The 132285-nt window shown below is 44.6% G+C and overlaps 4 protein-coding genes and 1 long non-coding RNA gene across 16 annotated transcripts; 3 read left to right on the top strand and 2 right to left on the bottom strand.

Annotated features, from left to right (window-relative positions):
• Positions 1-2735: 2735 nt before the first annotated feature.
• On the bottom strand, positions 2736-45210 carry LOC105024888 (protein tyrosine phosphatase non-receptor type 12). 4 transcript variants are annotated; one of them, XM_029114532.2, is made up of 18 exons: positions 44757-45210; positions 29128-29236; positions 25872-25948; positions 24749-24844; positions 24446-24484; positions 23058-23129; positions 22831-22890; positions 21902-22044; positions 20895-20961; positions 20718-20795; positions 20429-20545; positions 18433-18521; positions 14362-15233; positions 11383-11454; positions 8016-8098; positions 7158-7191; positions 5840-5939; positions 2736-5228 (listed from the first exon to the last, which is right to left on the bottom strand). In XM_029114532.2, exons 1-18 carry the CDS (start codon positions 44853-44855, stop codon positions 5219-5221), a joined length of 2217 nt encoding a protein of 738 aa, XP_028970365.2. In that variant the 5' UTR covers positions 44856-45210; the 3' UTR covers positions 2736-5218. The 4 variants fall into 4 exon arrangements, with proteins under 4 accessions (XP_028970365.2, XP_028970363.2, XP_028970364.2 ...); XM_029114530.2 differs by having other exon boundaries at positions 5844-5939; XM_029114531.2 differs by having other exon boundaries at positions 5844-5939; positions 14362-15230.
• An 11900-nt stretch (positions 45211-57110) lies between these two features.
• Positions 57111-93321, top strand: gsap (gamma-secretase activating protein). Of its 6 annotated transcripts, none has more exons than XR_003777339.2 (33): positions 57118-57644; positions 57807-57877; positions 58287-58343; positions 58897-58966; positions 59561-59608; positions 60236-60324; positions 60454-60523; positions 62060-62109; positions 62192-62296; positions 62573-62629; positions 62734-62780; positions 62917-63002; positions 63138-63140; positions 63641-63718; positions 63835-63918; positions 64410-64502; positions 66378-66519; positions 67126-67210; positions 67510-67579; positions 67664-67821; positions 69233-69367; positions 69727-69785; positions 70110-70141; positions 71110-71171; positions 73348-73443; positions 74423-74493; positions 74572-74666; positions 76612-76731; positions 81485-81546; positions 81857-81961; positions 82147-82243; positions 82761-82940; positions 92583-93321. XR_003777339.2 is itself a non-coding variant. In XM_029114527.2 (32 exons), exons 1-32 carry the CDS (start codon positions 57557-57559, stop codon positions 82859-82861), a joined length of 2586 nt encoding a protein of 861 aa, XP_028970360.1. In that variant the 5' UTR covers positions 57118-57556; the 3' UTR covers positions 82862-83151. The 6 variants fall into 6 exon arrangements, 4 of the variants coding, with proteins under 4 accessions (XP_019911709.1, XP_028970360.1, XP_010893460.1 ...); XR_003777340.2 differs by lacking the exon at positions 92583-93321 and adding an exon at positions 83345-83775; XM_029114527.2 differs by lacking the exon at positions 92583-93321 and having other exon boundaries at positions 82761-83151.
• On the bottom strand, positions 84211-128144 carry ccdc146 (coiled-coil domain containing 146). 4 transcript variants are annotated; one of them, XM_034287948.1, is made up of 22 exons: positions 128005-128144; positions 127644-127687; positions 126370-126559; positions 109871-109953; positions 109288-109482; positions 108063-108120; positions 106964-107140; positions 105937-106010; positions 104461-104688; positions 102819-103005; positions 101391-101483; positions 101108-101278; positions 100893-100981; positions 100554-100718; positions 99850-99925; positions 98793-98941; positions 97609-97837; positions 87063-87191; positions 86666-86803; positions 86277-86378; positions 85895-86041; positions 85083-85283 (listed from the first exon to the last, which is right to left on the bottom strand). In XM_034287948.1, exons 3-22 carry the CDS (start codon positions 126550-126552, stop codon positions 85083-85085), a joined length of 2874 nt encoding a protein of 957 aa, XP_034143839.1. In that variant the 5' UTR covers positions 126553-126559; positions 127644-127687; positions 128005-128144. The 4 variants fall into 4 exon arrangements, with proteins under 4 accessions (XP_034143837.1, XP_034143839.1, XP_034143838.1 ...); XM_034287946.1 differs by lacking the exons at positions 127644-127687; positions 128005-128144 and adding an exon at positions 126939-127063 and having other exon boundaries at positions 84211-85283; XM_034287947.1 differs by lacking the exon at positions 128005-128144 and having other exon boundaries at positions 127644-127837.
• On the top strand, positions 104638-107087 carry LOC109616875. The gene is made up of 3 exons (XR_002198159.3): positions 104638-104719; positions 105962-106094; positions 107000-107087. It is a non-coding gene; the product is annotated as an uncharacterized LOC109616875 (long non-coding RNA).
• On the top strand, positions 119299-124555 carry fgl2a (fibrinogen-like 2a). The gene is made up of 3 exons (XM_010895155.5): positions 119299-120156; positions 123485-123684; positions 123966-124555. Exons 1-3 carry the CDS (start codon positions 119451-119453, stop codon positions 124470-124472), a joined length of 1413 nt encoding a protein of 470 aa, XP_010893457.2. The 5' UTR covers positions 119299-119450; the 3' UTR covers positions 124473-124555.
• Positions 128145-132285: the final 4141 nt, after the last annotated feature.

The raw sequence follows: 132285 nt of genomic DNA, 5'->3' as shown, positions 1-132285 counted from the left end.
TAAATGTGCGCGGACCATTCTAAATGAAAGCCAAAATAAGTCTACATTTCATATTTCTTTAACCAGGAATTACGGAAGGTCCGTTCTCCCATGAGAAAGCATGAACCGGAAAGCCTAACTCTTTTGGCTATTGTGTCCAACAACAACGATACGGCCTCGGTGTGAATGCTGTCATCCGCTCGCAAAGCTCAGGTTATGACTGCGGGCCCCTGTGATTCTTCTGGCCTCGGCAGATAGTAAGGCGCGTGCCAATTATACCCTGGTAGGCAGGAAAACAACTGTCGCAAAAACTCCCCGGACGGGTACATTGTTGAACACTATTCTGTAAGTACTTTTAGGGAATATTATATATATCATATTAGAAATGATGCATTGACATTGGATATAATGCCCAAAAGGCTTGTTCTACATGTACATTGACATTACTAAAAAATTATCACCGTTCACTTTTCCCATTATGCCATTCTGTTCAAACAATTACCTTCTCGTGAGATCTCACTGGAAACCAGAGTTTGCTCATCACTCATTCAGAAAACATCCCAGTCCACCCCATGCCCTTCGGAGCACGAGAAGGAGAGATTGTGAGATAGGCCCGGAACAACAAGTCTTGTGTGAGTAGGCCTGTTATAATCCCCTCTGTGTTTTAATAGTCCGTCCATGCCGTGCTTTAGCAATCAAAAAACGATTGCGATAATATATCTCACACCAGAGTCCCTTTGCAATTACTTCAAGAAAAGCGGGGGAAAAAACTGCCGTGCGGCTGATGCTGAATGGAAATGCCATTCCATTACTTTCCCATTTGTGGTGATATTAACAGCAGTTCAAATACAACGAGTGAACTTTGAAAAAGTTTAGTAGTAGGCCTATACTCAACGGAAACCCGCTATTTGACACCGTGGACACGGGTGTTGTCAGAGGCTATCAATACATTACTTAATCAACTGCCACAGAGGATGCAATGATCTTGGGATATGCAAACTTGAGGGCAGTGATATTTAAAGGTACGAGTGCATTTATGTTTAAGACGTGACAAGAGTTTTTGACCTAATGCGGATCAGACTTCAAAATAGAATCGGTCAAAATAGGCAGGGCGATCCGTGGGCACAGACCTCAATTCAACGCTTAGCAATAGACGACAGTTTCACGTCTCAAAGCTTAATCATAATCGGACCGTAAAATATTTTGTATTTTTTAAATACAATTTCATATTTTAAATCCCAATAATATTCATTTTTATCCTTATTATGAAATCATTTATTTATAAACGTGTCCTCTTTATTTATGTAGACTAGTAGGCCAACATAACTCGGTTTCTGTTTTAAAATCAACTACAGCCTCAGGTTTCTTTCCTGTTCTGCAGGTCAGTTCAGAAGCTCCACATCTTTGATGTGTCTTGGTTGTTTCATGTACAATCTACCATGCTTAATGGGATGATACATGTCTGATTCGTTATCACTGCCCGTCTTTGGGTCTTTCAGTTAAGCTTCCTGGTCTTTATAGTTGAATCTGTGATTGAAGCCCAACGAGGGATCTTACTTAATGAACTTAATGAGCAGAGGAAAGGAGTCGTTTACATCTAATTCCCTATTATTTCGCACAATGAGTCGTTTACATCTAATTCCCTATTATTTCGCACAGTGAGTCGTTTACATCTAATTCCCTATTATTTCACACAATGTGACTTGTGAATTGTTAAATCACATTTTTCTAAATGTAGTAATTTAGCAAACGCTCTTATTCAGTGCATCTTGCAGTGAGGGAGCACTACGTCTTCATGACGTGTTACTTGGTATACCGGTGTAGACTTATTTTAACTTTGACATTATGTATTTTTAGTAAATCAGTCACAAAAATTCTGAAATCCATTTCAACAACACTACGACAAAATATGAGAAATTCAAACAAGGGTGAATACTTAGGCAGTCGCCAAACATGAACGAACGAAAAATATTAACCTTTACCCTCATAACGTTTTTTTGCAGATCAAGTCCTCCAATGTTGGTTAATTGTAGTTCAGTTATTTTGGTGAAATTAAATGACAAAGCCCATTTTTGATTAAAGCGTTTTTTGCCTCCCGGCGTATTGAAGCGGGCTACCAGACTGAATGTTAAGTTTAGTCACGTACGCGACACCGGTCTTCCAGTGTGAAGCACAGACGCTACCCCGGCGTTAAATGTGAGTTAGCCGTAGAGCATGACTTGCGTCTTGTACCCGGTGTATTTGTGTGGGGAGTCTCCTAGCCCACGTACCTACAGCTCCCGTCACTAGGTTACCCCATGTGTCATGTGCGCTGTTCACGTCGACAAATAGTCTAGTACTCCTTCCAAAACGTTCGTGCGTTCTGGTTCCACGAACCCGGGATTGTTTGAGTGTGCGCGCGTTAGTGTGGCGTGCTTTCACCAGCAGTCACTCTGTAGACGTGTCGAATTAACACGCGTGTAAGGACGATTTTTTTTGTTTTTTTGTGGGAAGCCATTTCAAATAAAATCAACTGAAATGCTTCCCGTGTGTGGGTGTGTAAAGCCCCAGGTTGACGTGGAACTATGGCAGAGCTCACTTGCCAAGTCACAGGATGGTGCCATGTAGTCATCCCTCAACAGACAAGCACACACGGACACACTCTCTTACACACGCTCTCCCACACACATTTGGACACGCGACAAACACACCACCCCAAGGATACCATCCATCTATTAAAACCCAGTTAAGGGAAAAACAAGGCAAAGGAAACATGGTTTAGTTGACGTATTTTCTCCGTTTACTGACAGGTCAATTGATTTTTGGAAACATACAAACAGTTGTTTTCTGTGTGGGTGTAGGTGGACAAGGAGGGGTGTTACTGAGCGAGGCTACACCCTAAAACTAACCCTATTTCATACATAATGCATTTCTTCTGAAGGTCAAAAGTAGTGCACTAGGCTATATAGGGAACGTGAGGGTTTCCTAAAGGAGAGACGGATGAGGCTGAGCACAGCGCTGGGGGGGGGTCCAAAACAAACGCTAGTGGTAACACTTATACCAGGGATATTAAATTCTTGGTCCTGGGGGGTCGAAACACTTCAGATTATTTTTTTTCTACGTTGTATCTAATTGCATTCAGCTTGTGGTCCAGGTCTGATTCAGTCAATTGTTTGAAGAGGAAGAAAACAAGAGATGTTTATTTATAGGAGTAGAGGATTTAACCTAGAAGTGTTTTCATCCAACCAGGATCAGAGCTGAATATCCCTGATTAATACTGTAGGGCCTACAGAAATTAAGTAACTCCAGGCCTGAACTTAAACGTAATCCTGGTTTTCTTTTCTACCCTGGCCGTTGGTCGGTTGACTGATTCGTGTCTAACTGGCTGGTGATTCGAATCACCTGGGCCAAATTCAGCTGCAAAAGAGGTCCCAGGTCTGAGTTAGAAGTGAAAATCAGGAGCGTTTTGGGCAGACAGGACTGGTCCATCTATCAGATCGGATTAAATACATGTAAATAGAATGAAACAAAAATCAATTACTTGAATGGGAAATCGTGTTCTATTCATTCCATTTCTGCATATTAAATACTACCCGACAGGTAAAACAGGTGGACAAGCTGGTGTAGTAGGACAGGGACCACGAGGGAGGAAACCGCATATACAAAAATAACTTTCAGAATACAATTTACAAAAAGAGCATTGTTATTATTACAATCTTGAGGCTGTTTGACATCTCAGCCAGTGGGGGGCGATATATACCAAGTCCAGCCGATTAAAAACAATTATAACAAAATTTAACAAACAACAACCCTGCAATATTTGCTAGAACACGAGGGCAAATAATTTACAGTTGGAGGAACGTTGGAGAAGAGGGACGTCGTAACATCCACAAACTTCTTACATCTTCTGTTAATATGAATATTTAGATAGCAAATTTGAAATATTATATACCTAGTTGCCCTGTACATTTATAAAACAATGAATATATATAGCTATTGAGAAGTTAGCAAAGAAAACACAATGAAAGAAAACGAAACAGTAGTCCTCCGTCCCTAATGATACACGTATTCTTACTGTATTGTCATAATACAAGTTTAAAAGTACAGAAGTAGCTAAGAAAGTGATGGATTTTTCCCGGGAAAACCGACAACGGAATCAGGATCCAATTCGAGTGTGGTGGATCATTTCTGAACGAGAGTCAAAATCTCACTTAACTTCCTATTTAATGCATGACTGAGTGGAAAGTCAACCTAAAGGTTGGCTCAGCGACATTACGTCTTCACTAGCAGCATCGCAGTTACCGACATTAGCAAGTGGCAAAACTTCACTCTCACCCAGCTGCACACAGGATCTCTGCGCAGGTTTGCTTCGAGGCAATCAAAACTGAGTCAAAGCTGTATATTACTGTTCACCAGCCTTAACTGTTCTGTTCACGCTGTACATACCACGGAGTCCACCTTTAAGTGGAAGTGAGGACTGACGCCAACTGGAATAAGGCAGATTTGTTGGTCCCAGCAGAGAGAAAGGGGACAAGGTAGCACTGCATCACAAATGGCTCCCTATTCGCTGTGTAGTGCACTACTCTGCTGTAGTGCCCCGGTTGAAACAGAGTGCACAATGTAGAAAACGGGGTGCCATTTAGGACACAGATTAGCACCAGCACACAGAGGCCCCGGCAAGCAGTACGAGTACAGCAGGAAGGTGTACCGTTGCATCCTGGGTAGATTATCTACATTGCTTTGTTTGCAGATTGATTTTTTTTATGGGGCGTCCTAAAAGGCAGCATGCTCCCTACAAAGGGCACTGTTTTTCACCCATGGCTTCATAAAAATGCCACTTGAATCTCTGGCCAAATATTACAGTGCACTTAACTCTGGGAATATAGTTGCCCTTTTAGGACCGCCCCGGTATTCAGGAAAAGGTGGCCATGTCCAAGGATGAGAAAGCACTAGGGTTGCAAAATTCCCTGAACTTTTAATCAGGTCCTTGTTTTTCAAAGAAATCCCTGCATATTCCCTCCTGTTTCTGGGAGTCCTCCAACCAGGGAGTGGGAAAACCAGGGAATTTACTCAACAATCCCTGAATTTTGCTTCCCCCACACACGGCATAGGCCGCATTTTCCTCTACAGACGGTGACCCGGCAGGGAGAAAGAGTTGGAGACTGGAGAGGGGACCGGGAAAGGGTGGAGGATTAAGGAAAAAGAGCATCATGTCCACTGGGCTGGAGGCTCCCTGGGGCCTTTGGGCTGTAAGCAGCGGCTACCAAATGCTGGAACACAAGAAAAGGAAACATTATTTTTGGCAACTAACCAGAACACCCCCCCCCCCCCCCATTCCAGTTGATATCAAGGAATTCAGGAAGTAAATAGGTACTTTTCCATTAGCTGAAAGGTAGAAGGTATTTACTGTAAGTAAAATGTTTTATCTTAAATTTAAATGACTTCCAGAATTGACTGGGTCTTTCAGGTATTCCCTGTTTAAAAATGAACAAACACCTTTTCCAATAATTACTCAACATGAGCTTAGGAGAACCCTCTTAAAGGCTTCCTTTGCCCAGTTGTTCAACCAAATCTCATGATATCCGATCCATGATTAAACCCATGCTTCAGGGCAGCATCTCCCAGCGTATAGCGCATAACAGCCAAGTACATTACTGGCTCGTTTATACTAAAGCCGGGGGCGGAACATCATCATCATCGGGTTGGTTGCCAAAACGAAGGTATATGCTGGTGTTACCAACAAACCTTACAGATACCGTTAAAAAGTCTCCAAATAAATCGGGGCATGTTCAAGTTTGTGGCTTCTCTGGGTTTGGTAGGAATGGGGTACAAACTAGACATCTTGTTAATTGTCCATTTTCCCTTTCCCCTGTCCACTCACCTACCTCTCTCTGAGGCGCTCTTTTTATCTGTGGCTTCTGGTGTGGTTTCCTCTGCCACTGTGGAGTCCAAGGTCTTCTTACTCCTCTCACCCGACATGCCTAGGTCACACACACGTCACTAGGTGTTACTGAATGTACATACAATCATAATATTGCTGTCAACTTTCCCTACATTGAGGATGCTCCCTCATACATAATGAAGCCAGCTGAGGTGAGACAATGCTGTCTTGCACAAACTGTAGCCCGCAAGTGTAGCCCGCCTACAACAGCACATGCCTAATCTAATTAAGGCTCATTTGTGCGAGACAGTAACAATGCCAAATCTCTGCCAGCTAACTAGGAAAACAATTAAAACAATGCAGATACGCTTGGTAATGTGTGGGATACATTTCTTTAGAAAATAATTCTGATCTATTCGCGTATTTTTCCACGTCTTTTGTTACCGACTAAATCTATGATAAAAAAAAAAAAGGTTTCCAATCTAAACAACACCAGATAATGACAAAGAATAAAAAAAACTGTTTTAGAAAATACAAAACTGAAATACTAAAAAATGTCTATAGCATCCTAGGTACTCTGGATAAGGTTTTCTTCAAGGGCCTCTGTGTATTTGCTCAGTTGATTATTCCCTCAATCCTGACCAGTCTCCCAGTCCCTGCTGCTGAGGAGCATCCCCATAGCATGACGATCCCACCACCATGCTTTACTGTAGAGATGACATTGTCCAGGTGATAAGCGGAACCTTGTTTTCAGCAGATGTTGTGCTTGGCATTTAGGCAGAGTTTATTTTTGAAATCTAAACATCAGTCTTTTAAGGGTCATATCATATGCCTTTTATTCAGGAGGGGCTTCCGTCTTCAACCACTTGACCATATAGACCTAATTGATGGAGTGCTGCAATAATGAGTCTTGATGGTTCAAAAGCTGTTCCCTTTCACAATGATGGAGTCCACGGTGTTCCAGGGAATTTTCAATACTACAGCAATTTTATCAACTTCCCCAGATCTACACCTCGACAATTCTTTTTCTTGGGTCTACAGAGAGTTCCTTGGACTTCATGGCTTGAATTCTGCTCTGACATTAACTGTGAAGTGTGGGACTTTCTAAATCATGCCCAATGAACTGGGTTTACCATGGGTGGATTCCAATGAAGTTGTAGAAACATCTCAAGGATGATCAATGATGCACCTGAGCTCAAATGTGCTACAAACGTGCTTTCAGGCAGTACTTTTTGAGAAGTGGCTTCTTAATATATATATGGAGGAGGTTTATGGGGCCCTCATTTAGCCCCAAAACTGTGAGGTGTTAGCTTCTTACCTGTCTCAGCTATCACATGTGTTCTCGGCTGCTCCTGTGGAAGGAGAAAAATGTACCCTGTCAATAACCCGGCTCTCAAACCCCTTTGATAACCCGGCTCTCGAACCCCTTTGATAACCCGGCTCTCGAACCCCTTTGATAACCCGGCTCTCGAACCCCTTTGATAACCCGGCTCTCGAACCCCTTTGATAACCCGGCTCTCGAACCCCTTTGATAACCCGGCTCTCGAACCCCTTTGATAACCCGGCTCTCGAACCCCTTTGATAACCCGGCTCTCGAACCCCTTTGATAACCCGGCTCTCGAACCCCTTTGATAACCCGGCTCTCGAACCCCTTTAATAACCTGGCTCTCGAACAGTTGATGTTAAATAAAGAATATATAAAGAAACAGAACCAAGTTTGGGTCCATTCCATTTAATTGTGTAAGTACATTAAAATGTAGATCCCCCCCTTTTAGGTTGGACTAAAATATAAACTAACCTAGAGTTGCAAACACCAAAGTGCTGCCCTATATCAACTATGCCAACAGAGGACGTGGGAATAATGTTTGAGGAGTGCCACGCTATATCAACTGCCAACAGAGGACGTGGGAATAATTTTTGAGGAGTGCCACGCTATATCAACTATGCCAACAGAGGACGTGGGAATAATGTTTGAGGAGTGCCACGCTATATCAACTATGCCAACAGAGGACGTGGGAATAATGTTTGAGCAGTATTGCTGCAATACTAACAGTTTCCAATTCCACCTGGTAGTTGATTATGACCTGGGGACACACCAGGAGGGCTATAATAAAAACATCATGGAGCTGACAACCACCAACCTAAAACTTGTTTCAATAAAGCTGGAGAACGTCACCTGAGGGGAATCTGATAGTTTTCCTGACGGCTCCACGGAACCACTCCATTCTTTGGATCCCAGCGACTTCACCTCCGAAGGGTCTAGACATTGAGAGAAAGAGTATGAGAAAGAAAATGAAGAACATTGAGAAATACTTTCATTTTTTTCGCCTCAGGTATCAGACCTCTAGGCTGTGGATACAACAATGTATATACGCTAAATAGTAAAAATAAAATCTGGTGACCGATTCATAAAAAATATTAGAAACAATAAATGAGTACTATAATAATATGTAGAGAAATTGGTTACAAGACAAAAATAATTCCACACAGTGAGTAAAAATGAAAAAGAAGAATGTGCTCATCATTTTGTGGGTTATATTAGTGCAGTGGTTCCCAACTCGAGTACCCCCACTGCACACACTTGTGGGGTAGCCCTGGACAAGCACACCAAATTCAACTTAAGGAGAGCCTGATAATTAGTTGACGAGTTGAATCAGCTGTGCTTGGCTGGGGCTTCAAAGAAAATGTGTACTGTTGGGGGTACTTGAGGACCAGAGTTGGGAACCACTGTATTATTGTATACACAATCACATAAAATGGCTAAAATCGAATCAGGGTGCACCAAAACAGGGAAACATTATTAGATGACGGGATACAAAAACATTTCTAAACAATACAAAGTACATAATTCCAAAGGCTGACAGATCTACAAATGGAGAATTCCAGACAACTGGCAATCAATATAGGACAGGTTCGCCTCACCACACTCAACCTGCAGGCCCCTCTTGACAAAATCACTGTTGAGATGCAAGAGTCAACTGTCAGATAGAAACGGCACAAACAGGAAGAAGCCTCTGCTCTCAGAAGAGAAGACATTTGGGACATTTGCCAGACAACAACTGGGTAAAGACCAAAACCACTGGAACAATGTGCTCTGAATAGATGAGTCAAAGTTGGAGTTGTTCGGCCGCGATGCCGGACGCCACGTTTGCCAAAAAAGAAACAATGTCTTTGAACAAAAGAACCTAAACTACGAAGCCAAGATCTAAATCCTATCTAAATGCTGTGGGAGGACTTAAAGCGGAAAGCCCTGGAACACGATACAGTTCAAGCAGATCGCAAAAAAATCCTCCCAGTCAGAGATTGATAGACAGTTACAAGAAACAGCTACATTAAGGTTATTTCTCCCAAAGCAGTCCAAACCACCTATTGAAGCTATGAGTGTGCTTTTCCATTATTATGCAATTGCATTTCTGTTAATTTACTGAATAAATTATTGCAATGTATAATCAGTGTCATTTGTTAAATTAGGTTCTTTATTCATCAAGTGTTCATAATTTCCAAAATGTATTAAAAAACTTTTCAGGGGGTGTTATTACTTTTTAACACAACTTCGTTGTGTAACGTCTGTTCACTCAGGATCCCTTTCATGAAATGTTAGGCTTTGGTTGGTCTGAAGGAATTCAGTGCAAAAAAATAAATCGTAAAATGCAGAGAATTTCTCATTTTTTCAGAGCGCTGTATAACACGCTTACGAGTGACTGTCCGTTTGATTTCCTGTACCTTGACCTTGGAAAGAGGGGGTCCATCCAACTATAGCTCATCCAACTATAACGGAACTGCTCCAAAATGCTGAAGGTCACGTCAACCCATAACCACTACTGAAGTTTGCATCCATCCAAACTGGTCCGTCTCTCCGCTGTAGCTCTGATACACCCGTGTCGGTCTTCAGTGCATTTAATTGACACACGGTGATCAATACGAAGAAAACACGAAAGCAAATGAAAGGCTCCAATTCCTGTCAGCTTAGCTCAAATTAACTCACCTCTCAGTCCTCCTCTCTGTTAATCCACCCATACCAGACTCCATCACTCCCTTCACCCCAGGAGCAGCCCTGCAAGCCAGGAGGTGGGAGTTGGAAAAACTCTGGCCATTGAGCCGACCCAAAACAGCCGTGAGAAGGCACTTACTAGAACCAGAGGTCATTTGCCATGACCCTTCAGTCTCAAACCAAATCCAGTACCAACTTAGACTTCGTGGAGCTGGGGAACATTTCCGACATCTTGGCAAGTATTGGGCACACGCAGTTACCAAAAAAAAGTTACCATATCAGGCTAACGAAAAAACAAACTTCCCTTGAGAGCAAGTAGACTGGATGCCGGGTGGCGCAGCTATTTTGGGGCTATGATGAAAGACATGCGACCAAAAACTAGAATAGTCCAAAACATTTGAGCAGGACCTGATTGGACTTCACTTACAATGTTCACATTGAATGAATTATTGTAACTTCAGGCCTAATGAGGTGTCCACAGCAAAAATACTGAGAAAACACAGAAAAATACTGCTGTTGGGTATATCAGAATTAAATCCTTAACAGAAATACATCTTCAGCCAAAGAAGCCACATAAAATGTACTGTCTCCAGCGGGTTGTCTAGAAAGCTAGTAACACTTACTATGCCACTTCACACTACAGGCATATTATATTTAACATTTTTAATCAGCTGATAATTTATTTTTTTAAAGTTATAAAAAACGCACACATTCATTCTTGATAAGTTCATCCAACATTGCATAGTCATTTGAAAAATCTAAATATTGACTCCAGTTTTCTCCAGGGTGAAATAAAATGCAAAAGTGGGTCAAATTCTCAATCAACCATTTTACAGTGATGTCAGAGTCAGTATATAACAAGGATCCCTGATAGCGAGTGCATTTATAAAAGACCCAGAAATCTTAGTTTTGGCACTGATTAGAAAAACCTTCCAGGTGAGGTACAGCTTTAGAGTGAGTATTGGTTGGAAGGAAACTAAGGAGTTACTGGGAGTTGCCTGGGCCCAACTGTTTTGAAATATTCAAAATGGCAGTGTCAAGTTCACTTATGTAGTCTGAATAGGTAAATAAACATACCTTTTTTATTGACTTATATGTTTATATCCATGCTCTCTCTCATCAGCAATTGATATCATATATCTAAAAACAAAACAAGCTATATCGGGAATTTTCCTAAGAGATGTCCGTAATGTGTTGAATGAAGGCGGAGCAACGCATGTTCAGGCTGTAAAGAGTGGTTTCTGGCGCCCTCTTGTGTTGAGCCAGCACACTGCAGCAGGAAACGGCCGGCGGTCCTGAAGCTGAACAATGGGATTTGACGACAATGCCAGAGGGAACGAGGGGTACGCAGTCAATGACGACACCCCCACCACCCCCCGGTGATCACCTGACCGACGTACAGCAAACAAGGCTCCACCCACCACAGCACTCCAGGACACTCGTCCAGGCCTGTAATCTTTGGAGGCCAGACCCCATCTTACCAAACCACTCTACTCCGGACTTTAGGAGACAATCCCAAATGGAACCCTTGCCTCAGACCTCTAGCACGCACCTGTGGCCAGTATGAAGGACTCTGGGGTTCTCTCGGGAAGAGGGGGAGGCGAGTCTTCGCTCTGGTCACTGTCTGGGTCAAAGGTCAAAGCATAGCAGGGATTACTACCACAAGGGGTCGAAGGTCAAGCTGACGGGTCAATGGAAGGCAACAGATACCATTTTCACACCGCTGTGCCAAACAGAACGGCACACTAAAAAAAAACAAAAAAAAAACAGAAGGTTCAAAACCTTTTAATTAGGTATAGTTCAAATGTAATAACTGGGTTAACTCAAATATCACATTTTTATGTTCCCTCTAAGGAACCTCTGAAGAACCTTTTGAGGTTTACCTCTTAGCGGGGAGTTTAGGTTCAGCCTGTAGAGGTGCCACTTTCATTTTTTGCGTGTACTCTGGTGGCTCTGATATTGGCCCGGTACAGCTCGGCTCAGGTGTGTGAAAAAGGATCATGGAGACAAGCTGAAGACATCACGGGTACAGCCCAGATCAAACCAGAACCACCAAAACCCAAATCCGACACAAAGCCAAGCAGCCAATCAACATCAAATTCCCATCAAATCACAGCGCGGTTAACAACAGGCACGGTGAACAAACAATCAGAGATTGGGTGATTTTGAAATCATGATTGGAGATCACTGGTTGATTTCCTGTTACTTGCATTGACCAAAACCACATCTCTGCTGTGTTAAGTGCTAGCATGGCCACGCGCAGAAAGGATAAACGTGCACACGGCTGGCTGATATCAGTACACATGCAGTATCAACCACTTCCCCACATGCATCAACCTCCCATCAACCCTGTATTAACCCCATCAGCCCCCGTATCAACCCCTATCAACACCCCATATCTGCCCCCTCCGTAGCCACCCCCACCAACCCCCCCCCTAAAAGCCCCCAAAGTATGTGCCCCCCCGTACTATGTCACTACCTCTCCAATAACAGGTGTCCTCTTAGATGTCACTACCTCTCCAATAACAGGTGTCCTCTTATAGATGTCACTACCTCTCCACTAACAGGTGTCCATTAATAGATGTCACTACCTCTCCAATAACAGGTGTCCATTAATAGATGTCACTACCTCTCCAATAACAGGTGTCCATTTATAGATGTCACTACCTCTCCAATAACAGGTGTCCTCTTATAGATGTCACTACCTCTCCAATAACAGGTGTCCTCTTATAGATGTCACTACCTCTCCAATAACAGGTGTCCTCTTATAGATGTCACTACCTCTCCAATAGCAGGTGTCCATTAATAGATGTCACTACCTCTCCAATAGCAGGTGTCCTCTTATAGATGTCACTACCTCTCCAATAACAGGTGTCCATTAATAGATGTCACTACCTCTCCAATAACAGGTGTCCATTTATAGATGTCACTACCTCTCCAATAACAGGTGTCCATTAATAGATGTCACTACCTCCCCAATAACAGGTGTCCATTTATAGATGTCACTACCTCTCCAATAACAGGTGTCCATTTATAGATGTCACTACCTCTCCAATAGCAGGTGTCCATTTATAGATGTCACTACCTCTCCAATAACAGGTGTCCATTTATAGATGTCACCATCTCTCCAATAACAGGTGTCCATTTATAGATGTCACCATCTCTCCAATAACAGGTGTCCATTAATAGATGTCACTACCTCCCCAATAACAGGTGTCCATTTATAGATGTCACTACCTCTCCAATAACAGGTGTCCATTTATAGATGTCACTATCTCTCCAATAACAGGTGTCCATTTATAGATGTCACTACCTCTCCAATAACAGGTGTCCTCTTATAGATGTCACTATCTCTCCAATAACAGGTGTCCATTTATAGATGTCACTACCTCTCCAATAACAGGATGTTGGACCACAGTAGCAGTCATCTCTCTGACATTACTGCCCACCTAGAAACAGCAGACTGCACACGGACCCACCAACTGCTCTTCCAGAAACGTATTTCCTAGACGCTCTGGTCCAAAGCAGTACACTACACAGGGGATAAGGAGCTATTTGGGATGTGGACCTAAATTACATCCCAGCTCAGTCCAGGAGAGCAGCCAGGGGACTGCGAAACCCATTAGCCCCGCTTGCAGTGTGGACAGACGTGGGCTTAATCCACGCTCTGGGCCCGAGAGCCCTGCTAATGGCCGACTACCAATACCTTGACATACAGGCAAACACCCCCCCCCCACCCCCCCCGCCTCTGCCGAGCCCCCCCGGGAAGCACAGACAATCAGGAAAGCTGCGTGAGTGTCAAGAGCTGAAAAACATTCACAGAAGAGTCCGTAGCCACAAACACACAGCCAAGGTATTTGCTCGTCAAACTAACATTCCACATAGTCGACAGATTATCCAATAAAGGGTATTTTATTCTGAGAGCTCTTACCGGGACCATATCATCATGTTCAGTACTCACACACTCACACTCTTCTAGTTGGTCTCCCTGCTGTTATAGATATGCCAGCCTAACCATTTGGCCTGTGTACAGTTAGCTTCTGAGCAGCTAAGCCGAGGCCTGTCAGAGAAGCAGCATCACCTAACTTTACGTGTTGACTGGACGAAGATCCGTCTTGGACTAAAAACTACTGGGAGCAATATTATTCATTACTTCTTTTTTGTTCCCCAGTTCTGCAGCGTTTAACTTGTGATTATGGCCTTGCTCAATCACAGCTATCCCCAGGGTGTGAAGGTCAGGACGTGACCTCCACACCCCCCCCCCCCCCCCCCCCCCCCCCCTCCATTTTTAAAATTAGAACCCCCCTCCGGACTTTGTTGGGTTAAGACTGTTTCAAATCTTAAATGAACATTCTGGAAACCTATTCCATTGTCCTACTGCACCCAGGCAAGCTCAATCAAGCACAGGTAAGTGTTTGGAATGACTGCTGGCACCCAGCTGAGCTCCACTCCCTGGCCCGTTAGTCAGCAGCAGGCTCCCAAAGGCCAGCCCAGGAGGTTGTTAGTGAAGGAGACATCCGTAACAACGTACCTGATGCTGCTTCCGTCGACAGCAGCTGGCCGGCGATGGACATGGATGACACCTTTCGGGTGGCCAGGGGGTCGCCGAGGGACGACGCCTTGACCGGGGCCATTCCCGAGGAGGACCACGATGCCCTGGGACCTCCCCCGGCGCCCCCCCCGTGTCCCTCCACGTCCAGGCAGTCCAAGTGCAGAGGGTTGGTGAAGCACAGAGCGGTCCTGACGGGGAGGGCCTGGGCCTGGGAGGGGGTCGGGTTTGCCACGGGGGCGCCCTCCGGCCCAGCCTCCGGCGCGGGGGCCTTCACCGGGCTGACCCAGTCGGCATGGCCTCCCTTCTCCCCGGCGAGCGGCAGGTGGTTGGGCCGGGCCGGGGGCGCTCCGTCGGCAGCCGCAAGGTGCTCTGTTTTGAGGGGCCCCCGCTCTGCCGCCGAGTCCACGGACTGACCGAAGCTGGGGGCGTTGGCGCGAGCCTTGAAGGCGTGGGACCTTTGCAGCAGACTGTTGCCGTCGAAGCTCCTGGGGCCCTCCTGCAACGGGACCTTCTTTATCTCAATACTCAGCTTGCGCTCCAGCCGTCCCGCCCCGTCCGCCAGGGAGGGCGAGGAGGGGGCCTGCGCCGGGGGGCCACTGTCCGACAAAGCCCTGCTGTAGTTCTCGTTGAGGTCGGGGGACTGTCGTTGCGGTGCATTCTGGGGGTTCTGCGGCGGCTGGGACGAGGCCAGGACGTGGATGGTGGGCTTCGGGTGGTAGCGGTCGTTGTCCTGCCATACGCTGGTGACGGTGGGGAAGGCAGAGGGGGGCGACGGGGTGAGGATGGGGGGAACTGGGCGGGGCTCAGGGGGCTGGAGGATCTCCTCTTTCACGTCCCCGTCCAACTGGCTGCTGAAAGAGACAGAGAGAATTAATCCCTCAGCCATCTGTCTTCGTAAAACCCTGGAGGGCAACATTCATTAAATAAACACTACAATCCACGTGTCCTCACATCTCCGTCTGAATATTGAACAGCTCTACCACCAGGTGGCAGACTTCAACATAGGCCGAAACTTACATATCAAAATGTATCCAAACAATTCTCATCCCAAAGACACAGACCATCATGGACTCACGGGAGCGATCTTAAGAAACATAATTCAGAACACAATGTCTTATAAATTCTGTAAAACATTTGAAATGTGTGGCACATCGCAACTACACCTAACATATATTTGTGGGGTGTTGAGCCAAGGAAGGTCATAGGTCATTTGAACAGCAGAACTATAAATGGAGCCAAAGCTTCAACGTACAGTCAGCTCATGGAGGGTATGGTCAGTTGGCCAATTGAAACCCGACACCACAGAGGTCTTCCATTTGATACCCATAACCAATCGATGCAAAGCAGTTCACAGAAAAAAGGAAGTAGGTCTTGAGAGAAGAAACACACTAGATTATTTTGTCTCAAACACCTGTCTCATCTGCCTGCCTTGGCGTCTCGTTCTATCTGCTCCTCTTCGTAGATAAAGGACTTCATACTCAGAAAGCACAACTTTCCTCATTACTGACCTTTCTGTAACCCAACACATTTAATACAAGCGAAATTCTATAACAATTTCCACTCATGTAACACCCTGTAATCTAGCTGAATTCATCATCTGGACCTCTTGGTCTCTCCAGGATATTGTGGTTGTGAGATACAGGGGGCTGATGACTCAACACAGAGGTGTGGAAACTCTAGTTGGGAGATGTGTGTGCTGTAAACTCCCCTCCCCTAAGCTCACACTCACACACCCTTTTAAAGACTCTACAGCAACACAGTGGGCAAAAAAACCTCAACGAGAAACCTCAAGTTACTAGCGATGATGATTAGGACATGATGGAATCTTCGGGGGCAGCATATCACAGCCACTCTAGTCTAACGGTCTGAAGTTTCAGAATCACAGTACTAAGAACTGGCAACAGCACAGCTCTGATGTTCAGACGACTTGAAGCTTAAGACCTGTCAGGGCTTTGATGTGGGTTGGATTCCGCGCACACAGTACAGTCCCTGGAAAGCCGGTCCTCTGGGGCTAACCACTGCTAAAATGCCCCCCTTTGTCAGAAATTTTGCCCTGAGCGGCCTCGGGTGGTCCGTCTGCCTTTGCACACACACACTCTGTGTATATTGTAGTTCGGATTGGCCATGGAGGACCGGCAGTAGACACAGCGTCCCCGGGGGTCACCGCGGAGGGAAAACACCACGTGAAAACATCCTCAGGACGGCAGCCGGATGTGTGTGGTATGGACAAGGTGCATCTCTATTTTCACTGGCCAAATGTAAAACGGCCCAGTGTACTAGCGTACCAGGGCCAGCTAAGCACAGCGGCGTAAAGGTTGGAACTGCAACTGAAGCGCTCTGCCTACGACTGTCAGCCATGTTGGAAAGAAATGTGAAACGGTCCTGCGTTCTAAACCAGAGCGTGCATTCACAGGGCTCTGTGTAGGGCACACCACGCCAGGTCTGCAGGAGCTCGGTGGCGGTGGCAGGCACTTCCTGTTCCCACTCAGTTTCCATACAGGAGCTCTGCTTTCCTACGGGGGTGAGGACACTGTGAAAACCTTGAGCCAGAATGGCGTGGCAGGGGCAATGAAGACGTGTGTGGGACACTTGACGTGGTGACAGGGTTGACACTGAGCGTGTGTGTCCATGGCATCGATGATGGGGTGGGGGGGCCCTGAGTTTGAGCCTCTGAGACATGACTCACTGTCTGACCTTGATAGGAGTCCATGAGGAATACCTCTGGAATCTTGATACTCGTGAACGAACAAACACACACACAGCCCCACACACACACACACACACACACACACACACACACACACACACACACACAGCCCCATCTTTCTCCCTCTCAGGCCGATTCTGTCAGCTCCCGGTGGTGTGTGTGTGTGGGGGGGGGGGGGGGCATGTGGTCAGCCTGCATGACTTGAGACTTTCCAGTGTGTCTATTCTGAACTGCGTGGGTTATGTCAGTGTGTTGATACCAGGCACAGCCAGGGCTGTTGTCATGGTGTGCTGTGAAGAGTGTGTGTGGTTTTCTCTGGTGGTGATGCGCACGGGTGTGTGTGTGCGCGCGCACCGGGAAGCCTTGACGAAGGTGCTCCTCAGTTACCTAACTGCAGGCCAGATGAGAACACGCAACGAAACGCTGCACTGTGCATTAGAGACGGAGGCTGGTGGCTGCTCTTAACAGTGTCTGGAGGGCATTGAACGGACTGGAATCAAGCACCATTCAGTCGACTCTGTTACAAGTATTCAGATCCATCGACTGCCATGAGCCAATCATCCCCAATGTCCGTGTCACCAGCCTCCTATGCGGTTTATGGGCAGTGGTGGGAGAAGGGGTCCTGCTTGAGGGAGACAAAGATATTTTTGGACTGACTGGTTTGTCAATGCACATGTACTTCTGCGGCATGGGTTTGAATCTAACCTACTGCTCTTTCAGCAGAAACTCTTCTGTCTTCCAGCAAAAAAAAAAAAAAGGTTGGGTGTTTTTACAGTCTGGTGAAAAAGTATGTGCCCTCTCTCTTTACTATATTTTTTCATAATGATTATTAAATGAAGGCAACCGGAGTAAGACAATGATGTAGCACTACCACCACCATGTTGGACCTTCGTTATGGGGTCAAATCTGTCTTTGGTCAGTCAGAAGTGTGTTGTTGATCAAAACAAACTACATTTTCCCAAAATTGCCCCGGAAGCAGCTGAGAAGATTCCATGGAAACGGTTCTGTGGACGGATCAAAGCGGAGCGGGAGAAAAAACAAAAAACACTGCATTCCACAGTACTGAGTCTATATAAACTATATATAGTCCGTTCATCAAATATAATCAAACATTGTTATTGGTTCAATACACATAACACTAGGTTCTGATTAAAGATATGAAAACAGTCTGTGACAAAAATTACGCTTAACTAGAGAGAATCTGGAAAATGGAAACGAAAACATGCACAGAACTGCACATACTACAGTAGCTTGGTTCCTAAAACAAACCAATTTTGGTATTTAAAAGACAACCAGAACCCTCCCAGACTGCGGGACCGGTTCTGGCGGGCCAGGCTCCGTACCTTCGTACTCTGGGCGGTTTGGGAGGCGGCGTGTCCCAACGGTCCTCGTCTGAGTGATGTCCCGGCTTCTCTGGGCTGATTCCCTCTTCCTGGAGAGGAGGGGGGAGGGGGGGGGGGGGGAATCATTTAAGACCTTGAGCTGTTTTATCTCCAGCAGCCATGTTAGGGTTTCTGTGCTGTCAGCACTGCTACTAATGTTTCCTGTCCCCTTCCCAGCAGCCCCGGGGCTTGCTTTACACGGCCCCAGAGGTTGGCACTACACACCGTCCACGTCAAACTGTGTGGGAGGACGGGGCGGAGGAGGAAGAGGAGGAGAACGAGGAGGAGGAAGAGGAAGCATTATAGGGGCATGATGTCACAGCATCCTAAACAGGATGTTAGCCAAAGCTCTTGGCATGGCACAAGGCTCTCTCTCCACTTCCCCACTCCTCTGCTGCTCGCCACTTCCTCACCTCCTGCCCCCAACGATCCTCACCTCCTGCCCCCAACTCCTACTCTCTCCTCCGTGCGAATTGCTTTTGTGTGTTTAGCCTTAGTCTAGTAACATCCTGTCTTTCTTTGGCTCCTGACACAGACTGTGTGCGCATGTGTAAGAGGTTGTGTGACAGTATATCAATTTAAGCAGGTCAGGATGTCAGAATGTGTCAGATGTAAAGACATGGCCACAAAATTAAAGCACCTGTCTCCCCTCTCTCGCCATCTCCCCCCTCTCCCTCTGATCAAAAAGGCAAAAGGTAGTGGGAGAGGACCCCAGTCACACCCTCTGGAGGCCAGTAACGTTCACCACAGTGTGTCTGACCTCTGCTCAGTGAATCTAAAACCAGTTCAACTGGTTTTGTCTTGGGAACCAATTTGAACATGGCAGTCCCAGTCGCATTTTCATTTCTATTTAATTTATACCCCGTATTAGTTCAGTGAATTTTTCAAATGCATGTGAGAATAGAAATGCTATATAAATGTTATAAAAACATTACTCAGACAATGATGACCCACTGAAAACCTTATATGAACCACATATAATCCCTTGAGAACCCCTTGTTCTAGATGCTGTTGTTGTTTGAATTTACCACATTTCCTGAACACAACAGGAAAAGTACATATAGGGTGTGTGTGTCTGTCAGTGTGTGTGTGTGTCTCTGACTGAGCCGGTGTGTGTGCGAGTGTGTGCCTCTGTCAGTGTCTTTTTCTGTTGTGTGTGTGTGTGTGTGTGTGTGTGTGTGTGTGTGTGTGTGAGTGAGAGAGAGATTCTAGAGAGCTGGGAGGGTCAACATGCCCAGTCGTGCTGTTTCTCAGGAGGAATTTGAAAGCCAAGCAACTTCAGGGAGACGTTTCTTGGTTTTGTTGATTAGTGCAACAGAGAGACTTAACTAACAACAGACTAAATTAGACTACAGTGGTTACCTAACCTAGCCTAGCCCAGTGGAGTAGTGGTTACCTAACCTAGCCTAGCCCGGTGGAGTAGTGGTTACCTAACTTAGCCTAGCCCGGTGGAGTAGTGGTTACCTAACCTAGCCTAGCCCGGTGGAGTAGTGGTTACCTAACCTAGCCTAGCCCGGTGGAGTAGTGGTTACCTAACCTAGCCTAGCCCGGTGGAGTAGTGGTTACCTAACTTAGCCTAGCCCGGTGGAGTAGTGGTTACCTAACCTAGCCCGGTGGAGTAGTGGTTACCTAAGAGGCGGTGTGTGATAATGTTGAGTGATAATGTTGGGTGGTGTGTGATAATGTTGAGTGGTGTGTGATAATGTTGAGTGATAATGTTGAGTGGTGTGTGATAATGTTGAGTGATAATGTTGAGTGGTGTGTGATAATGTTGAGTGATAATGTTGAGTGGTGTGTGATAATGTTGAGTGATAATGTTGAGTGGTGTGTGATAATGTTGAGTGATAATGTTGAGTGGTGTGTGATAATGACAAGTGGTTCTGTAACGTTACATATTGGAAATGCTCCCGGTCGTGTCACTGCAGATGTTTAGTTTAAAGTGGTGAATAGGTCATACATGCAGTGTGGTCCTCACTACGCCATCTTGGATCTCTGAGTTGGTAGGACTGTCCAGGAGCTGCAGCTGTTTCTCAAAGAGTTGAGCAATAGCCCTGTGGACCAGCTCATACTGCTCCTATGGGGGTGGGGGGGGAGAGCGAGAGAGAATGTGAGGCAACAGAAACATTTGAAGACAATCCTTCTATTCATATTTAACCCTCAACGAGACCACAAAACAGCCACTCAACCCAAGTTCACACGAGGCAGACAGAGGTTTCAGTGGCCTTTTTGTTTTACAGACAAAGTACCTTGGTTTGAACGGCAGAGTGCCTTTGTGTTCTCATCTCCTGAATCAGCCGGAACACATTGAAGTCTTCCGGAATCTTCTACAATACCAACCATAGCAACGACAAAGCACCAGTAAACATGTGCCAATAATGATCATATTAATATGACTTGATGTGACCATCTTTGACTGTACTTACCCCAGCCTTTAGTAAGTTCCATGTGTAATCTATAGCGCAGATGGCCCCCGTCCTACCACAGCCAGCACTGTCAACAAACAACAACAGGTTGACAAACCACAAAAACAGCAACAGGTTCGACAAAAAACAACAACAGGTACACAAATAGGTTGAAAACCAACGACAACAACAGGCTGACCGTCAAGCAGTAACAACAACAACAACAACAGGTGGACAGACAACATTTAGACAAACAACAGACCAAGTTCGACAACAAAACTTTGACCCCACCAACAGACAAACCCACAGACACATTCTGACACGGTAAATAGCAGAAGCAGGCAGCAGGACACACCAACAGACAAACCCACAGACACATTCTGACACGGTAAATAGCAGAAGCAGGCAGCAGGACACACCAACAGACGGGGACACACCAACAGACGGGGACACACCAACAGACGGGGACACGCACACACGTGTCTCCAATCAGCCGGATGACAACACTCCTGACGACTGGCCCGGAGGGACTTCCTGATGGTAATTAACGGGGAGCACAAAGAGCCGAGCTGGTCGTTCGGAGTACGTCTCAACCCTCACAGACCTTCACAGCCGGGCCGTGGGCTTAGAATCTGTGTGTGTGTGTGTGTGTGTGTGTGTGTGTGTTTGTGCTAATATGAGTGCCAGACTTAACGTCACCTTCAGTTTAGTGGCGTCTGAACAGCCTCAGTCTGAAGATGGCCAAGCCTGTGTGGTTTGCGTGTCTGTGCTGAGGGTGTTCATTTCACAGGCCTCATCTTAGGGTCAATCTTACAATTGGGGTTAGTATCAGAATTGGGGTTGCTTTAAACTCTTTTAAAAAAGGTATTACGGTTAGGGTTAGGCATTAGAGCGGCCGGGTTAAATATTTGTTAGGTTAAGGTTGAAGTCAGGGTAGATAGAGGTTCTCTTTTATGGTCCCCACAAGGATTGAGACACAAGGCAGGGTGTGTGTGTGTGTGTGTGTGTGTGTGTGTGTGTGTGTGTACCTGCAGTGTATACAGATGGGTACATCATCGTGCTCCTGGTATTCCCTCATCAGGCCAATCATGTCCAGGATGGAGTCAAACGAGGACGGAACGTCATGGTCTGGCCAGTTCATGTAATGGAACTGAGTGATCCTCCGAGTCTCCTGTATTCAGAGGGTCTCACGGTTACTGAACAGCAGAAATACCAGAGGACAACCCACAGAGGCAGAAATACCAGAAGACAACCGCCAGAGGCAGAAATACCAGAGGACAACCCACAGAGGCAGAAATACCAGAGGACAACCGCCAGAGGCAGAAATACCAGAGGACAACCGCCAGAGGCAGAAATACCAGAGGACAACCCACAGAGGCAGAAATACCAGAAGACAACCGCCAGAGGCAGAAATACCAGAGGACAACCCACAGAGGCAGAAATACCAGAAGACAACCGCCAGAGGCAGAAATACCAGAGGACAACCGCCAGAGGCAGAAATACCAGAGGACAACCGCCAGAGGCAGAAATACCAGAGGACAACCCCCAGAGGCAGAAATACCAGAGGCAGAAATACCAGAGGACAACTGCCAGAGGCAGAAATACCAGAGGACAACCGCCAGAGGCAGAAATACCAGAGGACAACCGCCAGAGGCAGAAATACCAGAGGACAACCGCCAGAGGCAGAAATACCAGAGGCAGAAATACCAGAGGACAACCGCCAGAGGCAGAAATACCAGAGGACAACCGCCAGAGGCAGAAATAACAGAGGACAACCCCCACAGAGAAACACTTTACTGAGGAAAGTGCAACTGAGAAGAGCAGAGTAGAGACAAAGACGGAGGGAAAGAGGAAATCACTTTGCTGACCAAGTAGATTGATGCCATTTGAATGATGAAACTGAAAACCCGTTGTCCGCCGTGTGAGAGAGACAGACAGAGACAGAGTGAGAACTTACATTGTCATACTCCACAGTCAGAGACCTTATGAAGTAGTCTGGTCTAGTCTGCTCAGACTCCTACAAGTAAAAACAGAGGATCAAGTTGAACTGTTAAAAACAATCCCTTGTGACAAAAGCAACTGGTCATGACACTCGGTGGCACTTCCACATCAGTTTGTAATCAGACAAAAGTGTGTTGTGTTGCAATAATCAAAAGATGTCCATGTTAAGACGTGGTATCTTACACAGGAGATTCTGAAGGGTCCGAAAGACATGGGCTCATCACCCAACAGTGGAAAGTACCGCTCACACTTTTTCTAACAGAAGAGAAAATGTAAAATGTTGTGATGTGGGAATGTTTACGTTTATAAGAAGCATTGCAGCAACTTTCAGGTTATTGGTTTATAAATCCAACTAACTGAAACAACAGTAAACGCATTTTCCGCACAAGCATGTGAAACTATGAAATGTCATTTGTACTGTGGCATTAGCATAATTACAGTCTACTCAAGGTTTCCAAATGATGTAGTTTTACAGGCTTAGTTGATAAATTCGTTTTTTTTATTGGTCATTTGCACACCGTACTAAAATGCCAGTCTAATGTTGCTTTTACAAATATTTAGAAATGATAAGGTAAAATGTCAGTATTCAATCAGCATTCAAGCCCTTTGTTAGGACACACCAAACTGAGCTCAGGTGAATACAATTTCCTTTGATCATCTTGGAGATGTCTACACAACACATACGGAATCCACCTGGGGCTAAATTCAATTGACCGGACATGATTTGGAATGAAACCAATCTATTGGCCGAGACTGGAGTACCTGACAGAAGGACAACAGACTTGACCAATCCCAGCTTTATGGGCGGGTGGTCAGCCCGGTGACAGGGCTGGACTTGGCAATAATTATTGTGAAAGACTGTATAAGGCAAAATATTACGTCTGACGGAACACTGAATGGGGCCAAATACTAGCGACTGGTTGAATAGGACCTGGTTTAGAGCGCAAATGACCGAAGACGATGATGTACATTTCAACAGGAAAACGAACCAAAGGATTTGGATGGAGCAATGGTGGAACGGCTTCAGTACAGGAATGTCCACGTCCTTCAGTGGTCGACCCAAAGGACAGACTTGAATACCATTGAGAATCTATAGAATGACTGGTTGGTTGCTGTCTAGCAACACTCCCATTAAGCTAAGCTAAACCAAACGTATCCAAGACTCCAAACTAATCTACAATGTGTTGACTTTTGGGTCTGGATTCTTCTGTAAATTAAATGTCCTTCTTATTCTTTTCTAAAATATTATTTAGAGCAGTGTTTCCAAATCTTGGTCCTGGGGTACATGCTTTTTGTCCTGGGGTGCATGCTTTTTGTCCTGGCACTCAAAGACCTGCTTCAAACATTGCCCAACCACCTACACACCTGATTGACCCATTATCAAGACTTTCATTTGGATCAGGTGTGTGAGTGCTTGGGCAAAAACAAAAACTGGGCACACCTTGGGGTCCCCCAGGACCAGGAAACACTGATTTAGTCTGTCATTTTGGGGTATTGTGTAAATCAGTAATAAAAACTCACTAAAGGAAAACTTTACACTTCAATAATTAGGAGTTGAAGTTCATGCTCACCCTTCCCATCTCGAATTCTCGACACGCCATTACAATGACCTGAAACATCGGAAACGCAGAGGATTGTCAGGCTGAAGAGCACTAGCAAAACAATGGGTGGGGTGTGTGTGTGTGTGAGAGAGAGAGTTCCTACTTGACCAACCATCTCCACAAGTCTTTTTAGCAGTTACCAACTAGGAAATGTCCAGATTAGGGGATAGCCTAGCTTAAGCCTAGCTTAGGGTCAGAGTTGGGTTGGTTACGTTTTGGGGATATTTCTGGTCCCTAAAAGGATACAAATGTGTGTGTGAGAGATTTACTTACCGCTACATTGTACTCCCAGTTCATTCTCCAGAAGTCCAGGACAGTGTTTTGCAGCGGGCCCTGGGTAGCGATGTAAGCCTCAGGACCATCTATTCCCTGTCGCAGCGAAATGGCAACGACACGCAAACCCACGTTAGAGGGATGAAACGTGAACGGAACAGAGCTTGGCAAGGGAGAATATAGCAGGGGAGGGGGGAGAATATAGCAGGGGAGGGGGGAGAATATAGCAGGGGAGGGGTGAGGAGGCGCGTCAGAGTGGGAGAGGCGGCGTGAACTTGTGTTCTCCTATCGTATGTTCGCCCTCAGCGGCTACGACAGACGCTAATCACGCCAAGCACGCCAAGCATGCACTGACACAAACCCTCGTCAGGTTCACTAAAGACAGTCATTATCACAGGTGACCCGACATGGCTATCAGCAGTCATCCTCTCGCCTTTACATCATCATTAAATGGTGGGCGAGTACGTTCTCAGCACTTATTTCCACGACCGATTAAAAACACGTTTTCTCGCAGGTTCTCTGTTAGGGCCTTGGCAGTGTGGAACATCCAATCGCAACAAGAATCACAGTATCGTGACTCATGTGAGATCAAGATACCTATACAGTCTCAATACACACCTCAGCCAGGCGACATTACTGTAGCCAGGCGACATTACTGTAGCCAGGCGACATTACTGTAGCCAGGCGACATTACTGTAGCCAGGCGACATTACTGTAGCCAGGCGACATTACTGTAGCCAGGCATCCTGGAGACGCGCCCTAGTTTCTGCAGGTACCTCTCAGCATTCCCAACACTGGTTTGGGTCTATTTAAAATAGTCACTCTAGCACCAGTCCGGTTGCCTTGCTATTTAGGTAGGAATCTGGATGGAGTTTTAGATTAGAAAAAGCGGTTAAGTTTTATACCCTCAATTAGCCTAGTGGAAGTTGGCATATGCTACCCCTCAAAAAACACTTGGTTTGCAAAACCTTTTTTATTTTGAGTCATTAATTGAAATATTGAGCAGATAATTCCACTTATCCCACTAGCTCAGCGGAACTGGTAAGCCTCAACAATTATTTATGTTTTACACACACACACACACACACACACACGTAAGAGACATGTAGAAAGACAACAGTACCTTGATGAAGTTGGCATTGATGTAATCTGAATCCTGATTTGTTATTTTCATCGTCAGCTTTACCCTTGTGTGGTCAACTGTAGAAAAGAGATATAAAAACAGTCTCTAAAATGTATCTACAAATTATTTTTGTTACTTTCTAATAAAGAAAAAAAAAAAAACAACACTGGAGAGTTCGAAGAAATCGTATAGGTGTGCTTTTTGTGAAGATAATTAAGATACAAACTGGAGAAAGGAACATACGTTAAAGAAAATAAAAACAAAACTTTAAAAAAGAGATACGCCCACTTTGCCCCCCCCCACCCCCCCACAAAGAGGCACGGCGACCATTGTCCTAATCTAGTAAGGGAAATTGTCTTTCCGGTTAAATCAATTCAACATATTTCTGGATGCCTGGAATGCCACAACGCAGCCCCTCAGATAAACTTTAAAGGTCTCCATGCAATAGAGGAGAGATAGGACAGGAAGTACAGGGATAATTAGGCTACACCTGTGTATTGACGATGGCTTTCCATATGAAAACACACTGAACACTGACTGGTGCTACACGAGTCACGTCATAAATGCATCTCGGCCCTGGAGTTAATAACGTGAGTAGGATTCACATGGCAGCTTTGACAGAAGTGAACAACAGATGTTAACTAGGGAGTGCTCGGATCAGGGAAAACAACTCCCTTCTGTTCATCAATAAGCACCCTGGATTCATACCACTAGTTTACAGCCAGTTTACAGCCAGTTTACAGCCAGTTTACAGCCAGTTTACAGCCCAAAAATATTCCAGATCTAAAAACAGTGTGTTGAGACAGACTGCTCTTATAGCGTGATCATTCATAAACCATAGGTCATTATTTAATTTACAGATGATTTCACATTTTGATAATGCTTTACAATATTATTTAACTCCATCCAGACCACGTTTTTCATAATCGTTTCACTATTTTCCACCAGAGCGTCAACCAAAAATAAAACTGAAAGGCAGAACACAGTAAAATAAAACAATTTCCCAGAGATGGAGCATCTGCTGCTCACAGGAGAAAACCAAACTGTTGTTCTTCACTCAGGCCTCTAGGGCTTTCAGTTTCCAAAACATGCTGACAGTATATGTTTTCCTCCGTCCCCTCGAGTGGATGTACAACCTCGAAACCCTAAAACGATAGTTGACACACATCATGTCCAGACGTGTAAAAGTGTCTGGCTACCAGAGACTTCATCTGAACATTCTGGTGTTCCTCTTGTACTCATTAACGCCGCCGTTCAATTCTCTCTCAGAGAAATAATAACAGCCAGATGGCCACTAATAAGTAGACTACAAACATTGTTTTACAGGAAATTCTGCCCCTGAAATGCATTTCCTTTCCTGCATGAGGGAGAAGAAAATTTCCCTTGATCACAGAATTACGACGTACACAACTGTGACATGGAAAATTACCTGAGGGGAGGGTAGACAAAAAGTACAGTGGGTTTCTATATTCTGAACTTACCAAGCTGTCCAGTGGCATCCTCTCCCAATTAAAAACAAATTGACGGGTTTTCAGAGAAGCCCGGGCACCAAAGGGACAAATGGATTTATAACACTGAAGTGTTGTCAAAACGTGAAATCATCTATAAATGAGCTCACAAAGGCTTTCAAACGCTCACGAAGGCTGTCGCCATGTGTTACGATCACTGCTGCCGAATTAATATTCATAATATTTACTTCCTACATATGCATATGAATTAATATTCATAATATTTACTTCCTACATATGCATCCTTTCCAATTCCCATCTGTAGGTGCTACAGTCATCATTGGGGTCATACCACTGTAATATGAGCTCAGTACATGGTTTTCAATTGCATTTGCTTTTAATGTCAGAGTTTTCTGTAAAGCCACTCAGAGAGAGACAGAGAGGGGTATGAATTGTATTTAATACCAATAAAGCAATCTGAATCAGAGAGAGATGGACAGATAGCAAGCGAGCAAGAGACGGACGGAAGAGAGAAATACAGCAACATACCGCAACAAAAAAATATTACTGAAACAGATTAGAGAAGGAAACGAGATGGAATGGAAGTGATTGGTATATGGCACAAAAAAATCATAAAATGTTCTCATCATTATATAACCCAAATATTGTAATACGTTATAAAACCTTCTATCCTCAGTCCACAGACACACAGACTTCTGAATTAAGAGGCTGTTGGACAGAGTTCCTGTAAGCTGTCCTCCTCTGCTAGAACAACATGTCAAGAAGAGCCAGGCAGAGGCTTTAGAGCAAGTGAAACCAGTCCCTACGCGTAACGTGTGCCGGGACGCGTAACGTGTGCCGGGACGCGTAACGTGTGCCGGGACGCGTAACGTGTGCCGGGACGCGTAACGTGTGCCGGGACGCGTAACGTGTGCCGGGACGCGTAACGTGTGCCGGGACGCGTAACGTGTGCCGGGACGCGTAACGTGTGCCGGGACGCGTAACGTGTGCCGGGACGCGTAACGTGTGCCGGGACGCGTAACGTGTGCCGGGACGCGTAACGTGTGCCGGGACGCGTAACGTGTGCCGGGACGCGTAACGTGTGCCGGGACGCGTAACGTGTGCCGGGACGCGTAACGTGTGCCGGGACGCGTAACGTGTGCCGGGACGCGTAACGTGTGCCGGGACGCGTTTCAACTGGATTCTTTGTTGTCCTAGAGGATCCTGAGAGGATGCATGACTTTGCCGGTGTCTGTGCGTGACTTGGCATGTGTGTGTCCGTGTTTATGTTTCCAGTCTACTCAGAGCCCTTGTGCAGTAGCACTAAAGATTCTCTCCAGTTATTTCCATCTAACCCCCTGGATATAAAAGCCATTAGAGGCCAGAAAAACACACAAACACACACACAAACACACGTTTGTATGGCTATCCTCATGGGACCAGAAAATAGAAATTGCATGCTCCCTTGCCCTAATCTTAACCCTAACCCTAACCCTAACCCTAACCTCAATAAAGTAACATTTATGCCTACATTTTACCTAGATGTAATGCCTAACCTTAACCCTAAACTTAACCAACAACGCCTGGACCTTAAAGAAACCCAAATTCTAACTCTGAAATGAATTGTAAGTTTGACCCTAAACCCTGAGCCCGAAATTGACTTTTGCCTCATGGGGACCGGCAAAAGGTCCCCATGAGTAAAAAAATTTCTGGTTTTACTATAATCATGGGGACATTTGGTCCCCATGAGTATAGTTAGACCTAAAACACACCCACACACACACCTACACACACACACGATTCCTTACAAGGCAGTATATCTTTGTAGCGGTTCTTCTTGACGTTCTCCTCCTTCTCCCCAACGTTGGTGGGGTAGATCTTCTCCGTCCTGTACTTGGTCGATAATCTCCGTAATCTCTGCAGGAAGAGGAAAAGAAACGGGGGGGGGGTGACGTGTTGTTATGGCAACGTCAGCTTCAACATGGCCTCCGCCAGCGTGTCCTCCATGTAGGGCACGGAGGTGATGACACGGCTGGGGCGACAGAAGGTTAAGGTGCGGTGGAAAACGGCTGCCTTGGTATGACTGGTCAATATGAGCACACTAGATGGGGGGATTGATTTATTGGCGGGGTATGTTTCAGTGACATGGCGACCGCCCCCAGGAACTAGTGGCTTTATCTGTGGCGCCTCGTAGCTAGCCTAGCCATCTGCCTAAACTACGCTCCAAAAATGTGTTGGGCAACACACACACACACACACACAAACTCTACTGGTCCATTTCCTGAGCAGCCCAATAGTGTCCTTCAGTTGTGTGAAATGGTCTATAACAGCCCCAAAGAGAGCAACCCACACAGACACCGTCTCAAATCCACAGGGCCCTGATTCACCTCCACAGACAAGCTGCTGATACCTGAGGCCCGGTCCTGATCTACAAGGGTAGCTCCACATCCAGGCCCAGCTAGCACCGCTGTGGGGCCCAGCTAGCACCGCTGTGGGGCCCAGCTAGCACCGCTGTGGGGCCCAGCTAGCACCGCTGTGGGGCCCAGCTAGCACCGCTGTGGGGCCCTCTCCCCAAACCTTTAATCACAACGACAGTGATTCGTTCAGCTGCACTGTAGCGGAACACAGATTCCTCAGGGAGCCCAACAGAAATGAGACACTGACTGCCTCAGCACATCAGCTGAACGGTCCAGAGGACTGCAGATCAGACACGCACAAACACCAGGAGCCAACGGCTGAGGTGAAGTATGGTTCAGCCAACTGGTTCTGAGACACTTCGATCAGAGCAGAACATGTTTTTCTGCCCTTCGTCGTGCTGCTGCTGTCATTGAAGACAAGTGAGACAGCTCCAATAGCAACCATACTGTCCAAAACACAACACCCCACAATCTGAATGTGCAACAACACTGATAGGGCCCAAAATGGTAACATATTGTTCACCCGGCACAAACAGGGCTGACTAACCCTCAGAGCCTGGCTCCCGTCTAGGTTTCTTCCTAGGTTCCAACCTTACTAGGGAGTTTTTCCTGGCCACCATGCATCAATTTCCTGTTGTTGCAGGCTTTTTGGGGTTTTAAGGCAGGCTATCTGTAGAAGCAATTTGTGACAACAGTTGATGTAAAAAGGGCAATATGAAAAATGTGTTTGAGTACCCGATTCCAGAACTCTGCAGGCTCTTTCTGGTGTGTTTTTTAAGGCCGTCCATTTATTTAGGCCAACTAGTGTTTTTGCAACCTCGCAGGCTAGTCTCTGTAGTTTGGCTGGTGAATAAAGGTATGCTTACAGAAACAAAAACAAATATAGAACTAGTCGGTTTTAAACCAAGTCTGGATGGGCGAACTAAACACTGAGCCTTTAAAAACCTAAACAAAAAGGTATCTGCCTCTAGGCTTTGTGGGCAAGAGATCCTTTCATGCTTTATAATATGGACACAAACAGCACACTGTTTCCTTAACTGGCATCATGCTGCACATCCTTCAGAAAAGAGAGAAAGAGAGAGAGAGAAAGGGAGGGAGAGAGGGGTAGGGAGAGAGGGGGAGGGAGAGAGAGGGAAAAAAAATAAAGAAAAAGAACTAGGCAGAAACAGAAAAAACTAAGATCCACCCTCTGGTAACGTGATGTGAAGCAGAGGGCCCAGAGGCCTGTCTCCAGAGCCAGCCAACAGGGCTCTTCACTGGGCTGGTGTGTTGGGGGGCGGGGGGGTCCCTACAGTCTGCCGCTCTTGCCACATTTAGTCAGCGGCCTGGATGGCATCCCGCACCCCTTACATTGTGCACTGCTTCAGACCAGTGTCATTTGGCACGAGGCCACAACTAAAACCCCATCCGACGTAGAATTCACAGCCAGATCAATTGGACCGGCTTAATTCAGTTCCGACTTAAACGCCCTTTGCGTGGCAGTTCTCAGAGCTGCACTCATGCAACGCGGAGCGGTTAGAAAAACACTTCAGACACTAGACCAGTGTTGTTATTATAGGTGAGGGTGTGTGTGTGTGTCTGTGTGTGGGTGTGTGTGTGTGTGCGCACGCTGTCACCTGACCTGACTCATGACACCCAGCTTCAGGTCAAACAGGTCATTGGCTGGGGCTGGGCTTGTGAAAGCGGATTACGTTCGGTCGCAGACGATATGTCATTGTGTTTATGAAGTGAGGAGGCGCATCGCCCACCATCACGGGAGAGTTTGGGATTTGACCACTGTCTTCAGCTTACGTCCCCAGGGTACAGTCAACTTAAAATGATTACCATCTCTGCATTCAAAGGAAGTAGCTCACAAGCATTGGGTCAATTACAAACTAGTGTTAGCCAATGACTGGACGTTTATGCAAATAGCCAGGAATGAACAAACCTCAAACGTCCTACATAATGAAAGCTGTATGTCAAAATGCCACCCAGTTCACATGACCATGAGGAAGTGGATGAAAAGCTTCCATTTTTTGTTGTTGTAGTTGGTCATAAAATCACCAGAACACCCCTGTTATTCATTTGCCTTTCTCCCCCACCAGGTCACGTCGGGGCCCATGTAAATCCCCTACCCAACACTAGCATGTTTTCTTCTGAACCACTACGGTGACGCACGGCCACTGACAGCAGAAACCAAGTTAGACCGGACTCATTTGGGACCACGGTCGCGGTCACAGTGAGGGAGTGTACTGGGCTCCACATCACATCGGCCTGTTGATACTGGAGCTCTCTGGTCTGTGTGAAGACCTGGGGGTGTTCAGCACAGGGACACGTCGTCTCCACTGCCCTCCAACGTACTACTGAAAATGCATTGGAAGTGATTTCTCTTCCCTGCCTCTCAACCGGCCTGTAACCCCATCCAGCTTAGCTCTGCGTAACAGGAAGTTAAATATTTGGTGTGTGAGTGAGTGAGTGAGCGAGAGAGAGAGAGAGAGAGAGTGTGCGTGTGTGTGTGTGTGTGTACGCGTGCGTGCTTCCTGTGAGCTGTGCTATAATACTTCCACCGTCTGTCACTGGAGCAGAAAGCTCAGTTGTGTACCCGTGACCCCCCCCCCCAACCAACGCCCTTCTAGACCCTCTTAGCAGCAGCCATGCAAGACACCCCCGGATTTACCCTCAAACCCCTCCCCTCTCCTCTCCTCTCCTCTCATCCCTCCTCCATTCAATCTCTTTTCTCTGGCCCATTTCTACTCTCCTCAAACCATCTAATCCACCCACCCACCCGCCGCCACCGCCTCCTACACAGGGAAAAGGGGAGGGGGGGGGGGGGGGAATTCCCCTCCCCGTCTCCTTCCGCCAATGCAGTGAGACGAATCAGCGCCGGGTTGGGAGGGGGCGACGCCCTGTAGCTGTGTGCCAACATCAAAGACCCCCCTGGGGGGGGCAGATGGAGGGAGACTCTGGCGGCAGCTGAGCTGGCGTTGGAGACTGGGCTGGGTTCTGACCCCCATCCACTCTCAGCGGCTCGGCCTCCCCGTCACAGACAATGCAGACGCTGACCGGCCCACAGACGCTGACCGGCCCACCAGAGCAACACCAAGGACACAGGGTCGCCAAGAGGGCGGCTAACTGGCCGCCTGAACCGGCGGCCAGTTAGCCGCCGGTTCATTATTTTTTAACTACTTATGTTGTACTAGTACACTAAACAGGTATTCAAATTGTATTTAAGCAGTACTTCAATAGTAATACTTCCTCTTCTCCTGGCTCCTTCCCTTCTCTCCTGGCTCCGTCCCATCCTCCCTTCCTCTCATGTCTCCTTCCTCCCTCCCTCTCCAGGCTCCTTCCCTACCTCCCTCTCCTGGCTCCTTCCCTACCTCCCTCTCCTGGCTCCTTCCCTACCTCCCTCTCCTGGCTCCTTCCCTACCTCCCTCTCCTGGCTCCTTCCCTACCTCCCTCTCCTGGCTCCTTCCCTACCTCCCTCTCCTGGCTCCTTCCCTACCTCCCTCTCCTGGCTCCTTCCCTACCTCCCTCTCCTGGCTCCTTCCCTACCTCCCTCTCCTGGCTCCTTCCCTTCCTCCCTCTCCTGGCTCCTTCCCTTCCTCCTCTCCTGGCTCCTTCCCTTCCTCCCTCTCCTGGCTCCTTCCCTTCCAGCATAGCTACCTTCCTTCCAATCTGCCTTTTCCCCAAAACTCTCCCACTCTTTCCTTTTTTCTCAAACTCTCTCTTCTTCCTGTCGCTCTCCCGAGCTGAAAGAAAGGAGGGTGTTTGTTGTTATTCAGCCTTCCCTAAAACAGAGGATGGTAACCTACTTTCCTCCTGACTAAATAAGTTACCATGCAGAGCTGTGAGAGCGTGTGCACGCGCCATGTGCCTAAATAAGTAACCACTTGTGTTTTCCATTTTCCTAAATTATTCACAGCTAACGTGGTTTTTGTAGGTAGCACAAGTGCAGGGCTGTGGTTTGATTGGCTAGTTCACTAGTAGGCATGCTTCCTGGCTCTGGACTGTGATTGGTCACAGGACAGATCAGTCCTGGTGGGCAGGCAGAGGCTGTTGGTGACAGGGGCTACATGTTTCCATGGAAACTACATTAGGAGGGGGTGCCAGGATGTGTGTGTATCTGTGTGTGTATGGGGGGCAGGGGGTTGACAAGGTCAACTTGGCGCAGGAATAAACTCACAGGTGACAGAAAGAGACAGACAGAGACAGACAGACAAAAAGAGACAGGTCAGAGACAGGTCAGAGACCACCATTCTGTCTCTCAACCCTCAACAGAACAATCTGACGAAACTGAAGACTCACCAGACCACAGCTCTGACTGCAGGCTTCAGACAGATTACTACTAGCTACTATTTTCCAAGACTCACCAGACCACAGCTCTGACCGGCACCCTCAGAGAGACACACAGCAGTGATGTCAACAGATGTGATGTCAACAGACAACCAGTAAGACGTCACATATCGCCACGGAAAACATGGCAGGGGTCACATAGGTCAGAAGGAACCAATGACAGTCAGGACAGCCAGATGAGGGCAGTCTACTATTCCCCTACTTGACCCAGAATGCACTGGAAGTGGGTGGAGGGGGGGCGGTAGCAGTGGGCACTTCGCCAACAGGTCACATGTTCTGCTACCCCCCCCCAAAGAAATACACACAAGCCATCATAATCACACAACAGCACGCATTCACGTGCACGATCACCCATACACTGCTCTGTGGCAGGAAGTGGTACAGAGGAGGAGGAGTCAGACAGGCTCAGTCAGGCAGTTTAAAAAATGCCACTCAACACCCCCTCTTAAAGAGCAATAGCAAGAGCCTTGTCTAGATCACAACATCCCTCCAAACTGTATTACAGAACAAGTAGGAGACCGACCAGAGAGGATAGCAAGAGGCCAATGGCAGCTTTGAATGATCTACAGGCTATTATGACGAAGACTGGCAAGTGTTCATGTGACAACAATACTCCAAGTCTACAAATATGTCATGTACTTCAGGGTGGCAAAAAGGAAGACATTAATCTTGAAAGCCCTGATGTTTAAAGTGTGCCCATTTCTGTAGCCAGGGTGCAAAAGATTTTGCGGTCCGACAAAACTGAAATGGAACATGTTGGCTTAAATGCGCAAAATCATTGAATTTGGTGCAAACCCAACAGCACACATCAGCCAAAGAACTCCATCCCCACTGTGATGCATGGTGGTGGCAGCATCATGTCATGGGGAGGTTTCTAATGTTGAGGGAATGGGGCATTTATCGGGATGGAATAAAAAAAACAAATGGATCTATGTACATAACAGTCCCGCTTCTGCTGCATATTCTGAACTGTTTTGAAAAGAAGAATGGTCGAATATTGCAAAATCTTGGTGTCCAATTCACAGTTACGGAGGTTCATCCTATTTAATCTACAGACTTTGAATTTAATTCATTACATTAATTTAAATAAAATTTTCGATTCACACTAGAAACTCGCTGCACTGTAAGAGAAAACAGGTAATGCAATTAAATCAAAGCTAAATGTGGGAACATTTCAAGAGCGTGCAAACTTTCCATAGGCACTGTACATGTTGGCTGTTGGCATTTATGGGTGAACACATTCACCTTAGTGCAGAATAAACTTGCGATAGCCTATGCAGAGCTGTGGTGGGGTTCGTCGGGGTTGATCAGCTGTGGTCACGCAGACAAAAAGGACCCGATCCGACCCAACCTTGGGTTCCTCGGTTCCACCCATCAGTCCCTGTTCTGAAGACAGTTCCAGCCTTTACGAGACCATCAACGACGGTCCTGAAAAGTTCCTGGGAACGGGGTTTGAAAGCAATGCTACGCTGCGGCATCCACGTGGTTTCCGCGAGACGCACAGCGGGTTTAGGGGCAACGACATCTGCTGCCGTAGTCAACTTCCTGCTACACTCCCAGGGGCATAACAGTAATCAACCCTTTCTCTCTCTCATCATTACAAGAGGGGTTTGAACATGCGGTCAGAGTTGCCCTACGATATTCGGCGGCAGAAAAACAGCGGAGCTGCATTTAGGCTAACAGAGGCCTTCTGGAAAAGTCACTGCTACACAGGAAGGGGATCAAACAAGGACCCTTCCAGCCTCCCGCCTGGGCTCTCTCTCTGGGGGGAGACAGGGTGCAGAAAGGAGAAGGGAGTGAGGATTTCTAACTAGTCTACTAAAACACCACTTGGTCTTTGAACGACACCCAAAGGACATGTGCTGTTTAGGGGTTGCCTACACAGATAGCGGTGCAAGATGTTTGTCGCGGCGTGAAAGACATCTACGTGCCGGTTTTGACGGGCCCGGCTTCAGCACTAACCTGAACGGTTGAAAGACCAATTAGCGGCGGGAAAATTAACCCCATCCTTCAGCAGTTCCGGAACAAGAGTCAAATGGGGACAACCTTCATCAGCCGCACCATCTAGCAGAAATGCTCCAGCGACATAATCAGCTAATTAGCATTATCAGGCTAGGCTAGCCGACGGGAGGAAACAAGCACAAACTAACAGGGCATAAAGCATGAAGTCTAAGTGGGCCATGTAGGTCAGTAGTAGAGAATGTGGGCCACTCAAGGGTGTGGTTATGCAGGGGTTAAGGGCGTGCGTTGGGAGAGAGCAAGAATGTCGCAGGAGAGATTCCACGTCTCCCAGGCTACGTGCGGCTGTACCAGGCAGGGACAGAAAACTCCTGCCAGCCTATCAGGGGTGGACTCTTCATCGGTTGTGCCATCATTACTCGTTCGTTGCCGTGGTCATTAAGATTCTATAGACGCCGCGGTCACATTGAGGACCAGACGCTGAACAAGGGCTAACAACTTGAAACCAGAGGCAATTACCGTACCTGAACCGGGGTCAATTACTTACCTGAAAATTACAATATAGGGGCATGGAAATGGAACAACACAACTAAAGCTGGGGAATATTTCATCTAAAAACAGCATTACCATCATCATCATCATCATCATTATTATTATAATATCAAATTGTGATGCAACGTGCAAGCCATGAATAGTAAAAGGCTGTAATGGAATTCATTAATGAAATGGCATCAAACAGATCATGTCTGAAGAAGGTTGGATGTCCAAAAGCTCTCCATTAAATTGAGATCTGCGTTGCTCCGGAGTGTGTGAAAATTATTTCCCTCACCAGTCATCTATGGTATGGGGGAAAGGATTATCAACATTAGCAGAAGTTCAAAACTGACAACGACACACTCAAGTAGAACCAAAGCAGGTATTTACGAAACACCAAGACAGATTTGCTTTAATGGAAAATCATCAAGCGGCAGTCGAGTTAGTTTCCGTGACGACACAATTGGGAAAAGTGTATGTGGACATTTCATGGACATCCTAGCCATGAAAAAACAAGGCCGCTAAAAATCTGATCACACCATCAACCTTGAAAGAGGAAACAGGTTGAGCAGTCCCAATACTGACATCCCCAGCGGTCTTATGAACACAGACAGATGCACGCGCAAACACACGAGGCAGTGGAGGAAGTCAGGCTAATTACCCATCATCCCCCTGCCTCACAGAAGCCCTGGGACCAGGAAGAACAGGAACAGAATGTTCTCAACAGGAAAAGAACAAACCCCTGACTCTACACAAAAAGGGTTACTCAGGATTACATCAAACTGAAACTGTAGGGGAGCCCCATAAGTTCTTTGAATAAACCCTGTTACATGGCTGTTACGGGCGGGGCCTGTCCATGGGCGGGGCCCGTCAACGCATGGCTGAGATTTTCCAGACAGATTTCAGAAGTATGACAGTTACAAAGACATTCGTGCGGAAGCTCAGGCGCTGGCCGTTGGGGCTCCAGGAAGGAAGTGTGTTTCCGAGGGGGGTCCGCCACCGGCCAGAACATAGGAAACACCTGAGGGAGTAATGTAAAGGGGGGGGGGGGGGGGGTTGGGGGTGTCTTACCCCAGTGAGAGGCAACCCACCTCATTTGGGCAGCCCGCCAGCCCAGGTCACGGCACCTTGGAAAGGCACCAAGTGCGCGCGCACACATACAGGCATTCAGGACACATTCCACATACGCCCTGCCAACATACCCAATGTCAGTCAAGCATGCACAAACACACTCCCCACCCCCCACACAGCTGACACACACGTGCTCCTGCATGTTAGGAGGAGAGCATTTCTGCCGAGGTACGCAGGTTTTGACAGGAGGGGGAGAAAAGGAGAATCAATCACCTGATAGATAGCAACTGACAACAAAAAAATAAAACCCAGAAGACTCTCAGAGAACTGGCTCTAGGAGAAAATTAAATACTGCTAGAGAATTAGATTTTTGAAGAGGAGTGCGTTTCCAATTGCTACATTCAAACGTCACTTGTTGCTCCTCTGAGCAGGCTACACTCACTCGGGGCAGAAGGTGGCAATTACTGCCTCATTAGAAGGTGTTAATTGCTAGCTAGTTAACTGAAGGGCTACGGCATTCAGCGGCTACTAGCCAGTTAGATCCTCCTTTGTACTCGGGAGCGGCTTTAAGCCGACGTTGAGGAAGTGTGTTCCTTTGGCATAACAAAAACGTCAGATCACAAGTGCTTCTAGCAGGACACACGGTATGGAGACACGGTACGGAGACACGGTACGGAGACACGGTATGCGGCTAACGTGTTAGCGTTCATTAAGAGAGACGCGCGGGGCAGAGTGATCCATTACTGAGCAGAGAGCAGAAATCATTTGGTGGAAGAGTAAACAGAAAAGGCTGAGAACCACGGACCTGGGGCTTCCATCCTGTCCCTCGCAGTAGCTAGGATATCATTCACAGGGTGTTTGGGGTTAAAGGTCACAGTGAGCGGAAAAGGGACGTTCAGCTGATGCTAGCGCGCGCGCACACACAGTAGTGTGAGATGAGGGGGGGAAGAGTAGCACTGGAGAATGATTGTGGGCCATTTTCTATTTTCTCAGCTGGGGGATTGTTCAGACCAAACACAGGAAGTGTACAGTCACACGGACCAGAGCAGGACGAATTGGTGGCTTTAATTCTCCCTTCTTCCCTGCATCTCCACCCAGTCAGCCTGAAACACACCGCTCTGTATGCTACATAAAGCGGTCCTGTAACAGACCACTGGGTGGTTTGAATCCCAAAAGCTGATTCTCTGATAGCTGTGGTCGTGGAGATTGTATACCACAGGTATGAGATCACATCACTTTTCGGTAGTCTGAGTCAATAACAGGTTTATAAGACCAAGTGGCATTTGGGGGGGGGGGTTGTGGTTTATTGTCAACATACCACAGCTACGTGATGTGTTGGCCTTATACCACATCCCCCTCGTGTTCACTGCTTAAGTACACTATGGTCATAAGTATGATTGGGTTTTTTTTTTTATGTACTGTTGCTCTTCTATTGAGGATGGAAGATTAGATGCTGCTAGAAGTTATGTTGAAGGAACTCCTCCCTCTGGTTTAAAAGACCAATGCCCCAGGGCCACCCAAAAACACCAACGAGGCCACCCAATCATCCGCAGCTTCGTATTGGCTCACTCCTTATATTTAAACGAACGTGCTCAGAAAAACAGGTGTTTGAGAAGTTAGACAGACCGACACGCGGGACAGACCGACACGCGGGACAGACCGACACGCGGGACAGACCGTAGTAATAAAACCAAAATGTCTGTATGTTATTGTGTTTCACAGGGTTTTCAGGAAACCGTGACAACATGGCAAGACACCGACATAAAAAGCAGGAGGCGGCAGTAGGAGAGAAAAAGAAGAAAGGAAGAGAGTTAAGAAAGAAGTACAGAGGAATAGTGTCATTTCTGGATCTGCAGCTGCTGTGGCTCAGTACCATCCAGCAGTGTCATGTCTGGATCTGCAGCCACTGTGGCTCGGTAGTGTTAGATAAACCAGATGTGGGGATGTGTAATTTGTATTGTCTTGTTAAACGAACTCATGTTTTCACAGCCCACGACTAGGCCATCAAACGTCTGAAATAGACTGACTCACACAGACTATGAATGCGCTTCTGTAAATCAGTTCACTGTGCTCCTGTAAATCTCACACACACACACACACACACACACACACACACACACACACAAACACACAATCCCAGAGAGAGAGAAAGAGAGCAAACGGGGGACAAGTGGACACACACACACACACACACACAGAGAGAGAGAGACAGACAGACACAAACACACACAGTATTATAGCATCATTTCCTGTGTGTAATGATCTGGGTCTGAACACTCTGGGAATGCTCCAACTTTATGGGTCAGCTTTGATCCAGCTAAACCTTCCCACAACAGACGCTATCAAGTCCACACACACACACACACACACACACACACACACACACACACAGTCTAATCCCTCACAAAGCAGAAACACTTCCCACCAGGTGCGAACACTGGCTACACAACCAGCTTGGCCAAAAAAAAGAGCGGTGTATATTGGTAGTCACAAAAGTGTGACCGGAAAGTGGAGGTTCACAGGGCGTTGCAAGAAATTCACACAAAACGGAAGAAGCCCACCTATTTCTGTGTGCATATTGATACGAGTGTGTGCACACCCAAGTGTGGGCGAAAGCTTGAAAGATTACACCACAACGAACCACAGACCAACTTCCACAGCCATGTAGTACCGGACACCTAGAACAGAAACACTGAAAGGTGTCAAAGATGATTCAACAGAGGCCAGACATAAACACACCAACCTTATGTCACTTGGGATAAGAGAGACTGCTAAGTGACAAATGTTGTATTTTATTTTTCACACAGATGATAACTTCAAACGGGGCCAAACCAAAGCTCCCTCTGTTAGTCTGGGTTCTCGTTTTATTGACAATGATTCAGGTTGAGGAGACAAAGAACTGTAATGGTCACTCACACGGTGTTGTCTATCATAGCAGACCGCCACATCGCGGCGGTTCCTCATGCGTTCACACTGCAGGCACACATCTAACATGGAGGCCTAGTCCTCAGTAGGCACACGCTGGGGGCCTCGCTTTGTTTTGCCCGGTAAGTCTGACTAAGAACACATTCTCAGCAACGACCTGGAAGCACTTTGGGTAAACTGCCTTGTTCGTGGACAGAACGGACGATTTTCACCTTGCCGACTATGTTCAAGCGACCTATCAGTTGCGCCCGCCACAAAAAATGAAGCCCCTCTACTCAAGTACAGGGATCTAAAGAGCCCCAATTTCACTCACAAGTAAATATTTTGATGTGCAACATGGATTTTACTGTGAAAAAATTAAGGGGTTCTGGCTTTGATATCTAAATATTTTAAATCATGATTCTACAATTCTGAACTTATCCAAACAAACTCCGCTGCTTCATCTTAAAAAAAAAACAGTCTGCTAAATACCACAGAATCCTCAATCAGGATTTCAGAGAGAGCTCCATGAAAATGAAAGGGGAAAGCTGTGGCACTTTCATACAGGCCTCTGATCATAGTTTAACCACGTCGAAGGTGTGCGAGTCGGTGATCAAACATTAAATAATCACCCACCACAGCTAGCCAACTAACCAGAGAGGGCTGGTCACAGCACGACCTGCGCCCACTCCGTGGACCAATCAGAACGGCTGTTACAGAGTCTCTGGTGACTTAACACTCTGATGATACACAGTAGAGTGATGCCTGTTTAAAGAGACTGGACACACGGCTAACGAAGAGGCCTACTGCCGGTGTGTTAGCTTTATCTTCTGATGCGCAGGGGCCGGGGGAGATGTGCAGGGGCCGGGGGAGATGTGCAGGGGCCGGGGGAGATGTGCAGGGGCCGGGGGAGATGCGCAGGGAAACACACAAACATCCTCGCAATTAAATTAGAGACGCAAATCTCATATTTGTTGATCCTTTGTTTTTCTGTTGTGTTTAAAATCTTCATGTTAGTTGATTCGTAAACTGTTTTATTATTTCTGTCTAAACCTCACCAACAACACACAGTCTCTCTCTCTCACACACACACACACACACACACACACACACACACACACACACACACACACACACACACACACACACACACACACACACACACACACACACACACACACACACACACACACACACACACACACACACACACACACACACACACACACACACACACACACACACACACACACACACACACACACACACACACACACACACACACACACGTCTAGACAAGATTCAGACACAGTTGATAAGCCCAGTCTGTGACTGCGTGTGTGTTGGAATTGGGATGGCAGCTCTCCTCCCATGTCGGCTCCGCCTCCACAAACTGATTACTCAGAATCACATCAAAGGCAGTTAGCATGCTAGCAACCCTCTGACTGAAAGACCTCAGGCAGTGCTTACTTAGCATGCAGCCCCGAGACAGCACCAGCGCAAGCGGTGAACTGAACAAATTAAACGACTTACGTGCACATTGTGAAAAGTTATGTAAAAATCACAAAAAAAAATGCCTGATTAAAATTAGTAACAGAAAATGCGTTATGACACCGTGTGACGCAGACATGCACACACACACCGTGAGGGAGTTCCTCCGGGTCAGAGTTCAAACCATTCGCAGGTCAGTTAGCGCACGCACATGCGGACAAAGAGAGGGGGTCAAACGCATGTTCTAAAACCGTTTTGACATCCGTGCTTCTCACACAGCATCTATACCAAAATCCGATCACGGAGCGTGTAACTACTTTGGTAGAGACGTGAACACGACAGAACCTACAGCAACAGGGCCACAGGCTCCGGTGACAACCCATGTGTCGGAGAAGACGACACAACGACCACATTCACACAAGCGCACACACTCCGACATCGTTTCCACTAACTGATCTTTTGACTGATCACGTCCAATCTTTGGTTTGCCCGAGAGATGAGCTGACTGATCAAAAAAAAAACGGAAAGCCAGCGTAAACCCGGCCAATCACACACGGGGCCTCAGAACATCCTGCTCCTGTGACGTGGACAGCAACAGCCCCTGACCTGGACGTTTGCGGCGTGGGAACAGCTTCCAGGGCCGACATCCCCGCCCACCTAGCGGCTAAGACAGACAGCTCTGGGTGCAGGACGAATCCCCAGAAGACATCACCACGCCAATATGCTCCGGGTCTCGCACTTCAACAACCTCAAAGAGGTTGCCTCTCAGAACCTACATGCAGCGTCACACCAGATCACATTCTTCTTTCCATTTGCTCTGACTAAACCCCCCCCCCCCCCCTTGTCAGACAGCCACGGTCTCCAGTGTGTGCCGGTGGTTGGTTAAAATCCCCCCTACTCCCCAAGAAGTTATGGGGAGGCAGCTGAACTCAGTAGGTAAGTCTTCTGTGTAACTGCGCCCTGTTGCCACCCCTGAAACATAACCCGGTGTGGGTCCCCAATGACAGCACACGGCCTAAACACCAGCCCTTCACACCGTAAGCACGCCAGGGAAAAAGTAGTGAACAGCACCAACCGACTGGCGCAGTCTGACCCGTTTCCGGGACCCCCTGCGGCTGATAAAAAGTCAAAACAACGGTTAGCATGGATTTGCATCCAATTTGTCTGCAGCGGACTCCCGCTGCATTCCACTCTTCGGGCACATTAGCATGTCAATACTGCACAGGACTCACACAGTCTAGGATTTCAGGTTAGGGCCAATACCATTAGTCACTGAGTGATAACTGAACAACCCAGGGGCTTGGGTCAGGGGACGATTACAGGCGGCTAAGCGAGCCGTACAAAAAAAAAATGCTCTAGTCAAAAGGTTTAGCATGTCAATAAGATTATATATTTTGAAACTACTAGCCTACGTCATCATTAACCTTTCCAAATAATAACGTTATGGCGGACTGCTATCCAACTCAGTGGAACAATTCTAATAAGGTTATAAAAAATAATCAGCATGTAATAACAACATGTGGACAGGAGTGGAGCGAACAACAGTCCCATACCACTTCCTCTAGCAATCCTTATTTCGTAGTAGAGGCTGCGCTCCAACGCCCCTGATCTTTGCGCAACATCCGTTAAGTTCCCTCTTGCCTGTTCAAAGCCCACCGACATAGTTGGCTGGCTGGGACAGGCCAGGCCAGATAGAGCATCGCCACATACCAACCCGTTTTGTGTGGAACACAAAATCCACGCAGATAAATGATTTACCAATACAGTTTGAACGTGTAGTGATGCAATAGTAGGAATATCATCCGGTAAATAAAATACCAGTGCGTTAAGGGGGGAAAAATACACGAAATCGGAATGAGATGGACAAAGAAGTATGGAGTGGGACTGGGTGAAAGTTAGCTATAGTAGCTAGCCACCCGGTTAGCAATGCCTGGTATGCTATTATTTCTAGTGTGTATTTTTTTTTTATACAAATAAGGCATTGTATTTATTATTAATGTGTTGATTGAACACAGTAACACCATTGACTGGTATAATATAAAATGCTCAATTAAATTGCCAGCAACACGACTCATCCCATCAGACGCTGTCCTGTTAGCTTGCCCACTCTGGCTGTTGACAAAGATTTCAAGTCTTCAATTGATCGATCTGACCATTTAAACTATCAATATTCAAACATGCAGCTAGTAGGATGTAATATGATCTTGACAGGGAAGTTTGGCCAGCTAGCTCTAGCTAATGAGTGGATCGATCGCCACACTCCCGTAGCTAGTCGGTACGAGCCAAGTGGTACGCATAGCACGCCTAAACTAGAAGTAGATATATTAATGTTTAACTGTCGACCATAATAAAATACTGCAGTGAAAAGCCCCTGGGCTGAAGGAAAAGGCTCACTTCTGAGAGGGGGAACAATCCTGCCCTAGGCCGCGTTACAAGCCTTGAGATTGGAATGAGGGGATTGCACGAGATGTGTAGGGCTGGATAGTTAGCCTAGCAGGGAGCGTTCACACGGGAAAGGGAAGCATCATCGAGGAACAAAAAATTAGCGCAGACCAAGCCGCTCTATCTACTGTTAACCCATCACTTACTAACGCCACGATTACATTGTGTGAAAACCAACAAGTCGACACATCGCCCATTTGCGGGTAAGAACTGAGTAAACATGGGTTAGACCAGTTTTACTGTGCTGGCGTGGAGTGGGGTGACGATGTATGGCTGGCGGCTCTCACCATAAAGTCACTGCCGAAGTTATCCTCTCCTTTCTGGTCGCCCTCTCGCATAACACATACCCCCTGGATGAACTTTCTCAATATATTCGCCTGGTCCATCCTCTCAGCCCCTCTGTCCGGTTGTTTTCCGGCGTTCCCACGGTATATAAAAGGAATCCAAAGTGGGGGAAACGGTGAAAAATAAATAAATAGTTTAGGTTACGAATCCTCGCAGAGAATCATTTCAACACCGCCTACCGCCCCATGTTCTTTTTGTATTATCTTCAAGACAATATTAATCCACACGAAAGGCGCGATTCCTCAATTGCTGCTTATAAGTATATGACACGAATTATGACTATACACTGACTGTCGTTACTTAAATATATAAACGTGTACACCGGTTCGCTAACACACTCAATGCTGCCACATTAACTACTAAAGTCAGAAACCACTAAACCTGCATCACCGCCGCTCAAAAGCAGCTTGGAAATGTTACCGCCCATTTCACAATATGGACTACTGCGATTGAACTGTAGCTTCCAGGAATTAGTTCGTGATTGGTTAAAATGTTGCGTCAATCCAACAATCGAATGATTTAAGTTGCCCCAGAGCACATCAATCACTGAGTCTCTTCTCGCTCTCATTGGTCACAGGCCCTTACGGTGTTATGGATTGTTACAATTGATTGGCACATCGAGTGCTGCCCTATATTGTGTAATGATTACAAAGAGAAAGACAATGTTTCATGCGGTTGAAAGTAGGCTATACTGCCTTATAATATCCGTGAACTGTGCGGAACACGGACCTTTTTGTTCCTCAACCATCTCTGATCTCTTGCTGTTATCTCAGTACACACGCTCGAATTATTGCCCTGTAGAGGTGATCAGACTCAGTGTATACCTTCCCAGAAACTCTAATTCTGTCACCTTCGCGTCTATTAAAAATAATAAGAATTGTGATTGAGATTTCTTGCTGTATCAAGGGGACAACGACAAATAAAAATAAAACAATTAGGCCTTCCCATAGAATAGCCTACCAGCTTCCAGTTCTTCTACTCTACCCCTACTGGGCTCTGTGCAGAAATATTGCCCCACTCTCTTTTGGGGATAGGCAGGGGGTCATTTAAAACAAAGAGAGGGAGTTCAAAGGAGGATGTCATCACACGCTCTTGAATGACGAATCCACCCTGGCCTCAGCCACGCTTGGTTCTCTAGTTCCTGTTTGTTTACAGATCTCCTCAACAAGCCACTTCAAAGCCACCCTCCTCCTCGCCAAGTCACTTTCATGTAACGGGCGGACAGATCTCACTGGGAGACCATTGTAAAGGATAGATCCCACTGGGATAGATCCCAATGGGAGACCGTTGTAACGGATAGATCCCACTGGAAGACCGTTGTAACGGACATATCCCATTGTAACGGTGAGAGTATAAATAACTTCTCCAACTTTCTTTACTTTATTTGACCGCATGTCTGGCAGAAGGTTTTGGGTCCTGTGTGGCTCAAGTTTGGCCAATTCATTCGTTGACTGTGGTTTCATTATTTTTCCAGTCTGCCTATTTTCCGGTATGTCCCGTATCTGCTTTACCGACTCGAAATTAGCGCTTGCTCTGATCTGTGTTATTGTCTGTGTTTGTTGGTGCTTTTACTGTACATGTCACTTCTAAATATTGTTTTTCATATTGCTGTAATGTCTTTGTGCTCATCAGAACTATCATCATCTAAATCAGCGGTGTCCGAGCTGTGGGCTGTCGTCAAGGCCGCGGTTCTACAGTGCAGCCATGTTTACACACATATGTACCTCGTTGCTATTTTGGGAATTCCAGCTGTAGAGGTTCCAATGCTTTTATTTGTGACCATCTTAACCGATCCACTTTCACTCTGTCTCGTAAGATACTAACGCCCTTCACCGATGATGGACAAGTCGAGTGAAAACATTCGGGAACCACCATTCTTAATTAAAAACAGCACGCCATTGGATTTTTTTGTGAGTGTCCACTCACAGTTACAGTTCTTATATTACTTGTCTGGTGTCTATTTTGGAGCCGTTTGATAAGATGACAAAAACCCCCACCTATGAAGGACAGTGGTGCAATTCATCGCTGGACTCGACTGCTGCTAAAACTCAGAGGACTGATCTTCCCACATTTGTTCACTTCCCTGTGAACTGGGATGCATTGTGTTTGCATAAATACCCTTTTGTTTGTATTTGTATATTTGATATACTAACCGGACATTCAGCAGCATATAATCTCCCAGGAAGAGAAGCCCAACCAGTGTTTGCCACACACAGGAATCACGGTGGATTTGTAGTCTGAATTGAATCATCACCAGACTAGAGAGATAAATAGAGGCTTATTCATTATTAATTCCCCTCAGTAGCAGCTCTCCTTGACATCCAAGAAACACTCAAGTAGCACCATGGTCAAAGCTGCCTCTAAAAGGAGCCAGCCCTCTTATTTCTCCTCAGGCTCCAATAATGACAACAAAACCCCTATTCAGGATAGTCTGCAGGGCAACAGAAGAGACCAAGCTGTATAGAAGCCAGCTATCCTGCCGTAGAGACACGTAGGGGCTGGGTTGTGAAATGCTCTGGTCTCCTCCTGTGCAGCAAGGGGCTATTCAAATTCAGAGAACAGGCTAGAAATGTCTAGTTTTTTTTGTTTTTATGAAATAGGCCTGAGCTGATTCCACTTTTCCTTCTTCTACTCGTCCATCTCATTCTCTATGGGAAAGGTAAAGGGGATGTTTCTCAGTCTGCATCTAAGGTCCTACGGAAATGTGTCTCTGCATTTTACCCAACCCCTCTGAAAAAGAAAAGCAGCTGCGTCAATCAGGAGCGCCCGGGGAGCAATTAGGGTAAACTGCCTCGTTCAGAGACAGAACGGTGGATTTTATAGGCCAGGGGATAAACCATTGTCGACCGTTGTGCTTCTGCAGCAATTAGGTTAAGCCCCTTGTTCAAGGGCGGCACGACAGATATCTCACCTCGTTGGGGGATTCAAACTAGCAACTGTTCGATCAGTAGCCCAAAGCTTGACATGCTATGGTGCCCCTGTGTATTATCCACTGTGTGGGCCATGTTAAGTTGACAGGCTCCACAAGCCAGATGAAGGACATTATCTGGCTGCAGCAATGCTATTACTGAAACTCTGAGCATGTACTGAGATCCCTGACATGTGGCTGTTTACCCCAGTGGTCCCCTACAGGTGTCCCAGCTGTGGGACTATTTTCAGCTGGCGTGAACCTGATTCAAATTAAGATATGACACCTGTGCACATAGAGACCTATGGCCTTTCTCCCGATGCCGTCCGAGTGATTTCCCAGTCTGGCCGTCTGTTCTATTCCACAGTGTTACTTGGGAATGAGATTCTGGAATCTGTAATTCCAGTGAGAGTCGCTGAAACAGCAGATCCCGTGGCTGAATTATAACAGGACAGGTGTCAGCTGACAGTACATTTGCACATTCTCTGACACCACGGCTGTGCAGTCGGTTTAAAATGCCCGCGCTGTCTCCCAGAAAATTATGGCTGATTGGCTGTACAAAGGCAGAGCTTAGAGAGGATGACAGTGATGCAAATCCATCTCTCAACAGGAATGCCGGCAGCCTAAATCTCAGAGGCCACAGAACATCGCCTCAGGTTTGATTCTGAGTTGGAGGAAGACAGTGGATGCAAAATGCCTGGATGTCAGAGAGCTGTGTGTAGATCACAGGGGGTTAAGAGTGTGATCGAGCATCCGAGCCCAGGACTGTGGACATGACACCAGGTCTGTCCATCCGCATGTCATTGTGTCTGTATGTGGGTCTGCCTGCATTTTTGACAGCTGGTATCTGATGTGTCGCTGACTGGAGGCAGAAGACGGAAATAAGGCGCTTCTCTGAATTGAGTCGTGAAATAGTGAAACAAAACATAATTCAATAATGAGCAACAAATGCCCAGTTGTGTGAGAATGGTACAGTGTCTCTATTTCAAGGAGAAGAGATGTGTGAGAGAGAGAACGCAGGAAAGAGGATACAAATGAATAGGTATATAAAGAGCAAACCCAATTGAAAACAGGAAGAGATATGAGAAAGAGAGAAGAGAGAAAGAGAATATCAGTCCACAAAATAACAAGCATACCAAGCAGCTATCGGATTGATGCAGGGCACCTGCTAAACCAGGATCTACCGTCCTGGATGTCTTCCCTCCAGCCCCAGTTGTGACTAACTTCATTTGGCTTTTTATTCAGCAAATGATTAGAATCCATGCTAAATTAGGTTAAGAGGGAAAACCTGCAGGATGGTAGCTCTCCAGGACGAGGATTAATATATTTGTATACTGCAGTGCCTCACAGTAATGTAATTGAATGATTGTTTCTTTCTGTTGTGTCTGGTGATTTTCTTTTGTATTTCAACACTCTGAATTTGAAACAATGCAGTGACTTCAGGGATCATTTAGAAGTTCCAGAATGTTCTGCCATTCCATTTTAGGGTGCCCAATTTATTTTTGGTAAAGTAATATAATATACAATAAAGATGTCATGTTTATCATCACCACATGCTGGGTATCTTTACCGTGGATGATCTGCCAGGCCTGTACTCCAGCCATGTTCAGTTCCATTTTTTTGGGGGGCCTTTTTGCCTAAAGTACAAATATATTTGGTTGCCTGGTGTTATGGTGTCTGGGTATCCTGGTGTTATGGTGCCCTGGTTTCTTGGTGCTCTGGTATCCTGGTGCCCTTGTATCCTGGTGTCCTGGTGCCTTGGTATCCTGTTGTTATGGTCCCCTGGTGTCTTGATGCCCTGGCGTCCTGGTGCCCTGGTTTCTTGGTATCCTGGTGTTATACTTTCCTAGTACCCTGGTGTTATGGTGCCCTGGTGTCTTGGTATCTTGGTGTTATGGTTTCCTGGTACCCTGGTGTTATGGTGTCTTGGTACCCTGGTGTTATGGTGTCTTGGTACCCTGGTGTTATGGTGTCTTGGTACCCTGGTGTTATGATGTCTTGGTACCCTGGTGTTATGGTGTCTTGGTGCCCTGGTGTTATGGTGTCCTGTTTCCTGGGTTTTATTTATGTCTTGGTACCCTGGTGTTATGGTATTATGGTGTCTTGGTACCCTGGTGTTATGATGTCTTGGTACCCTGGTGTTATGGTGTCCTGTTGCCTGGGTGTTATGATGTCTTGGTACCCTGGTTTTATGGTGTCTTGGTACCCTGGTGTTATGGTGTCCTGGTGTCTTGGTACCCTGGTGTTATGGTGTCCTGGTGTCTTGGTACCCTGGTGTTATGGTGTCTTGGTACCCGGGTGTTATGATGTCTTGGTACCCTGGTGTTATGATATCTTGGTACCCTGGTGTTATGGTGTCTTGGTACCCTGGTGTTATGGTGTCTTGGTACCCGGGTGTTATGATGTCTTGGTACCCTGGTGTTATGATGTCTTGGTACCCTGGTGTTATGATGTCTTGGTACCCTGGTGTTATGGTGTCTTGGTACCCTGGTGTTATGGTGTCTTGGTACCCTGGTGTTATGGTACCCTGGTGTTATGATGTCTTGGTACCCTGGTGTTATGGTGTCCTGGTGTCTTGGTACCCTGGTGTTATGGTGTCCTGTTGCCCTGGTGTTATGGTGTCTTGTTGCCCGGGTGTTATGGTGTCCTGTTGACCTGGTGTTATGGTGTCTTGTTGCCCGGGTGTTATGGTGTCCTGGTGTTATGGTGTCCTGTTGCCCGGGTGTTATGGTGTCCTGGTGTCTTGGTATCATGGTGTCCCAGTGTCTTGGTGGGTAATCATCAGAGAGATAATGTCAGTATGACTGATGTTAATGCAATGCGTCAATGTGAGATCAGGTGTCTTCACCGCCATAGTCTGAAGGGCAGCATGATTCTAATGTAATTATCAACAATCAGGGGTTTGTGGGTGTGTGTGTGGGTGTGTGTGTGGGTGTGTGTGTGTGCACATGGGCTCAAGGTCTTTCTCATTCGCTCTCTTTGCCCTCTCCTCTCTCCCTCTCCTCATCCCTCTCTCCTCTCTCTGCTCTCTCTCTGGTGTAAAAGCAGGAATGTGGCCGTCAGGGAACACAGATTGAAGCAGCGGAGTGCTGGTGGAATGTGCTCTGACAAGCCTTAACAAGGACAAGTGGAGGGAGGCTTTTCAACAGACACACACATCTAATTCATCTAAATGGGGAAATCAAAATTCATTGCCTTTAAAAAATCTTAATTTTACTAATCCAAGCCCTAACCCTGACCTAACCTTAACTCAAAACCTACCCTCTGATCCTAACCCTAACCTTTATCTCATCTTAACCCTAAACCTACTCGCTAACCTGTTCACACACGGACATAAACACTCAAAAAGATGTATACACACACACACACACACATAGGCATTGGCCAAAATCTCATGTTGGCCTTCAGACGTGTTTGTTAAAAGCTCAGGCTTTTACATGGGCGCGCAACGCAGTTGTTTTTTTTTCACACAAGCTTTCCCAACACACCACCTCGTCAGAGCAGCTCCAAGCTGTGGAGGGAGGTGCAGCGCCACAGAAGGAGAATACATGTGCCCGCAGGCTGTATGAAACAATACAAAGGTGTGTTTCACAACACAGGTCTTTTCAAGGCCAAGGGCCTGCCTATCTTTACAGCTCTCCGGCTGCGTCGGGTACAGTACTCCACAAATGAACACGTCTGCATTGTTCAAATTATTTTAACTTTATTGATACCCTTCACGTTAACAAGCCGTGGAGTAGATTGAGATTTAAGGGCATAAATGTGATTCGTCACTCAGTCAACATTTTGACAGAACCAGTGTTTTTTGTGTTGTCTCACCTGTAAAAGAGGTTGAGCAATGCAGGGTTTCCTTTAGGATTGTCCTGCATTTGGCTCTTTCCATTTTGCCCTCAATCCTGACAAGCTTCTCGGTACCTTTCGATGAAAAGCATCCCCACAACACGATGCTGCCTGTGACAGATGACTAACAGGTTGTTGAACCAATGAGAACTCACAGGGGGCTACACCTTTATGTTGCAAATAAAAAAAGGCATTCAATGCGTCAGTGTTTACAAAGGTTTATGTGTAGCCTCAAAAATAATCGTAGTCTCGTAAGCTCACATTCTCTGTGCAGAGAAATGTGACGAGAGTTTACAGGCTTTGGTTTGTAGAAAGCGGTCCAGTAAAATGCTATATACAGTATCTCACAAAAAGTGAGTACACCCCTCACAGTTTTTGCAAATATTGGATTATATCTTTTCACGTGACAACACTGATGAAATGACACTTTGCTACAATGTAAAGTAGTGAGTGTACAGCTTGTATAACAATGTACATTTGCTGTCCCCTCAAAATAATTCAACACAAAGCCATTAATGTCTAAACCGCTGGCAACAAAAGTGAGTACACCCCTAAATGAAAATGTCCAAATTGGGCCCAATTAGCCATTTTCCCTCTCCGGTGTCGTGTGACTTAGTGTTACAAGGTCTTAGGTGTGAATGGGGAGCAGGTGTGTTAAATTTGGTGTTATCGCTCTCACACCGGTCACTGGAAGTTCAACATGGCAACATGCACGTGCTCCGCGTCATATCCAGAGGTTGTCTTTGGGAAATAGACATATGAGGGCTGCCAGCATTGCTGCAGAGGTTGAAGGGGTGTGGGGTCAGCCTGTCAGTGCTCAGACCATACGCCACACACTGCTTCAAATTGGTCTGCATGGCTGTCGTCCCAGAAGGACGTTTCTTCTAAAGATGATGCACAAGAAAGCCCCCAAACAATTTGCTGAAGACAAACAGACCAAGGACATGGATTACTGGAACCATGTTCTGATGAGACCAAGATAAACGTATTTGGTTCTGATGGAGTCAAGCGTGTGTGGCGTCAACTAGGTGAGGAGTTCAAAGACAAGTGTCTTGCCTACAGTCAAGCATGGTGGTGGGAATGTCATGGTCTGGGGCTGCATGAGTGCTGCCGGCACTGGGGAGCTACAGTTCATTGAGGGAACCATGAATGCCAACATGTACTGTGACCTACTGAGGCAGAGCATGATCCCCTCCCTTTGGAGACTGGGACGCAGGGCAGTATTCCAACATGATAACGACCCCAAACACACCTCCAAGATGACCACTGCTGAGAGTGAAGGTGATGGACTGGCCAAGCATGTCTCCAGATCTAAACCTTATTGAGCATCTGTGGGGCATCCTCAAATGGAAGGTGGAGGAGCGCAAGGTCTGTAACATCCACCAGCTCTGTGATGTCGTCATGGAGGAGTGGAAGAGGACTCCAGTGGGAACCTGTGAAACTCTGGTGAACTCCATGCCCAAGAGGGTTAAGGCAGTGCTGGAAAATGATTGTAGCCACACAAAATATTGACAATTTGGTCCCAATTTTGACATTTTCTCTTAGGGGTGTACTCACTTTTGTTGCCAGCGGTTTAGACATGAATGGCTGTGTGTTGAGTTATTTTGAGGGGACAGCAAATGTACACTATTATACACTCTGTACACTCACTACTTTACATTGAAGCAAAGTGTCATTTCTTCAGTTTTGTCACATGAAAAGATATAATCAAATATTTGCCAAAATGTGAGGGGTGTACACACTTCTGTGAGATACTGTACATACCACGGCTTGATATAGAGGATATCACCAATAAGAATAAAAGGAATATGGACCTCATTGTTGCTGTACATCCAATGTGTCCGCCCAGAGCAAGGGTTTCAGTTTAGCCTGGGGTGGTCTAGCTGTTAAGGGCCGCCGCTTCCAGCACACACATGTAAGCGAGTCGCTGTGGTTTCTTCTCCAGCCCACACCGTTCTTGTAGGAATCTCTGAAACACAGGTAAAATCGAGTTGAGTCTAGAGATTATTAATAACAAATATTTTACAGAATATGAAAAGCGGGCCTCACTCCTTTATGACCCAAAAGGGACAGTTAGACAAAATACTGGAACACTCCAGAAATCCTCCTCGTTCTCTTGGCACCCAAATGCCTTGATGAGGGGCCCCCGCAACGGAATAACTTCATGTTCATATGAAACACACTGACTGGCATTCACCCACACATAGACCAGAACCAGCGGGGTGAAGGCAGGGTGTGCGTGTGGGCAGCGCTAAGGGAGGGGTGCTGTGGCTGATGTTCGTGTGTGCAAGGGTGTGTGTGCTGTGACACCCTTTGCGTCACTCTCCGTTTGCCAGCCTCAGACTCCAGACTGCCTGTCTCTGTCCCAAATCATATGTCTGTTTCACCACATAGGCCCAGTGCGCGCACACACACCCCCAGGCCTTCTTTGCCCTGACAGTCTGCCCCACTCCACTAAAAGGCACATGGAGGCGGTTGGACCCTCTGTCAGATTTAGAACTTCCACATAATTGCTGTCCCGGCCTTTGTGTCAGAACTGTGAGACTGTGTGTGTGTGTGTGTGTGTGCGTGTGTGTGTGTACAGTTTTTACTATCCTATTGTGGACTAAAAATCCCAGTGAGGATTATCCTGACTGGGAAAATAGGACCTTGTGTAGACATTTTGCCAGGCGCCATGACTAAAAAAAGGCTATGTTCCTGTCAGGGGTTAGAGGTTATGTTTTGGGTCAAAGTTTTAAGGGGGTTAGTCATTGGTAAGGGGTTAAGTTTAGCAGTTGGGAAAATAGAACTTATTATGGGAATAATGTCTGGGGCCCCCACAGGGACAATAGTAAAATGTAAAATGTGTGCGACTGTGCGTTAAAGGAGAGTGTATATTGCGATTTCTTTAGCCTCTTTACAAGATCCTGACAAGCTACGGGGGGTGGAGCCTGACACGACCTGAACTCCTGCTCTCACTGCACGAAACTCAAAAGCCATCTAACAGTAGTAGAACTGCAAACCCAAATAATAATATATAAGATGAACCCTCCACACCTCACCATGACCATCTGCATAAACCGCAACAGCGGTTCCTCACGTAAAAATACTGAATTAGTGTGTGTGTGGCAAGCTTTGCAGAGTTATTCATTAGTTCCACACTTTTACCAGTTATTCGGCAGCCATCCTACAAAAACGCCCGGGGTTTTATGTGCGTGTGAGTCGAGGTGACGATGGAATGCACAGCATGTGTCTGAAACGCCGTACTAATCCCTAAAAAGTGCTCCAAGTTGACCAGAGAACACATGGGGCTCGGTTAAAAGAGGACCCAGTAAATGGGAAAGGAGTGCAGATTCAGACACAGCACTATCTGTTTAACATTTAAGGCGTTTAGCTCTTGTCCATGGGACTGCTGTGGAGTACTCACACCACAGGCTCTCCAGTCTTCAGGAAGCACTGTCTGGTTGGCTGCTGCAGGGTTTTGTGTGTGTGTGTGTCTGGTCAGTGGGAGCAGGATTCTCACTGTATAAATGGTGTTAGGCTGTGAATCACAGACCACATCTGTGGCGCGTTGGTCTCACTGGCGCAGAGACAACGTCGTTCTCCTTCAGCTAACTGGGTTTGGATCCTAATGCACTTCTATGAACTTTGGTCTGGATCAAATATCATCGCTATGAAAACGAGGCCAGACCAAATACCATCTCTATGAACAATAGCCTAGTTGAAATACCGTTTCTATGAACACCGATGACTGTACCTCCAACAAAGCATCTATCAAACTACTAAAGTATGCAGTTGAAAATCATTTGGTTCAATCTCATCAAAACATTCATGACCCCATATGCCATAGACAGGTCATCTAGAGGTCGGCCGTATGGTGGCCTTGTGAAGTCATAATAACCTGGAACTTAGCACAGACAAATTATCGGAGGGGACAGTTGCCTTCAGAAAATGCCTGCTGTCCAATCAGGATCTGCCGTCCAATCAGGTCCTGCATAACTCCCTGCAAGGAAGTGTGCAGAGAAGATAATTGCTAACCCCTCCCACCTGGGTGACCCACTGTTCCAAAGGAAGGAAATGGTGCAAGGGTCAGTACAGGTCAGTCATGACCAAAAAATCTCTACAGTTTCTCTCACCTGTGATACTGAGTGAACAGTCAACTGTCCCATACTAAGAGTATTCCAAGTATGTTCACTAAATTAAGCAACCACTAAACTGTACTCCAAATGGCTGCATTGTACGTCACTTAAAACATATTCATCTTACTGCATCTAGATGTGTGTACTGTGGTGATATATATTGATGACAAGCAACTAGCAATGTCTTCCGTATATTGTTCCTCTGAAACATTCCCAACCCACGGAGTAGCGATTCACAGCCAAATCAAAATTAATTCACCCCGACCTCGACTCACAAAACTTGGCCTAGCGATACTGAACATTCTGGAAACTCAGTGAAAACAGTCATATTTACACCAGCTTAACAGCAGAATGAGCCAAATCGAAGTACTGATCACAGGCAAGAATGGGTGAACTATCACAAACAAATGTTTCCAGGATGGCAACCGTGCGCATGGGATATTGCACTGAATCAAATTGGATAATGCGTCATCATGCGATTCATTTCGATGGTAGTTCACTGTTTTACTGATTAGTACCGAAATTAATGTGTTTAATAGTGATCGTTACCAGCACGGAAATACGATAAGATCCCACAGTACTGTTCAGAAAGGTGTCTATTAACCCCGTGTGACACGATTGCCACAATGTATTTCTCCGGCCGAATTTGCACGACGTATATGTCCTAAACTGACAATGTCAAAACCCACATCATTCTTCGACTGAGCCCCATGATGTAAGTCATCTGTCAGCAATGTGTTGTGTATCAATGATTACTAGTCACACTAGTTCAAACAATGTTGGAATATATCCATAGCCTATGAGACTCAAACTTTTCTGTGCCATGTGGATTAAAGAGTTGTAGAAAACGATTATTGTTTATAAAAAAAAACTGCATGATATTCATAATCTGTGCTACTAGTAGTACTTGATTTTCTTCATTTTGATGTTGGCGTATTCTTGACTCTCAGATGGTTATACTGAAGAGGGAATTGTGGATATTGCAAGACGCTGAGGCAAGTCCTAATAATCTGAGTAATTTCACACGTCTAAATTAAGAAACGGAAAAAGAACACTGAATGCGGTGCCGCAATAACTGCTTTGATATTTCACAACTAGGCTTCTGTTGTAGACCTGTGGTGAACTGAGTGGAGGATTCTATGAGATTTATTTGTACAACAGCGACATCTTGTGGCATCAACTAATTTAACTTTTCATGGCAGCTCGCACTTGAGACTTTGCTGTGACGAGACTTCTTGTTTTCAGTTAGTGTTATTGGTAATAAACCAAATAATATACAAGGTCAATGACGCCAAAGAAATCATAGTATTCGGCGTTGCAGAATATTCCTATATTACGTAACATAGGTAAACGACACCATTCTTTCAGTTTGCTAAAAAGCCTTCAGTGTTTTTGTATGTATTCCCATATGTTTCATTATGTCTGGCCATAATCAGGTGACTCTGGGGAAGACAGCGAGGGCGGTGAGAGATTCCTATCCGCCGGAGTGATCACATCTCAGGCCTATCGGAACGGGAGTTTCCACTCTCTGACCCGAGAGGGAGGGCTCTATACAGGACGCAATAGTCTAACTCAGCAGTGCATATTGTTCGAATAAGGAATATCTTTCTGGAGCTGCCGGCAAGGGATTTATTTTCCGCATTCTGCTTAGACTGCTTTCCATGCGTAGTACCACCGCGTCAAAGGCTACCTGACAGTCATCGTTTTTTTTTTACAGCTATCACATGATGTTAGACAAGTTCAAGTCGTGACTTCAAGCTTAAGGAATGGCGTTTTCCGCATATTGTGAATCGAGTTAGGACTTCTTCATAACTTTTCTATGCCCAAACAATAGTCACGGGTGTAGGGAAGCGGTGCCACAAGTCAAGCTTCACACATGCTTCATCTAAGAGCAACTTTCGATTTGCAGCAGGATGTGGTCTCGAGGGTTTTCAAGAAAGAGGCGACGGTGGGAACAATCAAAGGTAAGAGCTGTGTGCTCGACACACCACACATTCCGACCCCCGAGAGCGCTAAACCTTCACGCTCTAGGTGAAAATGTGTGATAAATACCACCGTGTCATTGACAACGCTAGATGACATGTCTCCACTGGTTGCATAATATCGATACGTTTTCCCTTCCGCAGAATTCTCAGGGACAGTTGACACTCGGATCATCAACATTGAAAGGGATGGAGCAGTCCTCTACTCGTGGAAAGTAAGTAGACATTGGGCAAGCGACATCACTGACACTACAGAAAGAAATTATGGGCACTGGGAAACAAAAAATCCTAGCGGTTTTAACTCACGTGTCAACCGTAACGCTCCAGAAGTTGCAGCAGAGCCTATTGGGTACGTGACGAGAACATAATTTTCTAGAATCTTTCAGTGTTCTTAAGAATCGGGCCAGAAGTAGGCCTGGTCAGCGCTTGACTTGGGATTAAATCGAACATTGGGAACTGACAAATCGCACATTTGACTATGTTCAACAAAATGTATGAATTAATCAGGCTTATTCCATTAAATTATCCAATCCCAGACGCCCCAGACGGCTCGTTTGCCTAAAAGGAACCGTAACGTCACAGTCATAATGGAAGAAATCACTGTTTCCCTTTCTCATCTCTCAGGGAACCACTGGGACCACCAGGATCGGGAAATACGAACCCAATACTAAACAGAATAAGGTACAGCTTATTCTATATGAGAGCGCGGCATAAGAGAGAGAAATGAGTTGCCCTGATGTGCTTTTGTTGCCTGCTTATTCCAATGATGTATGGGGTTACCAACACGTTAAATATTAAGTATAATTTATAATAACGCTATTAAGACCTCAAACTGTTTCTAGCGAAAACGATAGACAAGCCCAACAAACTAGAATTTGCCCAACCACCAATGTGAAGCACCCGTTTGGCTTGAGACGGAGCAGGTGCCCAGTTGCCAGGAAAGCACACCTTAGTTAACCACGGGAGAAAACCTGTCAAAACCTTAGCGTCAAACCCGCTAGCTGAGCCTCGTCATTCACGACACGCCGACAGCAGCGACAACAACAATGAAACGGCAAACTGAAATACAAACTTGTATGCCACACTTGCAAGCAAAATTGCTTAGAAATGCACAGGAGCTTCTAGCCGAGGCCACTTTTTCTGTACAACGGAGTTCGGCTGACTGATGGCCAGCTGCTTCGCTAAACGTAATCAGCCGGTGTGTGCCTTAAACACGTCGCCCCTGTCTTCACAGCTCCTCTATACATTTGACAGCGAGGTGTTTGTCAGCAGCTGTTCCCTGAATAAGGAGGAGTCCCTTCTGGGTAAGGATCTGTTCGAAGGCATATGACATGAAATGCACAAAGGCACATTCCACGTCCTCTTGATTTCCTTGTGGTAGAATAGCTCTAGAATCCATGGTATTCTAATTCCGCGCCGCATGACTTCTACAAAGACACACACACACACACAAAGACAAGGACCTTCACTAAAGAGACGGAATGTCTACCGCTTATGTATCAATGGTAGAGAGGTACTCATGTAGGATCTTGATTTCAGCCAGTTTCACACCCTAGGAAAATTGTAGTTCTGATTGGTATTACACTGTAATTGATGGTCATTACACTGTAATTGATGGTCATTTAAGGGCTAGTCAAGTATGAAGTGATTCTAACCCCTTGAATAAACTACAAGTTTGCATTCGTTGCATGAACATAATGATCAAATTCAGATGTGGCGTCTTGTGTGACATTTTTTCCTGGATAGATCCTTACTTGAATCTCCAGCCCAGGAGCAAAGCGTGGTCTCTCCACGTGGTATTTGGGCAGTACCAGCGTGGAAAACATGTCATATGACTTGGCCAAGAGCCACGGGTGCTTGTGTTTAACAGACGTGTCTTTTTATTTGCTCCTCTTCAGCTGTAAGTCTCAAACAGAGGACGAGGGTGGAGGAGGGCCTCAAACCAGGTAACCCCGCCCACCCTCACTACACCTGGATACTTTGGCATTGCTGTAGTCTGTAAATTGAAATGTGTGTGGTTGTAAAGAGGGATGCAGTTACCCCACCAGTATTTTGTTTCACTCCGGCTTTCACATTCGGACAGAAAGACAGGCTGGAAGATCAACCAACGTCCTGCGTAATTTAATAACTTACCGAGTTTAATATAAATATTCTGAGCTTTCAGGGGGTTATTGGGAATGTACACACATGTTCTACATGTTTTTAGTGCACACTTCTGTTTCAGCTGTACCCTGCAGGTAGAGTGTACATCAGTTTCAAGTGTGCACTATGGGATTTAAGTGTACATTATTGTTAACCACTAGCTATGTAGGTCTCCTGAATGTATAGGAATAACTGGAGTCATGACAGGGGGAAGGCAGTACGGAGACTGAAGAAATAGTTAACCCCAAAAAAGAAACATATAAAATGCACAAACTTTTTTTTGACACTTTTGAAAGATGCTAATTTCTGTACCAAACATAAATGAAAACAATGCCAGGAAAATTAAACCAAAGATTGGCAATATGTAAAAGTGAACCCTGACCGGTTATTTTATAAAGGTAAACGCCAACACCATTTTATTCTTCTCCTAGTTTCAAAATGTCTGACCCTCCTCATTGAGATCCACCCTATAAACAACACCAAGGTCCTGAAAGCCGTTGACTGCAGGGTCAGAGTTCAGGTAGAGAAAACTGGAATGGGTTCCTTCTATTAAAATATGGGTTCTTCTTGGCTGATAGTTCTGCAGATGGATATAACAATGTCGAAGCGTATTACATTTCAAATAACGAGCTGTTGTTTTTCCACATAGTTCATATATCCAGAGGAAGAGAGGAACTCCATGATGGAGAGCCACCTGCTGCTTGTAACAGAAGATGGTTGTGAGTAGTCCTACATGAGAAGTCAAGTCAGTTCTCTGAGGACGAAGAAAAAAACGTCTTTTTGCCGGACCGCATCAGCGGAGCCGGCTAAGAAGAGCCAGTGTCTCTAGTTAACAATCTTGTCTGTACTTTTTATGTTTAATGTCCGTTCCAGTGTTATTCTCGTCTGTTCTTTTTCACAGACCAGATTGTTAACTATAGTGCCTTATACATTTCAATTATGGCTTTTATTGTGATAAAGAATATCTGAGTGCTGCCTGCATAATCTTGCTGCTAAAATAATGCTAATGAAGCCTTGAATGGCCATCACTAGTTATCGTCACCTATATTGATAGATACTGTATCTATGTCATTCACAAATGGCTAATTAGCTGTTAAAACGGCTAGTGGCAAAAGAGGATTTGTTCAGGATAGACAAAAACCTCGCTGGCAACAACCTTCAGTAATTACGTTATGGGAACCCTAAAATGAAATCATTTACTATATTGCGACTATTTCTGGTGGATTATGTCTCAGGATTGGCTACACAATTCTCTCATCTTTTTACTTGACGAAAAAGTCAGTTATCGTCACCTATATTGATACAGTAGTTATTGTATCAATGTCATTCACGAATGGCTAATAAACTTTTAAACAGCTAGTGGCAAAAGCCATAGATGCCATTTGTGTAAACTTAATAAGGTAAACTTAATAAGAAACATTACTCAGTTTAACACAATATAATGGCCTCTAGCGACATATTACTTGCTGATAAGCTTTTAAAACGGCCAGGGTCAAAGGTCATACAGTTCATAGACGCCTTTTTGCAGTGGAGGTAAACTTCATAAGCAACGTTAGTCAGTTTAACACAATCCTCAATGGAGTCTAGCGACTGCTGAAATGTGTAATGCCATGGCGTAGTGGTTAAAGATAGTGGCTCTCATGTGGAAGACCTATTTGAATCTATTGAGAGCAATGACATTTATTAATTATTTCTGGTAGATTCCACGATTCTCTCGTCTTTTCACTTGATGAAAAGGTTAGTTATCGTCGCCTTTATTGATAGTTATTGTATAAATGTCATTCACGAATGAAAGAAAAAAGTACTTTGTTTTGCCATGAAAGAAAAAATATGTGCTTATGCTATGAAATGAAATAGCTTTGGCAGACTCGCTAGCAATTGCTCAATTCTTATGACTATTCCAGTAAGTTAGTAGATACCGGTAAAGCTTATTACTGGCTAATACATTGTTAAAACGGCCAGTGGCAAACCCAATACATAGTAAAAAAACATTTGTCAGTTTAACTGGCCAATTAACTATTAAAACGGCCAGTGGCAAAAGAGGATTTGTTTGGGATAGACAAGAGGCTACACTGACACCAAGCAAGTGCACAGCTCCGTGGTGTGGTGGTTAATGATAGTCTTTTCACGTGGGTGAACTCGAGGTAGGAACATATTCTATTGCGGGCCGGCTGAACTAGGCTTGCCTGGTTTCTTGTTTTTTTTTACTGCTGACTTCTAAGATTACCCAATTTGCTGATGTTTATTTTTTTCAGATGCGGAACAGTTCCATGTGACCTTGGTGAAACAGGATGGGTACAGAGTGGTAAGCTACTGTAGGGAAATACAATGGAACACACCTGTCCTCTAGTATTGACATCATTTCCTGTTCACTTCCTGTCTACTAGGTGATGCAGAACCCGGAGCGCCTCCCCAAAGACAGGGTGGCGGAGGACTTCAGCTGGGTCCAGTGGGACGGCCAGGCCCAGAGACTCTTTTACCTGACATACAGGGTAACCATATTAAAATAATGTCCTCTGCCAATGTAGGAACTTTCAGTGAATCCCTGGGTTTCCCCAGAATACTGTTTGGAGAATCCTGTTATCTGAAGGGAATAAGCTGGAAAACGGACAAACCTTCATCCAGGGGATTACTGAAATGTCATGGGCTTTTGTCTTCCCTTGGTCTACACACCATACACCAATGCATGGGTTTCTTGTTGACATATCAAGGCAACATTCCAAGTGGACTTTTAACAACAATGACAATGTCTTCTCTTCATCCATCAGGAAAAAGCAGTGTTGAAATGTGTGCAATTCTACCACAATCGCATTTGTGAGACCTTGGTAAGTCTCTACGTTTCGACCTTGTTCAGTTGTCTTGTGAACATTGCAAGGGGATAGTGGGCATTTTAAACGGGATGTTCTGGTTAACCATCTCTTCCCAACAGTTTGAACTGCCAATGGAGTGGCCTTCCAACCCTTTCACCTGTATGAGGTAACGGAGGAAAGCATTACAAAAAGATCAGTAAACCTCTGAAAAGTGATTCAGACTTGATACTCCTATAGGGTATAAATATTGGCCTAATTGGATCAGTGTGGATCAATAAAGGGCTGCTCTGATTGGCTGATAGGTTTGTCAACCTTGGCTTTGACCACCACCAGGATCCCCAGCACCGACGTGAAGAGATGAGGATGGCTGTTTACACCAATAGAACAGGCACGTTGCCTTGCATTTCATGCCAATACTGTCTATTCTACTGTATTTCTATACAACTATTCATCAGCAGAAGATTTGTCTTTAATCTGTGCCGTTGCTTTGTATTTGTCTGACATGGAACGTGTATGAACACAGAGCGTAAGTAAATCGGCTAATCTGATATTGTTATAAAACACTGTTACTGTCTGATCAAGTTCTGCTGCAATCACAGAGCTTAATCGCAATCCCACTTCTCTGATCAAATTTATGAAGTAAAAATTGTCAGACAGTTTTGTCCAGATCCTGTCTGTCAAGAACACAATCATAAATGTCTTCCCAATCATAAATGTGTGTTTGCTCAAAAAGCCCTGATCAAATCAAAGATTGGTTGATTAAAACTCAAGTCTGATTGATGATGCTGGTACAAAGCCAGGAGCTTTTTACAGCAACTTTATTGAGCTGCACATTCCATATTAAATCCATCTTCCTGGTCCATCCAATATTCTCTGTTGTACCATTCCACAAACGATTCTACAATGTTGATATTGCTCGCATTGACGCTGATTTCACTGCTATTTTGTTATGACCAGTAAAGTGCCAGTAATGTTATTACAGTATAACTAATACTTCAAACACCTTTTCCTAAACTTCCATTGCAGGTAGTATGTGTGTGTGCTACAGCCGACCTGCGGCTGTCACTCAGGAAATCACATACACCATCGTCTTAGTACACAGAGGTAACACACACAGTGTGGCGTGACAGTCGACATTCCCACATCACGACTTTTAAGTTCTTTCAGAGAAATTCTGAAGATCTAACTTCTAATCCACCACTGAATTCTTTCCCCTCCAGGTTGCAGCAAAACGTTTACTGTTGCTTTGGAGGGCGTGCCCAATCCGTGTTCCGCAGAACTCCTCCCGCTCTTTATCCCTATTGGTCAGTCACCATACTGGCCCCTGCCCACCAGCATGCACATTGATCAGTCTGTAAAATTCAAGCCTAAGCCCCAAAGAGCAGGAAATGCGAATGTGGAAGTACAGTGGCTGTGAGAAACTCCCTAGAAGAGCAGAAGCAACCTTTGAGAGGAACTTCGCTCTGAGGCTGGCTAAGAGAAACTAAGTTATTAGACCGTAGATCCAGGAACTGCAGTGAAGTTGTTGAATTGGACATCACGAAATTGGGAGGGAAAAAAAATCCAGATAGAAAGAAAATAAAAAGGAGCATTTGCATTTACACAGGAGGCCCAATTCTTACATTTCCTTCCAATAATTGTTCTTTTGACCAATCGCGTTAGATCTTTTCATATCCAAACTTTTTCTGAGCTTACCTGATTAGTAAAAAGAACAACTGTCGTTCAAAATTGGTCTGCATTTTTTAACAGTGCTGATATGACTGATGATATAACTTGGCTGCTGATCTCTCTTCAGGTTACTACATTGTGGTCTTCCTGGCTGGTCACTTCCTGCACTGTATTAACACCAGACAACAAGAACTACTCTGCTACAGCCTCTTCCTCACAGGTAAGAACTACAGTACACAAACCCAAAGACTACAGTCCCCACAGTCTCTTGTTCCCATGTAATTGTATACTTTGTGGACATATGATGGATTTCCTCTTTGCAGATCTTCTCCAAGTCATTAAGGTTTCAAGGCTGACGTTTGGCAACTCGAACCTTCAGCTCCCTCCACAGATTTTCTATGGAATTAAGGTCTGGAGACTGACTAGGCCACTCCAGGACCTTAATGTGCTTCTTCTTGAGCCACTTCTTTGTTGCCTTGGCCGTGTGTTTTGGGTTATTGTCATGCTGAAATAACCATCCACGACCCATTTTCAATTCCCTGGATGAGGGAAGGAGGTTCTCACCCAAGATTTGATGGTACGTGGCCCCGTCCATCATCCCTTTGATGCAGTGAAGTTGTCCTGTCCCCTTAACAGAAACCCCCCCACCAGAGCATAATGTTTCCACCTCCATGTTTGACGGTGGGGATGGTGTTCTTGGGGTCATAGACAGCATTCCTCCTCCTCCAAACACGGCGAGTTGAGTTGATGCCAAAGAGCTCGATTTTGGTCTCATCTGACCACAAAAACGAAATACACACAGACGGAACTTAAAAACCAAAATCAAACTATGTAGGAAAAGAATGAAAAGCAACACTGCCATCTACAAACAACGGGAATTAAATGAAGTGCATTACACGGTGCTGACCCACATGACTCCAATAGGACTTGGGCAGCTCGCCTGTCCAATGGACACATACAGACCTGGCAGTGTTCTACTGAACCCAGTGGTCAAGCACAGCTTGGTACAGGTCAAGTACGACCCTTCAGGAGCAGGACATCACTGGAAACTGAATTGTTCCAGTGAAGCAGTGTTGAGCTCTCCACAACTCCAGTTGCCCTCTGATTCTGAACAGGCTGGGACAGTCTGTTTGTGTTTCTTCCATTTGCGAATAATCGCACCATCTGTTGTCACCTTCTCACCAAGCTGCTTGGCGATGGTCTTGTAGCCCATTCCAGCCTTATGTAGGTCTACAATCTTGTCCCTGACATCCTTGGACAGCTCTTTGTGGAGAGTTTGGAATCTGATTGATTGCTTCTGTGGGCAGGTGTCTTTTATACAGGTAACAAGCTGAGATTAGGAGCACTCCCTCAGCTCGTTACCTGTATAAAAGACACCTGGGAGCCAGAAATCTTTCTGATTGAGAGGGGATCAAATACTTATTTCACTCATTAAAATGCAAATCAATTTATAACATTTTTGACATGCATTTATCTGGATTTTTGTTATTCAGTCTCTCACTGTTCAAATACATCTACCATTAAAATTATAGACTTTCTTTCATCATTTCTTTGTCAGTGGGCAAACATACAAAATCAGCAGGGGATCAAATACTTTTTCCCCTCACTATCTTACTATTATATTTCATTTGTTTGTCTTTTTTTGGATATGTTTTGCACCCCTCATTTTTCCTCCCCTACCCAATTTCATGATATCTAGTTGTTCCTATGGCCCTGTCTTGTTGCAGAAACTCCCTATGGGCGCCAGAGAGTTGAAGATCGGTGTCTGTCTTCCTCTTAGGTGTCAAGCCACATTTCTTTCTTCTGTGTCCATCCAGTCAGATCAGCTTGTCACTCAACTCAGTTTTTTATAGGCATCTGACCCTGTCAAATGGGATCTGCTGAAATTACTGCCAATTTGGAAGGACAGAGAAGGGGGAGTAGGGTCAAAGGGCAGTGGGTGCTGAAATTACTGCCAATTTGGAAGGACAGAGAAGGGGGAGTAGGGTCTAACCCATACCGACTCCTCACATATGTGCGTTGTGGTCAGGGACTTTGACCACGAGACTAGAACAGCCTAGGCGACTGTGTACATGTTTGTGTGTTTTGATGGCAGGTGCCGATGCAGAGCTGGGTGTGTTGGGACCCGAGAGTGTGGTTCTGTCCCTACCAGTGTCCTCCCTTCTTGACCTGAACACTGGCAGGATTTACACCGCCGAACTCAGCTCCGCCTTTCTCCTGGACCTACTGAACTGCAGGTACAATAGAAGGGAATATAATCGTAGAACATAAAAAAAAAGGCTAAAGCCTCAGTGTTTCTGTGCAAAACATACTGCATAGCGTGATTATTCAAATGGTAAGGGTTTAAAGGGAACAATAGTAAATCCAGGGCAGGAAATAATACAAGGAATAGCAGTGGCAAAGTCATTTTATAATATGGACTGGACCATAGCAGCTGAATGGTTTGGTTTTCCTGCTGAGAGTAGAATAATACTAGAGAGGAATATAATAATATCGATTAGAACAATATAGACTAGAATGCGAAATAGTAATAATAATGTAGAATGGACAAATGTATAGTAATATTATTAAAAATATAATATAATGAAACAGATTAATGTATAATATGATGGGAAATAATAATAATATAGAATGGAATAAAGTGACATAGAATGATACAGTATAGGACAGAACTTTATGGAATAGAATTATGTAAAATATGATTTTAGATGTGGTAGTGTATTTGATGTTTTGCACTTGGTGCTGGAAGAGTAAAAGTAAATACATTTTTGTTCATGGTGGTTCAGTGGCCTTCATTGACTGTTGAATGTGTAGCAGCTCATCCTGTGTGTCCTGGTCTGTAGCCACAGTAGACCAGACCCCCAGTGCCTGGCCGCCCTGCACTGTCTACTGGTGCACATGGGACCCAACCCCAAGCTGGAACTAAAGGTGGGACAGAACACGGGAACATTGAGCCCAGAGTGGACTGACAGGTGGACCGACAGGTGGACAGACAGGTGGACAGACAGGTGGACCGACAGGTGGACAGACAGGTGGACCGACAGGTGGACAGACAGGTGGACCGACAGGTGGACCGACAGGTGGACAGTGAGAGAGCAAAAGAAAGCGAGACAGAGATAATTAGTCAGGATGTTTTAAAAAAGAAAAATGTGGCACAACGTAGTGACAATGCTGTATCAACGTCTTGTAATACATGCCTTCAGTTGCCTAATTTTTTCTCCTTGAAGGTAATAGATTGGATCTGTGACAATGTGATGCCGTTCGACACCTTTGATCAAATTCAGGAGTTCATTCTGGGTAAGTGGCGCACTGCCTTTATCAGACCTACGTTTTGGCATTTTACCTGCCAGATATAAACATCTGTTCTCTTTCCACTGACAGCGTCGCTGTACAGGATAGCGTACAGGAATTCTCTCAGTGTGGACAAAGTCCTAGCCTACTCCTCAGTGTTCGAGAAGAAGATTCCTGAAGGTCTCGACAAGGTCTCTGGGGTAACCTGCACCAAAGAGCTACACGCTGAGCCGCTTTTTAGAGGAAAGGTAGGTTGTCTTTCACCGTCATTTAATGAAGCCATCTCACCACCCTGGCCACATGTAAACTACCATCTTCTGTGATGTCTTTTAATACCGTTCAGACACCAGAGGGCAGTCCAGAGAAGCAGATCCTGCGCTCAGTAACAGAAAAATAATGCCTTTGTAATGAGCGTATTGTGCAAGAAACTAGGGAATTCACCCTAGGATTTAGACTGGGCTGTGCACAGAACAATAACTGAACCATTGATTATTCTGTAACCTTGTGCTCATGGTCAAATTACTGGTGCACAGACCAAAAAAGGGCCAGCCAGGGGACAATATTAGTTATTCTGTGGATGTACACCTTTTGCAATTATAGGCAATACATGATAGAGTGGTTATAGTCCGCATGACCTTGGTGAGGGGAAATGGTGTGTCTGCAGTACTTGCAGGGTGTGGGGATGTTTTCCGCTTCCCATACTAATAAATCCAAACACAATACTCTGGAAAAGCGGAAAGTTGCCGCCGAGTTCAGTTGTTGCGACGGGAGAAATATGGCCAAGTGTTGCAGCGGCTGAACAGTAATGACCGAAACAACAGAGTAAAAACAAGAACACAAATGGGCAGAATAAAAATATCCCAAAATGTGCCTCACACGCTGATGCAATACAGCCCAAAGGGCTCGTCAACGGGACAAACATTTAGACCCAAACGAAAACAGTGCGTTGGAGAAACACCCAAAACCCCACATTTCCCTGTGTGACCGTCCCTCTTCAAGTGTGGGGGCTGGATTATGAACTGGTCAACATCGACAGACACTGGGGAGTTTCTCAAATCACAAGAAATGGGATGCAGATAAGCTACTTTGGCCTGTCTTACATCAGCTACTGGGAGAGGAACAGGCTCAGTCATCCCCTGCCCAGTAACTATACCCTCGTCGTCGCTGTAAATGAAATGTATTTTCAGTAAACGTACCGCCAGATTGCATTTGCAGGCATCCAAACCACCTTGCAGAGATCTAGAGTGTGGCGGGACAAGGACATAGCTCGGGGGTAATTCCCCCAGGGAGCCTCCAACCCACTTGTCTGCTAGTGCCAGAGTCAAAGCTTAGCCCTGGACTAGTGAGATGTGTGTCAGAGGACACGGGTCTTGATGTTAGACTCTCTCGAATCCGGCAAACTCAACATCATGAAATTGGGAGGAGTGAAATGTGGTACAATTTAGCAAATGCAAAGATACTTAATCAGTCGCTTTTTATTGATTATCTTGCTTTTGTGATCTTCCAAATAGCCACTGGCATTTTATTCACCGTTCCGCAGTATAAACCTTATGCCATAAATCTTATTTTTTTGTATCCGAGTTGGTCTGAAGGTTACATGTTTTATACCAAAAGTAAAAGTATTCAAAGTTTAGTGTTTACTGAATGTGTATTCTCCAGGCCAGGAGTCTGGAGGGTTACTGGGAGGAGCTTCAGTGGGGCACAGAGATGACAAAGTACTTTGAGGCAGTTCCAAACCCACGATTCAGAACCTCTCAGAGCCTGCCAGACTGGACCAAGCTGTTAGCCACTCTGGTGAGTTCTGTTAACACAGACATACTGTAGATAGCAGTAGCTACCCAGGTCTGTTAATGTGTTCAGGAGAAGAAAAGAATAAATGATCAAACCACCGATGCCGAGCATCTCGCTGCCTGTCAGACTGGAGCAGGCGGTTAGCTACCCTGGTGAGTTATATAGAGGATCTCTGAGAGCCCAGTGATCCTCGGGGCCCAAGGCCCCTCCCTCTCCCTTTCTCTGATCATAACCAGTAGAAAGGCCAGTTGGTTTCTTTTGGCATGAAACATTTAAAATCTCCAATTCCTGCTGAAAACCAGGCAGAATTGACTTTTTTACCGCAGTGTGAAGGACAGTTGTTTTATGTCGTCCCGTTACAGAAGTCCCCCAATATGAAGTCCTCCTGCTGTCCGCGTCACATAGAAGAGAACACTAAAAAGTAGGTGGAGAACAGAACAAGGCCGAGGAGGAACCTGGAACAGGCTCCAGTGTGGTGCTGTGTTTTAGGGCCACCAATGTTATTGGCCCTCAGGGACAATGTGACTGCCGAAAGCCCAGAGAGACACACTCAGTAACCCAGAGGACGCTCTTAACGCGGTAGCACTGACTCAGACAGCACTGAAACCAACCTCAGAGACACTCACGCAAACAACCAATTAGACACTGACGGAGGTGGGAGGAGGCGGTGCTTAAGGGAGACTGTAAGATATAAGACATTCAGCAGTGATGATGTGACACCAACTAAATCCCCTGTTGTTTTCAGAGTTCTGTCGGTGGTGGACAGCTGGAATCTTGGTAAGGACTCTACAAAATTAAATAAAATCCTCCATGGGGGGGGGGGGGGGGGAGTTAGACCCAACCTCTGCTTTATGGCGAGGAGCTCAAAACCTGTTATTAGCAGTGTTCTAGAACAACAAGGCCTATTAATACACTGGGAGGGAATTAGGTCTGCCTTCCAAAGTGCACCTTGTTCCCCACATAGCGCTCTACCTTTGACTATGTACGCTGGGTTCTCCCACAAAGCAGTGCCCTGGGGAGATGAGTGCATTTTGGGGGCGCCTGGTGGCATGAGCTCATTTACTCGTGATTGCTGAGGGGAAATGTTTTCTGTTTCAGTTAGAGAAAAACCTCCAGTTTGAGTTCAAAGATCACATACTTGTCTCCTCTGGGGAGTATCGCTGTCAAACTCCACGGTCGAACACGGTTAATCCCAATCATTCAGGAGGAGGACGGACAACAAGGGGAAGGAATGCCACATAGTTACATAACCGAAGGAGGAGCAGGGCGTCTTTTTGTTCTTTCTCCGTTTCTTTCTTTCTCTTCTCATTCTCTGTAGTTTTTTTCTCTCTTTCTGGCTCTTCCACTGTTCTCACTGCAGCTGTGGTAAGTTGACCCTGAGCTGCAAGACTGGCTCTCTGCTCTGCTTCTCCATAGTACTGGTCACATTTATTATCCTCCACACCCAGATCCTCAGACTACTAAGCAGTGTTTACCGTCTTATTCCCCCGCCAACCATGCCCTGACTCGGGTCTTCGAGTCAAGGCAGCCTTTATTTCTTTGGCACAATACTTGCAACAGAATTTCCTTCTGTAAAGGTGCTTTACAGGAAGAAATAAAGAAATAAGGTTAAAAAAAAAAAGAAGAGGTTTCTGTGTAAACAGAGAAGCTAGTGCTTCAATATAAAATGTATTGAGCATGGAGATCTGCGTGAGGTAAACCATGTGTTGTGGATTAAATCGCGTGATTATTTTCTGTCTCTGCAGGTCAGAAGATGGTGCCTCTGTTCCAAGAGGAGGACCAGCACCAGAGGGCGCTCATAGGCCTGGTGAGTCTGAGGATATACAACGGTTATGCCCTTGGTGGAAAATACAATGCTTGACTTGGGTAAAAGAAGGAAGCCTTGGGCATAAGCAGTGCTTGACTTGGGTAGAAGAAGGTAGCCTTGGGCATAAGCAGTGCTTGACTTGGGTAGAAGATGGTAGCCTTGGGCATAAGCATTGCTTAATTTGGGTAGAAGGTAGCCATGGGCATAAGCAGTGCTTGACTGAGTTAGAAAAAGGTAGCCTTGGGTATAAGCAGTGCTTGATTGCAGTAGAAACCCATTTGAGCTGAGTAACTGTAACTCATTTGTTCTACTGCCTAAAAGCTCCTGTTTGTCTTCTGGAATATTAGCTCCAAAGTATTGTGGAGCACCTGCACCTACATCTTAAAAGCGATGGCACTGAACAAAACTAGAAACACCAATTTCAGTCAGTGTGAACGACCAGACACTGGCACAGGTGTAGGATCAACTTAATCCACCTGAACCCTCATCTCAACCAGTGGGAGAATAGCTCAGATCAGTATCAGCATTGTTTCAGTGTTTGTTCCATCTCGCAGCACTCCAGGCCCAAGGTTGATGATTGGAGCACTGAGCTGACGATGCACAAAAAAACCACACACAATGAAAAATGGTTTTCCTCTCTTCTGTCCAAACAGTAAAGTCTATTATTTATGGGGTTTGTAGTGATGTCAGTAACACCTAACTAGCTAGAAAACACCACAGTAGTAGTAGTAGTAGTAGAAATAAGCAGCAGTAGTCATCTATAACACAAAACACTGCAGTAGTAGTCAGTAACACAAAACACTACAGTAGTAGTCAGTAACACAAAACACTGCAGTAGTTGTCAATAACACAAAACACTGCAGTAGTTGTCAATAACACAAAACACTGCAGTAGTTGTCATCTATAACACAAAACACTACAGTAGTAGTCAGTAACACAAAACACTGCAGTAGTAGTCAGTAACACAAAACACTGCAGTAGTAGTCAGTAACACAAAACACTGCAGTAAGTAGTCAATAACACAAAACACTGCAGTAGTTGTCAATAACACAAAACACTGCAGTAGTTGTCATCTATAACACAAAACACTACAGTAGTAGTCAGTAACACAAAACACTGCAGTAGTAGTCAGTAACACAAAACACTACAGTAGTAGTCAGTAACACAAAACACTGCAGTAGTTGTCAATAACACAAAACACTGCAGTAGTTGTCAATAACACAAAACACTGCAGTAGTTGTCATCTATAACACAAAACACTACAGTAGTAGTCAGTAACACAAAACACTGCAGTAGTAGTCAGTAACACAAAACACTGCAGTAGTAGTCAGTAACACAAAACACTGCAGTAAGTAGTCAATAACACAAAACACTACAAGTAGCAGTCAATAACACAAAACACTGCAGTAGTAGTCAATAACACAAAACACTGCAGTAGTAGTCAATAACACAAAACACTGCAGTAGTTGTCGTCTATAACACAAAACACTGCAGTAGTTGTCGTCTATAACACAAAACACTGCAGTAGTTGTCGTCTATAACACAAAACACTGCAGTAGTTGTCGTCTATAACACAAAACACTGCAGTAGTTGTCGTCTATAACACAAAACACTACAGTAGTAGTCTATAACACAAAACACTACAGTAGTAGTCTATAACACAAAACACTACAGTAGTACTAGTAGCAGTAGATGTTGTAGTCTATAACACAAAACACTGTAGTAGTACTAGTAGCAGTAGATGTTGTACTCTATAACACAAAACACTAACAGTAGTAGTACCGGCAGTAGTACTCTAAACCACAAATAACTAACAGCAGTAGTACTAGCAGTAGTATTGGCAGTAGCAGTAGTACTACCAGTAGCAGTATTAGTAGCAGTAGTAGTTTATAACACAAAACACAAACAGTAGTAGTAGTAGTAGTATCTAAACCCTATCGGTTTAAAGTCTACCTGTGTTTCTCTTGCCATCAAGCAGCAGGGTAACTATTCTTAGAACTGTCAGCTCTGCTCCCAGCAGGCCATTCTCTCTGCAGGTCACAGTGCTCTCTCTACGGTGCGTTTGGACTGAAGTGTATGTGTATCTGCATTGTGTGTCTCAGTAGGCTGTTGTTTCATTCAAGACACACACACAGACACACACAGTTTAAATCCCTACCCTATGTGTTTCCTATAGATGGTGGACAAGCTGAGAGAGCACCTGAATAGACATCTGCCACGACTGGGGAAGAAGAAGATTGATGTGCTGGCGGTGAACTATGTGGCTAAGCTGGTGTGTGTGTGTGTGTGTTTCATCATGCGTTTGCGTAGTTACTGAGATAAATTGCTACGTCGTCACCAGGAAAAGCCTGCGTTAGATAGATTGTAGTTACGAAATGAGGATTACCATTATCCTGGAATTAATGTATTTCCTTCTGTAGAGACAATCCACTCCCTCAATGTTTGAGTTATGACATCTTACATAGATATGACTAACCCAAGAATACCCTCCTCCATCTTAACCCTGTGTAAAAATAAACTCCATTATCTAAGAAGTGATTCCCATTTACCATCCATGACTCTGAGACTATCCCCATCATCCAGCAACGCCTCAAGACTCATCTGTTTAAAATCGCCTACCCATAGCCACGCCAAATCCCACACTCTCAATCTTCGTTGTTTTTTCATAGTATTTATTTTGTTTCTGTTTGTTTTCTGTTCCATGTCACTGTTGTACAGTGTCTTTGGGTCCCTAAAAAACCCTATATAAATATAATGTTATTATTATTATTATTAATGTGTGTGTGTGGGGGGGGTGGGTATGATGTGTACCGAGTACGTGTGTGAGTGTGTGTAGGTTTGGTAATGTGTTTAGACGTTTTCATGTGTGTCTATTGTGTGTGTATAAGGATGTGCATGTATTGGTGTTTCTTCCTGTTATTGCAGTAAGAGATGAAAGCGGATGTAAGAAGTCATGCTTGGTCAGTTACCCTGGGTGTGGGTGCGTGTGTGTGTGTGTGTGAAGGGATGTAGGGGTGTGAACGTGTCAGTGCACATTTAGAAATCATAAAAGTTGTTTCTGCCGGCCTTTGTCGGCCTGGGTTACCTGCTGTAGCCTAACAGTGTTGCTCAACAGAGAAAAGAGGAGCAATTATCACACTGACTGGTCCTGTCATGTAGAAAAGTAAATCAGATGTTAGAATTGTTTAAGCTTTCATCTCTGATCTCCCCCTTGTGTGTGTGTGTGTGTGTTTGTGTGCGTGCATTTGTAGCTGGAGCTGACCAGACAAGTGTTGGAGTGTGTGTGGACAAAGTACAACCTTGGTCCTCGGGTGATGTGCCTGTAAGTGTACTTTGACGATCCTGTAATGTGTGTGTGTGTGTGTGTGTGTGTGTGTAACCGTTTGTGTGTCCACTCCAGCACACAGCCGGGCAGCTCAGTGGACTGGGCTGTGTTTCACGTGATGAGCCGGATTTTGGAGGCTACAAAGACTCTCTGTCTGCCCCTCCCTCCTGGTGAGAGAGCCCTCTCCAGAATAACATCTAGAATGTATTTACCTCAGTAAACCCCAGAAAAACATCTAGAATGTATTTACCTCAGTAAACCCCAGAAAAACATCTAGAATGTATTTACCTCAGTAAACCCCAGAAAAACATCTAGAATGTATTTACCTCAGTAAACCCCAGAAAAACATCTAGAATGTATTTACCTCAGTAAACCCCAGAAAAACATCTAGAATGTATTTACCTCAGTAAACCCCAGAAAAACATCTAGAATGTATTTACCTCAGTAAACCCCAGAAAAACATCTAGAATGTATTTACCTCAGTAAACCCCAGAAAAACATCTAGAATGTATTTACCTCAGTAAACCCCAGAAAAACATCTAGAATGTATTTACCTCAGTAAACCCCAGAAAAACATCTAGAATGTATTTACCTCAGTAAACCCCAGAAAAACATCTAGAATGTATTTACCTCAGTAAACCCCAGAAAAACAGCTAGAATGTATTTACCTCAGTAAACCCCAGAAAAACATCTAGAATGTATTTACCTCAGTAAACCCCAGAAAAACATCTAGAATGTATTTACCTCAGTAAACCCCAGAAAAACATCTAGAATGTATTTACCTCAGTAAACCCCAGAAAAACATCTAGAATGTATTTACCTCAGTAAACCCCAGAAAAACATCTAGAATGTATTTACCTCAGTAAACCCCAGAAAAACATCTAGAATGTATTTACCTCAGTAAACCCCAGAAAAACATCTAGAATGTATTTACCTCAGTAAACCCCAGAAAAACATCTAGAATGTATTTACCTCAGTAAACCTCAGAATAACAGCTAGAACATATTTACCTCAATTAAATGCATACTGTATACCTATTAACCTGACATATGCCATTTAACGTTAGCTTTGTCCCGGTCTATATGGTGACAGGTTATCATATTGACCTGGTCTACATGGTGACAGGTTATCATATTGACCTGGTCTACATGGTGACAGGTTATCATATTGACCTGGTCTACATGGTGACAGGTTATCATATTGACCTGGTCTACATGGTGACAGGTTATCATATTGACCTGGTCTACATGGTGACAGGTTATCATATTGACCTGGTCTACATGGTGACAGGTTATCATATTGACCTGGTCCACATGGTGACAAGATATCATATTGACCTGGTCCACATGGTGACATGTTATCATATTGACCTGGTCTACATGGTGACAGGTTATCATATTGACCTGGTCTACATGGTGACAGATTATCATATTGACCTGGTCTACATGGTGACAGGTTATCATATTGACCTGGTCTACATGGTGACAGATTATCATATTGACCTGGTCTACATGGTGACAGGTTATCATATTGACCTGGTCTACATGGTGACAGATTATCATATTGACCTGGTCTACATGGTGACAGGTTATCATATTGACCTGGTCTACATGGTGACAGGTTATCATATTGACCTGGTCTACATGGTGACAGATTATCATATTGACCTGGTCTACATGGTGACAGGTTATCATATTGACCTGGTCTACATGGTGACAGGTTATCATATTGACCTGGTCTACATGGTGACAGATTATCATATTGACCTGGTCTACATGGTGACAGGTTATCATATTGTCCTGGTCTACATGGTGACAGGTTATCATATTGACCTGGTCTACATGGTGACAGATTATCATATTGACCTGGTCTACATGGTGACAGGTTATCATATTGACCTGGTCTACATGGTGACAGATTATCATATTGACCTGGTCTACATGGTGACAGATTATCATATTGACCTGGTCTACATGGTGACAGGTTATCATATTGACCTGGTCTACATGGTGATAGGTTATCATATTGACCTGGTCTACATGGTGACAGGTTATCATATTGACCTGGTCTACATGGTGACAGATTATCATATTGACCTGGTCTACATGGTGACAGGTTATCATACTCTGCTGGCGGTGCTGGGGGTACGCTGCCTCCCCAGACACACCTTTCTGCAGTACCTGGACCATGGTGTGTTGCAGCTTACAGAGACCTTTGTCTCACGCCTCATGACGGGTACGTACACACACACACACACACACACACACACACACAGACAGACAGATGAAGGAGAGGTTTATTTCCAGCCCATACTGCAGTAGTACATGTGCACTGGAGGCCTCCTAACAGCATTTTTCAAATAACTTTTGAACTCAGTCAGTGGGCTGGAGAGTTAGATGGGGCCTCTCAGTTTTCACCAGTCTGTCATGGAGATTTATATTGTAAGTGTGTCTGGCTTCTTCACTTTGAACTCCACGTTAATCCCAAAAAGCATCTAGTTTCCTATGTAGTGTGTCAATAGTTTCTGGGCAAATGTAGTGCGCTATAAAGGGAATAGGGTGCTTTTTAGGATGTACTGCACCCTAGAGATGAACCAGTTTCTTAGAGGACACTATGAGCAATCGCTCAGCTACAAAATGTTATATATATATATATATATACACTCACCTAAAGGATTATTAGGAACACCTGTTCAATTTCTCATTAATGCAATATCTAATCAACCAATCACATGGCAGTTGCTTCAATGCATTTAGGGGTGTGGCCCTTGGCAAGACAATCTCCTGAACTCCAAACTGAATGTCAGAATGGGAAAGAAAGGTGATTTAAGCAATTTTGAGCATGGCATGGTTGTTGGTGCCAGACGGGCCGGTCTGAGTATTTCACAATCTGCTCAGTTACTGGGATTTTCACGCACAACCATTTCTAGGGTTTACAAAGAATGGTGTGAAAAGGGAAAAACATCCAGTATGCGGCAGTCCTGTGGGCGAAAATGCCTTGTTTTTGCTAGAGGTCAGAGGAGAATGGGCCGACTGATTCAAGCTGATAGAAGAGCAACTTTGACTGAAATAACCGCTCGTTACAACCAAGGTATGCGGCAAAGCATTTGTGAAGCCACAACACACACAACCTTGTGGCGGATGGGCTACAACAGCAGAAGACCCCACCGGGTACCACTCATCTCCACTACAAATAGGAAAAGAGGCTACAATTTGCACGAGCTCACCAAAATTGGACAGTTGAAGACTGGAAGAATGTTGCCTGGTCTGATGAGTCTCGATTTCTGTTCAGACATTCAGATGGTAGAGTCAGAATTTGGTGTAAACAGAATGAGAACATGGATCCATCATGCCTTGTTACCACTGTGCAGGCTGGTGGTGGTGGTGTAATGGTGTGGGGGATGTTTTTTTGGCACACTTTAGGCCCCTTAGTGCCAATTGGGCATCGTTTAAATGCCACGGTCTACCTGAGCATTGTTTCTGACCATGTCCATCCCTTTATGACCACCATGTACCCATCCTCTGATGGCTACTTCCAGCAGGATAATGCACCATGTCACAAAGCTCAAATCATTTCAAATTGGTTTCTTGAACATGACAATGAGTTCACTGTACTGAAATGGCCCCCACAGTCACCAGATCTCAACCCAATAGAGCATCTTTGGGATGTGGTGAAACGGGAGCTTTGTGCCCTGTATGTGCATCCCACAAATCTCCATCAACTGCAAGATGCTATCCTATCAATATGGGCCAGCATTTCTAAAGAATGCTTTCAGCACCTTGTTGAATCAATGCCACGTAGAATTAAGGCAGTTCTGAAGGCGAAAGGGGGTCAAACACAGTATTAGTATGGTGTTCCTAATAATCCTTTAGGTGAGTGTATATATATGTATATATTTCTATTCTGTTGTTGTTGTTAGATGGTTCTTCAACCTAAAAGGAGTGTATGGACCAAGATAAACAGAAACACATTATTTAGTTTTTTTAAAGAGCATTACAAACTTAAAACTCATGTAGCATGTAGTAAAAAAGCTAAAACCTAAAAACAACTCTGTAATATTTCATTTTTTGGTTACCTAAAGGTGATACTGCAATTTGAAAATAAACATTCTCTCACACCTTCATTTCGTCCATACAAAAAAATAAACACTGGATTAGTTTCTCTAGGCCCAGATTAGTATCTTCGTGGTGGGTGACCATCTATCATTAAACAATGCATATTGACTCATTTCAGAGGGGAGTGGACTTTCTTGGGCAATGGTTGTGATGCAAACAGCGCTGTCAAAAAATAGAAGATGCTCCACTTACATTCTGTTATAAGAGGATTAGGCTTTCATCACAGACACAACCCTGAGGAACAAAGTAGTCAGATTAGTTTTTTAGACGCAGACAAAATTTGTGAGATTGCAGTAATCCCAGGAGGTTGCCGCAGTCCCTAAAACAGTTGGTTCAGTTAGTTAAAATCCACTGGAAAAGCCTGGGGTCTTGAGTTGGGTGGAGATAGTGTGTTTGCAAAGGAAGTGGTAGGAGACGCCAGATTGAATTGGGTTGTATGCCGTGTCAGGTCCTTGCCGATTATTTTAAGATGGGTCTACAAGCTGATAACATTTACAGCATTGTGTCTGGTTGACATTCCCCCCGTGCCGCCCATTTAATAAACACATCTATTGAGAAAGGCTGGAATTACAAAGATATAATATCCCTATCCACTGAGAAGGGCAGCAATACAGACATGGGCAACTGCAAGCGTGCATCTAGTGAGTGTGCCGGAAAAAGTGATTTATGAACAGATGGAGCAATATACTGGCCAGAATAATAGTTCGTTCCAAATACAGTCTCATTTTAGAAAGTCCCACTCCACCAACACATCTGCTGTTCTTAACCGTCTTTTGTATTTTTCAGGAAAGACACTGACTGGGAACATTTCTGTGCGATGATTATGATGGATATTGCACAAGTTTTGACACGGTTGATCATAGTTTAATGTGCTACACGTTTAAAGACGTTAGTTTTAACAGCCACTGACTGGGGGGGGGGGGGGTTTAACAGTGGAGAACAAACGGGAGATGTTAATGGGAAATGTCCTGGTGCTTAGGGGATAAGCCATGGAGTCCCACATGGGAGCGTCCTTGGCCTACTTCTCTTCCTACTGCATATTAATAATGTGAAATTAGCCCACTGTTGGCGAGTTGTTTTCGTATGCAGATGAGTCTGCTCTACTAGTGTCCCAGAAGAGCAGCGTCTCCATAGAAGTGGTCCCCAGTGCGGAGATATCCAAAGTCAGGAAAATGGCTTACGGATAACAAACTTAATCTGCATCATGGATGAAAAGAATCCATCTTATTTGGATCCAGAGTAAAACCTGCAAGGTCCCTTAGTTGAAGTGCCACAGTGGTCAATGTTGAAATCAGCAGGATACCTAAGGTGTGATTGGATGTCTCCGTGTGTCATCTGATGGTCCAGCATTTTAATCAGCTAGGCTGGGTATCTTTGGAGGAAAGAGTGGTCTCATTAAGTTTGTCTGGTCCATACCATTATTACAGACTCGGTGGCTGTCACATTATTCTTCGGATTTAAGAGATTTGTCCTCCAATCAAAGACCTTTCAGAAATGTAATGTCTATTTTGGTACAAACAACTTCTTATACTGGTGCAGTTGATTAGAATAAATTACCACAGCGACCTAAAGCCATGTCTACGATTATTAAGAAAAAATAGGGCAATGGCCAATGATTGAACAATATAGGTGTGGAAGGTCTTTGTTTCTACGTAATGTACATATATAACATTATATTTACATAATGTTGTAATGTTTTTGCACAGTGGAATTTTGGGACCACAATGGAAATGCCTCTGTATTTTTTGGTGAAATACCCTCCAACATTTCTAATACATGAAATTGCAGTAATATTCCTCTGTTGACCAGAATTCATTGCCTTTGACTATCATACACTGTTTGGATGGTACCACCAATTTGCATTCAGGACCAAATCTTGTCAACGGCACAGCACTACATTTTAATTGTCCCTTTATTAACACATTTGAGAATAACTTATTGCCTTTCTAAAACGGGGGAGCTTCGGTGAATATAAATGCATTCAATTACGAGTAAAGACAATTACAGACTGGGCCAAACAAAGAAAGACTGTACCTGGTAAGAATAACAATGAAAAGCCTCAGATAGCCTTTCAAGCCTGGACAGATTCCCAAATACCTTCTGTAACTCGTCAACCTTACGACACAACAGTACAGTCTGTTTCTTAGGGGGTTGAAAAATGACCAGCAACTGGGCAGTTATAATGTCCTCAGTAATAGAAATTTCAGACCCTTTATGTACCTGGTGTGAGTAGGAATCCCATAATATTAAGCAGTGCGATAATACTCTTTCATGCCTGGCCAGTTTCATTACGGTTTGTTATGGCTCTTCCTCTGGGATAAACAAAACAACCTCTGAGGATGAAAGCGAAGTACAAAGCCACGGCCGTTTTCAATATTTAGTCTAGTCGACGATAGGAAGAGATTTCCGGGGACTGATTTGGGGCGTCAGGAGGGAGACAAGACGACTCGGATTCCTCAGGAATCAGCTGTGTGGAGAACCGGTGTCATGGGTTCCCGAGCGCTGCGGTGGTATGCAGCCGTTTTCACCGGATCCTCCTTTCACTGTTGGGTTGGTGATGACATGTCGAGAGACCTTGCTGATCCGAAACATTTTAAAAGTGCTGAAGGTGCACGTGGAGCAACAGTGCGATTTCTGTTACTAAGATTGTTTCTAAGAGTTACAGTCAGGATTGAGCTCTCCTGTTTCAATCCCAATACATTTTAAAATGAACCATTATTTCTAAATGTTCCAAACCGATGAGATCTGAAGATAATTGTGGTTTGTCTACTTCCTGGTATGAAATCGCCCCCAACTCTTGACCCATTTGGACACTAGAAAAACAAATGACTGCAGTTTTTATTATTCCCAATAATTATTCTTTCTATTTGTAGATCTGGACAACAGTGATGCCAATGAAGAGCTCAAATTCAGTATTCTGAAGAGACTTCCTGAGGTAAAATATTTATTTCCTGAAAAAGGTGCTGATTGCTTTGGGTACGTGTAATGTTCGTTAGTAATTGCATTGCAGATGTTTAGGTGTTGATGTGTGATATTTCCACTAGTCTGAGCAGTGGATGCAATGTGAATTTCTACCTTTTGCCCGTCAGAGCATATGGGGCATTTTCTGCAACCACAAGATCAGAGGTGTAAGAGAGCAACAATGACCAGTTTCCCCTGTTGTCAAAGTGAATAGCAATTAATTTACCGATCTGACGGCCTCTGACAGAGGTCTGTAAAAGTGACCGTCTGTTGTTGTCCTGTAGCCAATGGAGCAGAAGATCTGCCACCTGTGGGATCACCCCATCAGCTCTGCCTGTATCTCCAGAAACTACGTCAGAGGCCTGCTGGAGAAACGTGCCAAGACCAAGGTAACACAGGACCACTTCCATCATCTTCACCTAACGAAATACATCTAATAAAGCTCTGTCTAATCAGTTCATTTTAATGAATTGTATAATCTTCAATTTAATTCTGTAAACTTGGCCCTGAGGTAATTAATACTGTACTTGTTTAGTTGAACCTCATATCCGAATTGGGTGGCTTGCTTTTCTAGGGCTCGACACTCATTGAAATAGACCATGCTGGCTTCAGGCCAGAGTTTCTGCCTCTCACCTATCTGGCCAAAATCCTGTCGGATATGGAGGATAAAGGTATTAGTCTGGAGAATGTTTCTGACCTGCTCTAGTGTTCTTAATTAAACTGCCAAGACAAAATGAATGTGACCAACATTGTGTGGACAGATGTATGTGTCTGTACAGTCTGTGGTGGTGTCTGTGTTGGATGCGTCTGTGTTGTGATTATGGGTCTGTACGGTCTGGCGAGGTCTGTGGTGTAATGAAGTGTCTGTACAGTCTGTGGTGGTGTCTGTGTTGGATGCGTCTGTGTTGTGATTATGGGTCTGTACGGTCTGGCGAGGTCTGTGGTGTAATGAAGTGTCTGTACTGTCTGTGGTGGTGTCTGTGTTGTGATTATGGGTCTGTACTGTCTGGCGAGGTCTGTGGTGTAATGAAGTGTCTGTACTGTCTGTGGTGGTGTCTGTGGTGGTGTCTGTGTTGTGATTATGGGTCTGTACTGTCTGGCGAGGTCTGTGGTGTAATGAAGTGTCTGTACTGTCTGTGGTGGTGTCTGTTTTCTAACGGCGCTGTATGTCGGTTGTCCATGCTGCAGCACAGAACCCGTTTGAGGAGCAGGAGAATGTGGACGCCAGGTTTGTAGAGGAGACGGCTCTGAAACAGACTCTGATCGTGCTGGGTTTTGATGAGAAGTGAGGATGGAGGAACAGAACGTGGAGAGGAAGTGGAGCAGGAGAAAAGAATCCAAGCTCGTTTACTGAACACTTCATATTCTGTAAGCACGCTGACAGAGCTGTTGCACTTGACTGTTTACATTTCTCAAAACTCCAATACACAAGAATGTGAAGTTGATGAACAATAGCTCTCAGCATTGTTGCTCAACCCTTCACCACACACACACACACACACACACACACACACACACACTTCAGAGAAATTTGGAAAGAGAAGTTCTCTGGAATATTTCATTATTACAACATCACATTATATATATATATATATATATATATATATATATATATATATATATATATATATATATATATATGTGTATATGTGTGTGTGTATATATATATATATATATATATGTGTATATGTATGTGTAGAGTGAGAGAGAGAGAGAGAGAGAGAGCAGGATGTATGTACATTTCCATTGTGAAGAAACACATTCGTGGTTAGATTTCAGGAATAAGCCTGAAAACCTAGCGCCAGGTGTGTGAGGGTGCTCTCACGAATGCTGACCCACAGGACTTCCTGGTTTGAGGAGCAGTGTGGAAAAAATATAAACAGCTTGGCACATTTGCCTATGAGGAAACCTTGCTGTGCTCTTTAACTTTCCTGAATCTGTCATATGCGATGGGACTGGGTCGTAAATACACTTTAATATGTGAAAATTGGAGAATGGAGAAAAAGTGAGTAAAAAAGTAGTAGTAAAGGTAAAATAAATATATATAATCCAGGAATAATGTGATTGGAGTTCCGGCTTGGGAAATCCATCGATCAGATACTAAACTGGAAAAGGGACTTTTTTTCTCCACACAGTGTCTTTATGTGTAAAGCTGTTTCGCATTAATGTAACTAAATAAATTAAAAGATTTGTTACATGTTCATAACGCTGTTCACTTGTCAGTTAATGTACCTCTAATTTTGTTAAAGACAAGAGAGGTAGAATCTGTAAAGTAAGTGATGACATGTTATCTAAAAGAAAGGAATGAAACGATAATAATGTGAGGTAGAAATGGCCGACCTGATTAAATATATCAGATTACAGATTATTTTGCTAAAAAATATGGTTTCAATATGGTTATCTTGGTTTACTTTGAAACGCATTGGGTGCTCAATCCGAAATGAACCCCTTCCCCTCACTCATCAATTAATGAGATGAGAAGTGCCTCCACAACTGGCCCAAAGCTCAGGGAAGGAAACTGATCGAGGGGGCAAATAAGACATTCTGGTGGATGCCATCCAGACACCAAGTGCGATATGTTTTCTGAAGATCATTTAAGTTGTCTTTTACTGTTTAAAAGTGTAACATTAATTCGTATCACGACTGTGTTGGAAAGTTGATGATTTATTGACCCTGTTGCCAGTCTCTGGAAGTCACACAGTTTTGTCAGCAACACGTGTGCTGAGTTCAGACTATAAGCCGTCTCTGTTTCTTTGCATATATGTCAACTTCCACTCCCTCTGCGAGATCAGATTTCGCCTGTAAATTGGGATGCCAAGTAAACTGAAATACATTCTTAAATAATCGCGTGAGTATCAAGTCCTTTTGGACTGTTCTGGTTCAGAGTTCTGAAAACGCCCTGCTGGCTGAGAGGACCGAGTTCTACAGAATATCTGATCTCACTGGACTGTACAAGCATCCAGTATGCCGACCTCCCAGAGCCAAACTTTTATATTTTCCATCACTGCTTAAGGAACGCACACACACCAACATTGAATGTATTTGCCTGCCTCATTTTCACTCTCTCTTCTCCCCACTACAAATTTGTTTTAATGAATTCTAGTGAAAACCCCTCGGAAAAGATCATGAGGGAAGTTACTGGGGAAGAACTTAAAAAACCTCCAGTACTACCAGATAGACCCGCATATCTGACCTCAGCGGTAATGAAACCCAGACGCATCCAAGCTCAGAGTCTGTTGGAAATAAAAGCAAACGCCAAGACTCTGCAGACAATGTTAAGAATACTCCTACTTTAATGAGATGCTCTTTTGCTGTTAAAGTCCATACAGGGATTGGCTGTCCTTACCAACCAGGTCGTCATAGGAAGTGGTGAGAGTTCCAAAATAAAAGTCAAACGAATTGAGTTCAGAGGACATTTCTGACACATTAGTCCCAGGTCTCAGTTAGACTTGTTTCAGAAGTGGCTCTGGGTGGAAACGGGTTCCGGACCTGGATGTGTTTGGTCCAGGACTAAATCTCGATGGGTTTGGGTTCCGGTTTGCGGATGTGTCTGATGTTGGCGCCGGGCTCGGAGGGCTTGAAGGGGGCCAGGGCTCCGTAGGGCTTGGGTAGGGGCAGGACGTCCCCTGGGGGGATGTAGGCCGTGGGCCGGGCCTCGGCCGTGGTGTGCACACCGTTGGGCAACTGTCTCCGCTCGTCCTCCTCCACCAGCTGAACACCCAGGAGGGAACAGGACAACCAATCACAACATGCAAGTCTCTCACCCCGTAACACACGAGAGTGAAGATCCACAGAGCCATGACACGGACCAGTCTATCTAATGACTCCATTTGTATTTTAATATAGAATTTATGTGAGCGTATTAGGCAATGTATATTTTCGAATTTATGTCTCTGTTTGGACTAGAGGTAGAGTAGCTGATGCTTTGTAATAGACTCATGGGAATCCTATTCAATTCTAAATAAACAACAGGTTCCCACTGGTAACTTGTTCACGCTGTCCCCCCGCATTTATTAATTATTACAACTTGTACTCCTAAATGTTCACCCGGCACAGCCAGCAGAGGACTGGTCACCCCTCTGAGCCAGGTTCCCCTCTAGGTTTCTTTCTAAATAACATAACTAGATCTGATTCCTTATTTCCTGCAATAAGTACTTTTTCCCTAATACTGGTTACCAGAGTGTCAAAATGTTAAATGCATGGTATTAGCTTATCAGTGGGAAGTGCAAAAGTTCAGCATCAAGTTGAACATTCATTACGCTATGAATTAAACATTCAATATAGGTGGAGGGAAGGAGGGCCATGGATGGAGGGGGACTGACCCTGTCCTTCTCCTGCTGGTCAGCCAGCCTGCGCTGCTCATCCTTCAGAATGCGTTGGCACTCCAGCTCCAGGTCTTCAGACGGCGGCAGGCCCTGCTCCAAGCGCTGGTAGCAGGTGTCCAGAAACAGCTCCCTGTCCTTAAGCTCCTGACCGGGCAACATGGGAAATCAGGAAAAGTGGGATGTATGGAAATGGAATATGCAGCTAGCTGGATACAGAGATACACTATATGGTATTTATAGATGAGGAGACCCAGGCTAAGAGATCCAGATGCAAAACCACAGGCTAGGAGATTCAGATGATGAAACCCAGGCTAGGAGATCCAGGTGATGAAACTCAGGCTAGGAAATCCTTGTTAATGTCTAAGAAAATCATGGTTACCTGCTGTAGTGTCATGGCACTAGCCTGGCGCATCGCCAGTTCAGCCACCACGGCCATCATCCGCCTGGTCGTCTCCTTGATACGTCCCTGGATCTCATTTACCTGGGAGAGAGTTAACAGAAAGTCAGAACTTTATTCATTCATTCCAAAACAGCCCACACATTAGTCAGATGCCATGTAAATACACCCTGACTGAGTCACAATGAAAACTTGAGGTAATATTCAAACTTTAAACCGTGTGTTACTGTGTGTGGGTGGGTTGGTATGGGAGTGTGTATGACTCATTATTGTTGAGATAACTAGCAACCTTGCCCTGGTCGTCAGGTGCTCCTTAAACCAGGGGACACCACTCAACATGCTCATCTACGTATGTGTTTGTGTGTGTGTACCATCTTGGCCAGATCCAGTGTGTCCTGTTTGCCGTTCTCGGCCTTTGCTCTGATTCGCTGAGAGAGTCGGGACACCTGCTCAAACACCAAGTCCTTCTCCAGGAGCTGCTCTTCTCTTTCTGCCAAGCGACCCTCCAACTGAACACACACACACACACACACATTATCACGCCTAGCTTCAAGACTAGCAAGCTTCAGGCTAACAGGCTAAACCGATCACACTGATGACACTGTCAACTGGGTGAGGGGGGCCTTCACAGGTGACCACACCTCAGGACTAGATCTTGAGAAGGAAAGGTGGCGTCGGCTGGCCTCTTACTCCTAACGTTTCAAACTTCACCCACAGATTCCCTCTGGTTTCATCTGTGATCTAGGGCTCCAGTCCTGGAAGCTTTACCTGTTCTATCTTCTGGATGAGCTCAACAGGAGAGGGGTTTTTGCCCTCCAGCTCCCGGGCCCTTTTCTCATACACTGGATCCTCCAGCGCTTCCTCAAGCTCCAGCGTGCGGTCCTTACACTCTGACAGCTGACACGAGAAGAGAGGACAGGAGAGGGAAAGAGGGTGAACGGAGGAGATTAGAGAGAGGAAAAAAGTAAAAGAGAGCATTATCCATAGATCCATGGAGGCTGTCAGACACCATCTTGACCTCATAATCGTATAACTGGTGTTGTGATGCATTGTAACCCAACACCCTGATTATACAGCCGATGACTGGGCATCAGCTGGGATCACCACAGGAACAAAGCTGGGGTTACAGCTGTGACACAAGCTCCTTTTCTTGGTGTCCAGTACATCATTTTTTCTTAGAATTAATTTCAGAGGGTTGATTTCTGCAAGGTTACCTAGTTATTGAGCTGCGAGTTGATCATTTGTAGATGTCCTTTCTTTTGAGTCTTTACCGTGACTGTCATGTCTACAGCCCCCTGAAAGTTTTGGTTTTGTAAAAATATACACAACCTGGTTTCCAAAAGATTTAGGACGATGCATAAAATGCTAATTAAAACAGAATGCAATGATGTGCAAGTCATGTATCCCTGTATTTAATTGAAAATAATACAAAGACTAAATATAAAATGTTGAAACTGAGAAATGTTAGTCTTACATGCCCATTTTGACTTTGATGTTAGCAACATGTTTCAAAAAGCCTTCAAAGATGTGCAAGTCCCCTGTGCCATGTGCACTAATGCACCCCCATACCATCATGGATGCTGGCTTTCGAACTGTGTGCTGATAACAAGCCGATTGGTCCCTCTCCTCTGTAGTACTGAGGACACGGCATCCAAGATTCGTCCAATAATTTCAAAATTTTTATTTATCAGACCACAGGACAGTTTTTCACTTCACCTCAGTCCATCTTAAATGAGCTTGGGCCCAGAGAAGGCAACAGCGATTCTGGATGTTGTTTATATATGGTTTCTTCTTTGCATGGTCGAGTTTTAACATGCATCGGTGGGTGCAGTGACATACTGTGTTCACAGATAATGGCTTTCAGAAGTGTTCCTGGCCCATGCAGTGATGTCCACCACAGAATCGTGTCTGTTTTTAATGCAGTGCTGTCTGAGGGCCCGAAGATCACGGCCATCCAATATTGGTTTTCGGCCTTGTCCCGTGCGTACAGAGATTTCTGTACTGCAGATGATGAGATCCCCAAAGTCTTTACAATTTTACGTTGAGAAACGTTATTCTTAAATTGTTGCACCATTTGCCTGCGCAGTCTTTCACAGAGTGGTGAACCCCTCCCCGTCTATACTTCTGAAAGACTCTCTGGGATGTTCTTTTTATACCCAATCATGTTGCCAAATAACCTAGTTGTGAGATAAACCTAGTTGTGAGATTAACCTAGTTGTGAGATTTTCTACCAGATTTGTTTTTGCATTGTACAACTTTTCCAGTCTTTTGTTGCCTCTGTCCCAGCTTTTTTGAAATGTGTTGCTGGCATCAAATTGAATGGGGCATATCTTTTTCATGAAACAATAACAGTTCTCAATTTCAACATTTTATATGTTGTCTTTGTACTATTTTCTATTGAATATTGGGTGTAAATGATTTGCACATCATTGCATTCTGTTTTTCTTTACACAGCGTCCCAACCTTTTTGTAAACAGGGTTTTTTATGTATACACCTTACTGTACACTTGAGGGAAATTGTTTTGTGATTGTGAAATGAAACTATATATTACAAATACTACACTGATATTTCATAAATGGATAAGTCTCCACCCCTGTAAGTTAATACTTGGTAGAAGAAATGTTGTGAAGTTTCAGCTATGAGTCTTGGATTAGGTTTTTACCTTTAGTTGTTAAAGGCAATATTGGACTGTTCAAGCTCTGTGAGGTTACATGGGTTATGACTTTAATTTGTGTCTGGGCCACTAAAGGAAAATTACATTTCTGTACACTGCTCAGATCATTTCCCTCCCATAATTGTTGCTGATGAGAAACATCCCCATAACATGATGCTGTCACCACCAATCCACTAAGTAGAGATGTTGTTATTTGTTAGATGTGTTGTCTGTTCATCAGATGTTACCCAAAAAGTTAAATTTTCATCAGTCATACAAACTTCTTACCACATAGATACACAGTCTACTGAGTGATTTTCATCATACTTCATTACAATTCATGGAGCGCCTGCCATCCGCCTCTTGGTCACCTCTCTGATCAGTCTCCTACTTGCCTGGTCATCCAGTTTGAATGGACAGCCTGATCTAGGCATTGTCTTGGTGGTGCCATACGCCTACCAGTTGCTAATAATAGTTTTTACCATGCTCCAAGGGATATCCAAGGCCTTTGAAATCTTTTTATACCCACCCCGATCTGCCTTTCCACACTTACGTTCCTTAGTTCTTTTGAAAGCTCCCTGGTGCTCATGGTTGAACATTTGCTTTCAGTTCACTACCCAACAGCAGGAACCTTCAGAAACTGCAGAATTTATCCTGAAACCACGTGCATCACTATAATTCAACACAGAAGGAGGCCAAAAATAACTTTGTTAGGGATTGTCGAAGGTATTTGGGTGCACCTAAATCCTAATTTAAATGCATGAAACTCTGAGGCACTGACATGACGAAATGTGAAAAAAGGTTGGTGGACCGAATTCCAAAGCCAGCAGGGTGAACAAAAATGTGTCCTTAACCCCAAAATTCCCTGTTCCCCCAATATGGCAGAAGTTCATTTCCGGTTGGGTAACTAAAAGAATGTATACTTTATACCAGTTCCCATTCTCCAATCTTCAGACAGGCTGTAGATCCCAGGGTTGAGATTTGGGATCTGCATTTCTATCACACACCCATGGCTTCCACACGTGGCCTTTGCATGGGGAACTCCAACCATGGTATTAATTGACCCGTGTTGTGAGAGGGCCGTGTGGATCTCAACACAGCTTCTTTTTTTTTACGTCGAATGGCACATGGTTACGTGAAGACGAAGCCGTCCAGTGAAGCAGAGCTAACTGGGAAGAGGTCAACGGTTACTAAGGAAGCGTGGAACAAAGTGAATTTCTTTTTCCTTTTCCCTGATGCATTAGGCACGGTCTCCTGCAGGAGCTAATCTCCTGTGGCATGAATAGTGTGGCTGTATTACAGTGTCTCCTGTTGAATGACCGAAGAGAAGGTTTTAATTTCCAGGCTCCAGACATTTTCCACCAGTTCCACAGCGTCCTTTGGTGGCACCGGCACGTGATTGGGTGGTGGTTGAGTGGTGAGTGGTGGCACTGGCACATGATTGGGTCGCACCCCACATTTTTTTTTATCATACATGTATTAATGTAAAACATTTGGCATATTAGATGTAGTAATTATACATTCAGTGAGTTCATCCGATTTCATGTTTTCAATGCTGTCCCTTACATCTCTGTGGGCAGACAACAACTCCATGAATAAGCACATGCTGTAAGCAACTGGAATCCACTAATGTTGCAGTCACTCTTATCCAGAGCAACGCACAGTAGTGAATGAGTGGTGAATGCATACTTTTTCATACTTTTCTCTCTGGTCCACGTGGGAATCAAACACACAACGTTGTGTTGCAAGCACCATGCTCTTACAATGTCCTGAACTCTGACATTGGGATTTTTAGAAGCCTCCCTGGTATTCATAACCAGCTCAGGCAACTGCATTGCAGGCTGAGACCACCCTCATTGGGAGAGGATGTATCAGAAATTCTGTATGTTTTCTATTCCCGACCAAGAATGAAGTTTGCAGGGCTGTTGTTGGCATAGAGGCTGGGTTTTGAGAAATAAGTTGTGGCCAATCAGAACATCCGCCGTAACTAAATAATGTGGTTGAAGTTGTGTTTATAGTCTTACGCACTGCCTTAGAAATGCCATTGTAAGTCTTTTATTGTTTTCTTTGGAATAGCCTAAATCATAGATACTTTCGCTAAATATGTTAACTAGATCCACACTGGTCTTAAGTGCTTGCATGACTTGCATGACTTCAGCCTGGAATTAGAAGAGGGCAAATCATCTGATTTGAGAGTACATTATCAATCCAAACCATCTGACATGACAGTACATTACCAATCCAAGCCAGCTGATGACAATACATTACCAATCCAAGCCAGGTGATATGACAGTACATTACCAATCCAAGCCAGCTGATGACAATACATAACCAATCCAAGCCAGGTGATATGACAGTACATTACCAATCCAAGCCAGGTGATATGACAGTTGTTGTGGAAATTTCTTTAACCAATGTATTCTCACTGATTAAAGGACTGAGAGCCCCTTATTCCATCACACAGTACATGACCAATCCAAGCCAGGTGATATGACAGTACATTACCAATCCAAGCCAGCTGATGACAATACATAACCAATCCAAGCCAGGTGATATGACAGTACATGACCAATCCAAGCCAGGTGATATGACAGTACATGACCAATCCAAGCCAGGTGATATGACAGTACAATATCAATCCAAGCCAGGTGATATGACAGTACATTACCAATACTGGCCCAAATACCAATTACCAAGTAGGACACCAGCAAATGTGCATTTCAAACTAGCACCAGCTAAAAAGAAAGAATGAGAGAGAATAGGGGAGAGTGAAATCATGCGGAATGAGAGAGCAAATCTAGGGCCTCCGTCACACAAAGTTGATGATTAACAATGTCATTTAGTCCCTCTGCACACCATTCTCACATGAGCCAAGGTGAAAGAAAGCAGACAGACAATCCCAGAGACAGACAATCACAGACCGTCACAGACAGACAATACAGTCACAGATAATCGCAGATAGACAATCACAGACTGTCACAGACAGACAATACAGTCACAGACAATCACAGAGACAAACAATCAGAGAGACAGACAATACAGTTACAGACAGTCACAGACAGACAATACAGTCACCAACAGACAATCAAAGATAGACAGTCACAGACAAACAGAGGCAGACAATACAGTCACAGACAGACAATCACAGAGACAGACAATACAGTCACAGAGACAGACAATCACAGAAACAGACAGATTATCACAGATAGACTGTCACAGACAAACAGAGACAGACAATACAGTCACCAACAGATAATCACAGATAGACAGTCACAGACAGACAATCACAGACATACAATACAGTCACAGACTGACAATCACAGAGACAGACAGTACAGTATTGTCTCTGAAATGACAATAAACCCCCTAACCCTCTGGGTAAACCAGGGCCTTGGTGTACTGAGTATCCAAAGACTTTCCCTGAACGCCAGTACTTCATTATCCATCTTATTGTTTTGTTTGTGGTTTGCTTTTTCTATTTTTCCGGACATTAGAAAATGGTCTCTATCCAACTGCAGATAGACACTGGCAGTGTTTTACACCATTTGATCTAGAGAGCATTCACATAACAGATTGCCTGTCAGATGAATGTCCCCCTGAAGCGTCAACAGCCTCAGAGACATCTGTTTTTCAGCACCACGCTGCAGTTTAAAGTGACGACGTCATGGAGGACGATGGACGCGGTTATGTAGCTGCCTATACCGCGAATGCAACAAATGCACCGTCTGAATCACACAGGCGACAGACTGCGGAAAAGATGAACAGCAAGCGGGGTGGATGGATGGGAATGGGTGACTGGATGGACTTGATGGATTGATGAGTGTCAAGAGACAGAAACATGATGGATGGTTCACCGACGGAATGCAGCCAAGTGAGATCAGACGAAGAGTTAGGAACCTGCCCCAATCTGAGACTTACTAAAGGTTCTGCCCTCCCTATGAAACTTGGCGCTGTCAGAACAGAGGACATTGTCCCTTGGTTAATAGGTTCTGGTTCCAAACAAAGACATTAGAATGTCTATTTCCCGTCAGCCGCTGTGGATGAACAGCAGTGGGCCAACATTCCAACCTCTGCCCCAGCCTCTACCCCCACACTGGTCTACATATCTGCCCTACCCCTGGGCCCAGCCTCTGCCCCAGCCTCTGCCCCAGCCTCTACCCCCACGCTGGTCTACATCTCTGCCCTAACCCTGGGCCCAGCCTCTGCCCCAGCCTTTACCCCCACGCTGGCCCACACCTCTGCTCCACCCCTGGGACCAAGCTTTGCCCCCAGCCTCTACCCCAATGCTGGACCACACTTCTGCTCCACCCCTGGCTCCAGCCTCTGCCCCACCCCTGGCCCCAGTCTCTGTCCCACGTCTGGCCCCTGTCTCTGCCCCAACCCTGGGCCCAGTCTCTGCCCCACCCCTGGGCCCAGTCTTTCCCCCACCCCTGGGCCCAGTCTTTCCCCCACCCCTGGGCCCAGGCTCTGCCCCACCCCTGGCTCCAGTCTCTGTCCCAAACCTTGACCTTTCCCTGGCCTGGTTGGCTTGTAGACGGTGTCTATAAAGTTCCAGGGTTGGACAGACAAAGGTCACCTATTCAGGCGAGGGACAATCGAGTCATGGATTCCTGGAACAGTTATGAATTCAATCAGCCTTTTATGAGAGCTCAAAAGGAGGGTAAAAAGTGAATCAACTGTGCCTAATGTTGGCGGATGACCAGTGGTTGACGTCAGAATATCTAAGCTCAAATAGCAGCTATCTGATGAGGCAAACCGCCTTTGTGACTGAGTTTGGGTTACATGATCAGATATAATTGATCCAACAACAACACATTGGTTACCTTACTTCATGCATTCAATGGACAAGTTTTGGAATATGTCCATGCTTTGGTTAAGTATTTGCTGCACAAATCTTACAGGATGTAAGATTATGTATACTATATATGTATATATTAATAATATGTATTATAATGTATTATTATTATTATGTATTATATTGTATATGTATATATCAATAATATGTATTACAATTTTAGCTTACTGTATTATCATTATAGTTTAATGTATATATTCTCTATATATATTTTATTACATTTTTATTTGATAGTTTGTTTATTAAATATTATTATTTTCCTATTTCTTATTTTATTTTTCATGAACTTTGAGATTATTCCTCTATAATGAGAAGCGTTTTACAAACGCAATAAATTATTATTATTATTATTGCATTGATACTTTTTCGTACTATTCTGAAGCTCAGGAAAGGCCTTTGATGATTCAAAGGACCTACAAAATAAGTGGGCATCGTTGTACTAATTGGAAATAATAAAGAATTTATGAACAGCATACTGATCATCAATCATTAGTCCCATATTTGTAAATGTTCGTAACCTACCCATCGAGCCATAAACATTCAATGTGGATTCATGAGACCATTCATGAGACGTTTAATATTGGCCAGTGTGTCTGGTGTTCAACCTTCTCATATTCTTCCACGGTAAGCCCTCTCTGCCCTCGTAACAGGAACCTTTTAGCCGAACCCCACCGCTTGGTGGACTTCTAGGCGCTGGATCCTTCTGAGCACCGTGTCGACCACCACAGTTTGGGTCTGGGCGCTGACTAGAAGGGATTGGGGCGTCAGGTTCATGAGTGCGTCCTCACGCATTGACCCATGTGACTTCCTGGTTGCAAGAGCAGGGCGAAAAAAAGGCCTTGTGGCTTGACGTGGATGCCTGTGAGGAAAACACCACCATCTTTAACTGTCCCGAATCGGTTGGAAATGAACAATTCCTTGTGACGGAATTTGGGGAAGAGAGAAAGCGGTTACATAAGGGGAATGTCATCCAAATAAACAGTTACAAAGAACCTAATAAGGGAATTACCGCTGTTCCCCATTAGCTACTGCCAAAATTAACAGCTTCTCTTCCTGGGGTCCAGAGAAATTATTTTTCAGTAGTAATGAAGGAATAAAAGAAATACAAAAATTTCTGTCCAGCCAGCTGTTGTAAGCTATATCTCCTGTTTCATGATTAGTTTGAATTATGAGTTTTAAGAGGCTGATGGCAAAACATTCCTGTTTCAACTCATCCTACAAGTATTTATTTTATCCTCCAGTCTTAAGTGGGCTTTAGCAGTTGCTGGAATATCTACCTACAACATATCCATCTTTATAAGAAAGTAACTGGTCAAACACAACATGATGCGTAAACAATTCATGCATCATGTTAGAGTTCTGGATCAATATTGATATCAGGACTCTACAATGTACAGTATTGTGAAAAAGGAAATCCCCCGCAAACTTTTTTTAGCAGAGGATCTTGTAAAGTTGTGGTGTTGTGTGGCAAGACTCAGTTCTTCTGATATGTTTTTCAGGGCAGAGGGTTCATCCTTCCTGACCTCCCATGTAGGCCAAGTTTGTGCCTTATCTTACTGACAGCTAACTCATGCACTTTGATTATGGCGGGAGGCCTGCACATCCCTTGATGTTACCCTGGGGCTCATAAAGACTTCTATGGGCATCTTTCATTCAGCTCTAGGCCTGAATATGTTGAGACAACCTGTCCAATGCAGATTGCCAGTGGTCTGGAACTTTCTACATTTGTAGATGCTCTGTTGGACAATGGAATGAGCTATTTCATATTGCTTGGAAATGGCTTTGTAACTCCTCCCAGACTCATGGGCATCAGTAATCTTTCTTCTGAGGGCCCAGGATAGGTCATTTGTTCTGGGCATTACGTGTTACAACACATACACATGGCATCGACCAGACCACACCAAGTTTCTAAACTTTATGGAAGGCTGGGCCCTCCCAAATTTAGCTTGGCATTTGTTTTGTTGCACCGCATTCCAATTTTACCCATTTTATGTGACGTGAAATTTTTCTTCATAAAGAAACTGCATTTCTGTTTATTTTCATGTAAAAAAGATTAATGTTTATTTTCTTGCGTGACTTGTTCAATTGGGATAGCTTTATTAACAAATTTGGTTGGAATTTAGCTCAAATTTAATTTTTTTTTACAAATATAATGAGAACTATCTGGGGGTTGTAATTACACTGAACAAATTTATAAACACAACACTTTCGTTTTTGCCCCCATTTATCATGAGCTGAACTCAAAGTTCTCTATGTACACAAAAGGCCTATTTCTCTCAAATATTGTTCACAAATCTGCCTAAATCTGTGTTAGTGAACGCTTCACCTTTGCAGAGATAATCCATCCACCTCACAGGTGTGGCATATCAAGATGCTGATTAGACAGCATGATTATTGCACAGGTGTGCCTTAGGCTGGCCCCAATAAAAGGCCACTCTAAAATGTGCATTTCCATCACACAGCACAATGCCACAGATGTCGCAGAGACTGGATTTTCTCTAGCATGTCCCAGATGAACAATGACGTAGAGGGGATTTAGTATCCGAGGAGACATACCCATTAGGCTAAGTACTTGTCAACGAGTCTGGAGAGTGCAGGTGGTGGTAAAAGGTTTTTTGAATGTTTACTTCCAACACTCCAAATGTAGACATCATCAATGTCTAAAAAAAAACTATGTTTGGATACAGAGCTGCACAAATGGAAGAGGGATACAGTGGAAGGCTTTACAGAGTTTATACTCATGTCTTAGCGTGTTTTTTGAAACCCCCGGGACAAGTATAATGATTAAGAGACTTGAGACAGCAACATTTACAACATCACTGACACAGGTTGGAGAGACCTCGACTCTTTGTGAGTGAAGAAATACTACAGACATTCAGACTGCAGGGATCACAGGTCACAGTCGGCCTATGTGAAATATCATCATGCTCTTGGGAATTGTTTTTAGTTTTGGGGGCGGTACCAGCAGATATGATCAAGATAGGTTGTTTCAATGTATAAAAAAAAACGAAATCAATAACATGATAAAATACAGGGGGAAACAGTTTAATCTGAGGACAGAAACAAATAATAAAAGGAAATAAAGAAATGAAAATATAATAGGGGGATTAGGAATTATGCAAGAAACGTTATATGTTAATCTCCACTTAACGATGGTTAAGCTGATCCACTCCCTAAACAAACAAAAAAAAAGACTAGGGAGGCAAAACTATTGAGAAGGAATGTGTCCTTAGTAGGGAATTTTCTTAGAGGCCTGCCAGCCTAGCAGTGTTCTCTTACAAAGGTCTGTACAGTCCAAAATTAGATTCTAATGTTTATCTACCAGCAATCAGAGAATGGAAAAATCCCCAATAAACATGATGTTGTCCATGTAGGGCTGCGGCTAAAAGAAGTGCACCACAAGAAGACACTGTGAAAACAACCTGCTGTGTATCAACACATGGCACAGTTTCGGCCTGGTTGTTTTCAGATGGTCCTATCCATCACCTCCAGACGGACGGGATGTTTTCACCGCTACTCTTCTCAATCACGGCTGTGTGATCAGACGACGGGGTCAAAATCATCAGACATGAAACGTACTGGAACTGACGGGGACTAGCTGAATTTTCAAATAGGAAATGTAGCCATTTTACAATCCAAAGCATTTTGGTTCGTTACGCTCCAACATGTAGGTATTAGGGCAGTAAAACCCTGGGTACTTCCCCCCAAAAAATCCTGACTTTCCAGCAACGGCCAAACTGGGATTTCGGCAAATCCCAGGAATTTTTTGACGGTTGTAAATTTTTACCCCCCGATCCCATGGTACCTGTATCTTCAGCATGGTGCTTTGGTCCTCCAAGGCCCGCAGGCAGGGCAGCTGTTTCCGGTTGACAGCTATCTGTCGTCCTTCCTCCTGGACGACCATCCGCAGGCTGTGAATCTCCTCCTCCAGCGCCTGCATCTCCATGTTGCCGGCTCTGATCAGGCCCTCTTGAACGTTCACCTTCTCGTAGAAGACGCATATCTCCTCCTCGCGCTCCAGCAGCTGAACACCTCTGAGCGAGAGAAGGAGAGATTGTAAAACCTCTTACGGCTAAGTTAGTTTTTCGCAAATTAATGACCGAATGGCGGTCCTTGTCGTCTACGCCTCGGCGGTACGAAGTGTACTACACTTGAACCAGGATTGGAGAAGGGACTGAAATGTACCGCTGCGTAGTTTTGCAATGTAATTGGTACCAGTGACTGAGAATAGTTTCATTTTCTAGCAATTTTTTGTATTTCTTTGTTTTGATTTTTATGTTTTAATGTTTTCTTTCTTTTTTCCCCCCACTTGTAATATTATTTTGGGATTTTCTTGCTGTAATATGTCTGCTGTTATACAAAGCCCTGGGTGGTGGGAAAAAAGGCAGAAAGCAATTTGTTTAAGGGATGGGGTTGAAAAGGGGGTCGTGAATTCACTGTGTGAATTGATTTACTGCTCTAAACCACATTGATCCATGTTGTAAACAACAAATTTGATTCCCTCAAGTAACTGTCCGCATCTGTGTTGCATGAACTTCTTAGTGAACACTCTTTTTATGCACATTGTAGTTCATCCAAAAACGATCCCCTTGGAGATCTCCTTGGAGTGTACTTTTTGTAAATGTAGCATAGCTGTGCTTCCTTAAAAAGTAACGATTGAGGCTGTACTGACATAGCTAAAGATATATGTTGGTTGTTTTCCTCAACAATGCCCACAAGCTTCACTGAAGTATTCAGCTATAATGTATTGTAAGCACAAATGCTAATTCACCCCATGAAAAATGTTGTTCTCATGTATTTGCATTATTTAACAATGTATACTTTTGTGAGTCCCTGTAAATATTGGACTGACTGACTGAATGACTCTTGTTAAGGCTGATTAGTGGAATGACTGTCAGGGCTCACGTCTCGTTACGGCTGATTGGTGTACTGACTGTCATGGCTCACCTCTCGTTATGGCTGATTGGTGGACTGACTGTCAGGGCTCACCTCTCGTTACGACTTTGCACTGCCATGTCTTGGCTCTTCCTCATCTGTAGCAGGTTCTGTTCCTGGTAGTTGATCATGTGGGTCAGGTTGACCAGGTTCAGCTTCTGCTCCTCCCTCTTCTGCCTCAACCCCTGCAGCACCCAGGACACCTTGGAGACAGGATTGGGACAACACAGAACCCTTACTGATCGGGACAACACAGAACCCTTACTGATAGGGACAACACAGAACCCTTACTGATCGGAACAACACAGAACCCTTACTGATAGGGACAACACAGAACCCTTACTGATCGGAACAACACAGAACCCTTACTGATCGGGACAACACAGAACCCTTACTGATCGGAACAACACAGAACCCTTACTGATCGGGACAACACAGAACCCTTACTGATCGGGACAACACAGAACCCTTACTGATCGGGACAACACAGAACCCGTACTGATTGGAACAACACAGAACCCTTACTGATAGGGACAACACAGAACCCTTACTGATAGGGACAACACAGAACCCTTACTGATCGGAACAACACAGAACCCTTACTGATAGGGACAACACAGAACCCTTACTGATAGGGACAACACAGAACCCTTACTGATCGGAACAACACAGAACCCTTACTGATAGGGACAACACAGAACCCTTACTGATCCGGACAACACAGAACCCTTACTGATCGGAACAACACAGAACCCTTACTGATCCGGACAACACAGAACCCTTACTGATAGGGACAACACAGAACCCTTACTGATCCGGACAACACAGAACCCTTACTGATCGGAACAACACAGAACATTTATTGATCCGGACAACACAGAACCCTTACTGATCGGAACAACACAGAACATTTATTGATCAGGAAAACACAGAAAACGTACTGATCGGGAAAACACAGAACATTTATTGACTGGGACAACACAGAATATTTATTGATTGGGAGAACACAACATAATACTCTCAGAACTGTGGGACATACTGTTTTTTGGGGGTTAAGCGAGGTCAACTTTATTGATAAGGATTATAGAGCATGGAAAGAAAGACAAATCACCTTAGAGACGTCCTTCCTTAGACTGTCCCTGATAATGTGGCAGTGGATACGCTTCAGACGGGACTTCTGGAGCAGTCTGGGAATGAACAAAGACACATGTAAGGAAGCAGGTGGACCAGTACTGCAGCAGTGGACAGCAGCTGGACGCCAACCAGCAGGACGCCAACCAGCAGGATGCCAAGGAGCAGGATGCCAACCAGCCGGACGCCAACCAGCAGGATGCCAACCAGCCGGACGCCAACCAGCAGGATGCCAACCAGCAGCCATATGAACAACCCAACTCAGAAAACCCACTGCGAAACGACTGCTTCAAGGTCTCCAAAGTGAGTGACATCACATCACCCATTAAAATGCTACTAGTTTGTGTCGCTAGCTGGCTAACCATTTCACAGGAGCTACACAGGCACACGGAAAAGTCTAAGGTTGGGAGGGTGAGCTCAGTCCAGGTAGAACACCGCAGAGTACATTTCAGTGTAGACTTCCTGGTTGAGCAAGCAGCGTGATTAGAGCCAGAACAGCATGTGTTTCTGAAGACACATATCTCAACACTGATTGTCCCGAGTACCAAATGGGATTGGCTACGATGAAGCAGAGGGGCCTTAGTCGTGATTTGGTATCACAACAACGGGGAGAAGAATCTGGTAAAAGTAAAAACAAAAGGCAGCTGGGGAAATTCTGAAGCATTTTTTAGCTATGTGTCTCACTTTTCCTTGTTGAAGGCCTGCGTACGGAGGATCTCGTACTCGTTTGTCAGCATCTTTAAATGTTCCCTCATCTCATTGGCTCTCTTGGATCCCCTCTGTATGAGCGTTAAGTACTTGTTTCTCTCCACCTTGATGTTGTCATACAGCTTAGCAAACATGCGCAGCCTGGAAACAGAGAAGGTGGGGAGAGAGAGAGAGAGAGAGAGGGGAGAGATGAGAGGAAGAGGAGACAGAGAGAGAAGAAAGAGGAGAGGGGAGAGAGAGTGCACAGGGTAACTTTTACTTTGCGGATCCCGGTCTCTCTCTCTCCTTTTCCAGCCCAGAGTGAAGGAAGGATACCTGGCCTGGATCTCCTGGTGCTGCTTCTTGTGTTCCTGGATCACCAGACCTTTGCCTGTCAGCTCTTGCTTGAAGCGATTGCATCTTTGCTGTTGACACATTTAAATAATACAGAATGTGAATTTCTTCTGTCGTTTACCAGAGTGTGTGTGTTGTGTGTGTGTGTTGTGTGTGTGTTGTGTGTGTGTGTTGTGTGTGTGTTGTGTGTGTGCTACCTGAGCCTTGACTAGTTCCCTGGACTTCTGCTCTCTCTCGTCAGCTTTAATCTGAGTCAGACAGTTGAGGGAGTGCAGCTCCTCTCTGCGTCGGTGTGACTCCCTCACCAGCTCCTGTTCCTGTTTGACACACTGCTCCACTAGCTGGGCCTCCACCTGGGTTGCCGACCGCTGTGTGAAACACACATTCACGCAAATAAAACACAAGGCCGCGCACACGTGCACATTTACACCATACACAAACAAACAAACACCCAATTTGAATGCACAGTGTGACGTTTACCTGATCAATCCAATTTCTCTTGAGCTTTTCCACTTCTAGCTGTAACTCCTGTCTCCTGTTCAGAATCCCATCCCCTTTGGGTAGAGCATCCCACTGAAAGAGCAGACCAACAGGACCAGGTCACACAGACCAACAGGACCAGGTCACACAAACCAACAGGATCAGGTCACACAGACCAACAGGACCAGGTCACACAAACCAACAGGATCAGGTCACACAAACCAACAGGACCAGGTCACACAAACCAACAGGATCAGGTCACACAAACCAACAGGACCAGGTCACACAAACCAACAGGATCAGGTCACACAAACCAACAGGACCAGGTCACACAAACCAACAGGATCAGGTCACACAAGCCAACAGGACCAGGTCACACAAACCAACAGGATCAGGTCACACAAACCAACAGGACCAGGTCACACAAACCAACAGGACCAGGTCACACAGACCAACAGGATCAGGTCACACAAAGCGTCATTACAATGCCATCACCAAAAACACATGGTCCGTGTCCATATGACCAGGAGCCGTGTGCTACAGTGAGGTCCGGGGTGGAGGGACCGACACGAGCTGTTAGACAACACGGTCTTATAATAAATAATCACTGTTAATCAATACACCCCATGGGTATCGTTCCGCCGGGTTTGTGGTCTTCCACAACACAAAGCTTTATGTTAAAGCAGTCAGTCATCCTGTCACTCTGCATCGGCGTTTTACGGTTCTATTATCGTATGGAACCCATTAACGTAAAACCAGCAAGATCCCTCGGCTACGGCACGTTGTTCCGTACAACCGTGGCAGATGGCAAAAGGTAATTAGATCATAACTCATGGAATGTATTCTCAAACTTAATGACGGATACATGAGCGAAAATGGACTCCATGAAACAGTGCTGTGTAAAAAAAAAAAGAAAGTGAAATAGCGTGAGGGGAAGACAGGAATGCGTCACCACACCAGTGCCTTGCAGATTTTATGGTGCAACATTTGCTGACAGTTTTCCAGTTCCTCTTTTTTGTTTGTTCGGCGGTGTCCCACATCAACGTGTGCAAACCTGAGAGCAACATGAGTCAGTGACACTCTGATCTCTGGATCCATCATCACAGAAACAAAGACTATTGGGGGGAAACGTCAACCAAATAATATCACTCAAATGACACGTTGAGGAGACAGAGAGAGAGAGAGATGGAGGAAGAGAGGGAGAGAGGATGGAGAGAGAGCAGAGGAGAGAGAGATAGTATTTCCAGGAATCCCCAATCATTAAAGACCAATGACCATGGATGTGGTGGAGCAGGAAATGTCCTCAGGAGCTGTTAGCTGACCTTTGACTTGCTGCATGCAGCAGAGCAATTGGCCAGCACCTTGGTGGTTGACCTATGAACTCACCGTAGACCTGGTCTGGGTATCTGTGGTGACCTATGAACTCACCGTAGACCTGGTCTGGTCGTGCAGCTGCTGAGTGGGCACTAGGGCTTCTTGGGCCACCCTGAGCTGAAGCTCAACCTTCTTCAGCTCTCTGAGCTGCCTGTCATGTTCCCGCTGATTCCATGCCAGTCTCTTGTGCACACTCTTTTTTTCCACAATGCACTGGCCGATGTTGATGTCCAGCATACCTCTGAGCGACAAAGAGAGAGTTACAGAGAGAGGAAGACAAAGAGAAACAGGCAGATATATTTGGAAATACACAGAGGGAGAGACTTCATAGGAAAAAACTGTTTTCGTCTTTCAGGACGGCCTTCTCCCGTTACTTCTGCCAAAAAATTACATTCAGCCTAAAACAATAGTCACATGCACACAGTTCCCATCTCAGTGTCTTCATAGTAAAAACCTTTGTTTAGTGCCTTCCTTATGCTGTAACCTGAAAAGAAAGAGGGTCAACAAGAAGACATTTGACCCTCTATGGAAAAAAGTGATTTTGACAAGGGTACATTTTCTTTTGTCAAGAAAATTTACCCATCTGGATCACTGTTTCCCAATCCTGGTCCTGGGGACCCAAAGGGTGCACGTTTTTGTGCTGACACTCATACAGCTGTTTCAAATACTGCCCTACTGCTTACACACTTGATTGATGTAATCAACCTATTATCAAGTCTTTAATTTGAATCAGGTGTGTGAGTGCTAGTGCAAAAACAACAATGTGCACGCCTTTGGGTCCCCAGGACCAGGATTGGGAACAGTGCTCTAGATAAAGACAGTTGCCCCTCTAGGTGAAGACAGCTGACCAGCTAGATAAAGACAGTTGCCCCTCTGGATAAAGACAGTTGCCCCTCTGGATAAAGAAAGACAGTTGACCCTCTAGGTAAAGGCAGTTGCCACTCGAAGTGAAGATAGTTGCCCCGATAGGTAAAGACAGTTGCCCCGATAGGTAAAGACAGTTGCCCCTCTAGGTGAAGACAGTTGACCCTCTAGTTGAAGACAGTTGACCCTCTAGGTGAAGACAGTTGACCCTCTAGGTGAAGACAGTTGACCCTCTAGATAAAGACATTTGCCTCTCTAAGTGAAGACAGTTGCCCCTCTAAATGAAGACAGTTGCCCCTCTAGATAAAGACTGTTGTTCGTCTAGGTGAAGACAGTTGACCCTCTAGACTAAGACAGTTGCCCCTCGAGATAAAGAAAGACAGTTGACCCTCTAGGTAAAGGCAGTTGCCCCTCTAGGTGAAGACAGTTGACCCTCTAGGTGAAGACAGTTTCCCCTCTAAGTGAAGACAGTTGCCCCTCTAAATGAAGACAGTTGCCCCTCTATATGAAGACAGTTGCCCCTCTAGGTAAAGACATTTGCCTCTCTAAGTGAAGACAGTTGCCCCTCTAGGTAAAGACAGTTGCCCCTCTAGATAAAGACTGTTGACCCTCTAGGTAAAGACAGTTGCCCCTCTAGATAAAGACAGTTGCCCCTCTAGATAAAGACTGTTGACCCTCTAGATAAAGACTGTTGACCCTCTAGTTAGACAGTTGACCCTCTAGTTAGACAGAAGACCCTCTGGGTCAAGACAGCTGACCCTCTAGGTAAAAACAATTGAAAATAAGATTGGTAAAAACATTTACAAAAGGATAATATTCTGTGCATCCTCACCTCTGTCCCAACAGAAGGACCTCCTTCTCCTTGGCCATGTTCTGTTCTGTCTGCAGCATGGAGTGCTCCCTCTCAGCAGCCTCCACGTGTGCCCTGCGCCCCTCCACCTCCCTCATCACCTCCCTCTTCTCCTCCTCCAGAGAGCGGCAGTGGGCCTCAGTCTTCTTCTGCTGAGCTGCCATCTCAGACAGCTGCTGGTCTAGGGCCGCCATACGTTTCTCCACCTCCCTGGCCAGCAGAGGAACCCAGAAGGAGACAGGTACTGGAGACGTTAGACCGCGGCATTCCTCTCCTCCCAAAGAGACTGACATACATACAGATGCTGTGTCTTAATTTAAATCAGTTTCTCACTCGAGGAAAATAATTCTGGACAGGATTACAATGTTTTCGCGTGTCCGTTCGTAATGCAAGCTCCGCCCTCTTTCTGACTAAAATGCTAATTGAGCCAACCAATCACATGCCTTTCTTCACCAGAAGGATAATAGTGTCCTGTACCCAAAAGGGCTTTTAACAAGCACTTCATGTCTATTTCACAAAAACCAAAAACACAAAACCAGAGACAATGGCATCATTACAGCAGGTTTTGAACATAAATGTCTGCTGGACAGTAGAGGACAGTTACCTCCAGGCCTGTTCCTCAAACGCTACCGTCCTGTATGTTTTCAATCCAACCCTGATTTAGTTCAACTGGTTCTAATTAGCTGGTGAGATATTTAGGTCTTGGTTAACTGGGATTGGATCAAGGACTTACTGCAAGGCAGCTCTCCTGGAACAGGCTTGGAGATCAGTGTGTAAGGTGAGAACTGAACTCAGAAGAGCATAAAACAAGTGTAGATTTGACCAGTGTTTATTTGAACACGTGGTTGTTGGTATTGATATTGGTATTAATCACTTCCATAACTCATGACATGGGCAGAGTTCCCTTATTAGTCGTAGCTACATAGTGACTCATAACAGGACATAGTTCCTTCATTAGTAGTAGCTACACAGTGACTCATACCAGGGACATCGTTTCTTTATTAATAGTAGCAGAGTTTATGGATGAATCTATGTAGCAAAAGGTACTTATCCCTAACTACTAAAGGTAGAAGTTAGGGTTAATATAAATTGTAGTTGCTACATATATTGCAGGACTACGGGTACCTTTGTAAAGAATTCAGACCCCTTCGCATTTTGTGTTGTTAAAGACCTCATTTACATTTGAATAAATATATAGTTTATTGCTATCAGTCTACACCCAATACCCCATAATGATGAAGGGAAAACAGATTTCAAACATTTGTGCCAGATATATGTATATTTTATGTACAGAAGAATTCATAAATCATCCAAACTGCTATGACTCTCAGAGTAGCCACATTTCTTAAACCCCACTGTTCATCAGAAACCAGATGCTTTGTTATTGTCCTAAAACGACTGAAATGTAAACGTACATTACCAGGCCTGCACATTCATTCACAACCAAATCTGACGTACATCTTTCTCCTGTTGATCCTGTCAGTCTCCTTCCCCAGCTGGCCGGGTACAGAGAGAAGCTGGGCCAGCTCAGCCTGGTGACACAGAGACACACGCATTCCTCTGAGAAATTCACTGCTGAGAACATGATCTTGCAAAATTGCATCAACACACAACATGTGAGCAGCTTTCGACAAGTCCTTTGACTTGGAATGTGTCATTTAAATGTGTCAAATAAAAGCATCCCCCTGTGAGTGATGTGTGCACAAGCTCAGGGCCGTCACCGAGAATGATGGGCCGCCGTTCAATACATGCCTGGGCCCCCTCACTTATGGATACATGCCAGGGCCCCCCTCACTTATGGATACATGCCAGGGCCCCCCTCACTTATGGATACATGCCAGGGCCCCCCTCACTTATGGATACATGCCAGGGCCCCCCTCACTTATGGATACATGCCAGGGCCCCCTAACTTATGGACGACACTGATTATCATATCCACCTTTTCCCATGTTAGCAACGGCCTGGCACAAGCGTGAGTAAATTGAGTTATATTTTCTGTGTGCATTTCTCTCTCTTTCTGGAGCATCCTTGGCATTTGGTATCACTGAAGGAAATCAGTCATTTTTTATGGCAACGCTGGTGTAATTAGGTTACCAAAGTGGCAAAAAAATTAATCTAAATCATCCTGTATATAAATAAAATAGGTATATTTTCAGATCTGCCTATGGACCCCTGTAGTACCCCACTGAACTAGCTAGAGTAGGCTACCTCACTAACTACCATGCAGCGACTAATCCACAGTTCCCACTTGACATCATCGTGATTCTTGGAAGAACCGGTCCACATTTAACATTTACATCATTTAGCAGGCACTCTCATTCTGGAGGAAACACAGCAGTGAGTGCAGATATTTTCATGCATTCTTATACTGGCCCCCTACGGGAATCGAACCCACCATCCAAGCGCCATACTCCACCAACCAAGCTAGACAATGCTCCTAGCCCCAAAATAACCCTTTGGAAATTAGTTTTAGTTCAGATTGTACCTTTTTATTTTTGATGATGTCCCTCTTGTCGTCCAGGTCCCTCTGCTCCCTGGCCATCAGTTTCTGCCTGGCCTCCTTGTCCTCCAGCAGGCTGCGTACCTCCTGCCTCCGCTGTGCCACCTCCTTCCTCAGCTCCTCGCAGCTCTCCTTCAGGGACTTGGCACGCATGTCCAGCTCCTGGTGAACACACAGAGTGATGTTAATGACGACAAAACATACACACACACACACACACACACAAACACACACAGTGATGTCAATGGATCTGGAGCATGATGACAAAACACACACACACACGTACATGCCTGTACACACACACACACACACACACACACACAAACAAACACACACACGCAAGTACACACACACACGTACAAACATTTAGATACACACACACACATACATGCCTGTACACACACACACACACACAGAGTGATGTCAATGGGTCTGGAGCATGACGACAAAACACACACACACGCATGTAAACACACTTGAAAGCTATTCTGAGCTGCTGTTCTAAGCTGAGTGTTAGATAAAGGCTGGCTTGTGATTTATGTGATGGTCTATCATTCTGCTGAACTGTTGATGGTTGGGTCCAGTTAATGTTCAGCTTGTAGTCAGGCCAAATGGAGCAAAACGTTTTCAAAGGCCCAATCTGAAACATCACAGGGGTCAATTATCTGAGCACAACCCCCCCCCCACACACACACACACACAGACATACACACCCAGCTACACACCAACCACTGCCACACACACACACACACGACCCTGACACACACTCACTCCCACATACACACCAACCACCTCCCGCACACACCCACAAACACACACACCAATTACCCCAACACACACAGACTCCCACAACTACCCCGGCCCCCCACACACAGGCGCACGTACACCCAGGTTTTTGTCTCAAAAACACTCCATGTGACTCTTTGCTTGGGGCGTGTCATGTACTTCCTTCTGATTTACTACTGTACCTCAAAACCTTGGAATGTCACATTGTGACGCCAACTGTGAGACAATGTGACAAATGATGCTAATGACCTGCTAGGAATTGGAAGTCAATAATTGAGTGTTGTTTCGGGATACATACAACAGGCTCCGGCGTGGCCTCACACTCTTTCTCCAGGCAACGCTTCTCTTCCTTAAGACTGTGAAAAGATGAGCAGTCATTAAGAGGCCGGTCATTTCTACTCTAATTTCCGATAACAATTTTGAGGAACTGAGACACATGATTAAGAGGAAGGAGGTTTGACAGAAGCAGCCGATTGCTTTCCGGAATTACAATACAGCAGCAAACATTTAACACAACTCAGGTCTTTGACATAAGAAAGGGAGAATGGCCGAGCAGATTGATAGCATATTCATTGCAATATCTGACTTTCAGATAAGTGGCAGTGCAAAAACTAAAAATGTTCTTTGAAAAACAATTTGTCATCGTGGCTGGCTGTGTATTTGACCTCCATCAACTCTATCAGCGATTTACTCTGAGTTCAGAGTTTTACAAGCTCCAGTGTTGGATATTAAAGTCCTGACACACCTTAAAAATCCCTGGGTGGAAAATATTGCTGGGTGGATAAACACCATCCAACTACAGGCTCTTTTCAAAGCACTTTCTTGATATTCCACTGGAAGAACTGCAGCCAAGGCTAAAATGAATGACGGCTGAATGTTTGTCTTTCTGGCTTTGGATCAAAGTCTTTTGCTCCATACATTTACAGACTACGGTGTCTGACAGCCATCTGCCAACCGCGTGGGGAGGACAGATCAGAAACTCTTACTGTGAAAGGGTTCTCAGTTAACAGACTGTTTCAAGTACTCCAGTTCTTCATCGTGAAATCGTCATGACAATGACACATCCTCAGGAACAGCACTGTGGCCTTCCTGAAAGGCAGGGAAGTGTTTGGAACACAGTCCAGGTTGATTAAAAGGCTGACGAAGACACCTTCCTCTTCATGTCCTCTTTCTTCCTTTTTTTCACCAGTTTGTTGCATCAGTTGCTAAGCAATGTTTCAGTGTCCTCTCGGTGGCCTTTTAGTGTGTGTGTGTGTGTGTGTGTGTGGACAGCGTTCTTTTCCATGCTCTGTTTTGGAGGCGTGCTTGGCCTTTTGGACACAAGGACAGGAGTGTTGTTTGGAGATCAGAGGGGGAGACTGCCACAGCTGGCTGGAGCTCCAACACACAGTTCAGTAAACAAGTGACTCAGGCGCAAGGCACCCAAACCCACACACAGACACCCAAACCCACACACACACATACACCCCAACCCACACACCCACAGACAGACAGACAGTGTGTGTGTTAGCTCGTCCTCTGACCACTCCAGCTGATAGGTCACATGGAACTCCCTCGTCTCAGCCTCAAGCAGGTCGTTGTGGAACTGGAGCAGCTGCTGTCTCATGCGGCTGACTTCTGTGTCCGGCTCAGTTTGCTCCAGCTCTCCCTGCTGTCGCACCAGCTCCGCCCGAAACCACTTGGCCTCCTGCAACAGCTTGACCTCTGACTCCTGAGAGCTGAAGTGGTCAAAGGTCAAACACAGTGTTTATATTTGTTTCGTGGACGTACACATGTTCAGCCTTTTACAGCTACACGGCTAGAGAGTGAAATAAAAAACACCTTCCAACAGTGGGATCACGGTCAGCGTTTGGCCATTGTAGATGTTTACACAATGTTGGCTGAAGGCATTGAACTGGCATTCTGTCAGTTACTTACAGACAGACAGACAGGCAAGGAAGATAGACAGAGAGAAAGACAGACAGGCCGACAGACAGACATAGTCAATTTAAACAGGTACTGACGGGCCAATTTAACAATGTACTGATGGGTCAATTTAAACAGGTAGTGATGGGTCAATGGTGTTCATTATCCATGTAAATCTTTGAGTAGGGAGAGATTGCTTACCTTCTCAAGGTGTTCTGGAGCAGGCTGAAACTGGCTTTGAGCCTTGCATTTTTGTTCCCACTGATCTTTCCCAAGGAGAAGAGCTACAAGAGATCAAGACATGACATCACAATGTATTCTGAATCCGCCACCTCCAGTGCAGACTGAGGCAGCAGACTGTGAAGGGCCATTTCAGAATCTCTGTATCCGACCACACAGCTATTTCACCTGTCCTTGCACCTTGAACCCAGACAAAAAAACAGACAGGCAGGCAGGCAGATAGACAGGCAGGCAGATAAACAGACAGACAGGCAGGCAGATAAACAAACAAGACAGACAGGCAGGCAGGCAGATAGCCAGGCAGACAGACAAGCAGGCAGATAAACAGACAGACAGGCAGGCAGATAGACAGGCAGGCAGACAGACAGACAGGCAGGCAGATAGAGAGACAGACTGGCAGGCAGATAGATAGACAGGCAGCCAGATAGGCAGGCAGATAGACAGGCAGACAGACAGGCAGGCAGATAGACAGGCGGACAGACATGCAGGCATGCAGATAGACAGGCAGACAGATAAACAGACAGACAGGCAGGCAGATAGACAGGCAGGCAGGCAGATAGACAGACAGGCAGGCAGGCAGGCAGGCAGACAGACAGGCAGATAGACTGGCAGGCAGATAGATAGACAGGCAGCCAGATAGGCAGCCAGATAGGCAGGCAGATAGGCAGGCAGATAGACAGGCAGACAGACAGGCAGGCAGACAGGCAGGCAGATAGACAGGCAGGCAGGCAGATAGACAGACAGACAGGCAGGCAGGCAGGCAGACAGACAGGCAGATAGACTGGCAGGCAGATAGATAGACAGGCAGCCAGATAGGCAGCCAGATAGGCAGGCAGATAGGCAGGCAGATAGACAGGCAGACAGACAGTCAGGCAGATAGACAGGCGGACAGACATGCTGCAGACCTGAGGGCAGCCAATGCCAGTAAACAAAGCTTGTTGATGGAAATGTGTTTATCTTTTCCCTGGTTCCCCGATCCACCAAAACTCTGTTTGGGGTTTTATAACCATGCCATGCCACAAAACATCTGTTACAGAACAACAACAATGGGAACGAAAACAAACACTGCATGTCCGCGAATGCAATCAAGTTGCTATTGTGTGAGAAAACTCTTCCAGGTTGCAAGCATGAGGTATCAGCCTTATCTTCAGGTCCAGGCAAGTGGGCTCTTTTAGATTCAGTGATGAAAGATCAGAGAACTAACTTCCCCTGTGTGTAAGCCCCATTTACAGTATGCGTTAGGGGAATCATACTAAATCTGTCAGATTAGAAAATTATATAATCTAGCTTCAGATCCAGGGGACCAACAGCTGGCATAAATAACTGACGCACTCTGGATTCATGGCCTAGAATAACTGACACTGGATTGATAGCCTAGAACAATTAACACACTCTGGATTAATGGCCAAGAATAATTGATACACTCTGGATTAATGTACAAAAATAATTGACACACTCTAGATTAATGTCCCATAGATTGACCTACACCAGGAATTTATCAGAGGGCTGCCAATGTACTGGAAACCCCATGAATAACAGACCACCAGAAAAATGGGGAACCAAGGTATGGTTCATCTGTCTGTACAGAGGGTACTGAGGAACAGGAGGTCCTGAAAAGAAACACCTCATTCACAAAGCTTCATAAAGTCCAAAACCTAAATAAAAATAAACGGGTAACACTTTATTTGAAGGGGTGTGCTTAAGAGTGACATGACATTGTCATGATACTGTCATGACAATTGTAAGAATCATTATGAACATTTATGAATGTTGTCATTGTCATTTTTTATGCAAGGTGTACATTGTTTGGGATGTCTTTGTTATGACAACTTGATATTAACTGAGTCAACACAACCTGTCAATGTCTTTGTTATGACAACTTTACATTAACCACGACAACATTAGATTAGATTCAACTTTATTGTAATTGAAAAAGTACAGTACAATGAAATTGAAGGAGTAGGGTAGCATGTGCAACTGAAATGCAGGGATAGCAGCAATGAGGTTCCCGAGGTAGACATGTACATGTAACAACTGAAAACTTCAGACTTTGCAAGGCAGTGTCAGAGTCCAGTAGTACAAAGGGTGGGTATGGTTAGGTATGGGTCACGGAATTATGCAGGGTTACAGCAGATGGAGAGAACGTGTTCCTGAGCCTGCTGGTGCGGGAATGAAGAGACCTGTACCACCAGCCTGATCGAAGGAGGGCAAACAGTTTGTGGCATGGATGTGACATGACATTGGCTGTCATGAGACCATTATAATTGTGTCATTAATATTTTTCTTGACCTCAAGTAAAGTGGCACAATTTGGACATGTCATAAAGATGTCATGACATGTTATAACACTGTCAAATGCATTCATAACAGTGTCATTAATATTTTTCTTGACCTCAAGTACAGTGGTACAATTTGGACTTGTCATAAAGATGTCATGATGTGTTATAACACTGTCAAAGACTTTCATAACAGTGTCATGAATATATTTCTTGACCTCAAGTAAGCTTGTCAAATACTCTCAAAAAGATGTAATTAAGTCTGTCAAATACCTTAACAAAAGCAATACATTTCCTTTATTGTTTTTGCACTACAAATGTTTCCTAAAAAAATAACTACTTTCAACAATCCTACTTTGGTAACATTTTCCAATAAAGGTACATGAACAACCATTAACAAATGCAGTAGTTACCTTGAACGAACATTGATGAACAATGATGAACAAACGGTTAACAATGATAACCCTTACTTTATTAATGGTTTACAAATGCATTAACAAACAGAGTGTAGTGTCATTTGTTCATGTTGACACAGGACATAAACTCATGTCGTTTTTTGCAAGAACACAGATAGTACTTTAATTTGTTAAGATTGATACAGGACATCATTCATGTACAGTACCTAGTTCTTTGCAAGAACAATAGCCTACGTAATATAAACTATTCATAATATAATCACATTGAAAACATTATTTATAAAGTAGGCTAGATAGTTTAACAAATTACCTTCATGTTAACACAAATAGAATATGGCTGAGCAAAGTGCTACCCGGAACTGACAAACACTTGACTGGAGATAGCATGCAGCTAACTGGAGACAGCTAACAACCAACCGAAGCCAGCTAACAACAAGGAACTAGCTAATTGCTAACCCTTACAGTGCAACAACTGCAAAATTCCTAAACAATACAGTTACAAAATTCTATTATATTAATCCTAGAGATATTGTCAGGAGTGTTGTTTTCGAAAAAAAACTATTCAGTACAGTACAGTAACAAATACATTTTTTCCAAAGGAATTCACCACCGTCATGGCATTTTACATAGACATGGGTCTCTGTTGTAGTTATAACATTAACAAAAGTTATACAATTACGCTTTTCCAACCCTCTGCATACACTTTAACAGGCAAGTTATCAAACAGTATCGAAAGGTCCAGTGTACCTTTGTACTTTACTGACCAGGAAAACAGGATAAATGATGAGAACTACATGGCTTTTCCTTGAAGCGTTACAAGAACGCGCAGGTGTTTTGATCGTTAACAGTCCCAACGCAACACAACATCATCAAAACTGCCCCCTATAGGCCATCCGTAGTAAGTGTCCTTCAATATAAAAGTGTCCTTCAAAATTCTTTATCAACCCCAAATGCGACCATACATTTTGTATGTGTCACACCTATTTGAAGACGCAAGTAGTCGGTCAACCTTTTAATAATGGTTACCCCACTGTAATCATATTAATAAATTGAATTATGTATATTATCTCTTGAATAATGTATATTACTTAGCTTATTGTTAATGCAAACCACTGGTTACATGAATGGATGTCCTGCATCAACATTAACAAAATTACAGTACAAACTATTTTCCTGCAAAAAACTTTGATATTAACTTGACTTGTTTTTTCACATCATGGAAAAGTCTGCCCAAGACACCATTATAGTGGTGTATGGCTAACCAGTGGTGCCACTATCATTTTGAGGTGAATCTTTAGTGACTCAAGATGCGATTACCTTTATGACTCCATATTTACAATTTGGATCAGCAAAGTTCCTTTTATGGTAGACAGAATACTGGCTAAATAGTTTCTTCAAGTTTGATAATTAGGCCCATGTTTATGACAGGTTATCTTGTCTTGGTTACTGTCATGTTGTCTCAAAAAAGACACTGACAGGTTATGTTGTCTCAGTTAATGTCAAGTTGTCATAACAAAGACACTGACAGAATATTTTATCTCAGTTAATGTCAAGTTGTCATAACAAAGACATCCCAAAAATGTCGACCTTGCATAAAAAATGACATAATCAACCAAATGACACCTAATGACAACATTCATAAATGTTCGAAATGATTACTTCCTGTGTCATGTCATGATTATGACAGCATCATGACAGTGTCATGTCACTCTTATGCACACCCCTTCAAATAGATTGTTACCATGAAATGCCATGCTGTAGAATCATCATGTGTTATCAATGGTGCTGCTTACAGTGTCCTAGAATTCAAATGAAGAAATAAAAAGGCGCTGCATCAAGATAAAAGGCTGTACTTCAGAGGAATTTTGAATCAGAAGTATGAAAGACATCTGGACATTTCTTTCACACAGCAGTCTTGTGAGTTTTGTTACCCGTTTTCTATTTCTGTATTTCCTCCCATAAGGCAGCAGAAGCTTAGAAAGCGTTATCAGGCCTTTTAGAGGATACCAGCCGTTCATACAGGACAACATGAGGCTGACATGGGGAAAGGATGGAGAGGCTATAGTGGATGGTCTTTGAAGAGAGCGAGAGACACACTCACACAAACACACTCTTAATTTGCAACTATGGATACAGACTTACAGACACACACCAATTTGCATGCGTGCACACACTCAAACACACTTAAACACACAAACACACAGTGGCGCGCAAACACACACACACATATACACACTAGGGATGTCACAATATCAGATTTTCACTACACGATTATCGTGGCCAAAAGAATTCACGGTAACAATATTATCATGGTATCTACATACAGAAAATGTGAAGAAAAAAAATGTAATCAGTCAAACTCATCTTAGACTTTGTTCGATGTGGGGGTTCTCTCTTTTTTGGCAAATGAATTACACTCAAAATATGAGTGTGTGGAGGTGGAGAGAGTCTGTAACCATAACTGTACAAATAAAAAATATTAAAAAGTGTACAAAAATAACAATTACACTTAATGGATAGTGAAAAGGCAACCAGGTAACTGAGAACTGATAAACAAAAGATCCACATATCCTAACATCGAGAGGAGTTTTTGGAAAAATACCAAAAAAATTGCCTAGTGAATAGGCTACAAAAAGGAGTTAATTCAGGAGTTAATAGTGTATAGGTCCAGACTCGTCGTTATTCACCTTTTTTCCATGTGAATAGGCTACTAAAACTATGTGTCTTTGCGGATCTCTCCCAGGGGTTCTAGTGGGGCTAACGAGTTTTTTCAACACCAGTGCATATGTCCAGTCTCCTTGTTTAAGCACATGCATTGTTTGTCTATAAGTGACATGAATAAAGCATCGAAAAACTAATAAGGGTTTTTTCGAAAAATACAACTTAAGTTTAGCCGAGTGAATACGATATTATCATATGGGTATTATTAACATAATATCAAAATATAAACATTTTTAAATATCAGTTATCATTAATACCGGTATATCGCGACACCCCTAATACACACACTGATACACACACTGATACACACACTGATACACACACTGATACACGCAGATAAAGAAGACAGCATATCTTGACATAGTTGTGAACTAATGATACGTTGAGCTGCCATACAGAACTGGGCAGTTTTACGGTCAATACATTTTTCTAGGCCTGTGTGCTGCAGTACCTGTGATATCTGTGGGGGATGTCCATGAGGTCTGTAGGTGTTAAGGTCTCAAATGGTGCCGGTCATACCAAAAGACGCTGGTCAAAAGACGCTGGTCAAAAGAAGTTCACTATGTTGGGAGTAGGGTGCTGTTTAAGACATATACATACTGGTGTATACTAAGTACAACTGTATACTGGTGTATGCTGAGTACGACCGTATACTGGTGTATGCTGAGTACGACCGTACACCGTTGTATACTGACTGAGTACGACCGTATACCGGTGTATGCTGAGTACAACCGTATACTGGTGTATGCTGAGTACGACCGTATACCGGTGTATGCTGAGTACAACCGTATACTGGTGTATGCTGAGTACGACCGTATACTGGTGTATGCTGAGTACGACTGTATACTGGTGTATACTAAGTACAACTGTATACTGGTGTATGCTGAGTACAACCGTATACTGGTATATACTAAGTACAACTGTATACTGGTGTATGCTGAGTACAACCGTATACTGGTGTATGCTGAGTACGACCGTATACTGGTGTATGCTGAGTACGACCGTATACTGGTGTATGCTGAGTACGACTGTATACTGGTGTATACTAAGTACAACTGTATACTGGTGTATGCTGAGTACAACCGTATACTGGTATATACTAAGTACAACTGTATACTGGTGTATGCTGAGTACAACCGTATACTGGTGTATGCTGAGTACGACCGTATACTGGTGTATGCTGAGTACGACCGTATACTGGTGTATGCTGAGTACGACCGTATACTGGTGTATGCTGAGTTCGACCGTACACCGTTGTATACTGACTGAGTACGACCGTATACCGGTGTATGCTGAGTACAACCGTATACTGGTGTATGCTGAGTACGACCGTATACTGGTGTATGCTGAGTACGACTGTATACTGGTGTATACTAAGTACAACTGTATACTGGTGTATGCTGAGTAAAACCGTATACTGGTATATACTAAGTGCAACTGTATACTGGTGTATGCTGAGTACAACCGTATACTGGTGTATGCTGAGTACAACCGTACACCATTGTATACTGACTGAGTACGACCGTATACCGCTGTATGCTGAGTACAACCGTATACTGGTGTATGCTGAGTATGACCGTATACCGGTGTATGCTGAGTATGACCGTATACCTGTGTATGCTGAGTACGACTGTATACTGGTGTATGCTGAGTATGACTGTATACTGGTGTATGCTGAGTACAACCGTATACTGGTGTATGCTGAGTACGACCGTACATCGGTGTATACTGACTGAGTAGGACCATATACCGGTGTATACCGAGTATGATCGTATACCGGTGTATACCGAGTATGAACGTATACCTGTGTATGCTGAGTACGACCATATACCAGTGTATGCTGAGTATGACCGTATACCTGTGTATGCTGAGTACGACCGTTTATCGGTGTATGCTGAGTACAACTGTATACCTGTGTATGCTGAGTACAACCGTATACCGGTGTATGCTGAGTACAACCGTATACTGGTGTATACTGAGTACGACCGTATACCGGTGTATACCGAGTATGACTGTATACCGGTGTATACCGAGTATGACTGTATACCGGTGTATACCGAGTATGACCGTATACCGGTGTATACCGAGTATGACCGTATACCGGTGTATACCGAGTATGACCGTATACCAGTGTATGCTGAGTATGACTGTATACCTGTGTATGCTGAGTACGACCGTTTATCGGTGTATGCTGAGTACAACTGTATACCTGTGTATGCTGAGTACGACCGTATACCGGTGTATGCTGAGTACAGTCGTACACTGGTGTATACTGAGTACGACCGTACCTCGGTGTATGCTGAGTACAACCGTATACTGGTGTATGCCGAGTACGACCGTATACTGGTGTATGCTGAATACGACCGTACATCGGTGTATGCTGAGTGCGACCGTATACTGGTGTATGCTGAGTACAACCGTATGCTGACCATTTGGCCATGCAGCTCCCTGGCTGTTGGAAGCCCAGGCCTGATAATGTAACTGCCGTTTCTGCTTGGCTGCCTGTGGAATGGGAACATTATAAGGGCCATGGTTTTCTACTTCCTTGTTACAAACTGAATACAGTTTGGTGTTCAGTGGCAGGGAGCACCTCATAAAACTGTGGAGTTGAAAAGATCCTCAGGAAACCAATATCGGTTATGCAGAGTCTGACATTCATAACAATGAGTCACAAGCAGCAAGATAATTCTTGTTTATAGTGGTGGAGCGCCTAACTCTCAAACCTTTTATTTTACCCCAAACTATTACAACTTGTCAGATGCGTTGCCCAGGAACAATAACGAAAACAGTTACAGTAACAATGATGAAGAGCTGAACTGGTTTATTTCCATTTCCTTTCAGAGGGATATTCCGAGATAATCAAATTGTCTGACCTTGATCTACCATTACCACACAGTGCCCGATGGCAGCTGTAGTTTCGGCTCACTCCAGGATGTCAGCCAATCTGTTTATCTTCCATGGCAATCTCACCTTTGGACCAAAACCAGAGCAAGTAAACAATGTAAAAGTGAGTCTAGATAGTAAATGATGTTCTCACTTTTACTATGACTATTCCCGAATGGAACAATCTACAAGATGGATCCTAACACAGGAGTGTGTGTGAACTTCAGCTTGTGAAAAGCTATTGTCAGTTTGGAGGAGCCCCATCAAAGCCCAAGGCAAACTAAGGCCAGAACGAAAATCAAACAACTGGCGGTAGCAAGAAGATGCTCTGTAGAAGACGCTCTGTAGAAGACGCTCTGTATACAAATGAGCAACACCACGGTAACCTCTGAAACATCGGTGAATACCCTTGTGTCAGGGCGCCATACGTTCTAACGCAGCCTCTGCCCGGTGCCCACAGTAGATCGGAATTTGAGGTAGGTCATATTGCGAGAGATAATTATTACATGTGGTGTGGCGGTGGTTACACCAACGAGCCCAGAGCCGACGGTGGAACCCACACACAGACGGGTCTTCTGCCCAAGCGCACGTGTCAGGTGGCAGCGGGGATATAAAACAGGTGCACTGCAGGACAGGACAGCAGCCATAAACTCTCCCTTCAGATGGTCTAGTGTCCCACTCTACTGATAAATCGCTGATCTAACACTCTGACAACTTGTCATTCTGGTCTTGAGCAAGACACTGAAACCTTACTGCTCCCCAGTTTCTCAATATGGCAGCTCCTTGTCCTTCTTCAAGCTGGAGGGGTTGGATTAAAAGCTAAAATAAAAATTCCTTTGGACCTTGTGTGCAATTCATTAAAATAAAAGAATGTAATAATTTGCAATGACACAGTTTTCTGTTTCGGTGAAATCGGCTGACTTCTAAATAACTTCCTCCCAAACTCAGAAAATGTTCTCTGCGCTGAGTGAGTGGAATTACGCAATACAGTCCAGCAGCCCCTCCCATCCTCCCTCTTCACCCCCTCTCTCTGCCTCTCTCTCTCTGCCTCTCTCTTTCTGCCTCTCTCTCTCTCTCTGCCCTGATATTAATGACACAGCTATCTGAAGCAGAGGCAGTCTCCTGCGCTCAACACTCTCCTGCAGGCTGCTTTCAGCTCACACTCTCAATCTGCATAGCTGAGGAAGACACTCACTCAAACATATACACTCTCACTAATTCACACACACACTGACCCACAGGCACCATGAGACTGGCCCCGCTGTGCGGTTTCACCGCCACCACTTTCCTGCTGGCGTTCCCGTGGAGCTCGGCGGCGGAACCCGCGGACAGAACCCAGAGATGGGACAAGGTCCAGGACAAGCCTGCCTCAGGTGGCTGCCCCGTGAGGATGAAGCCCTCCGGCCAGTGCGACGACGAGGACGACTGCCCCTACCAGGTCACCCTGCCGCCGCTCACCATACAGCTGCCCAAGCAGTTCAGGATGCTGGAGAAGACCATGAAGGAGCTGCAGAGCCTGAAGGAGACGGTCAACCGGCTGAAGAGGTACTGTCTGGAATGTCGTCATCAGGCTGACCAGAGCCCCCAGACGGAGAGTGGGGAGGCGGCAGGCAGCACGGTGACGACCGTGCTGGTACCGGAGGGGCCGCAGTCCACAACCAGCAAGGAGGAACAAGGAGGCGGCGGAACCCCCCGAGACACCGGGGCCGGCGGCGGTGACCCCAACTCCGCACTGGATATGCAGGTGAAGATGGAGCGGATGTCCACCAGCCTGCGTAACGCGCGGAGACAGATCACAAGCCTGCACGGACGCCTGGAGAACCTGAGCCTGGTCAACATGAAGAACGTGGAGGCCATCGTGGACAGCAAGGTGGAGAACATCACCGGGGTGGTCAACAAGCTTAGGAGCAACTGTTCCCACCAGTGCCTTGCCCAGAACACGTCTCCTCAGTGTAAGTCCAACAGCTTTTAAATCACTTACAGACGTCAGATTCCCTGGGACAATAATGATCCGTACAATCTGTTAGCGTTACTCTAGACCTGGGGTCGGCACCCAAGCACCCCCCCAAACCCCCCCACGGCGCTTTAAGGCAGCAGCTGTGAACGGTGCCACTCAGAGGTGAAGAATGGGGCGAGCCTGAGGCAACTTCATGTTAAACCAGAGTTTTTAAGTTAGTTGTATACCAAATAAACACTGCGTGTCTGTAGAAGGCAAGGTCTCCATTCCCTGAGGTGAGTAAAGCGATATTACAACAGCCTAGTCACTGATAGCATTCCCACAAGGGCCAGTAGGAGAAAGTATGAAAATGCCTGAACTCACTTTCTGCAGAAAGCTCGGGATGAAGCTGCTTAATGACCAGAACTGTACATGTAAAATGGGCCATCTATTCTCTTACACAAGCCTCTCTAGCTCTTGTTATTACTAACTTGTTATTCTGCACCAAGACATAGATTACTAAACTATTGTTTCCCTTTAAGCTTCGGCCAACCAGACCGATTATAAAGCCAGGCTTTAGCGCCGTTGCGTGCTGTTGTGTGTGTTCGTAAGCCCTGCTGAGCAGGAGTACATTGCGGTCTCAGTCTCAAAAGGAAAAGAAGGACATGTTTAAATTAAGACCATTCTGATACTTAAAATGCAGGATTTTAAAATGTTTTGAGGGTTTTTCTTACAGCAGAATGAGAAAACAACAGCACCTTCGTATTTCTCATAATGGGATAGTTTAAAGAAACTTGAAACTCATTTGTTACGAGTTAAAGACAAACAGCAGACACGTGATGAAACGCGGTCCGAATGGCCAGGGTCCTCCAAAAACAATTAGAATCTAAACGAGGTTCAGGCGTGAGGCAGGGAGTTTGGGGAAGTTGGATGCACTGCTCTCTCTCTCTCCCTCCCTCCCTCTCTGTAACAGGCTGGAATTTGAAGCCACGCTCACGTTGTAATCTAAACTCATTATTTGTTTGGGAGGTGTGTCTTCTCAGATGTTAAGAGAATTCAGAAGGATGATCAGTATGGAAATGAGATGGTCATCACATTTCCATACTGTAAGCCACTAGTTAGACTTCTTAATTTTGGAGATCCTAATATACAATTCATGACCATAGAAATGGAATGCAAACTAAGCCTAGTAAAGTTTAATTTCCATCTAGAGGTAATTCCAGAGGCCACAGGACATACTGTATTTCAGCAGGAATCCGTCAAAATTGATATGGAACAATTCTTCCAGCACAAGACAATGATTTCACAAGCTCTTCCACAGGATTTATCTGAAAAACAGATGTGAGAGGCTTTTGAAATGGATGATTAGTGACAGCAGTGTGATTTCTCTAGCCAGTGCATGCAGGACAGTGTTCATGTGTGACCATGTCAGTGTGAACAACTAACTCCCTGATTACGACTAGCAATAGCAATTTATACCTTCTGATAGTCCAGTGAGAAGAGAACACCGTTGTGTCAAAATGTCTGCTGTAAATGCATTGGTCACGTTTGTCTGCCGACCCCTATGGATGACTTCTAAGGTGGGGATGGATTATCCAGTCACGTTTCCTGTTTGGCTCTACAAACTACTCTGAATATATTGAATATTTCAGTAAGATTATATCTAATGACCGGACCGTTTCTACGACCAGTAGGCTTTCAGCATCAAAGGACAATGTTGAGTCATGTCAATCTGATAAGGGAAACTTCCCTCAACTCAACTTAGCACAACGTCCACAACATCCAGAAATGTGCACCGCTCCACAACCGATCACTTAGCCCCGGCTCACAGATCAAATAAACAGTGTGTATACAGCCTCTGATTGGATTTCAAGGTATTTGAAGACATCCAATGAGTCCACTCAGTGTGCCTGAACGAGTAGGAGTACCCCACCTTCTCTCAATTACTTTATAAACACGCTGAAATGTCAAGGAAACCAGAGGAACTACTTATCTGTTGGGAATACAGGCTCTTCATTTAGTGAAGTAAAATCAGGACACAGACACACATGGTCTTTTGTTGATAATACTGCAGCTTTTCCCTTGCCGTCAATCAACTCTATTATTCTACAAGTCTGTCTATCCTTCTCACCGACTGTCTGTCTGACTCTGTGTCTCTTTCTGTGTGTCTCTGTGTCTGAGCCTGTGTGTTATTTTGTGTCAGTCTCAGATAGGTGCCTGCAATCTAAAAAACAGCACAAAGAGCTGCGCAGCCAGACACTAGAACAACCACTCCCACACAAGCAAAAACACAAACATTTCAGGTTTAGCTGTCCTTGTGGGGACCTAGGAAATCACACCAATATTATATATTCAATATCCTACTTTTACAGATAAAATGCTGGTGGCCTCAAAATTGGCGTTACAAACTGGCTCAGTACCATGCATTGTTATTCAGGTTGGTGCTGGAGGTGGACTCTGTTTGGTATATCGGCCACCTGCAAACTCAGTCGTGGTTATTGGTGCTGAATGTGTTCTCCTCTGAATGTTTAGGTTCTGGCGAATACTTCCATGTTAAACAGACCGTGTATTAAGATGCATAATGGCTGGGAGAGATGTGTTTCAGAGGATACCACCGATCTTCACCACTCCCCTGCCTACCAGGAGTTGCTGCTGTGCAAGGCCTAAAACTAAAACCAGAAACCCTAAACCTTATCATAACCCCTAAATATAATTCTAATCCTAACCCCAATATTTCCTCTAAACTTGAGCCCTAATCATAAAATACTTTTACTGTCCCTGTGGGGATTTTGGTATTACTTTGTGGCGATAATGGCACAAGGTCAAATTTTCCTTGTTTTACTATCCTTGCAGGATTTTTGGTTCCCACAAGTACTTCTATATCTGTATGCACGCACACGCACGCACGTGCACACAAGCGCAAACACACACAGGCTAATTTACTGATTCCTATGCTCTGTCCTCTCCCTTTTGGCTTCCATCCGGAGCAAGAACCTGCAGTTTCTTTCAAAAGCCCAGGGGGCTCAATGCTCCAAAGGTGGGTGTCAGGATGGGTTAGCGTCCCAAACACAGAGTGGGGGCAGGCAGGCTCTCCAGTTCGCTTGGCTAATCCCATTTTACACTTTCCCACGTTTTGACAAGTCTGTCCCTTTATTTCCAAAACACTTTGACGGCCGCATTTCGACTCGCACGGTCAGCTCTGGGGCTGAAAGTCAGTAACATTCCATGCAGTCGCCCGCTGGGCGGTGAAGAAACTTGCTTTGAGGGAACCCATTTTTCCCACTCATTTAACACTTTCTATTTCTATTCTATTTCCCCCATTCCCCGACTTCTGTCCTTCCCAGTCATCATCGCACCCAAGGACTGTTCCGACTACAACATGCTGCAGCAGAAGAAGAGCGGCATTTACCAGGTCACGCCGGATCCCAGGAACGGCACGTTTGAGGTGTACTGCGACATGGAATCCTATGGAGGCGGCTGGACCATGGTTCAGCAGCGCCTCAACGGAACCGTCAGCTTTAACCGTTCCTGGGCTGAGTATAAGGTTAATAATCCCATCTCAGTCCCGCACCTCTGAAACATTTTGACGGACCATGACTCCACTGGGTTAAACCTCTCTGGCCCGCTTGGGTGGAGACAGGGGTTGTGTTCCAAATGGCAGCCTATTCCCTATGTAGTTCACTGCTGTAGATCAGGGCCCATAAGGAGTAGGGTCCCACTTCTGATGCAAACATTCACACTGACTTGTCTGACCTTTAATTTTCTCTCTCTGTCTCCGGGTCACTGTTGGTTTCTCCGGGTCTCTCTTCCTGTCTGTCTCTCTAGAGAGGCTTTGGCAACCTGAGGGGTGAGTTCTGGCTGGGCAACGACCGAATCCACCTACTGACAAAAGCCAAAGACATGGTCCTGCGCATCGAACTGGAGGACTTTGAGGGCGTCCGAGAGTATGCCAAGTTCGACCAGTTTTACGTGGCCAACGAGTACTTGAGATACCGCTTGTCCATTAGTGGGTACAGCGGAACAGCGGGCAATGCCCTGCACTTCAGCAAAAACTTCAACCACGACCAGAAGTTCTTCACCACGCCCGACAGGGACAACGACCTGTACCCGTCCGGGAACTGCGGGGCGTACTACAGCTCCGGATGGTGGTTCGACGCCTGCATGTCGGCCAATCTCAACGGGAAGTACTACCACAAGAGATACAAAGGAGTGCGGAACGGGATCTTCTGGGGCACATGGCACAACATGACCACTGAGGCCTACCCCACCAACTACAGGCAGGCCTTCAAGACAGTCAAAATGATGATACGGCCAAAAAACTACGCCCCGTAAAAGAAGGAAACCAGGGTGGAAAAAAAGGACTTGAGAAAAGACAAGACGGATAGATATAAAAAAAAAAAAAAACTGTTTTAACTTGTGAACTTTCTGCTCCTTTGTCCTCTCCTCTTCCCCAATGTAAACTTAACCCACGTTGGTCAGACGCAGTGCAAAGTTGAATTTCCAGTGATAAAACCGCAACGCAGCCGTCAACATTAGTTTGTTTCACCGCTTCATCAAGGGATGAGAAAACCTCAGCTAAAGATATACGTGTGAAATCATAGTCACAGTCAAACCTGTCTGCCTATCAACCAACATAACACTGCTACAGAACTAAAAACAGTGACAAGGTAGATGCAGCCACTATGTGCTTTGTGCAGAGTAACTGTGTTGATGAGGTCGACCGCACTGCAGCTGTTTTCAGACTACAACTGTATGTCCAGAACCACTTCTGTATAATACTGCCAGCTAGCGGCCTGTGATAACATTGCTTTATGTCCTAGGCTCAGCATGGATGGAAAGAAAATGTCATGAATTATAGGAGTATATGTACAGTATTTATTTTTGGAAGCCTGATAAGCTTTTATATGACTAATATATGAACGGAATGATCATGTTATACACAGATATAGAGAATGTATCTTGTATTTAGAATAAAGAAGCATTGCTATAGTATGAGACCATAGACTTAATAGAGAGTATTTTGAATGGGATGAAACGGTTGTGTATTTGAATTGAATAACATTATTTAGCTTGAACTCCTAAAAAATGCAATAGTGTGTACATTTAGATCTTTATGTATGTACATATAAGAGCTTTTTTTTTTATTGATATTAAATTGTTCTGTTAGAAGAAAAAAGGCATTTACTTTTTATATAAAAAGGGTAATAAAGTTTTTACAGATTTGCACTGAGTACTGAGTGCTTTGTAACCTAATTTTCACCACTCATACAGAGCTATAATACCGTACATCTCCAAGCGTCAACTGTTGAACCCAGAAGCATTCATTATTTGCGCAAAAGTAATGTTGGCAAAACAAATGATTACCAGGGTATCGTGAACAGCCACCAACTTGCATTCTCCTACAGCCACTGAACTGTGTTGTCATGTTGGCCTGAGATTCAGTTACTGGAGGATGTGTAATCTGTGTTTAGTCTTGTGTAATTGGTCAGAAAACGTTCCAGGTCTGTACCTATTAAGAGATGAGATTGAATCGGAACAAGGAACTCTATCTGGAATTGATTGGCAGGTCTATGGGTGAACACCTGTTTTGTCCCAAGTCCAAACTACTGCTGTTGGGTATCACACGAATCCCACTGTAATTGTGAACGATTCGCGGTACCATTTAGTTTACGTACATCTGTTCACGAGAGATTAGCGGACGCTAAACCGTGTCAGCCAAGCACAGCTCGGCTTGGTTAAGAAGTGTGGCAAAGGGAATGCATGACCAAAGAGGACATGACGAAGCGAGAAGATTTACTCACAAAATCTGCCAGAGCGCGATAAGCGGATAAGCAGATTTTTTTTGTATGGAGGTAAATTAGGGTTTGTCGAATTACATGAGGCTTATTGAATCAAATACTAGTTTTGTAATGGTTACGTTGTTACTAGTTTACTGCTATTTGTGGGCACATCTGGCATTCAGGTAACTTTAAGAAAAATAACTTGTTGTGCCTGTTGTTCTATCTTAACTTAGCAGGTGTTCAAAGAAATTGCCGGAACTAGATCCACCACATAACGGTCTTCAATAAAGGGGGGGGTGCTCTTGCATATCTTCCCTATCATTGGTTACAATGATCCCTCTAGATATACGATGATCCCGCCTCCTCCCAGCTTCATTCCATGTATTTCCACAGTTAGAAATGTCACTCAACTATCTTGCAGTAATATAAAAGGTCATATTTAGCGTTACCTCGTCCAGGCACTGAAAGGCCGGGCATGCAGAGTACATAATGGGGCCCTGGGCCAAGCTCTCCTCCTCCTGGGAGGCATCTGGAGCCAGGGCTAAAAGAGGAGAGATCTCCTCCTGGGTCTGCTCCTCCTCCACACCTCCTCCTTCTGAGGGAGGAGCCGTCTGTTCCCAAGCCTGGCTCATAGTGGACCTGTCACACATGCACACACACAATCTGTCAGCATTTTCATGATTGTTCTGCAACTACTACTAAAGTTACCGATGTTGTAAAATATGTACACAATTATTGTCTTTTGTAGAAATAATATGCTGGCCTTGTGAGCGCATTTCTGGCACACATTTCCAAGCTATTTCAGCAAAATATGTACATGTTGCAAATGTGAATAGAAATATGATTTAAATGTATTTCAATTGATACGTCGTCCCGATAACTCTCGTAAATAGGCACTTTGTGCAGGTGGATTTAAACATAATGTCAATAGAATCTAGTGGTATCCTAAACCGGTGACAGTCCTGTATAAAAAAGGCATTGACAACTGAAGGCCTCTAGATATCTCTATATTACTTACATGCGCAGTTATATACTGCCATCATCTGGTTATCTTTCAAAGGTGTCAGGACATGATGTCGAATGGCTTTATAACGTTTGTAAACTTGGGTGCGTTCATTCCGCGTAACGTTTCATCAGATTCTACTGGAGAAATTCAGGTACGCTATATTAAGGTATGTCAGAAAGAACGAAAAGAGGAGGGACCTAACTGCATGTCCATACAAACTGACGAAACGTTTGGTAACTAACAGTCAGGGAGTATTGGAATTCATGTCCACAATGAAATCTGTTTCACTAGATAACTGATGCGTTTAATCAAATGGCTTATAATGAATACATTCAGGCCAGCCCCTCTGACGAAACGTAAAACTTAATATAGTAAAGTATTACCTCGCTGTGCTGATTGCTGTGTTCAGGCCACATTAACGTTACTGTACACGGTTCAATCAGTTGATATAACCATTTTAGCCTAAACAAGCCAACTTCACAGCCTAATTAGCAACTCGTTACCAATAGTGTAGGCTTACTCCACGAATGCAAATATAATATAATGTCCATGAAAACATTTCAAAACAATGAACAAATTGCACATTTCGACAAGTAACTAAGTAATGTTTAGTAAACAACTTTTTGACCTGCGAAAATCCAAAGTCTCGATAGCTTAAAATGTACGCGTCAGCCAACGCTACTGTGAAGTCGTGAGCGATAGTTGGTTGGCTCTTACCTGGCAGCAAACCTCCCGGGCCTTTGACTTTTTTTACCGGACTTCTGTAAAAACGACTCTATAGCATTATAAACTATTATGCCATACAATGTGTTTCTGTGAAATGTACGTTAGGTATCTGTACAGTAAACTTTGTTGGTAGCAAAGTCGACTGAAAGGCTTTGGTAAATCTCTGCCCCTCTCTTTTGTTGAACGGTTTGAAAAGGTTGCCATAACGACGCCCCGCACGGTTCAAGCAAGGGTGTTTTAATTCTACTTCACAAAACGTTTGAAGTGGCAAAACGTTTCGTCGAAGCAGTTTATATTGGACACATTATGCTAGGTCCGTTCATGTTTATCAAACAGAATAAACGTGACCAACCGGAATCTGGAAGTCTGTATTCAGACGTGTAGAATCAAATGTCAGTCCTTAACCTGCTCTCCCTTGACGTTTTACATCTTTATGTCAGTTTTAACCTAAATTGCCATGCGGGATTTAATTAGTAAACGTATCAAGCCTTTGACCAACTGAATCAAGGATTTCTTGGTTACAACAAATACCGAATGGGGCCTGTTTTCAAAGATTTTAAAACAGTTAGATGCTAACGAGACAAGTTAAAAAATGTTAATAACATACGAAGAATGTGGTCAAATTAAAACAGCATTGTGAATATAAACGCACTCCCTACTGTAGGCTGCATCTCTCTCGATAAGGGCGCCTGTTAAAATAAATGTAAGACGTAGCAGTGCTGCTCTTTTATAGATTTAATGACCATGTATGGCAGTAGTAAATTGTCTTGCATGATTTCAAGGTAAAACAGCAACTGACGAAATTTCAGCAGAGGGCGCAAAGTATCCATTAATCCTAAATAGAGATCAGCCAAGGACTTCGGAATCATCCAAGTTGATTTGAACGATTAAAAGGATTAGCTACGAGATGCGGATTCCTACATGAAATAGCCCTCATTTCAGCTAAAATTTGAAAAGCAATAATTTACCATCTATAAAATAGAATTGCAGTGTTCAAAGAAAATATTACATTGTACTAACCTATGGTGTTCATATTTGGAAAAAACAACAATTTGACCTTAATGGAGCTTTTGTTATTGGATCCGTTATCTACTTTCACTAGGAAGGTATCTAAAACAGATTTTGCCTAAAAAAAAATCATATTATTCAATAACTTGAGACTACAGTTTTCAGAGGACACTGGTGGAAACAAATCGTTATTCCAAAACACAAACATATTAGCTACCGTTTTCAAATGGAACCAGTGGAAAAGGAACATCTTGTTCCACCAACTGAAACATAGTTAGCTTATATTTCTAAGATGAAAACGGTGTAAAAGCAACTTCTTATTTTACCAACCGAGACCTATTATGTCCACATTTCTGAAATGAAAGTGGTGGATCAGCATAATCATCCAGATTAGTTACCCCTTTGCCCTGTAAAGAAAAAGACATCCATGGACAACCGAGTGCTCAGTAACCCAATGTTAGCTTTCTGTTCCCAGCTCCGCATATCAGCAGCATGTCTGTTATCTGACTCATTAATTTGGTTGGTTCCCTGAATGGATTTCATGGACTGTTCGTCAAGGATTAGGCTATAGTGCGAAATAAAAAAAAAAAGTTTCCTTGCCTTTTCGGAAAAGATGTAACTGGTTTAAGTCAACAGATGATGTCCTATTACAGGGAGAAAGAAGACATGAGATATGTTAGGGTTTTCTTTGTCAGGAGTCTTCCTCTTTCATTTAAAATACCATTTGTTACATTTTCTAACTATCCAAATGTAATCATGATTATGCACAAGTATAATTCATATAATACTCAAATGACTACAGAAAAGACCTACGTTTGTTTTCCAGAGATCTTTCCAAGTTGGAGGGAGAATTTCGCGCCATCTGTCCCGCTGTGTAGTACTTCCTCTTGAGCTCCCTCTAGTGGTATAAATATCCGTAAAGTACGTAAATATCCCCAATACAACAATTCCATAAGCATACATATGCTAGCCTAAATATACACATATATTCAAATTATGTTTATCACAAAGATATTGTAACAAACTACCATACCAGTCAAACATCACTACTCTGGAACACTTGCTTTGTGGGGAAACCGCCTTTCCATTACCACTGGAGCTAAATGGTACCGCCCCGTCAATTGAAATTAGGCTGAAGGAAGAACAGTTATTAGGTGTCTGTAAAGAGTCCAACGCGTTGATACTGTTAGGCAGTAACAAGTTTCAACACTTAACACAGTCATTGGTGGGTTACTGAATGGTATGTGTCGGGTTGACAGGTATATCACAGGGGTATGTTTAAGAGTCAAGGGTAGAGAAAGGGTTTAGTCGTCAGAGAGGGTGAAAACAAGTGTGTCTTTGTGTGTGAGCAAGACGAACAGAGAGAGACACACACACTCACACACGCTCACATAACACCAGAGGGGAACCTCAGATGGGGGTTCAGTATAGAAAAACTGCCCTGTTGCTGGACACCAAGTCCCCTGAAGAGGGATGGAAGCAGAACCCCAGGAACCAGACGATGGATCCGAACAGACAAGCGGGAAAAAGGCCGTCACGTTTACATAGATACAAGAGAGGACCCGAAGCCTCGGCTTGGTTACCCTGATCTGTTTTGCCCTCGTCAATTCCATTAATGTCATTGTTAAGTAAAGTCCATTAAGAGAGCAGCGGAGCTAGATAAACGACAGATGAACGACAGAATGAACGACAGATGAACGACAGAATGAACGACAGAATGAACGACAGAATGAACAACAGAATGAACGACAGATAAACGACAGATGAACGACAGAATGACGGAGGATTCCTCCTCTGGGGTCTCCAGGGTTCCCTTGGCTGAGGAGCAAACTACCAGGATGTCGAACAAAACGCACATCTACAAAACACGAAACTGCTAAGGGGAGGTGGCACAGTGTTTCCTCTCAGGACTTTTTGTGGACCTTTTCAAGGCCACGGGTCTCTGGGGTTTAGTCCTCATGTAATTCCCATGTCTATGTTGGTGCTAAACACAATGCCACTCTGACTGTAGATTGTAATTCAACGTGATGTCATGTTTTCATACAGCAGCAGAGCAGGTGGACAAATCTGACAGGTGGACAAAGGTGCTGGAAGTCTACGGAGTGAGATGGAACTAAGTTGACTTTCTGCTGGTTTTCCCATCCACTAAACATCTCAGTGCATTGATATTTGTTTGCAAAAGGACTTTGCCAAAGTGTTTGAACGGTATACGTTTGCACTGATTGGTTTAAAACTGGCACAGGGTGAATATTATAAAATAAAGAAATAAATGCTTTTCACCAGTTGCCTCTGTTCGCATGCTCCACCCTCAACCAAATAAAACGTTTTAATTTTGCTGGCATTGTTAGTATTCATTGATTGGACCTGACTTTGTTAACAAAGGTGACATATTTGCAAATTTAGTGCTAAATCCAGGCTCCCCCAGCCCTGCCTTTAGGGATCTACCGTCCTTTAGGTTTTCTCTGCAGTTAAGACTAATCTTATTTATCTTTACATTCAGATCAGCACAGTATCTCTCCAGGAAAAGATTGGGCAACCAAATATGTTGCATATGCTATGTTCTGCCCAACTGGCTTTGCTGGAAATGATAGCTTCTGGGCTTCTGTCTTCGTTTTGTTATTTTTTAAAAGTTGGTTAGAGTGGTACCCTTACAGTTTAGAAAGATAAATATATTTGAGACGGTACTGTATATATTCAATATGCTGGTGTTTCTTGTTTCCTTTTCAGCTTCTTGGGAGACTGAAGTCAAATTGCAGACATAACAGTGTTTTCATTCTTTGGTGGATAATAATGCTATCTTTAAACATTTTACATTTTTATGCAAGTTTGGAAAACAATACTTCTGTCTCCAACATTGCTCTGATGGTCATGTGATCTTTTTATACGTGGCTAAGAGAGTATTTGTTTTGTTGAGGAACTGTGACATTATAAACCACGACCAAAATTACAGCTTTTGGAGGACATTCTGCTGTGAAGCCCAATATTCAAACTATAAGAAAGATCCTCAGACAACCATGGCATTCAATGGAAACATGCTGAACGCTTATCCAGGGAGTAAATGCATGACTAGCATTAATCGCACCCATCCATCAAGAGAATTTGTAATAACCTTTGCCTTGCTTTGGGGCACGTGTGTCTGTCTTTGAGACTTTTCAGTCTGTACAGTGGCCTGAAATGTTGACAAAGCCAGGCATTTGTGTGAATGTCTTTCCTTTCACCAGAAAGCATGTTCTAAGGACCTTGTATGGCATGTGGGCCAAGTTGCTCTGGGGTGAATGAGCATCTAGATCCCAAGTGTATTTTGTACTTCCCATGTGCATTGTGGTGCTAATTGTAGTGTGTGTGTGTGTGTGTGTGTGTGTGTGTGCGTGCGTGTGTGTCTGTCTGTCTTTGTTGTTTTTTTTAGACTACACAATGTTCTGGAATGTCAAGAAAGTCAGGCATGTGTGTGAGAATATTTCCTTGCGGTTGAAAGAAGACTCATGTCAGGGTTGTTCTCTGCTGGTCTCCTTGATTCTGTGAAGATGTCGAATCGAGGTTAAAGCCATTGTCTGGTAAGTTAGGACACCATCCCAAAGAAGCCTTTGCCACACCAAGCACAGACCCATGACCAGCTTTATATTAC

This window comes from Esox lucius, chromosome 18 (assembly GCF_011004845.1).
Source record: "Esox lucius isolate fEsoLuc1 chromosome 18, fEsoLuc1.pri, whole genome shotgun sequence".
In the NCBI taxonomy this organism is placed as follows: Eukaryota; Metazoa; Chordata; class Actinopteri; order Esociformes; family Esocidae; genus Esox; species Esox lucius.
The sequence above is the reverse complement of the archived record's forward strand: the minus strand, read 5'-3'. Positions and strand labels throughout refer to the sequence as shown.

Excerpts from the sequence above, each read along its gene's own strand:
- LOC105024888 (XM_029114530.2), bottom strand. The coding sequence starts at position 44,855 with ATGGACCAGGCGAATATATTGAGAAAGTTCATCCAGGGGGTATGTGTT. Across the intron at positions 22,045-22,830 it reads TGACTGTGGAGTATGACAAT|GAGACTCGGAGGATCACTCA; the intron begins GTAAGTTCTCAC and ends CTCTGAATACAG. Across the intron at positions 11,455-14,361 it reads GTCGACGGAAGCAGCATCAG|ACAGTGACCAGAGCGAAGAC; the intron begins GTACGTTGTTAC and ends CCTTTGACCCAG.
- gsap (XM_029114527.2), top strand. The coding sequence starts at position 57,557 with ATGCTTCATCTAAGAGCAACTTTCGATTTGCAGCAGGATGTGGTCTCG. Across the intron at positions 63,919-64,409 it reads CCCGCTCTTTATCCCTATTG|GTTACTACATTGTGGTCTTC; the intron begins GTCAGTCACCAT and ends ATCTCTCTTCAG. Across the intron at positions 67,211-67,509 it reads ACCCCAAGCTGGAACTAAAG|GTAATAGATTGGATCTGTGA; the intron begins GTGGGACAGAAC and ends TTCTCCTTGAAG.
- fgl2a (XM_010895155.5), top strand. The coding sequence starts at position 119,451 with ATGAGACTGGCCCCGCTGTGCGGTTTCACCGCCACCACTTTCCTGCTG. Across the intron at positions 120,157-123,484 it reads CCAGAACACGTCTCCTCAGT|TCATCATCGCACCCAAGGAC; the intron begins GTAAGTCCAACA and ends TGTCCTTCCCAG. Across the intron at positions 123,685-123,965 it reads GTTCCTGGGCTGAGTATAAG|AGAGGCTTTGGCAACCTGAG; the intron begins GTTAATAATCCC and ends CTGTCTCTCTAG.
- ccdc146 (XM_034287946.1), bottom strand. Across the intron at positions 107,141-108,062 it reads AGGCCACGCCGGAGCCTGTT|GAGCTGGACATGCGTGCCAA; the intron begins GTATGTATCCCG and ends TGTGTTCACCAG. Across the intron at positions 86,804-87,062 it reads TCATCCAGAAGATAGAACAG|TTGGAGGGTCGCTTGGCAGA; the intron begins GTAAAGCTTCCA and ends GTGTGTGTTCAG.